This window comes from Schistosoma haematobium, chromosome 4 (assembly GCF_000699445.3).
Source record: "Schistosoma haematobium chromosome 4, whole genome shotgun sequence".
NCBI lineage: Eukaryota > Metazoa > Platyhelminthes > Trematoda > Strigeidida > Schistosomatidae > Schistosoma > Schistosoma haematobium.
In genome coordinates this window covers 12646485-12790663 of record NC_067199.1, presented here as the reverse complement: position 1 = coordinate 12790663, position 144179 = coordinate 12646485, and the positions used below count along the sequence as shown (strand labels likewise).

Sequence of the window (144179 nt, the reverse complement as noted above, 5' to 3'; positions counted from 1 at the left end):
ATAGATGCTACATATTATTTTGATATTCTTTTCAAATTGATTTCACAAAATAATTCTGCTTATCATGAATGAAAATCTTTCCTATGATATTGTAATATTTCTCTGTTCCTTTGTTATCTCTCTATTTCCTAAATTAAGTATCTCATGTCTGTATTGAGAAGTGAAAGGAATCAAAGTTTTTTTGGTGAACCACCACAACAGATATCTTCCCAGTTTTCGTCAGTTGTCGAACAACATGTTGTGCCTGATGCTTTAGGTCAACAAAATCAGGTTGCAAATGCTGTGAATAATGAAGGAATGGATGCAGCTGTTCCTTTAGTGCCTAATAATGCATCACAAAATTCAGCTGAAAATAATTCTAATGTTATAGTCAGTAGTGGTAGTAGTTCGAGGCCAGTTGATCCAAAAGTGTCTGGTTCCAATTCATCAGAATATTCTAATCATAATCCTGCATGCTCAACAGTTAATTTGGCTTCATCTTTAAATATGGCACAAGATGAAAACTCACTCAATATGTTGACATCTTGTATTGAAGCACTGAATCGTTCGTTCCATCGTATGAGACGTCGTGAAGTCACTAGTCCATCTCTACCTACAGAACAAGTGAATGAATTTATTAGATTTGAATTGAATTTATTTGTTTCACGTAGAGAATATGAAAATGGCCGATGTTTATTAATGCGTAATTTACGTTCTATACCGAGTTTATGTCAGCTGGTTTCAGCATCTTCAATATTAACACCAGATACTGCTGTTAATTCAGTCAGTACAACACCATAAAATCTCGAGAAAAAAAACAGAAAAATTCTTATAGTCTTTCCCGTTGATGTTTTTTTAATTATTTGGGAACACTAAAACATTTTATTCAGTTTTTCGATATTTTTTTGTTCTGTATAGCACCTGTACTTATAATTAGTTGTATTTTTTAAATTTTCTGCGTAATATGGAATAAAGCCTACATTGCTTACTTTTTAATCTCAATGTTGGCAAAGAGCAGTCGATATTTATGTGAAAAGAAATTCAGTCGATCTTTGAAGATATTTATCGTTTGTATTGTTTTCTAAGTAGTTCACAAATCTTCATGAGATCTAATTAATTATGATTATTTTAATATTTTGAAATTGGTTTATTGTAAACTGCACAAAATATATGACTTTATCTCACATTACGTTTTGGAATATACATGTTTTCAAGTTGAAACTTTTAACTGTTCAGAACAGTTTGATATAGTTATTGAAGCAAGCAAGCTTTCTAATTTAATTGCTTAATTTAACAAGATTTAAGTGATTAGATAAATAGGTGAAACCTCATAATATGTACCGATAGTTTTACTCATACCTATTGGGGTAATCATTTAAGTGATGCTGTTTATGTTGGTCAAGTTAAAATATTGCACATATGCATGAAGGGAAAAGTGTATTATAGGGACAAGAAAGCTACTTTCCAATTTTTGCACGAAATTAAAAAATGAATGATTTTAATTAGATTGAAGGTGCGATAGAAATGTCTTTGTGTTGAGAGCGCTCATAATTGTCAGGGAAATTTTCCTATCACAAAGTATGAAAGATAATGTTAAACGTATCAAGTAGTTGCTTTCATATATATAGAATTTACATTTCTAATGAATCAATCAGTTTTCATTTCAATTTATTTTGTTCATTGTAAACTTGCGAAAAATTCATTTTGTTAATTGTTCACTGCATATAAGCTGGCTGATGGTGTTGGAATATTAAGGTAATCAACGATTTTTACACATGAATTCCTCATATAGACAAGGTAAAACAATGATTCTCCTATAATTTCATCCTAATAACTCTTTCATCAGTTTATTAATAAAGATTTTGTAGGCGGTGATAAATTTTCTAGAAAACTACTTATAGATATAAAAACGATTTTTAAAAAGATCACTGGAATGAATAAATTTGCCCTCAGATTAATGATGTTGTGTGGTGACTTACAAAATTAGGATAGGAGAACTGATAACAGTTCTCTCAAAGTCAATAAACCTCTCAAAACCTCTAAACAGGTTTCATTAATTCGATTGCGAAATACTTTTGATTTATAGAGACTCACTAGCTGATTAGTAGGTTCGAAATCATGCGATTTAAGAATCGCTCAATCTCTTTCCAATATTATACTCTTACTATTAAGACGTCTTGGCTTAGATTTTTATTATTCGGCATTTATGACTCGAATTCGACTAGTAATTCAAATGAATAACTATAAATATCCGACTGTGAAGCAAAAATACTTTATTCTTCAAAACGGTTTGATTTATTCCATTCAGTTATAGTTCCCCACTTATTTTACCTTCAGTTACTCACTATCTCCAGGGTACCTGAATGGTGAATTGACTTAAGCTTTCCAAATTTTAGTGAGGTTAAAAAGCTACAAGCAATCTAAACCAAATGAGAATGGCAGGGTCTGATGGACTAACCCCTGAGATTTTTAAGGATGATGGTCTAGATTTAGCTAAAATCTGGGAGCTGAAAGTAATCCGATCCTATTGGTTTCGATCATTGATCGTCCCAGTCTATAAAAAAGAACAGAAATCCTCTTGTGACAGTCACAGAGGAATCCGTTTCATTATTTATTTTATTTATTTGAACACATGAATATTGGTACAGAAGAGCGCCAATATATATGCGCCACACAAAACAATGAGAATTCGAAGAGAAATAGAAAAAAAAAACTAAGGAGCGCAAAAGAAAAAGAGAACAATAACGAAGAGATTGGTGTAAGGTAGTGTGGTAGTAACGAGGGAACGGAAAGGTACAATCAGAAGAAATCTTTCAGGTAAGGGAGACACAACCACTTTTTATGAAGAAAGTAAAAGAAGGTTACAGCAGGATCGCCACTGGCTTCTATTCTGAGCCATATATGATAACGTCTCTAGCCACTGTGTAGCACCATCTCTCGGACCCCAACCAGGGAGTCGTGAAGGACCGACAGAAGCCAGTCCTTTGCAGCTTTCTTTCATACCACGACACCATGTCATGCACTGTCCACCTCTCCGCTTCTTCCAACCAGTCCCAGAGTCGGCAAATAATGCACGACGTGGAATTCTCTGGGACGACATTCGTAGAACGTGTCCAAGCCACCGAAGTCGGTGTTTCAAGATGGTGACACCAATTGAATTATCATCTCTGTGCCCGAACACACGATGCCGAACCTCTGCATTACTGACATGGTGTTGCCACTGAATGTCAGCAATCCTTCGGAGACAGCGATGATCGAACACTGAGAGTCGTCTAACGTCCTCAACTCGGAGAGACCAGGTTTCACAAGCATAAAGCAAAACTGCTCTCACCGATGCGTTGTAGATCCGACCTTTTACAGCCAGACTAACATCACGAAGGCGCCAAAGGTAGCCCAGATTGGCATAAGCCGCTCTGGCTTTCACTATTCGTGCATTGATCTCATCACTCACACCCCCACCAGCACTTATGCAGCTACCCAGATACACGAACTTCTCGACTACTTCTATCTGCTCACCATCCAGGGTGAGTACAGGATTGGAACCCTGCCAGTCTTGTAGAAGTACTTTGCACTTCGAAGGTGCAAAGCACATACCATACCTACGGACACTGATTGCCAACTGATTAAGTGCGGATTGCATACCTTGGGCATTATCGCACAGTAAGACAATATCATCCGCATACTCAAGGTCGAGAAGTCTTTCTCCAGGCAACAGATCCGCACCACCATTACTTACATTCATCAGAGCTGTTTCCAGAATGTCATCGATGGCAACGTTGAAGAGGAATGGTGAGATTGGGCAACCCTGTCTAACCCCACTGCTCGAATGGAACAATGGAGAGAGGTGGTTGTATGCCCTCACTCTGCCTGAGGTGTTTGCATATAGGGCTTTTAGGATGTCAATAAACTTCTCAGGCACACCCTTCTTCAATAGACAATCCCAGAGAACAGTCCTATCCAACGAATCGAAGGCAGCCCTGATGTCAAGAAACACTACGATTGTTGGCCTTTGATAAGTATGACGGTGTTCTAACATTTGGCGGAGGGTGAAGATATGATCAATACATCCTCGACCGGAACGGAACCCAGCCTGCTCCTCGCGAGTCAATCTTTCTCGGGTTTTGAACAACCTACGAAGTATGACGGAAGCCAATAGCTTGGACGCAATCGGAAGTAGACTTATCCCCCGATAATTGTTACAGGAACGACGTGAACCCTTTTTAAAGATAGGGACAACTGTCGACTCATTCCATGACGTTGGTACACTCTCTAGTTCCCAAACCTTTGTAAACAACGTCGTCAATTCCTTAGTCAAAAAGTCACCACCATCTTTAAAAAGAGCCGGAGGTAAGTCATCTGGGCCAGGTGATTTGTAACGCTTCAAGAGTTGGAGTTCCTTGCGGACTTCCGCCTCATTTGGTGGATCAGTCGTCACCGGCCATGGAGGGCAGGACAGTCTGACCGATGTTGCCGGAGCAGCAGGCCAGTTGAACTGCCCTTCGAAAAATTCTGCCCATCGTCCAAGACGTCGATGGATGTTAGTGATTGGCATCCCATCATCCTCGCAGATTGTTTCACTCACACCAGACTTCTTGCTGCCAGTGGCTCGGATGAGTTGGAAGAGCTTCCGGTAGTTACCAGATGCAGCTGCTGCTTCCAGCTCATTAGCACGCTTCGACCACCAGGCTTCTCGGTCCTTACGCAAGCTTTGCCCAATTTCACTACGTAACAACCTTCGTTTATGGTCAAACTCACGGTCACCCGGAGTAGACCGACGGGCTTCAATGAGTTGTAAGGAACCAGAAGAAACCCAGTGCTTAAAAGCGGGACGTTTCGCAAACTCACAACTGACTGTTCCCGCCATTTTCATGGCGTCATGCAATTGCAACCAATGCTCATCTACACTTTTCGGTGGAGTGGTAGCTAGCCTAGAGGCTAGCTCGGTTCGATACTTACTTGCAACAGAAGTTGCAACCAGCTTGCTAATATCAATCCGTTGATGGCGGTCACTTCGTTGTCCACTGAAAAGTAAGGCAAGATTGGCGCAGACCAAGGCATGGTCAGAGTTCAGATAGGTACTCCAAAAGGAGCAGCAGTCTTGTACACAACCACGCCAGCGGTAGCTGATCGCGATGTGATCAATCTGAGTCCAGACTTGGGATGCAGAGGGAGGACGCCAGGTGGCACATCGGCGATGACTGTGCCGAAAGTTGGTGCTAGCCAGAAACAGGTTGTGGTCTGTGCAAAGTCGCAGTAGACGGTCCCCGTTAACTGACCTGCGACCAACGAGTCCCCATCGGCCACCTAAACGACTCTCTTCTGTGCCTAAACGCCCGACCTGAGCATTCAAGTCTCCGGCTAGTACTGCAGTATCTGTCGAACGCACTTTCTGGAGAAGAACAGATAACGTGGTAAAACTCATCCTTGATTGCATCCGGGCTGCAATCTGTCGGGGCATAGGCGGAGATGACGAAAAGACATCGTTTCTCACGCCTATTTCTTCTCACTTTGATGGAACTTTCTAATCTAACAGCACATAACCGACTGTTAATGGGGATCCAATCGACTAGTGCTGCCTCAGCTCTAGCGCTTAGTGCGACACCAACGCCAGCAAGACCAGACGAAGATGCCACAGGGTCCCCGGATAAGCGCACGTAAAACAAGCTTTTCGAAGCGACAGATGGAGATCGAATTTGTAGTACTTCGCCAGAGTCTTGAATACGGGTCTCGGATAGACAACAAACATCAATATTGAGACTTTCCAAAGACATAGCCAGCCCTATCTGTTGTCCGACCTGCATAAATGTGCGAACGTTGAAGGCAGCCAGTTTGAATAGTGCACGTGGTTTCAAAAAAACTGCTTCAGTATTCGTATTCGGTGGTAACATACAATTTTCAACCGGACAGTGACTCGAGAACGTTTAGATACAGTCGAATTTCCACCAAAGACGAGCCGCTGTATAAGTATAAAAGAGGGTGAATAATGTGGAAAATAATAATAATAATAATGATAATAATAATAATAATAATGACAATAATAGTAATAATAATAATAGTATTAATAATGACAATAATTGTAATGATAATAATTTGAATCAATTGATTGTTTTTCGAAGCGAGAAAAGTAATTTCCATAGACATAAAGAGTTCATCATTTGTGTGTGGGCTGTGATACTGCCCGGGTGCCCAAACCGAAGCAGGTGGTTATCTTAGGGGCCACTCCCGAGCCTTTGACCTAAAGGTCTAACCCACAAGGCAGTGGAGCATCGTAAGGAGATGCAATCCCATGGTAGCCGGTGACCAACGATTGGTTCATACGCCATTTGTGATTTCAGGATACTGGAGTCCATGTGCACCATTGGTTGGGGATCCGGTTAAAGCGCCGGACATTCGCTTTTCGTCCTCTCATTTTCGTAAGCAACACCCCCGCCAAGAGAAGGCAATGAGTAGGACTTCCCTGGCAGAGGCTGTATACGCGCGGCCGTGTGAGAGTATTTCGAGAGGGAGAGCGGACTCTCCCCACTCTCGGCCGTACCAGGGCATTCGGGGGCATCCGTTTCATTAGTATAATTTCTAAAGTATTGGCCTCGATAATACTTCGACATCTAACTGGAGCCCATGAAGGGCAAACCCGAGGAAACTAGTCAGTTTTCAGAACTGGACGTAAATGTATAGAGCAAATATTAACCCGTCTGCAGGATCTAGAACATAGACATACTTTTCAACGTCCGACTATAGTTTCATTCCTTGACTTTACGGTGGCATTCAACTCTGCTGACCGTGAGGTTCTGTGGCCGTGTCTGTCATTGAAAGGAGTATCAATGAAGTGCACTAACCTTGTACAGGGTCTCCATTCGAACACTACTGGTCGAGTGAGTGAGAGCTTATGGGAGAACTGCCATCGAAATCGGTTACTTCAAGTGGTGTTCTGTAAGGTTGTCCGCCCTCCCTACTTTCATTTAACTTAGTTATAGACATGCTTTTAGAAACAATGCTTCCATCGCCTAACTTTTCAGAGGTTGTTCTTCAATCAGAAAATGCACTTGTGGATTTGTAATACGCAAATGATATAGTTCTGTTGAATACTTCGTTAGATTTGAGTAGTGAAAAATGATGAGTTTGTTGTGGGCAAGAAATAATATCTGAATGATGAAATATTTCAAAGCTTCGAAAGCCAAGCGGTACTACTTATCAGAGTCATTGAAGTTTTGAACTTGTTCTCTGTATCCGCGCATGGCACTGTACACAATCGAGGTTCACACCTTCAGAGCGCATGGGGATCAATACACCTTTGGACCACTGATTCGAAATCCAACAGTTCAAATTTTCAATTTCAGTTCATTTTTAAGATAGTCCAATCCTCATTCCGAGTTATTGATAAGTTGCAGTTGCATTTCTGACATTTTTGCCTTCATACATTACAGGTTCTCACTAAAATTTTCAGAGAACCACTTCACAGATACTCACTATCGAATACCTAATGGTAATTAAGTTAGGCATTTTCACGAAAATGTGACCATACTTGCTAAATAGAAAATTATTGTAGTCGAATATTCCAAGCCCAACTTACCTACTTATAAGTAGTCTAAAATGTTAATGAAGTTTTATTTGTTACGATTAGTTTTATGAAAATAATAAGATGACATGTATAATGATTTCTCTAACTTCAATTGACTATTCGAAGTATTCTTTTGGAAAATGCATTTCACCACTCAAAAATTTAAGCTCTTCGTGTCCGTGTTTATTAAAGGAAGACAGGATTTTGTCTCGTTTCCTCACACATATTAATAAGATTCCCATAGTATTTGCTGTTTAATACTTTAAAATCTATAAAAAATATTTGTTAGACAAGGCGTAAAATATGTTAACACGATGAAATACAATTCAATTTACTGAACATTTTAACTATCAAGTTACATAATTATAGAAACACCCCACCCACTTCCATAAAATGAACGAACTACTGAAAATAAACCAAACGAAAGGGATGAACACGTAGGCGATAGTTAAATAAGTATAAATGAGTAAACTATCGAAAATTAAAAGGAAGGTTAAAAATTAACTATATCTCTATTACTATAGTTCATTTCTATTCATACCATTTAGTACTTTAATTATTGACTTCTATTTGAGGATTATGAGGTACCTATCCTTATCCATAAGTATAGTTAATAATCGTTAATTTATCTTTGTATCAGTAACTAGACTTTGTTATGTAGTGAACAAAACTTGAGTTTGATAGTCGGTTGTTATTTAAATTGGTTAATGAGATAAGTACAAAGAATTACAACCGTGAATAAGCGTATTTGAAAGGATTTCTTGTCATTACTCTTGATGCTAAACTATTTTGTGAATATGTGAATCATTTTATTAAGTAGTAAACAATTTTTTAATTAATTTCTCTATCTGTACCAATTTTAGAAAACATGAGAGATTTTTATCTCAATAATTTGGTATTTGTGCGTAATCATCGTTCAAACATAATTCGTATAGCACTTTATTGATTAATTTCCATTCTTCTGCTATTTCATGAGTACTGTTACATTAAAGTAGAGGATTAAATATATGTTTAAATTACGAGTTTGAAATATTTAGAAGTGGAAGAAGGGAAATTCAGATAATTATTTACTAGTTAGTCACATTTTAAGTAAGCTAACTCGGTAAACTAAGTTTTGTTTATGTTTTCAAATGCATCAGTTTGATTCACATATTTATAGGGTAAAGTCATTTAGTTGAAGTTAGACATTAACACCGTTGGATGCCGGCTCAGTGGTCTAATGGTTAAGCGCTCGCACACGAGACTGATATGTCCTGGGTCCGAATCTCGCGAGTTGGATTCGTGGATGCGCACTGCTGAGGAGTCCCACAGTAGGACGTCCAGTGCTTACAGGTTTCCCATGATGGTCTAGCTTGAATTTACTCATGATCTCAAGTATTAAAATTAAGGTCATTTTATTAGTTTAAAAAAGTTTTAACTCATGTGAATAATTCTTTTTTTCTTCATAATTGTGAATCTTCTTTTCGTTTGGAGAAGTTTTTAATTGGTAACTTTTATTTTAGAAAATGTATTCACAAGTGTCAATATCCTTAATGTACTGGATATGTATTTTACCGAAGAATATGAGCTAAGTAAAAGGTATATATTAGTTGATAGAAACCCTTTAAAACTATATAATTTAGTTTAGATGATATCTCGAAAGCATCGACTAATGTTAAGAATTGTTATACTATATCGTCCACTTATTATTTGAGTAGTTCATAGCACAGAATCTTCTGAATAACAATATTTAGTGATTAAAACCTATAGTGATTATAGGACATTTTAAATGTTATGTAAGAATAGAAGATAATCGATCTTAGACGTTATTGGTACTTTTAAAGTCTTATTGAAATTTCTTGAAAGAAATATCTTTGAGTACTCTTTATTTTGTACGATTCATCCGTTATATCATTGAATCGTATCGTCAGTTTATTTTTAAATGATTTAATTTACCCACATATATTTGACCTATAGAAAGATTCAATAAATATGTTTAATTAAAGATCATACTGGAATTTATAGTACTTAGTTTAAAGGCTTGTGGAGATTCGTTTTAAGCTGTTAGGTCATTGAAGACTGTCAGCTGTAACCTCTGGACATGAGTTTTGTCTATCGTTTTAGGGTTCATTAGTAAATTGTATACACAGTTTTGTTCACCTTAAAAATAGTTTACTTCATTTATAAAAATGGTGGTACTTGATAGAGTCCATCGTTCATGGTTATGTGAAATTTCAGAGTTAACTTATTATAATATCAAATTTTATAATTACAGACAACATAGCTCGAGTTGACTGAATTAAGAAAATTTAGGTTTTTGAATACTAATACCCTGGTTGTAAATGAAAACATGCACTCTGGGTGACATGAAAGTTTTACGTTCACTAACATTTGAAACTGAAAGTTTGTGAATCTTCGATTCGCCTTAAAACAATGTTTATAATGTTATTTACTGTTTTCTGGTTTTTAATAGTTTTCTAGCTGGGATACTACTGGAAAAGAGATTTTTTTGAGATTATTTAACTTTGTAGCTTACAATCACGGACTGGTGATAGTTAAACAATCTAGTAAATGACTTCCCTACAGATAACATCTATGAATCTACAAGGTATAAAACACCAAACCTTCAAGTCACTCAGTGAGCGCTTAATTGGCTAACAACTAGTAGTTTAAATTTACTAACTTATGACAGAATCTATTTTCCTACTACCACTTTGTTTGAAACAATTCTTGTTTTTTTTATTATTTTCAAAATTATTTATTCTGATCATCCTTTGTTATTCACAACAGAATAATTTATTAAATAATTAGCTTTCAACAAATAACAGCCAATCATCTGAAGGTAACCGTTACTACAATAAGTAAGACTAATAGTGTATTTACTATACCTAAAAATGAAAGTTGTAGTTAACACGAATTGTTAAAAAAAACAATAATTAAGAATTTAGTACCTTTTTTCTCAATAGTTATGTAAGAAGAGTAGAATAAAAGAGGGAGAGAGAAGGGAGAGGGGAAGGGAAAGTATATACACAAAAGAAAAACAACTATATATGGTGGGAAATATATTTCAGCTAAGTGATAACTTTTTTATTTTTGACCTCCGAAAGATTATTGTTCATATTCATTTTATATTGTTTATTTAAATCTTCCTATTGATCAGTCTTTTATTGGTATATGTGCATCCTGTAGGGCGTGCCTCGATATTGCCTTCAGTCGCAAGTATTAAAAACAGTCGGAACTCAATATCTAAGTGGATAACACGATGACGTTTGAAGTGAACGGTACTGGGTCCGAGTCCTGGAGTGAACATCAACCCCAGGATGCAGGTACATCCAACTGACAAGTCCTAAATAGGACGAGACGTGTGGCCTGAATTCTACTACTAGCCACCATTCACCTTTGTTTATTATCATTCATGTTAAATTTACGCAAAATTTCTTAGTATTGAATAGTTTACATTGCCCAGTGTAAGTAATGAAAATAACTTCAATCAGTTTATAATATCATTGAGTTGTTGACAGTAACTTTCTAATAAACTCATATTTTCCATGTAATAAGTAAGAGTAACTTATTTTAAATGAAATCAATTAATCAGTTGTTAACAACGTAGAACCTGGGACATACGTGGATCGTTTCATATTATCATACAGCATCAACACAGTAAGACGAAATTATCGAGACAAATGCTAAAGAAATAGAATTACTCACAATATCAGTAGTGGTGGAAAAGATTAGGGACAGATAATATTATTCAAAGGATAATGGATTAGTGTAGTTAGAAGCATAAGTATTGTGAGATAGAATGAATGCTTTAGGGATGATTCTGATCCATATCATTTAGCGTCAACAACTATTCATTACGATAATCTCTTGGACCCCACCCTAGTAGTCTGAGCATACCTAAACTACTCAGTCTAATAGTCAACGACTTAATGAACTGGTTTTACTACCCTTAGATTTCTTTCAACCTGCTCCTATACCAGCAGATATCTCACGTTGAGGTATCCAGTTGTTGGGTATACGTAATGCATGTCTCAACTACCCAAATACACTCAATTACTTAACCCTCTGTCAATAGTTCAAGCATTGATGTGGACCCGTACCGAGATAGTATTTTTAATTTAGACGAAAAAAATAATCTTGAATATACTCGTTTTGTTAATTAAGGTGATCAGAAGACTCTGCATTTGCCGAGTTTCTTCACCAAACAGAACAGTATCATCTGCGAGTTGTAAGTTAATAAATGAATCTTTTAAGTCAAATTATTTTGCAACATTAATTATCGTGACTGAAATTGATTGATGAAAATAGGATATAACGCTAATGATTATCTTTATATAAGAACAACTCAGTTTTACTGAGATGCTTCAATTCATAGAAACAGTTCTTGTTGTATTAATCTTTAGGCTGTAAAATACGACTTATGATATTAAAAGTATGTATAGTTTATAAGTATTTGATCATAGGTATTTTCGATATATTGTAAAGATGGTAGTACGCTTTAGACCTAGGTTTATTGCTAGTTAGTGTTCATCAATAGAGCTTGCCCGCAATCATAAGAGAAGTAATTCACTATTGGACTTGAAATGGTGTCGAGTCACCCAGACTAATGGCCACATTGCAACGTGATCGATAGAATTCAATCAGACCAGAAGACCATAGGAATATAACATTGGTTACTAATCAGTAATCAGTGAGTGAGAATATATCAGTCGTATAGAAATTTGATAGCAGGCAGAATAGTTCAGTGATACCATCTCAGACTGTGAAACTGTGTGACACGAGTTTGAATACTACAGACAGAACCAGTTCCTACATGAATGCAGGTACCGCTTGCTGACGTGTGCCAACAAACACGAAACATAGGTGAAGAGTTTTCTGACAATTACCTCCAACATTAAATTACTTTCGTTTTCCCAACCTCAGTTAATTTAAAACATAAATCACGCCTAGAAAAATCACTGAAGAGAATAATTTTTAAGCATAAGTACGTACAGATCGTTATTGAAAATAAGGTAAAAACATGAGCATTGAAAAATCCGAATTATACGAACGAAAAAGTCTATCCAATTTAATTGTCTAACTTTGTCGTAACCTAAGTTTTCATAAAACACCTCATGTCTCTACCAATTTTTTAAACTCTGACAGTACATTAACTTATTATTGTTTCCATACCATTTTTGATTACATTTCCATATCAGATTTATCATATTGCGCAACCTACTTTCATAATCATCATTTATCATCTAGTTTCTATGACACTCTTAATTAATTTTTCCATCTTTTAAAAACTTAATTTTTTAGCCTTTGAGTAGGCACATTATATTTTTTAATAGGATTACTATTTAACAGACATATTATACATTATCACTGTGTAAAATTCTATATTAATGAGGTTATGGAATTTTAAGAATAAAATCAACAAAAAGGGTTTTCTTCACTAGACTGCTCTCCGATTTTATGTTTAAATGAGTATTTTTCATCAATCAAAAGTGTAATAAACCAATAGGTGAGAACTTTCAGGGGGAAAATCAGGAACTCAAATCTAAAAAATGAAATGAAAAGTAGTCAGTAACTATTAAGGTAAATTTTTGGAGGGGCATTTCACTATTCATAATACAGATTTATTATCTAGATTAAATGGTGTAAAAAATAGTTAATTTACCATCGAATTGCTTAAAATCACTTCATAACAACTTTAATAAACATAAAATTTGTTTTGTTAAAGTCACGAACCAATCTGAGTTAGACCATCATTGAAAACCCTGAAGCATTGGACAGCCGTTTCGTCCTAGTACGGGACTTCCTAGTAGTATGAAGTCACGAAACCACAAGAGGTCGAACTTGAAACTCTCAGCTCTCGAGCCAAGTGCTTAAGATTTAGAACATCAACTTACTTGCTTACGCCTGCTACCTCTCGTAGAGGATTATAGGTCACTCTGTAGCTTTTCTAGGGTTACTACCGATCTCAAACCCGGGTAAAGGAGGAGGGTTGGGCATGAGATCAGAAACCTGGCACCGTAGAAAACAACCTTGCTAAAAAATAACGTGAAGCATGCGATAGTAAAAATTATTGTTAGCTATTACTTTTTGTATGATATTTGAGATTAACTTTTCAAAACTCTAACTGAAAGTTCTCGTTTCTTCAAGTGAATCAATTCTTTTATTATTTTTCTTATATTACTAATAAATAATACCCGGAAATAAGTTGTACAATATATAAATCAGTTTAAAAAGTTTTAAAACATTAGGTGACAGAGTCAACTTTCTCCATTATTGGTTAATCTACTAATTACAAAACCTAAGCACATAAATCCTGAAATGATCTATATGTATATGTTGTTCAACAATTCTTATTTTGAAATGAAACAACTATTCTATCTTTATTGTTCTCTAAAAATGACTGGACTGATTATATATTGAGTTATACTATCAACCAATCATATATATATATGTATACAGTTCAAATAAAGTTATATCAAATAAGTGACAGATTTATCATTTGAAATTTGACAAGTTTGAGCATGGTATGTTTTCAACTAATCAAAACAAACAAACTTGTTTTTCTAACTGGTCTATAAAAATTTTGTTACAATAATTTGATCACATTGTATAATCTTATTCATTCTCTTTTCTTCTCTTCTCTTCTCAATATCAGAGAAGTGAAGTCAAATTTACCACTATTAAATATTCAATAGGTCAATAAAGTGAGTCATATTTTATTTAAATTCATGCATTGACATAGATTATTGACAAATTTAGTAACTGTAGAATTGGTACAGTACACATGTTTCTAAGTTATATTTTATGGTGATAACAATTCTAAGCATTAGTATCATATATATAGATGTAAATGAGAAAAATAATGAGAAAAAGAAAACATGTGTGGATACGTAGTATTGGAAATCAACGTTTTGTGTACACAGTTCATATTAAATGCAAACAAACATGTGTTTGATTAAACAATATCTGAATCGTATTTCAGTAATTGGTGGTGTATTTTAATTAATATTAGCAAGAAATTGAATATTCAACAATATCGAAACAAACAAAAAAAACGGTTTAGAGTAACTGGTGGTCATGATCTAATTTCCAAGACTTATTAGTTTGAGATAACCTTATAATAGTTTAATCTTTTTTTTACACAGTTAATCCAATGTGTTTTAGAGAATTACAATAAATAATAGAAGAAAATCATATTTCCGGTTTAAACGCATTCGAAAGCGGATACTAAATAAAGAATTTGAAGTCACACATCATGAAATGTGGGAGGTCAGTCCACGGGTGAACTCGAGGAAACTTTAAGAAGCTCAAAAGGAGCCAAAGATATTCCATCCAATCATCTTTTATGAGAATATCTCAGAATCTGTACATGCTAATAACTCCCTGTGTGCGGATTGGATAACTATAATGATGATTTCGTTTTTACTAATACCTGACAATTTTGTACCATAATTGACACTGTTTGGAACATCATTCCTTTCACTTGTATTCTGCTTTCTCATTTGCGACATGGGAGTGTTCTAACGTCGCGTGCTCAAGTTGTACACGGTATAGTAAGAATCTAAGCTCTAGATTTAACAAAATGATTATAATTAAACAACATTTGAAGAACGTAAAGTCCTGGATAGGCGTTTTGTTCTACCATAGACTTCCTTGTAATGTATAACCCAAAAAACAACCATCGATCAAAACCAATGACATTGACTCAGTGGTCTGAAATTCGGGTGCTCACCGTAAGATCTGAAGGTTTCGAGTGAGGGTTAGAATGCGGAGTGGATGTATATACTAGGAAGAAACAGCTGTCCATTCTTTTGTACTTTTCAATGGCTGTTTAACTGGTCAAGAATTTGAATAACATAAATCTGTGATGCGTAATTCAGAATTTATTGAATATTAAATATCCGAGTAAACTGAATACAACATTTTGACTTATCGAGCAAACCAATAACCTTCAATTGAAAAGAACTAAGTGGAGAGGTCATAAATAATTTGACCCTGAAAATAATGCTAATTCACTCAAATACACTCATGAATGTAAGTGAAAAATCTCGAAAAATTTGATTGGTAATTTCAAAAAACAACGAATCAAACATCACCGTGTAGTGACTGATCAAACACCATTTTAATTGAGATCATAAACCGATTGATGTTAGACCACCATTAAAAACCTGGAAGCAGTGGATGGCTCACAACAGGACGAAGCGGACGTCCAGTACTTCCACATTTTTAATGGTGGCCTAACATCAGTCGATTCATCATCTCAATCAAAGACTTAGTAATCTCCACAACCCCATACTGATAAATACCACTATATTTTGAGTAACACACGTTTCAGATGCTGGTAATTTAAACAATACTCAGAATAACAAAATACCAATATAATAATAACATACACCAGTATGCTAATATCACAACTAACATCAACACTACTGAATTTGTTACTTTAAATATCAATGTAATTTATAATAGCCAATGTTGAGTAATTTTCAATTAACCTTCAAAACATTTTGTTTTTACTAACAATCAACTATACTAATAGAGGATTTGTTAAGGCAAAACAGTGATAGAATGACGAAAATGACGATGAAAAATTATTAAAAATAACTCAGTATTGAGATAATGTATATTACGAGTAATAACGTAATGAGAGTAGCGATGGATCTGTAAACGTAGGTATGAATTATATAAGAAGTCTGTCATCGCTGCAGCTGATAAGTGAGAACGAGAAGTGTGTAGATGAAAAAATGTATTTATGAGCGATAATTAGTGCATCATGTGAGCACAGAACAATTCGTGACGACGGGTCAAGGTTAAATTTTGAAACAATAATTTTACAGTCACCAACAGCTATTACACAAATTATATGAAACTATGAAAAATATGAATAATGACAAAATTTCGTTACAAAATAAGTCTACGTTAATCAGTACAGAACTTGGGTGATAACAAATTTTTCTACTGAATGCTTCCAATCACATAATAATTAGCTAGCGAAAGAATGAAAACCACAGAACATTGGATACATTTCCGCTTGTTTTTCGAAATCATCATAGAGTGAAATATTGGTTGGAGAACCTTCAGAAAGCAGATAGGATTAGATAACTAATTTGTTCTCGTTTATGAATTCTTACCAGTATGAAATACACATAATCACGCTTAACTTCAATCGCGTTAATAATATTTTACACGTTGGATATATAATAACTAAGTGAAGGAGTATATATTCACAAACAACATGATTCACAGTATATGATGAAATTTCTCTTTTACAAAATCTCGAGAAAATACACACATAAAAGGAAATCAAATTGACAAAAATTATGTGCATTTATTAATGTTACTTCAACCAAAATCTATATCTCAATGAATCGTGAGTAAATAGCATGAAATCATTAATTGATCATTTGTTATCAATGGTTGTTTCGGGGTGAACATCTCTGATTGACCAACTAATATGCATTTTAAAATGGAAACTAACGTCTACAAGTTTTATCTACATGACTAGGTTTGAATTCCTCTATTGTTAATATAGAAATCTGCAACTGACCAGTCTCCACTGACGGATATTCATTCCGAGTTCAGTATTAAGGTTGGTTACAAATGTTACGTAAATTTGACCCGTGGTTAGTAGAGCAGTCTAGCACGTGTGTTTCAACGTAATTGGGACAAGTTTAGGAGTATATGCATTCAGTTGTTCGGCAAATAACGCATTGGTATCCAAGTACATCCATCAAACGAGTCTAAATACGATGGAATGCACATTGTGCATTCAACTGCTTTTTACAACACAAATATATGAAAAATCACAGAAATCAGATCGTTCGTTAAACATTTTCTCCTACAACTGTCAATATTATAAAATACATTTGCTTGACTACGTTTACTAAAATGTCACCTACTTACTGAGTGAACGTAGTGAGTACTTTCATATATTCATATGATTCGATTTTAACTGATCTAAAGTACGCTAAAACTGTGAAATTCACCACAAAACATTTTCATTCAGCTTTGCATATGGTTATCTCTTCAGATTTGTTCAGATTCGTTCAATACTATCATCATTAATGTGGACATGATAAAAAAACGAAGACCAATTCTCTTGAAGTCATATAGCGTATACATTCAATCTACATTTCTTGACCAACGAATTAAAAGTTATTTATGGAAAAATAATATAGATTGTATTTAGTGCTCAACCAGTGTCACCAGTCTGATAGTTCGTAAGTCTCAATTAACAAATGAAACGGAAACGCTTGTTGGTAAAGCGAATGATGATGTACATAATGATTATGTGTAAAGCTGAATGATGGTCCAAATGCAGGTATGGAATTTGAAATAGTGCACAGAATACATTAATAAGCATTGAGTCAGAAACATGATTGTATTGTATTAAAACTAGTTTGAGACCTTAAAACACTCAGTAACAGTTGAAAATATTGATTAACATAAAATGAATTAATAAAACAGTGGTAGAATAGTTAACAGTGTTCTGTGGTGATTTTCGAACAAATGAAACAATATCGATTTACTGGGTCTTTATATGTTGCAGAGATGCAAAATGTTGATGAGATTGTAGCATGCTGTTTAATTAGGACAATATTTTAAATGGCTAGTGGAGCATATATTCCCGTTTTCTGACCAGTTATCCTATGAACATGTTGAATAAGGGAACTATAGGTAGACCAACATTTTAAATGATAACTGGATTATAAACTCTTCATGAATCAAAATCAAATCACTTTCAGCATGAAAACCTATTCATATGAATGAAATTTAACTTCTCTATGAATCTCTTCTAAAGTGGTGGATGACTTATCAAACAATCAGTCATGCCTCCCATGTACTGTGTGCGTGAACTCGCTATTGAGCTGAGATAGCGGTGTTATGAGATAACGATCTAAGGACTATGTACATATCTTAAACTACCTAGATCTGTCTACAATACAGTAGTGTTTATTTTCGAGTGTACCACCGATCGCACCCAGTATATAGAAGATATTATTTGTGAAAAAATATATCACAAATAATCTTATCAGTTGAAATTGAAATAAATCCATCATTTCATCCAACGGAGGTGTCTGGACGTCTTCAGGGTAATAATCGGAATCATTTAGACAAGTTTGCCAGACGAAATGTTGGAATATTTTTAATTTCAACCACTGGCATTTCGTATCTTTAATTATGATTTGGGTGTTAATATGTCTTATCTTTTTGTTCCCTCCAGCACTAATAATCTCCGAGGTCATAGCAAGAAAGTTCATAAACCAAGATCTAATAAACTTAAAGTGGGGTCCCGTTTTTCTCATCGAGTAGTCAATGATTGGAACGCCTTACCCGAACAAGTGGTATCAGCCCCATCAGTGAATACTTTCAAGGAGAAGCTGGACCTTCACTGGAAAGCAGTGCGTCAGGATTAATACAGGTTCATCAATCTACTATCCTTATTACTGAAGACTGAAGACTGACTGAGGTTATTTCAAATGCATTTCTCACAAATAATAGCATTGCGGTGAACGATAACATCAGTGGAGACAACCGAATGTATTTCAATACAAAATTTCAGAACATCTTATTAAAATCTGAGAATGAAATAGTAAATACTTCATTTGCCAAATATCCATTATTGTCTCTGACTTTGTTGTTGTTCCTTCGTTTCCATACCAATCATTCTCTGTTCTCATTCTCTTTCTTTTAATCTTCTTAACCATCCACCACCAGACATTTCATTTTTGATTGATCATACATCCTACTGACATCTGTCGATATCAGTAGCACATACCACAATGTGTGTTTAATGATAAATGAGAGTGTTATTGAAGTCAAGTTATCACAATACCGAGATTACTCAAAATTGATTTCAAACTTATAATTCTGATTTTAAATTTATTTGCAATTTGATTAATTTCAAACGTTTATTTAATTAATTCACCTACAATCAAAATCTTCAACTACTCTAGTTAGATCAGCCAGTTAATTATAAAATATTCTGTAGACTGTTCATAATATTTTCAATAATAGACAATATGATTTGGCACATCATTGTTTAAACAATGTACTTTCAGTAAACTACAGTAAGCACATTTTCAAAATTACTGATGATTGAAACTAAATACCAATCGCACATTCTCATAAAAATTATGAAATAATTAGTTGAATTTTCAAAATAAAATCTCTGTCGAAGAATATTTGCCTGACTTATTTAACATTCAAATATTCATTATAATTAAAACAAAAAGAATACATGAGGTATGATTAACTAAATTACACATTACATCTATGATAATCAGTAAATAAATATGATTTATTGATTTTTTTTAAAAAAAAAGATGACTTGTACACTAAATTAGTTACCTAAGAGTTTGTAACCGTTTACATACTCAACTTTGTGCATTTGTTCATCTTTCGATCGTACGATTTAATGTTTAGTATAAGCTATTAAATACTAATCATTATTCAAAAGTCAATAGTTTCTAAACAATGTGCATTCCATCGTATTTAGACTCGTTTGATGGATGTACTTGGATACCAATGCGTTATTTGCCGAACAACTGAATGCATATACTCCTAAACTTGTCCCAATTACGTTGAAACACACGTGCTAGATTGCTCTACTAACCACGGGTCAAATTTACGTAACATTTGTAACCAACCTTAATACTGAACTCGGAATGAATATCCGTCAGTGGAGACTGGTCAGTTGCAGATTTCTATATTAACAATAGAGGAATTCAAACCTAGTCATGTAGATAAAACTTGTAGACGTTAGTTTCCATTTTAAAATGCATATTAGTTGGTCAATCAGAGATGTTCACCCCGAAACAACCATTGATAACAAATGATCAATTAATGATTTCATGCTATTTACTCACGATTCATTGAGATATAGATTTTGGTTGAAGTAACATTAATAAATGCACATAATTTTTGTCAATTTGATTTCCTTTTATGTGTGTATTTTCTCGAGATTTTGTAAAAGAGAAATTTCATCATATTCTGTGAATCATGTTGTTTGTGAATATATACTCCTTCACTTAGTTATTATATATCCAACGTGTAAAATATTATTAACGCGATTGAAGTTAAGCGTGATTATGTGTATTTCATACTGGTAAGAATTCATAAACGAGAACAAATTAGTTATCTAATCCTATCTGCTTTCTGAAGGTTCTCCAACCAATATTTCACTCTATGATGATTTCGAAAAACAAGCGGAAATGTATCCAATGTTCTGTGGTTTTCATTCTTTCGCTAGCTAATTATTATGTGATTGGAAGCATTCAGTAGAAAAATTTGTTATCACCCAAGTTCTGTACTGATTAACGTAGACTTATTTTGTAACGAAATTTTGTCATTATTCATATTTTTCATAGTTTCATATAATTTGTGTAATAGCTGTTGGTGACTGTAAAATTATTGTTTCAAAATTTAACCTTGACCCGTCGTCACGAATTGTTCTGTGCTCACATGATGCACTAATTATCGCTCATAAATACATTTTTTCATCTACACACTTCTCGTTCTCACTTATCAGCTGCAGCGATGACAGACTTCTTATATAATTCATACCTACGTTTACAGATCCATCGCTACTCTCATTACGTTATTACTCGTAATATACATTATCTCAATACTGAGTTATTTTTAATAATTTTTCATCGTCATTTTCGTCATTCTATCACTGTTTTGCCTTAACAAATCCTCTATTAGTATAGTTGATTGTTAGTAAAAACAAAATGTTTTGAAGGTTAATTGAAAATTACTCAACATTGGCTATTATAAATTACATTGATATTTAAAGTAACAAATTCAGTAGTGTTGATGTTAGTTGTGATATTAGCATACTGGTGTATGTTATTATTATATTGGTATTTTGTTATTCTGAGTATTGTTTAAATTACCAGCATCTGAAACGTGTGTTACTCAAAATATAGTGGTATTTATCAGTATGGGGTTGTGGAGATTACTAAGTCTTTGATTGAGATGATGAATCGACTGATGTTAGGCCACCATTGAAAATGTGGAAGTACTGGACGTCCGCTTCGTCCTGTTGTGAGCCATCCACTGCTTCCAGGTTTTTAATGGTGGTCTAACATCAATCGGTTTATGATCTCAATCAAAATGGTGTTTGATCAGCCGTTACTTTTTTTAAACTCAGATAATATGTATATTTGATTAAATTTTAACAATGAATAGTGCTGTATAGTTAGTATATTTCTCCAGTAATTTCAATTAATAAATAGATTACAATTACCTGAATATAACTTGAATTAAGATCCTGTATGATAAACGGTGCACTGAAAATAAACTCTCAAGTTTGTTTAATAAATAAGTATTATAGACTTAATGGAAGTAAAATAATAAACAGAAACTTCGTAAACTGTCACCCACATTGACTAGTATGTTGTGTTCTCTTTTCAAGTCAAAATTATAATTTATGTATATATGCTGTTTAGTAACGACGTAGTATGATATTATGAATTATTCTCGATTAAAGTTTTTCTATACGTGTCATTGATTAATTATGTAATTACTTGATTCTACTAATCAGAATAATGAGTAATATATTTTATATTAAGTAGACTCAAGTTTTTTAACCTTATTCACATATTTATTTTTCAAATCAATTAAATATCAACCAAAGATCGATATTGTGGTTTTACATGATAGTCAAAGTAACTGATATTGAACTTGTTTATAAAGATTATTATTATTAATATTACTATTAAGGTATATTTAATAATTATAACTGTTTACCGAACAGAATTAATATTTGCTAACGTTTACATGCTTGGTTAAACTATAACTTTTTATTATAAAAATATTTACAAAGGCATTAAATAATGAAAACTATCATAGAATAAGACTTTCAACCTTACCTCAGGTGTCTAAACAAATGTTAGTTCATTTAGAAATTTCTAGATAAGCTTCAAATGCCCTGGTACGTCCGAGAGTAGGGAGAGTCCACTCTCCCTCTCGAAATGCTCTCACATGGCCACGTGTATATAGCCTCTGCCAGAGAAGTTCTACTCACTGCCTTCTCGTGGCGGGGGTGTTGTTTAAGGAATTGAGAGGACGAAAAGCGAATGTTTGGCGATTTAATCGGGTTGATGGACATGGAGAGTCTACATAGGGGACTTGGAAAACCCTGATTTCAAGCCAGTGATGCACATGGTCTCCAGTACCCTGAAATCACAAATGGCGTATAAACCAATTGTTGGTCACCAGCTACCATGAGACTGCATCTCCTTATGATGCTCCGCCGCCATGTGGATCAGACCTTCAGGTCGAAGGCTTGGGGTATGGCCCCCTAAGAAAAGCATCTGCTTTGGTTTGGGCACCCGAATAGTATCACAGCCCTCATACATATCAAAAGAGATATGTGTGGCACATATGTATCTGGTTCCCCCTTGTACCAATATCTATGTGTTAAAATAATAATAATAATTTTATATTTCTCCCACAATATACAAGCAAACATTCTTAAAGTGATAGTTTTATTTAAAATAAATCAGAAAGTACCAGATAAATGTTTTTTTACTGTCTAAAACTACTTGGAATTGAGCACTCACAAAATAACATAGAATGAAACCTAGGGTAATTTAAGTTTTCAGTGAGAATGATAGCTCTAGATTATCTATCAATTTATAATATAAAACAATCTGTAACTGTTAAAAATGACTTTCTCGATTCTTGTCGTTGTTGAATTATTCGGTCACAGATTCCAACAAAACTTTGGTAAGTATAAATAATATGATATTAATTGAATTAAAATCACTACCTGTTCACCTATTCTTCACTACATTATCAAATCTGTTCATTAATGTAAAATCACGATGAACAGTTGATCGAAATGAGAAGATCTCTTCTCTTTATTTGTATTTTTAAAAATATTCCTTTGTAAGTGATAAGTCTTCTAATTGAACGCTAGATTTAAATCCTAAGCTCAAAATCTACGCAGCTACTTGAACACGAGAGAAAAGGCATGAAACATGGAAGAAACACTTTATTCCAAAGGTTCATTTATGTACAGAAAATCTAGGGTCTTTAGAGTATTTTGGATGGCCTTAGGTTTCCGGAAAATTCTAGAATGCTACTAAACATAGTAGCAGTATAAGTAATCATCCAATCAGAAACTAAACATATGACTTTTCACTTTCTAGATATTTCTGGCAAAACTTCTAGTGAACGCTGATTGGATAAGATTCTTCTCAATGTTTTCAAAAACTTCCTTGGCTTTCTTTCAAGAAGTTTTCTAGATCTCCCAACAATAAACATTCGATTATTTATCTGAAACAATTTAATTTCTTACAATAGATCTCTCATATATGTTAATCACGGTTGTATATGTTTTTACAAATATTTACTATTACCTGCGCATTGCTGAGGAGTCCCACAATAGAACGAAACGGTCATTCAATACTTTCAGGTTTTTCAAAGTGGTCTAGCTTCAATTGACTGATGATCTCACCTATTTAAAATTACTACAATCTCTACAAAACCTCTTCTGATACCTTTCAAATGATATTATCCAATAACATTTAATATTCATCAATATATTTATATATCAACTATTTAGATAAACTCATATCATTTGAAAGTAATGTAAATGAAAGAGTTCATTACGGTAATGTATCATGTGAATTAAAATAGGTTCATCTAAAGTGGTCATATATATATATATATAATAGCATTATAGTTTAAGCTTTTTTTCTAAAAAGAAACTATGAATCTTATTGTGATCAATCAATTTGAACGTGTTTCACTTTCTGATCTAGTAAAATACAAGTAACTAGGATTATCCGTTTAAATGAGTTTCATATAATTAAGAAAATTATAATTAATTTTACAAATAGTTCATCTACTTTAAAGATTTTTAACTCATGATCAAAACTATCTCATAATAGTAATGTGATCTGTTCTAAGTTACAATAAGTAGGTTTATTTGATAATACAACTAATAAAATTTTAAAAAAATATTTATGAGACTCATCAGCTTTCACAATAGGACGAAATCACCGTTCAGTGCTTCCAGATTTTCTATGATGGTCTAGCTTCAATTGACTCATGATCTCAATCATTGAAATTATTATAATATTCATAGAAACCCTTCTGATACAAATATTTATGAACCAATGAGCGAGTACTGGAACAATAAGATGAAGTATTTTTTGTTGTTGAAAATTCCATAACCATAAATATCTTTTTAAAGTAATCAGCTAGTTGAATTTAAATAGTAATACAAATAACACCACGCCATCAAAATGTTAAGGTTCATAAAAGATTATAATTTAATCTTAACCTTTAAAGTAAATTTGGAAGAATTATTTATTTATTGCAAAAACTAAAATATTTGTGGTTTGATGAAATGGAATAAATGTAAAATAATGTTTAGTTTACTGGAAATGAGAATGAAATAATATATTTATTATAAGCAGACATAGTAGTGGCTAACAGTGAAATCCAGGAAGCGCGTTTCGTCTTATTTGCGACTCTTCATTTGGATGTTTCTGCATCCCGTAGTGAACATCAATTCTGGGATTCAGGAGCATCCAAATGACGAGTCCCAAATAGGACGAAACGCGCGTCCTGGATTACAATGTGAACCACTATAATCTCCGCCTATAATGCTCGTGACTAAAGGCAATATCGAGGTGATCCTCACACGATGCACGTATGCCAATAAGAGACTGACGAATTGTAGTCCTAAACATCAATGGGAAGATTGAAACAACCAATACAAAAACAATTATATTTATTTCTGTTGGCAGTATACATTTCTAACTATTTTATGCTTTAAGTAGGCTCAATTTAAGATACATTAATTAGTCCATTTTCAAATAGTCAGCAATAATGGATGAATAGAGATGATATTAGAAGATTCCTATGTAGATACTGTACGAACTTTAATGTTATTTTTTCCAAAACAGTACGTAAAGGTCATGTAATAATGAAACTTAACTTATTTAGCTTATTGGATAGACGTTTCTGAAATAAATTGAGACTGAACATTATTTAAATCTTGTAAAGTATTTGTGAACTGTATATATATATGCCTATTAGTAATACGAAACAAAAATAAATCAGCAATTTATACAAATTAACAATGAAATTTATGGTATTTATTTAATATCAAATTATTCAAATCTGTTTAAATTTTACTGATTTTCTGAAATAAAAAATTATTTGAAGACTAGTGACGAGTTCCACCCAACTAATTGTTCGACGATGATCCGTAGTGTCACAAGTTGGTTTGTGCACAACCGATCCTTACGGAATCCAGTCTGTTGATCTTCAAGTTGGGTGTTTACTGCGTCTTTCAGACGACTCAGTAATATTATTTATTTATTTATTAAATGGAATATGACTAGCAGTGGAATCCAGAACGCGCTTTCATTTTATTCAGGACTCAGATAATCTAAATCATTTCAAATTGAATTAAATCTAATACTCGTTGCAGGCACACTAAGCTGACATGCGTTCTGAATTCAACATCTAGTCGCTTTCTATTGACAACTTCACTTATCTTGGAAGTCTGATCGGCCCTAATGGGTTGGTGTCTGACAAAATCTCAGCACAGATTCGAAAAACTCGTTTGACTTTTGCCAACTTACGTCACCTATGTCGAAGGTGAGATATTCGCCTAGCAATTAAGGGACGAGTATGCTATGCGACAGTTTGTTCTGTTCTACTTTACGGCTGCGAAACGACCATTAAGAGGAGAGAGTACTCGCAAGTTTCTAGTATTTGATCCCAGATATCTTGGAAATAGTGCTCGCATCTGCTGGGATCACCGGGTAAGTAATGGTGAGGTTAGACGCAGGGTATTAGGGAAAGATAGTAAATCAGTTGATGAGGTTGTGAATCTTCATCGACTGAAATGGTTGGGCCACGTGTTACGTATGCCCGAACACCGATTACCACGACGCGGAATGCTGACTAGTGTTGAGGATGGTTGGAAGAAAGTTAGGGGTGGCTAAACCGAAACGTGGCATCAGTGATTGAAGTTACTAACCTCTGGTCTGAGCCATGTTAGTAGATGCAGACTACTTGGTGGGGGTCCGCGTGATTATCACAACCAATGGTTGGAGACTCTTGGTGACATGGCTCAGAATCGATCACACTGGTATAGGTGTATAAACTCTCTGTCTTCCCTTAAACTATGAGATTAAAATCGCTTCATATCTTTCTTTCTACGAACTAATTCTTTCTTCTTGTACTATATCCTTGCATAAAATATTTCCTTTACATATTACACCATTGAGTTAATTGCTTCTATGAATCCGATGTTCATCTTGCTGTGCTAATGAGGTGTGGCAACTTGAACCGGTGCGCATATGTGCCTAATTCTACGTTGTAGCTGACTGACTGACACTTTTCATTTATTCTATGTAAACTCATGTCATAATAGCTATATTGAGGCAATCTGAACTAAGTGCATATATATATATATATATATATATATATAATAAGACTGATCAAATTTCAATCAAAATATCAATTTTAGAATAACCCAAATAATTAAAAATTAAATTTATATAATAAGACATTAGTTTGATTAAATTACATGTAGGATTATCAGTAATAAATCAGATTTATCTTATTTTTTGTTATTTAGATTAATAAGATTATCATAATCCTGTATAAACATTCAATATACTAAGTGAAACTGATCAAGTTATTCTTGAGAAAAAAAATAATTATGGCCTAAAATCAAATCACTCAATGTTACCTAACTAATTTAGAATATGGTTAAAATATATTATTCAACATGGAGATTATGATTCATTGCTTTATAAGTATATGTGTTCAATGATTTCAATAGGCCACCCATCAACACTGACTATTCAACTATGTCCTAAGTAATCCTCTCCAGTTCTTTCCAGTTGTTATTCATCCTTCTCCATTTATCGGTGAAATATGTCCATTGGTCTTCTTCTTCTCTGTTTACCTTCAGGACTCCGAGTTAGGGCTTACCTCATGATGCAATTTGATGATTTCCGTAATGTATGTTATATCCACTTCCAACGTCTTTTCCTAATTTCCTCTTCAGATCAAACTCTATTATTATTTAAAATTTGATCAAACTAAATTAGAATATTAAACTAATTCATAATAAAGTAGTAACATTTAATATTTTTCTGCATGAATCTTAAATTGTAATGTGAACGCTAGAGTTTACTTTAAATGAATAAACTATATAGATGATATTTTCTTAATTTGATCTAAACTTATTTGCACCCTACTGCGTCACAAGGCAAGCCCTCACTTGTAATCCTTAAGGTCAACGAAGAAGAGGAAGACCAAAGAACATATTACGCCGAGAAATGGAGACACATGAGAAGAATGAACAACAACTGGATAGGACTAGAAAGGAAGACCCAGGACAGAGTAATTGGAGAATGATAGTCGGCGGTCTATGCTCAGGCGTAAGTTACTTACAATTTATAAGAACCATTCATTATGTTACTTTATAATAAAAATTACGAGGTACGAAATGGAATTCATACAAACTACTCATTCCTACTAATATAGATTTTATTTTTGCCTTTCATTTAAATAAACTCAGAATCAAATTATGTCATCGGTGCCGTATTAAACAATAATTAATCTTGATTAATATAAATTACTTAAAATTTTTGGGATTTCATTCATTTGGTTATCAGATGACTGTTTACTTAGATTATTACAATGATCTTTCAAGAAACTCGTTCACGGATGTTCAGAAAGTTATGAAATATGGTTTGTGACATTTACTTTAATCATATAAACGAATGAAGTAAATATCGATTATTTTTTAGGATGGGGTTGTGGAAATTGTTGAATATCATTGAAATCACGAACATGGGTCGTGTATGCGCACTGCTGAGGAGTCCCATACTAAGATGAATCAGTCGTCCAGTCCTTCTAGATTTTCAGTGGTAGTCTAAAGTGTATCGGTTGGTGGATTCAATGAAATACCAATCGCTTGAATGAATTAGTTTCTTCGAAGAAAACAATCTACTTTAGGAAGCATAAAAAAGAACGACTATGAACCTTAAGAACTCAAGCTATGTAAAATCATTGTATACATTTAAATTTAATAACTTTGACTGGATTTTATAAATGGTGCTGAATGGATATGTGGTTGAATGCTTTTTATCCACAATGAGCTACAAAACGAAGGACTTGTGTTGCCATTCACTATACCGTACTGTTAGATGACCCTCAAAGTCACTCATCAAAGTAAGTCCTTCGTTGTATTTCACAGTATAGCTTAACAACGAATAATAAAGAATATTAATATCATTTATTCTATAGTATACAGTAGATATAGGACACTTAACTTCATATTTATCCTTTGACATCTCATATAACTAATTTATCAATAATGAATTTTCAATTTTGTCTATCTATATAGTGTAATCAATAAGTATTCATTGGAAATAATTGCCTCAAATAATAAAATAATTTGCATAGTTGAAGCTAGATCACCATGGAAAACCTGAAAGTACTGGATGGCCATTTCGTCCTAGTATAGAACTCCTCAGCAGTACGCATCCACGATCCCGCCCCCCCCCGCGAGATTCAAATCCAGAACCTATCAGTCTCATGATTTAAACGATTGAAATTATTGAAATCTCCACAAAATCCCTTCTGATAATAAAATAATTAACAAAATAATTAATTGAAAAAAGAATAAATAAACTTTTAAATCCTTTAAAAATATAAACATCATTTAGTCATAGTAATTAGATACTTACTTACTTACTTACGCCTGTTACTCCCAATGGAGCATAGGCCGCTGACCAGCATTCTCCAACCCACTCTGTCCCGGGCCTTCTTTTCTAGTTCCATCCAATTCTTGTTCATTTTTCTCATGTCTATTTCCATTTCTCGGCGTAATGTGTTCTTTGGTCTTCCTCTTTTCCTTTGGCCTTCAGGATTCCATGTGAGGGCTTGTCTTGTGACGCAGTTGGGTGCTTTCCTCAATGCGTGTCCTATCCACTTCCAGTAGTAGTAATTAGATAATAATTGTAATTAAAATAAACTACGATTTTTCTATTAATAATCTTTCGGTACATATGACAAAATGTTATGCACTTTATATAAATCACTTATTTCCTAATACAAATTAAATTTACTTATTATAGTAGTAAAAATAGATCAGTTTGATTACGAACTTAATACTGATAGAAATAAGAAAAACCAAAAAGAAACCAAAACCAAAAAAAATCGTTTTATTTCCTTATGAAAAGTTGAATAAATCATATGATGAACATATGAGTCTTTGATAAACAATTTGGCAATGTAACTAAAAAACATAACCTGATATTTTAATTTCTGTGTAAAAAAAAATAAAAAAAGGAACAATATATTTGTTATATTCTAGTGAAGATTAAGTTTAGGGGTAACTACTGAGAACTGTTAATGGACTAATATTTTTTTCTTAATAATTGAATTCATGAGTCAGTTAAAGCTAGATCATCATGGAAAATTTGGAACTATACTAGGATGAAACGTCTGTCCAATGTTTCCAGATTCTCTATGGTGGTCTAGCTTCAATTGACTTATGAATTCAATTATTAAATTACGATAATCTAAATATAAACCCCTCTTTGATTATATATTCTTATTGTATAACTATTAAGTAACTAGATTATATATATATCTATATTCCTCTTATTATAAGCTTTATTTTGACCTATAGACTATTATGATACAATTTACTAATTTTAAATTATACTCAGTTTATTAATTACATTCTCCCATGTTCACAGCCACTTTTTGGCTAGATTTTGTACAAATGTCATTCCTTTTTTATAGTGTGATGTGGTCTGTTTGGCTGGTATATAAACTAAGTTCGTTTGAAAGAAATGATTCGCATAGTGGAAACTGTTATTGGTGTTCTGGACTCAACTGGATTTATTTGTTTATTTATTTGAACACATAAATACTGGTACAAGAGGGGCACCAGATACATATGTGCCACACAAATCTCATTCGATTTGTGTGAGGGCTGTGATACTAGCCGGGTGCACAAACCGAAGTAGGTGGTTTTCTTAGGGAGCCACACCCGGAGCCTTTAACCTAAAGGTCTGATCCACATGGCAGTAGAGCATCATAAGGAGATGCAGTCACATGGTAGCCGGTGACGAACGACTGGTTCATACGCCTTTTGTGGTTTCAAGGTACTGAAGCCCATGTGCATCATTGGTTTGAAATCAGGGTTCTCCAACTTCCATAGGCAAACTCTCCGTGTCTACCGAACCGATTAAAGCGCCAAACATTCGCTTTTTGTCCTCTCAATTCTGTAAACAACACCCCCGCTACGAGAAGGCTAGGAGAACAAAGGAACAATAAGGATGCTAGACTGCTCATAACTGTCGAATGTCATCGATTTGGCACAGTGCTATGGTTGTATAAATCGTATTCCGTTTGGCGAATCAGACACATGATAACTAGACGGGCTTGAAGTCACAACAACAGTAAATTTACAATGTAGACTGTCACAACTGTTGTCAGAGAGTATGACAAGAAACTGTTGGATATAATGTCATTATGAATATTACAAGACTGAACAATATGTGGATATTCTGTTAGAAAATAGACTCATTAAGTTATTCTGATTAATTTACAATGTAAACGATAATGATAACTCGATTTTTCTACCCTTTTTTGCTGAAAGGTACGAACACTGACCTTCGGGGTTCTTTTTATTGTTAAAGAAATCGATTCATTTGATAAATGTACCAATTTATACTACTTAAGATATTGAAAATATACTATTATCTACATCAAGCTAAATGTTACATTCTAACCAAACTAGAAATTAAATTCGTTGACAACAAAATGGTCTTATTTAAAACATTTGATTTTGTGACATCAGTAAAACTTAATGAGTTGTTTTTAAGAGGACTGTAAAAGTTTATATTGACCGAGTGCAATGTGACAGAGGTATATTTATCCTAGTGATAAGGATTATTTTAATTCATTGTAACATTGATGCTACTAACTGCATAATAGATAATTTCATATATAATTCTATACATCTGATCAATTCCTGTTCTTAGTTAGATGATATAGTGACAACTGTAATCACTATGCTGTTTATTTGGCATTTCATTGAATTAATTCATATAAGAATTTCACAAATTCGACCTGACAGTAAAAGAGATTTAAACAGGTTTATTAATAATAACGACTTTTCATGTTGCTTTGAAAAATTCTTTCAGTAAGCTCTGAAAAGTTAAAAATAATTTCAAACCAATCATTACTCGTGAAGAAATAAGGTGATATTTTTCACAAATCTATTTTATTAATCACTTCTCTAGGATATACTAGTAGTCTAGTATATTCAATAACCATATAGAACAATCAAAGTTCAGGTTGATAATTGTATTTTGAAGTAAGATTACAATATTTTACATCGTTTTTCTTATATTTTAAGGACTAAAAGTTGCACAAATGTAAAGTTCAAAAATTACATAAACTGTTTTTATTTATTTGAACACATAAACATTGGTACAAGGTAGCATCAAATACACATGCGCTTCACAATAACAATGAGGTTGTAAAGAGACAGAGAATGTAAAGTGCATATGTTACAGAAACGGCGTGAATTCCTTCTAGAGTTAGGGAAAACTGTTGACTCATTTCATGATGTTGAAAGACTCTCTAACTGCCAAACCTTTGTGAACAATTCAGATAGTTCCTTAACCAGAAAGTCACCACTATTTTTAAAAAGGGACGAAGGTAAGACATCTGGGCCTGGTGATTCGTGACGCCCCAAGAGTTGGAGTTCCTTGCGGCCTGCCGCCTCTTTAGGTGGACCAGTCGCCACAGGCCATAGAAGGCAAAACAATCTTTAAGCAATGTCGTCATGGCAGCAGACCAGTTGGACTGCTCCCCGAAAAACTCTGCCCATTATCAAAGATGTCAATAGATGTAAGTGATTGGAATCCTGTCATCTCCACAGATTGTTTCACTTTCACCAGACCTCTTGCTCCCAGGAACTTGTACGAGTTGAAGGAGCTTTCAGAAGTTACCAGGTGCACCTGCTGCTTCCAACTCATTAATTAGCTCCAACCACCAAGCTTCTCGGTCCTTACTCAAGCTTTGCACAATTCCATTACTTAACAGTCTTCGTTTATGGTCAAACTCGTGGTCACTCGGAGTAGATCGACGGGCTTAAACGAGCTTGAAGGAATCCAGCGCTTATAGGCGGAATGTTTTGCGAAGCCGCAAGCGACTTTACTCGCTATTTTCACGGTTTCATGCAAGTGCAGCCAATGCTTATCCATACTATTTGGTGGGATAGTAGCTGGCCTTGAACCTAACTCGGTTTGACATTTGGTTGAAATAGAAGCTGAAACCAATTTACTTACATTGATTCGTTGAGAATGATGGATTTTTTGGCTTCTGAGACGTAAGGCAGGATTAGAGAAAACAAGGGAATCATTAGAGTCCAGAGAGGTGCTGCAAAAGAAGAGGTAGTCTTGCATACAACCACGCCAACAATAGCTGATCGCGACGTGATCAATTTGAGTTCATGCCTGGTATGCAGAGGAAGGACGCCAGGTGGCACTTCAGCGATGACTGTGCCGGTAGTTAGTGCTAGCGAGAAACAGATTTTGGTCTGCGCACACTTACAGTAGACGGTCACCTTTATCTGACCTGCGACCAACGAGCCCCCATCGGCCACCTAAACAACTCTCTCCTGAGCCTAGACTCCTGACTTGAGCATTCAAGCTTACGGCTAGTACTACAATATATATCAAACGAACCTTTTTGAAAGAACACTTAATAGGTGGTAAAACTCATCATTGATTGTATCCAGGCTGCAATCTGTCGGAGCGTAGGTGGAGATGACGAAAGGACACTGTTTCTCATGTCGATTTCATTGCACATCGATGGAATTTTTTAATCTGATAGCACATAACCAACTGTTAATAGAGATCCAGTCGACCAGTGCTGCCTCAGCACTAGCGCTTAGTGCGACATCAACGCCAGCAAAACCAGACGAGGTCCCTGGATAAACGCACGTGAAACAAGCCTTTCGAAGTGACAGATGCAGAGCGATTTTGTGGCACTTCACTGGAGTTTTGAACACTGGTCTCGGAAAGACAACATAAATCTATGTTGAGACTTTTTAAAGACATAGTCGACCCTATCTGTTGTCCGACCTACATTGGTGTGCTAAAGTTGAAGGAAACTAGTTTGAATGATACATGTGGTTTCAGTATTTGTAGTTAGTGGTGGCATTCAACTTTCGACCAGTCAGTGACTTGAAATCGTTCAGATGGAACAGGGTTCCCACTATAGGTGAGTTGCTTTATAAGTTGGAAAATAAGATAAAATGCACAAAATGAGAACAAAAGGGAGTAGGTAAGTGAAGTAGTGTAAAAATGTAAAAACAGATTTTGTCAAATGATTGTGAATATGATTCGTCTGAATGAGAGTTGAAACAATAGTAACTTTTCCAGTAGTAATTACCATTTGATTTGTGTATAAGCTGAGATACTGCCCGGGTGCCCAAACCGAAACAGGTGGTTTTCTTAGGGGGGGCAAACCCCAAGCCTTTATCTAAAGATCTAATTCACAAGGCATCAGAGGAAGGTTAGGAGATGCAGTACCATGGTAGCCGGTAACCAATAATATGTTCATATGCTATTTGTTCCCTCAGGACCCTGGAGCCCATGTGGATCATTGGTTTGAAACCAGGGTTTTCCAAACCCCTAGGTAGATGCTACTCATCCTTTTGATGTCTGCTTCCAATTCTCAATGCAATTTGTTCCTTGACCTTCTTCTTTTCTGTTTACCTTCACCATTTCAAGTAAACCCTTGCTTCGTGGTCCAGTCCGGTGATTCCCACAAACTATGTCATATCAACCCCAAACGCCTTTTACAAATCTCCTCCTCAGATGGAAGCTGGTTTGTGCTCTCCAACAGAAGGCTGTTGCTGATGATATCCAGCTAACGGACATTGATTATCTTGAGTAAACAGTTCTTTATAAATACTTGTACATTTTTGATGATGGTTGTAGTAGTTGTCGAAGTTTCAGCTCCTTACAGTAGAACTGCCTTGACGTTCGTATTGAAGATTGTGACTTTGATATTGGTCGACAGTTGTTTTGAGTCCCATATGTTTTCCAACTGTGGGAATGCTGCCCTTATTTTTCCGATCCTTATCTTTACGTCTGCGTTTGATGCTCCTTGTTCATCGATGATGCCGACCAGGCACGTGAAAGATTCCACATCTTCCAGAACTTCTCCATCAAGTGTGATTGGGTTATTGTTCTCCATGTTATATATGAGGATCTTTCTTTTGTTGTTGTGTATATTGAGGTCTACTGATGCAGAGGCTGCTGCTACACTTGCTTTCTTCACTTCTATTCGTTGGTGTATGGGATAGAAGAGCTAGGTCATCCGCGAATTTCAAATCTTCTAGTTGCATCCAGTCTGTCCATTGTATTCCGTACTTCTCCTGAGATGTAGAGATCTTCACAATCCAGTCGACTACCAGAAGAAAGAGAAAGAGGGAGAGTAAAAAGCCTTGTTTGACTGCGGTACTCACTCAGAAGGCGTCTGTTAGCTGTCCTCCGTGCAGTAATTTGTAGTGTATTCCGTTGTATGAATTCCGGTTATTAATTGATGAGAGTTGTGCTACTTTTAGAACTGATTAAATTTGGAAAGGTAAACTATTGGATAGCAATACAGTAGTCTAAAGGTAATGCACTCAATATGAGACTCGAAGATCTTGGGTTTGATTCTTGGTGAATGCACAATGTTGAATAGTGTTATGACAGAATAAAATAGCTTTTCAATGATGCATCTTTCAATATATCATTGCATCACAAAATAACATTAGAAATTAGACTAGATGAAATTCAATAGGAAACATTTTCTAAGAAGTGCTGAAGGTCTTACAATACACTCTGCAATTAAGGCAGTAAATTCTAAAACTAAACTCAAGTTGTAAATTGTGAATTTCGTTAAATACCAATTATTCAAAGATCCATCATCATAACACATTATTCTTTTCATCTGATTTTTACATTTTTTTGCACTGAATCTTTCATTACAAAACAAATAACGGATCTATAGAATGTCTGATAAACTTCACAATCTATTATATCGGTGCATAAATCACTATTCATCATTTCGATGAAAATACACTCTAACAAAAAGCTTAAAACAATGCGTAAAAAAAAGTTTTGTATTTTTTTACAAATCAAACAATCACACAAAATACGAAAGACCATAGTACAAATGATAGATAAAAGATATTCAAAGGTAGAAAAATGATTAAAATGATATATGGAGATATTTGCTCCTGTTCGATATACAACTGATTGTCAATTAGTGAATAAACAATTTATGTGCAAACTACAACACAAAGAAAAAAAGAACTACAGTTTTTCACAGTTCTCCTTGATTAATTCACAATAGATAGATAGAGAGAGAGAGAATGTTCGATATTCAACGTTTACAAGATTTTCAATATAATCCTTTATCTTACTGCATACAGTGATTAGAACGTTGAAATACATGATTTAATTTATTATCATCGCTAATAATATCACTAACGTTATTATCACTATTATTATTATTAGTAGTAGTAATATTACTATTATTATTTATACTAACATCATTACTTTTCAATGAAGGTTGGTTTGTATGATGATAATTATTGTAACATTTTGTTTCATGAATAGGATTTAATTTCGTTATTTGATTGGATTCATCGGAGAGTTCACTTTCACTACGACAATCCTTAACAAGCTGTGTGATATAAAATGAAAAAAATAAGATAAATAATAAATATGATTTTTTTTAAACCATCAATACATTTTTCAGCTTATTTGTCAACTTATTGTAATATTATTAGAAATACTGGATGCCTATGCAACAATCAATGATGAGATTTACTGAGCCATATTCAGCTCTGTATTACTCCATATCTGTTAGACATGACGTAATAAGAAGATATATGATATAGAGTATGAGTATTGAATCAATTTGACACGCAATTGTGAATGGCATGTGTAGATTAGAAAAATACTTAAAACGAAGATACTAGGATTTGAAATTAATTCAATCAATTCCTGATTGAGGCTCATACACTGGGTCATACGGGTCGAAATCGGTTACAGTGGTGCAGTTGTATTCACTGTATATTTTACTCTAAGTTTTGAGTTTTGTATCGTTTCAAGTTTTTCATTTATTGATTTCATTTATTCCTGTGAATTATATGTGGTGTTTTCATGAACAGATGATTACATTGTACTCGATGTCCGCCCGATTTCGAACTCCAAATACAACACGTTCGTTTTCGCTCACATAGTTTTTCTTGATAAAGATTGCGTTATTTCTGAGATTCCTAGTTCGTATAATAATTCAAACACTTCCAATCATCACACTATAGTCCCAGTTGATTTAAACTAGATAGACTATTACTACTAATGGAATCCAGCATGAGCGTTTTATCATAAATTAAGACTTACCAGTCTGATGTATTTGCCTACTAATGTTACTTTAAACTCCTAACGTGTCATAAACTGAAATACTGAGATCAGATAGCTATTAACATCTTTAATGGGTATGGTGCTTAAATCATTAAAACAATGGTCTGAGTTATCCTATTGTTGCTGAGAAACATTACAAAATTGATAACTGAAACACTATCTAATAAGTATATAATTGAATTAATAAAGAAAAAATAACATATCGAACTCACACGTCCATTTGATTTGACTTGTATTGCAATTTTCACAATTAAACAAAACCAATAAATATGTAAAATTTGTAAAACTAATAAAAATCCAACCATAATGAGAATAGCTGGATATGGACCATTTACAAAGATGCCAAATTTAAAAGTTGCCCAAATTACCCTGAAAAATAGATATGTTAATGAACAATGAATAAATGAGTACTCAAATTGAATAGGATCAGTAAAAATAATGTTATATATATATATATATATATATATATATATATATATATATATATATATATATATATAACATTATTTTTACTGAAGCTCAAAACCAACGATAAAATGAAGAGTGAATATATATGAGCTATTGTAACCGATTCTGAGCCATGTTATCCAACGTCTTTAACCACGGATTGTGATAACTGTGGGTATCCCAAACTGGTAGTTTGTAACTATTAACATGATGGAGGCTAAGTAATTAAATTACTTGGGTTTCAACCAATGGGTTCCTATTTTGAACAACGCACCGTCTACTTCGATTTCGGCACGTGGATAGAATAACTAGCCTTCACGCAAACAGACTATCTCAATGCTCATTAAGCGAGTTACACCTCTCTCTCCCTTTATATATATATATATATATATATATATATATATATATATATATATATATATATATATGGAGGGTGAGATAGAGAGAAGAGACACAGAATTGATAGGTTCATGTACTTTATATTACACTATCAGAAACATTTTCATCAGTAAAGATTGATAAAAAGCAGTCATAAATATTAAAGAATTATAGGAAATGCTCATGCAGCTGAATATTTATATCAAATAATGTGAAAATTCTAGATAAAAGACAAGTTTCTAACAAGAGAAAATTGATTCCAATCGTTACTTAGTAACAACTATAGAAATAAATATTACAATCATTTAGCTTTCCACGAATTAATTTTTACCGTGGTAAACTTACTCAATCTTAGAAGTCTTGTAAGTGGATCAAAAACAGAATCCAAAATGCAATAAGCTGTAAGCTTTCAGTAAAAATACGTGAATCGATAGTACGATGGATAGTTAGTTACGATAGTTGTTGATGTATGTTGGTGAAGGTAATTGTGATTAGTCATAGAATGCAAAGTCAGTGTATAAGTCTTTGCACTTTCAATGCCAGAATTTGTAATTCAGACAATTTACTGACTAAATATGGTTTAATGTACTCGGCTTTGATGTGTATTACATGTATGAGGACTAGTGATACTACTCAACCCGATTCAAATCTAGTAGTTAATGGTTAAAATTTCAATCACTTGAAAATCATTGCAAACTACATTTCAAATAACTCAACTTGAGTAGCTTGTAAATGTCTTCATTCTTCTTAAAATAAACATGACTTAGTACGGAGTACAAGAAAGTGTAAGCAATTCATGATGAACATGATACAAATTGAATAGAATTATTTCACACTATATTATGCACTTCATATTATTTTTCAAAATGACAAAAGTCATTATATTGATATAGAAATTGAAGTTTCGAAATAATTTAGTTATAATTATTGACAATTTACAAAAGCATTTAATCACTTAGTAAAGTAAGTTTCTGAATTTCTAGTTTCGTTTAATTAGTTATTATTCGCGGTAGTAGTTGACCTATGATGGTCTTTTTCGTCTAGACACTGCGGACAAACGTTTATTTTACTAAAATCATATACTTTACCAAGACGTTTTTAATCGCTCGTCTAATGAAAACTCACTACTACTGTTGTAGCCAGAGTTTCTACTTAACATAGGAGCCTTTGTAGAATCATAGTGTTCCAATGATCAGTAAATTCATGTATATCACTAGTGTAATAATAACACCAGCAACAAAAATAATGTAACTTAGGAAACCACGGTAGTGATTAAGTAATCTGTTTTTAGGTATGTTTGACACAACGAACAATTATGAGGTTAAAGCTGCAAAACACAATGGTTAAAATGTGAATTGATGAAAAACCATGAATTATCATTGCCTTGATGATAATACCCATGTTTTAGGCATTTATAGTGTCGGGGATCTTTAATATTATTCAGCTTTAAGAGTCAGTTTTAATCGTAGATTGATATCAGCTGGAATTCCATTTAAAACCAAAAAAACAACTCTTTTGTTTAAGTTCAGGATAACAAAACAGTATGTATTCACGACTTTGTTGAGGATCAAACCCTAAAATTATGGAGTTCAAACATTCAGACATTAATATAGGTTTATACATATTGCGCTCAATTCAAGAACTGAAGACCACTGAATCCTGGGTGCGTAATGATGAAAATTTTCAAACAACGGCGAAACAAGTACACGATGGTCAGCTGCATTCAATGACTTTTCAGTCAATGTCATCGTATGATGAAAACAGAATTCGAATTGGGGATTTATCCTTATATCAATAAAAATATGAATGGTATTAATATTTTAATAAATGATGATATTATATATATCAAATACTTAATATTATCCATAAGAATTGTATGATTTTTATTTATACTGAGAAAATATTAGAATACTTACCACAGTGGAAAGTATGTTAATCGTGTAACGATCCAAACGGGTACAAAAATATAAAATAACACTTCAGTGGCCAATTGTTTATTGACATATTTGCATATCTTAGCTGCCTATCATAGTAATAATAATAAAAATAGTAATAATAATAATGGTTATAATAGTATGTATTAAAATCAATACAAAATAATTTCATTATTGATTTATTCGTTAACTTATCTGAAAGATGATGTAAACTCAGTTGGCTTTTTCATATTCGGAACAGTCGCTTAAAGGTTAAATCTCAGTTATCTACATAACTGTGTAAGATGATCATACAGCACAAAAGTGATAGAGATTTCAGTACTGGTACATTAGAATCTTTCATTATGTTTGACTGAAGAACAACCGAATGTTAATTTACATCACTGGAAGTTGTATTTTTGTCAATAACACTAAATCTCTTAGTAAAGCTTGGGAATTGCATTGAAAAGTTTTAGAAAATGTGTTGTGTTAGATCACTCACTATTTATCTTAATGCATGATTTTATTTATAGTGGATTTAGGATATAGAAGTTTCGTTGGTGATTACAATAAAATATCTAACAAAATTGTTCAATTGGTCATCGTTTCGGGTTTACAGTGAAACTGGACTTGTACAACTCATATATATACTTGTTCGGTTATTTTAAATATCTTGCTTAGTTACTTATAACATGAGTTATGGAAATCTTTACTTATTCAATTTGTGGCGTGTTTTATTCTGTCAATTTGATGCACTACTGAACAAAATTCCATAATCAGTGAAAGTTGTAGAAATAATTACAAGTAATATGTGACATATATTATTAATAGAGATTCGAGAAGGTTGCAATTATTCGATCATACTCGTCTTACAAATATTCTTAAGTCTAGTGAAATAAGAGAAAAGAAATATTGACATTAATTACAGATTGATAGGTTAATGTAACAAACCGGTTGATGACGTTGTGAACAAAATATAAAGTTTGCATAAATCTCTATTACTTAGCTTGGTATCCTATGCCTAATTGCAGAATATAAACAACGCGGAAAGAATAAATAAAAATAAAAATAATATATTTGTAATATCCCAATTTTCTATTCATTGGGATATTACAAATATATTATTTTTATTTATAACAATCAGCCCAATGCTCAATTTATTCGAAATTATCAAATCAAACCTTGGTAATGACACCTACAAACGCGGAAAGAAATTGAAGTAAGTTAGTCCTAAATTAGTCATAGTAATGCCGTTGAACTCATCAATTCTAAAACATTGTAGAATTCTATTTTTTCCATCCAACTGACAGAAAAATATTGTCTAGAGTTCTCTGTGCAAAGTTCAAGTATTAATGGCAGCTAACGTGGCTGAGATCATTCTCAGAGTTTCCAGTGCTCAGCAAATGTGCTGTACATAACCGTCTCGGTCGTTTTTATACTCTTTTTGGGGTGAGTGTTGAAAATTAAAGTGTAATTTCCACTAACGATTTCATTTTCAGCTCTAAGTTTTGATATTTTTTTGAATATTATCTGACATATCGAGCTGTGTTACATAGATACGTTCGTATTAAGCAGTCTAGACTATTGAAATGACACACTGATATCCAGTACTTATGCACCAATGGAATACGAAATTGACTGGAAGTAAGATGTACAACACAGTGAACATTGGGGATAGCCTAGGCCGCTAACATTCAGCTTATTAATGAACTTTGTGAAGAATGTCATTGATTTAAAGTTTAAATTGTTTTCAATTGATCATAAAAAGTTTATTATGCCATTCTGAAGTTGAAATAACGAGATATCAGTGCGAAACCACACAAAATGCTTGTTTCTTCTCATACAAATTCTATTCAAAACATCATTCAGGAAGAATTATTTTCTCTCACTTTCGTTCAAAGTTAATTGACCAAATTATGTTAATGTTGGCTCTTTAAATAATAACTAATATTTTAGCATAAAAGCCGCTATTTATATAGAAGACAGTTTATTTATAAATAATAAAAGACCACTCTTAAACCTTAAAAAATTAGAGGCTACACAAAAACTATTATATACGTTTAACTTTTGTTGTATGATCAATCTTCACAGGAAGCATTTAACAATTAACTTGAATATTGGAATGACACTAAATTATTTGACCTTTCGTATATGTTTCGTAGAACAATCATAATTATACAATACTCTCGATTTATAATGGTTCTTTAAAATAGAATAAATGTCGGTTATGGTGTAGATAGGACCTGGAACAAATGTGCAACAGTTCTCAGACTTCATTTTAAGAGACTCAGAGAGATATTTCTATGGTGAAGCTAATGAGATTGAACAATGAATAGCATAGTATAATATTTGTGTAGATTTAAAAAGGAATTATAGGATGAATGCTACTGTGTCGGTGCAATCCATTTTAGATTATATATGAAACAGAATAAGACGTTTTATGATACGTATACTTTGTATATTTGCAGGTAATTTATAAGAATATAGTTGTCAGAATATATGTGAAAAACAATCACATAATTTCTTTTACTCACTTCCATCCAACAATCTGCAATATCATGAAGTATGAGAACAACAGCACCAACTCGATGATAATTTGTTATATATGAGAATGTCAACAATAAAACCGTTGAAATATGATGTCCAAGAAGAACTTTGAAATCCTTTTAAAGAAATAAGTAAAAATTCATTGAGCAAACATAATTAATGAAACTAAGGAGTTGTAAAATTAATATGAGTAATCGTACAAGAGATTTCATAATAAGGTGATTCAGTCTCCACTTTCGTATAGTCTAGATGTGCTTAAAATTGAACTGATAAGTATTTATTTGACATTTTATACATTTGCGTTTGTACAATGGAAAATTAGCAGAATTTTGAAACTCAAAAATGAAATGAAGAGAAACTCGAAGGCTGTCACATTTTTTTAAATGTAATGTTTAATTATAGATAACAATCAAACTGTAAACCTCGAGATTTGAATCGTGCAACTCTTCTCAGTTTATCTGATCATTTACTTAAATCGTATCATTTACAACTAACTTAGAGAGTGGTTATCAAAAAGATGTTCCGTTAAATTAAATAGCCATTTAATTTGTTAACATTAGTTTAAACTGTTAGTAAGATGTACTAGATTTAGCAGAGAATATTTACTCTTATCCAAAGCCAAATAATTGTAAATAAATTAATTAATAAGACTACCATAAAATAATTGGAATTGGTGATTTACATAATCATAAAATTTCCCACGGAAATAAAGTATCAGTTATGTTAATAATTGAATTCATGAGTCAATTGAAACTAGAATGCCATTGAAAATCTTGAAGCACTGGACGGCCATTTTGCCCTGTTGTGGGACTCTTCAGCAGTGGACATCCACAATCTCGCTCACGGGATTCAAAAAGGCCGTCCAGTGCTTCTAGGTTTTTATTGGTGGTAAAATATTATGTATTATGTTATTCGGCCTAGTTTTTTAACTAAATAGCAAAGGACATCCTCGAATCCACGTAAAAATGAACATAGGAACAACAGACTTTTTGTTTTGCAAGAGTTTCAGATTTATGATCCTGGTGCAAATTTTCGAAATAAAATGGTTTACAAAATTGTCCAGCATAAAATTAACTATTGTATCTTATTTAGCTCTTCAACATTTACTTCAGGGACGTCCGAAACCAGAATTAAACAGGTATCTCAGGTTTGTTTTTCCAGTGTTTCTCCAGCTCATTCCAGACCGTGATGAAAACTAACTTCAAAGTGGACGTACACGACGAATCCCTAGTTACAGGGTATTGAAGAAACTCAAAGTGTCCTCAATCCCAAAACTTTTAAATCAGTTTATTGAGTAATGAACGGATAAACGTTGACGCATACCCTTGACAGACCTAGAGAGAATTAATTATCGCAAACAATACGTCTGGTTTGTTTATTATAAATAAAACCACTTAGTTTGTACATACACCATAAAATCCCCTAGTGAAACTATACTATAAATCATTTCTAAAAAACATTGTAGTGCTCAAAATACTATTATTACTGTATACCGATATCTTTAAAGACGTCACAAAGTGAATCGTTACTTTTTATCTCATTAGTGTCTATCAACTGTCAAGAAAAAATTGCTTTACAGTAAAATGTTTCAAATAAGCCACAAGAAATAGTAAAAATGTTCGTATGCAGACACGATGGTTAGGAATAATTTTACGAGCAATGAAAATGAGCAAATAAACAGATTAGTCAATGTTAACCAACCAGTAGAATTATGTTACTACAAGTCTTTTAGAAACTCCGCTATTAGCTCTTCTAGGGTTACTGCTGGTCCCAAACCCGGATAAAGTAGGAGGGTTGGAAATAGGGTCAGTAACCCCATCCCGTAGAAAACAAATTCTCCAAAAAAAGCTAACCAGAATAAACAAATTAAATCATTTCAGCTCTGCCCTACGAGTTGAAAGATCTTCATATAGAAGAATGATGACGCCTCATGGTGAAAGCTAAGATTCTTCGGAAGTCACGAAGCCGATGTTCACTCAAACAGACAAAGCAACTATTAATATAGGTAAATAGAATTTCCAGATAATATGGGAAACCAGAAAGACCATTCAATATTCCTACACAAACTCATTCACAAAACTACATGGATTTCACTGGACCACACCATGGAGAACCAGATAGGTCATATTTGTGTCAATAAAAAAATCCGAAGGACTATGAAAGACGTGAGAACCAGGAGAGGAGCTGACATAGCTTCAGATCACCACTTGGTGGTTGTTAAGGTGAAACTGAGGCTAAAAAAAACACTAGACAACTGGGGAAACAGCATTACAAAGGTTCAATTAAGACTTCCTACGAGATACTGACAAATTCAACGAATTCAAGATAGCCCTCAACAACAGGTTCCAAGCCTTACAGGATCTACTGAAAGAAGAAGAAACTGCCATAGGGGACAATTGGAAAGGGATCGAAGAAGCACTAACTTCAACATATCAGTAGGTTCCAGGCCGCAAGAAGAATCACCATAATGAATGAATCTCCATCGAAACCCAAGGTAGGATTCAAGAAAAGAAGATCAAGAAGACAACAATTAACAACAGCCGAACAACAAAAGAGAAAGTCAAGGCACAAGCTGAATACGCTGAAGCAAACAAACGAGTGGAGAAAAGCATTAAAGCCGACAAGCAGAGATACATCGAATACCTACTAACGGGAGCGGAAAATGCTGCAAAAAAAAATATCAGACAAATATATGACACTACGAAGAAACTGGCGAGCAAATTTAGTAAACCAGAGAGACCAGTCAATGACAAAGAAGGCAAGCCAAACAATGAGATCCAGGAACAAAGGAACAGGTGGGTGGAACACTTCGAGGAACTCTTGAATAGATCAGCTCCATTGAATCCACCAGACATCGAAGCAGCACACAGACCCTCCAACAGGTGTCACTCCACCAGCAGTCGGAGAAATCAGCATGGTCATCAGACAAATCAAGAGTGAGAAAGCAGCAAAACCTTTAAGAATACCAGCCAAAGCACTGAAGTCGGACATAAAAGCAACCGCAAACATGCTTCATGTTCTATTCGACTGTATGGAATCCATCACTATATATCAACTTTCTTGGCAATGAGGAAGCACTTGACAGTGTGGACAGGAGAACCTTCTTCGGGATAATGATGTGCCCAAGAAAATAGTCAACGTCATCCGAGATTCATACGACGGACTACACTACAAAGTCATGCATGGACGACAGCTGACAGACGCATTCCAAGTAAAGAGCGGTAATAGACAAGACTGCTTACTTCCACCTTAAACGATTTGGACTTCACAAATGACTTAGCTCTTCTATCTCATACACCAACGAATAGAAGTGAAGAAAGCAAGTGTAGCAGCAGCCTCTGCATCAGTAGACCTCAATATACACAACAACAAAAGAAAGATCCTCATATATAACATGGAGAACAATAACCCAATCACACTTGATGGAGAAGTTCTGGAAGATGTGGAATCTTTCACGTGCCTGGTCGGCATCATCGATGAACAAGGAGCATCAAACGCAGACGTAAAGATAAGGATCGGAAAAATAAGGGCAGCATTCCCACAGTTGGAAAACATATGGGACTCAAAACAACTGTCGACCAATATCAAAGTCACAATCTTCAATACGAACGTCAAGGCAGTTCTACTGTAAGGAGCTGAAACTTCGACAACTACTACAACCATCATCAAAAATGTACAAGTATTTATAAAGAACTGTTTACTCAAGATAATCAATGTCCGTTAGCTGGATATCATCAGCAACAGCCTTCTGTTGGAGAGCACAAACCAGCTTCCATCTGAGGAGGAGATTTGTAAAAGGCGTTTGGGGTTGATATGACATAGTTTGTGGGAATCACCGGACTGGACCACGAAGCAAGGGTTTACTTGAAATGGTGAAGGTAAACAGAAAAGAAGAAGGTCAAGGAACAAATTGCATTGAGAATTGGAAGCAGACATCAAAAGGATGAGTAGCATCTGGAAAAAACTGGAAAGGATTGTTCAGGACAGAATTTGATGGAGAATGCTGGTGAGCGGCTTATGCTCCTCCACGAGTGGCAACAGTCGTAAGTTAATAAGTAAATAAGCCTTCATGAATGCCAACCATGATGTTGATGGACAATAATAGTGTGTCATTGCTCCACAATTATCTCACAGGACTAAACTAAAACTTTTTAATTATGATGGTCCAACATTAAGTATTGCGTCTGTAAAAATTTTCATCCCAAGCGTGTTATGCTAAAGTACATGCATGTTAGAGGTTATAAGCAAATTATACTAGGAAATAATTATAGATATTTTCAGTTGGAAAGGGCAGGAGACATACTATAAAGTAACACATAAACATGTTCATCATAACACTTCCTGAAATGCTGAAACACTTATAGTCAATTTTTCTCTTCGCAAGTTTCATGCATCCCAAGTGTTTGTATTGTATTCGTCCACTATATCCTCAGTAGAGGTTTTTCAGATATTCAAAAATCAATATAGAGTTGTTATTGAATCAGCTCTTCAATTCTTTAAACTGTGTCAATGTAAGGTTTGGTGCACCTCATTGTAAGTTATATTTTTTGCCTTACAGGGATATACCGTCCAGGACTGAGGCTAAATGTTTTTATGAACATAAAACCTTCTAGATGACATTTACATATGCTAGCGGCAAAGCTGAACCCAAGAGTTATAGCTACTGTGTGCAAGTTTCATATACCTTATAATTCTAACCAGATTGAGCACTGAGACTTTGATTTAGCTGTCACCGTTACACACTTTAACCGATTTTAATAGCTAATAAAGTCCTGTTAAGAAAAAACTATCCAAACAGTAAGGTTGACGGCAATGATAAGTATTCACAATGTTCATAGGTAGGTGGGCTTTTTAGATAACCATAATGTCTGTTTAATTTCTAAATGCCAATAGTAGACTTCGTTACCGTTATCAGCATTACATGTTGAGAGGTGTATATCAATTCCAATGATATGATACAAGATGTGTAGCTTTAGTTAGGTAATTAGGTAAGTGATGTTGGTGTTATAAAATCGTTATTATAGTATTTGGATTACAGTAAAGAGTGATGGAAAATATACGAATGTCTATTATATTCCAGGAATCTTTAGAACAAAATTTTCATATTGGAAATAGCTGGCACTATTAACAATTTCGTCAGCACGTTGACATGGTTCTTATTTTAGTAGGTTAAAGTTTAACAAAATTAATACCTTTAGTTTGCATGTGAAGGATACAAAAGGATATTGAATATCGTATGAAAAAAATGTATGCGCAAACACATGTAATAGGTAAAAAGCAATCACCATGGTATCCTATTTCCTGTCAGATTATGTTGCTAATAACCAGCCATTCATAATGGACCAAACTTTATGGTTAAATCCAACCAAAACACACGTTTTTCGAAAAAGATATACTAACCGATCGTTTGACTTCATAAAAAATCCATAATAATGAAGCTGTGTAGTATCCAAGCTGTACCATATAATACCAATGAATTTCTGGGGTCAAGACCTAAAGAACAGAAAGAATACGAAATCTAAAATAAAATAATACAAATTTAAGCGATTTATCTTCATAAAGTAAAAATCAAAGTAGCTAGCGCATAACAGAATGTTCAAGAAGAATTAAAAGTATTCTGTTATAATCACATAAAATAAAGTATTAAACTTTTTGGATGAAACATGGTTCCAGTAAAAAACTGTACCCAATCCTAAATCATGTTGAATATCTCCTGCCTATAGAAACTATAAATTTCATGCTTGGAAGCAATAGTTCAATAGTTAAAGTGATGATCTTCAGCCAATAAGCCGTAGGTTCAAATCCTAGTCAGTGTATGTTGTCTTTGGCAGCCAACTGTTATTAGCAGCCCTCGCAGAAACACTGTAGCTCAAAGAAGGGGACATATAAGACAGATGAGTTATTCATTTAATTAAAATTCAACTCCAATAAACTCTTTTCCGCCACCTAATTGACTCGTAACTTGGTAGAATAAGGAGTGAATTGTGAAAATAATAATGGTTAATCAACGATGAGACTCTAATAACCGCTAATCATCCCAAACAAATAACATTAATGGAAAAAATGTCACCATTTTGACAGCCTTAAGTCTAATAAACGATCAGTATGTATAATGACAGAATGTTGATATTTGGTAAGAAAAAAGCTTATGGTACATAAGAAAAGCCAGTGTACATATATATGGGATAAGAATCTTTCTGAGCAGTACTGATATGAAGTCTCTGTCATGTGCAATAACTGTTAGGAGACTTTCCAGTATGTACATTAAAGAACGCGCTACAGTCCAAAGAAAAAAGTCAAAGCTTTGTCCACTAACCATAAGTCCATATGACTCTATCAACACAATTCAATTAGAAAACAATTCATTTGTAGCATCCTTAAAACAAGCAATATTTTTTAATTCGGCGAAAAATTTTGAATTAATGAATTTCCAATAAGAAAACTGATATATGATGATTACAAATATCTTAAGTAAAATAGATCGATGTTGAACAAACTTTGACAACATATTCCGGACATTACAACAGGTACATCCTAAACTTTAGTTAAAATCAATGTATTTACAATAAAAAATTGTGAAAATTACACCAACACGTGGCAATTGCCACGGAAGTCCACACTTGAGTAAAAAAGTGATATATGGTAGCGTAATTTCAAATTACATGATATGGATAATTCATCATCGTATCTCTCACATCCCAGAAGTAGGACTTCTAAAAATAGGTCGTTTAATTACTTTAAATAAGACATACATCGTGCAACGCAAATAATCCGTACAAAAACATGGTAGTATAGTAGCATAACTTCCACCTAACAAACAAATATGGTTACAGTTAAATCCAAAAAAGTTACTCAGATTCTACAAGTTTCACAATCGTTGGAAACTTTTCGCAGTTACGCTTTTTTCGAAACCACGCTTCAATCGACCGATCGCTCAAATTAAGAGTTTTCGAAAGTTCCTAGAATTATGAGCACAATATATAATGACTACCTTTATCTGGACGTATGTGGGTTTGTGATTTTTTTCAAATACCGTCTTTAAGGCCGGTATGTCAGGAACATGAGATATTTTAGGGAAGCGCAACCCCATTGAAAGACCATGAGGAATTAAAACAGACCTGGAGATAAAAAATTGAAATTGTAGTCCAACATACTTTTTCAAATAATAACGAATGGCTGTAAGAACAGCTACAGCATAAAAGCAGTCCATAGATTTCGTGAGAGTTGGTGAAACACCAGCTGAATTTATTTCTTTCATTAAATCCCATGTTACGTTGTGCGGAAGCCAAAACTTTTCATTCCATATGAAAGAAAACATAATTAGGACGGAACAAGCTCTGAAAGTTTTTAATAATTTTCGGAGTGAGCGCAACAACAATGAATCCTAATCTGTAGAAACCATAGCAACCGTGACTGATCGACTTTTATCTGGAGCGGTCAGATTTGACGTTGAAAAACTGTCCAGTTAAACGAATCTTGACGTCTTACGGCTATTCGAAAAAATATGAACAATTTAGAAAAATTGTTCTCGTTTTATTTTCACTTAGTTCTCTCAATGATTATTTTTATGGTAATTATAAACTTGCAGCTATTATTGATGAAAAATTTACTAGATATATCATGATCCGATGATATGAAACAGGATTTTGTTTCCAATATATTGTTTGTACAAAGGTCAGACAACAGTATATTTCATGCATAAAAAATGTCACCTCATTTAGCTAACCTGACACGGAGAAACGTTGAGAATCTTGATGTATAATTGGTGATTAGTTGAGATACACTGAAACACCATTAAATACCAGATTGACATTTGTGAATGCGGAAGCGTGTAAACATCTTCACAATAGTATTTAGGTGAACAGTAATCAGGCTGAGGTTACACTTCAATGGGAACTCATGGTTATTTCTACAAATGTGGAAGAAATTTATATGCAAGTAAAGTTTTTTGTAATAATAAGGTAGTCCTTTAGATTTCTATGACGACAAGATATTGATTTGCTAAAAAGCGTATCAAACTCTAGATTATTTTTCACCCTCTTAGAATCACGGCATATTCGTTTCGAGCATTTTTTTCTTTAAATCAAACAGTTCAGAAATTTCCGAGGTATTGTAACGAATTTGTGGTTTGGGATGTCTGAGATCATTTCTTCCTCAACGGTTGCGTAGCTTTATCTCTGACGACTGAACAAACTAAAACATTCTTCATGTCAACAAACACTGTGTTAAGTTGGAAAATAAGGACTTTCGATTCCAAAGGTTTGAATGCAGTCTACCTAGAATTTATCTGGTAAATGACCTGACTTTACATACTTATAGATCACTAGGGTCGGAGTGGAACAATAAGCAGGCAGATTTCAAGTTTCATTCGGGTTCGATTGACGAAACAATAGCTGGATGAGGAATGGTGTTAGCTGTTTCATCTTTGTCTGACCCACTACCAGTTATCTCTATAACTCGTCACTTGACCAAAAAGATCTTACGGAAAATATGAAAGAAGCGGAATGGTTTTGACCAGCGACTAAGTTATTCGGATAAGGACAAGTGCCAACAGTGAATCGGATTCATGCAACGCTTATATTAGGCTACAGCAACGAGGACAAAATGAAACTTAGCACATTCATGATAAAAATTAGTCTATGAATCATCAATTGAGAATGATAATACTTAGAGTGTCAATAAATTCTGAGGGTTGTGTATTAAAAAGTCTAGGGAAGCTGAGAGATCTCGAAAAGTGACTAAAACATCGCGGTTTCCTGAAATCGCAGAGTTCAGTTTTCCAAATTAATGCTTGGGATTCACTCCTGGAGACATTTATTCGAAGCAACAGGAGATCAAGTCCGTCAAAGTTATTATTACTATATATAAGCCGTCTTCACTTTGAACTCATTACTTGAACTGGATGAGGCAAATCAGTCATGACTTAGTTAAGGTTTGTTGACTTTTCATGTGTCATATATCCTCAATGTCAAGACAGTCTACTATCTCGGGATATTTTGAATTTCGAAGAAAATGGACCTACCACAGGCAGAATTTGTATTTAATACTGAGAAAAAAACTTCAGAGAAAACTGAAATTATTAGGATATCACGATTCTAAAATTTATCACTTTTAATCACAGTTGAGCTAATATGCATCGGCGGGAATGCTACGTACAAATTTTGTTGGATCATGGCCAATTGACTCAATCAACCTAAATAACAAGAGACCTATTCTACAGTTTAGGTATCAATGTGTATTTGTGAAATACAAGTGATCAACGTAAGTCTGGATCGAATAATAATTATTATAAAGGCGCGACAAACATTTTACTCCCTTATACAACTCACAAGGAACTAGTACTACACCATGTCATGTTTACAAATTCCAAATGCTATAAGGGAGAATAACTTTTTAAATCTATTCGTCAGAACATCAAGAATTCCACTACATTGCATCATTCAAATTCAATGCATACTCATGGTTATACAGAAAACACATTGTGGATTTGCAAAGCAGGTCACCAAGATGAGCACAAGTTTGATTGATGTTTGTTCTATGACAAATTTTACTCATGTAATTCATGTGTATTTCGTAATGCTCAATGCCTTAAATGTGGTAAAGTTGTGTAGAATTATTGTCTACTATAATATTAGTACTGCTCGAATAATAGACCTAATTCTAAATTTGTAGATTCGTCATGATATAACTGCCTAATCTATAAGATCTTACGTGGAAGTCACACTATCGACTACGCCAACTCACTGTATCGTATCAATTACCAATACATGATGTAGAACAAGGTTAGGCTAGAGAAGGAACAATATATTTAATATGAATAGAAGATATAAGGTAACATTCAGATGGACCACGCCTGCATGGTCGAGCCATGCCATCCGATCAACTCCAGTCCATTCAATTCACTGTTCGCGCCTTCTCCATTGTTAGGTATTTCTCTGCGTTAAATATTGAATATCTATTTTCTGAGTAGTCTCGTGTTCAGCTTTGTGGATTGTGCAGTTATTGTCCAATGCCACTACACTACTCTCCCACCAGAATCAACGTGATGTTAGTTCGATACCGAATTGGATGGTATTGTCGTCCGCCGAAGGTTACCAAGACTAGGAAGAATCCCCCGGGGTAATGATAAGCTGAAAGATAAATCAAAAAGGCGGCAGCATCTGGTCGGGAAATACATGTAATAATTTTTAAAAAATCTGCCTTCATGCTTAACACGCTTAAAATGAAAATTTGGGTGAAGATTATTTGAGCTATTAAAAATGGGATTACAATAATAATAAAACGTTGCGTGTTAATAGCCGTTGGTTAATAACTTAACGTATAGGTAGTAAGTATTTTGTGTTTAGAAGTATTAAAAGCAATTAATATTGTAGAAATGGTAATATTGGTATTAGTTTTGGTTTAAATTATGAAATCAAATAACGATTATACCGGTCAGCTGTCCATATGAGTTGATTTCCAATTGCATTTGTATTAGTAGGCTAACTGAAAGAACAAAAGTATTACCGTGGAGAAGAATTCCAACTAGTGTTCCAGTTAGTTTGATACGGTTTATTTAGTTAAGGGGAGATTTTCTCAACCTCATTTTTACCTGACCGTGATAGAACTTAGTAATACTACTAATACACATGAATGGTTATCAAAATAAAATTTAAATACATGAGTGATAATTATATGGATTTTGCACAGATAGCTAGGAAAAAAATCGTTAAACATGAGTGTGTTCGTAAGAGACATGCTCCAGACTCAATGTTCTGGTCTGCGGCAGACTATTTATTTATATTTATACTTGCCGGCTGATTGGTCATACAAGTTAGTTGCAAGTACGCGGTTTATCATAAAGCGGAATACGACTTAATTGAGATATAATGGTTATAAGTTATTGAAATCAGTTAAGCCTATGTGTCATATTACTAAGTGATGTGGTGCTGCAAGATGTATTTGACTAAATAAGTTTTTACAAGATGATTAACCGTGAGTGACGCTCATGTGATTATCAGGGAGTACATAAGTTGTAACCAAGGAGAGTACACTCCCAACTCATGTCTATGATAATGGCTTGAACCTTAGTCAGTGTTGGGGTAAATTCGACATTGATGTTTTCAGTTTGCAGGAGATTTGCTCGTCTGCTTATACTGATCATTTGCATGCATGATTGTGTCGCTAAACCTCCAATTAGACTGACAAGGTTTCCAGATATTTACTGAGTGAGCATCTGATAGAGAAACGTACTGTAATCATCTGTAGTGAATGAAGATAAAAGAAAAACAACACTAGTGATAATTGTAAGTCAATTTGCTGACCGATTTTGTTAACAGTTTCATTAATTTTATCAATCATATTACGTGATTGTCAAGTTATGACAATGCTTTATGGCGATATCCTGAAACTATTATGTTTAACTAGTCATAATGTTGAATGAGGATTAGTCAGTGGAAAAATAGGTATTGTTGCTTTAGGTGATTCGAAATTATCAGAAATTTATAACGTTAAAGAATCCGAGACGCCTAATTTGATTATAAATTTTATTTCAGAAAGATTCGTTTAGTGTTAATTCTAGTAGGCTACGAAGCTTTGATTTTAAACGTTTGTTTAGCCAACAGCTACCTGAGGATTTAGTTGTTTTACTAGTGCAGTTGATAGTACCTAAATTTTTAATCTTATTATCTAAATTATGTTCGCATTTTAGGCTGGTAATATGATAAACCAATCCATAAACCTGTTAGGATAGTCGGAAAAATATACCAATAATTATCGTGTTAAGTCTATGGTGTCCTTGGACCTTAAATGTACATTTCCTATTGGCCGATGTTTATTTCACTTGTTAAATATTTTGTAAATGTTGTTTCCTATTTTATGGTACGATGTGGTATGCTTGATTGGTATATAAACAAAGTATGTTTGAAATATAATGATTCATAACTCAGAGGCTGTGACTTGTGTTCTTGACTCAACTGGCTGGGACAGACTGCGAAGCGGGACCAATCAGGGCACTAGGTCGTCCGTCCGTGTTTACGTGTCCACTGTCACAGAGGCGATCGATAAATACGCTGCTTATCAAACCCTGCAGTCTCACACACGCGTCACAACAAAACCCAAATACGATTAGAAAGAACAGCTATGATGGGTTTATTTATAATTGTTAAAGGCGATTCAGATGATTTCTAAATTTAAAAGACATGAAGATATAGTGCAACGCATGTACGGGCCAGGTTAACAAGCAGGTTGTTGACGTATATGACGATTTAAAAATAATGAACATGACCAGAAAATAATTTTAAAGTTTAGACTGCTTGTGAAACTTCAGGCAGGAATATGATGCGTTATAAACATTCCATAAGAAGTTACTGCCTTTAGCCTAGGGACATTTACAAATATATAGCAAAAGGAACCGGAAAACATATACGTGTTAAGTAAAAAAAATCATTAAGTAAAATAGTTGAACTCGCCTGGATTATTTTTGAAAAGTAGATTATTCAGTGGACGACAATATATAATGACATTCGTGAGGAATAGTAATGATCCAAAAGTATCCAGAATAAAACATGCAGTATGGCAATTAATTCCAGGGTGCTTGATGCTGTTGACGTTTTTGCCACTCGCTCGGATCAGAACAATCAAATGAATCTAGATAATTGTGCGGTCACCATTGAACGAGACATCGTATGTTTTAAGAGAAGTGTCATCCTTGTTGTTTGGCAATGGAACTCGAGAATTTGAAATTAGGCAGGCAGTGGTCGGAAGAAAAGATATTACAGGATAGTGCATAGTTTAAAACAGGATGAGGTGATAAGATAAGGAACACTGAATATTAGATCCAGATAACAATTTAGTCCTTGCTGCATTGTTAGTCAATGTATATTTGCGTTATTTACAGGTCATATTTGCTAGAGCTTGATGTTTAAACAAGTCTATGTCGCTGAAGCATGTAAATGCTATTAAAGCTTGTTAACGAACCATCAAAGCTAATTAGTTAATATAGACGACCAGTTTTTATTATCGACTGAGCTAGTATGTCATGAGAACTAATCAATATAACATTACGATAATACATGCGAGCATTAATCAGGACTGTTAGATTATTGGGTTAACATAAATACAAAATAGATCAAGAAATTTAGAATGAAAATAAGATTAACAATAATAGGTTGCGTTTCTTTAGTCGGGCTTACCAATGTAGAATTATTGTCTACTATAATATTAGTACTGCTCGAATAATAGACCTAATTCTAAATTTGTAGATTCGTCATGATATAACTGCCTAATCTATAAGATCTTACGTGGAAGTCACACTATCGACTACGCCAACTCACTGTATCGTATCAATTACCAATACATGATGTAGAACAAGGTTAGGCTAGAGAAGGAACAATATATTTAATATGAATAGAAGATATAAGGTAACATTCAGATGGACCACGCCTGCATGGTCGAGCCATGCCATCCGATCAACTCCAGTCCATTCAATTCACTGTTCGCGCCTTCTCCATTGTTAGGTATTTCTCTGCGTTAAATATTGAATATCTATTTTCTGAGTAGTCTCGTGTTCAGCTTTGTGGATTGTGCAGTTATTGTCCAATGCCACTACAGTTGGACGTATACAGATAGTAATACTACTGTTCATTTCCGTGCATGTAATGCTCAATTTTGTAGTTTCGACCACATTAAGTTGAATATATCAAATGAACATACTCTGATGAGATTCATGATACGATTTTGCCAGATAAGGGTCATGACTTGTGTATTTCCGGTGGAATTATTTACAAATATGTGAAAGATATATCGAGTGCAAAAATCCTTCTCAGAACTCTGATGTTATTTTATCAGATGTAATTTGTCCTGATGATTTATTTATTTCCGTATCATATGTTGGATATTCTCACAACAATTCTAGGTTGGGTAGAATCCATAGTCAGTGGTATGATGAATCAGAGAGAATAGCAAGTTTTTCCGAGGCCATCAGAAAACCAGTTTGCCCAGATACGAAGCTTGCATAGGGAGAAAATTCAAACCGAGTTCAAGATTATAGTAATGAGTCTGAGGTAGATGCATATTTTCCATTCGATTGTTTTGCAGGTGAATCATTTCGAGTTAAATATTTCGCTTATCTTAATGCCTGGGAATACCCTTGTCAATTATTGCTTGACAAAATCGAGAGTCAGAACACCACACTACATGGTCATGTCTCTGTGCTGAATCAACCTGAGTCAACTCTTAGTCCTTATTGGTCCTCTGTTTAGTAATCTTCGCCCAAGCGAGTCCGTCCATTCCAGGCCACAAACATCAGTCTCCGCTATATAAATCGTATATTTCAAACATGCGTAGTTAAGGTTCAAACAGACCAGGCCGTATATCATCATATTAATTATTATAAAATACCAAGCCACAAGTGTCTATGATTTGTGATACTATGATTAGTGAACTAGGAGTACGTTAAGAATGGTAAATCGTACGATAGTAGCCAATGGGTCAAATGAAGGCTTGCGAAAAAAGGAATGCGATCATAAATGATCTAGTTACATATTATTTATCTGATCAGGGTGCATGTAATAGTAGTCCGCGAATAACTCGTAGCAGTTGCCATTCGTTCATCTTTCGTTCAGATATAACAACCTGTTGCTTGGTATGGCATAACTGTTACTAGAGTTTCTATAACTTCTTTATATCAAAATTTCGGACAATTCTTAACTAGTCATGCTGATTATACTTAGCGACATAAATTATTCTAGTCAATTTTGGAAGAACTTGCATGGTAAGGTAAATTGTACTATTTACCACCTTGATAAACTGATTAGTATATGTGATAATTAACAGTATTTGAATATTATTATTATCATTATTATTATTATTATTATCATTATTATTATTATTATTATTATTATTATTATTATTATTATTATTCACAAACATCTTATGGGCACATAAGTGTTGTGAAGAAACCATTTCCGGTTTCTTCAAAAATGCAATAATAAACAACTTTCAGTAATGTTAGCATTATATTTGCCATGATTTTTTTAAAAAAAAGAAAAAAAAGTAATAATAATAGAATAATACTAATACATTGGGTTTGTGTAATTGAGAAGAATATTGAATTGAGTCTAAAGAAGGAAATGCAGAAAATAAGGGAATAGAAATAAAGGAGACGTGAAATGCGCAAACAGTCTAATAGGCGTGTTTACGAACACAGAACAAGAATAAACGACTATGTGTGTATCGTTAAATTAGTAACAAAAAATAATTAAGAAAAATAACTTATAATTGCAGTAAGATATGACGCTAGAATAAATGTTTGTGCAGTTATAGTTTAGAGTGATGCGATGAAAGTTACAATTGAGTGGAAAGGATAATAAAATATCAATATGTATGAGTAGTCATATATGCATAGTGAAGATAAAACGGGTCTGAGAATTTAATTTAAGTGTAACACAAGTTATTGTTTTAATTACAAACTTCGTAATCTTAAGAATAATATTTATTTAGAGGGAAAGAATGGAGTGAAAAGAAGTGAACATCTAGTGAAAAGTTTTGATCCATGATAAGAATAATAATTGTGTAATGAATATCAACCTCAGAAGGAAACCAGCAATTGCAAAAATAAAATAAAAATCCGTTAAAGCACTCGGATGAATACATTTAGATTTATGTAATAGTATACAGAGTGAAACCGGATATTAGTATAAATATTTGTGCAATAATAATTAAGATTGATGCTATGAAAGTCAAAATTGATTTTAAAGGACAATCTGGAGTTAAATATGTTTAGAAGGATAAGAAGATACAAAAACAATATCTAATGTGTCAGGGAACTAATAATGATATTAATAACGGAAATAATGATAAACACGAACATAATCAGATTTCATATATTAAGATAAAGAGAAATAAAATAAAATAGATGTGGAAAGATTTAAAGGTTTTATTTTGCTTTTCAAGCAATTAAATGGATGACGGACCTTGTTTGTATAAATCATTATTGAATACATTGATATTCAATAGGTGACATAATCCACTTTCGGAAAGAAAATCGTCAAGGAGACTTTTGGACCGGGTTGTAGTTTCACTGCAACGGAGGTTCACTGGCAGTCTGTTCCACATGGTTGAGTAGCGAATAAGGAAAAAATTCTGACGTAAGTTTGTGTGGGTTCTTGGAATCGCTAGAATATTCTCCTTATTGCGTAGATTGTGGGATGATATCATAAGGTATGAAGGGGTGGATACCGAAGAGTAGGAAATACCGTTAATAAGCCGGTAGATAAAGACAAGATTTAATTTGATGCGTCTGATCCAAAGAGGTTCTAATTTGAGTTGTTGACATCTTTGGTAATAGTCTTTGTTATCGGAATACCCCAGAACAGCTTTGGTGAACTTTCTTTGAACACCTTCAATTTTAATCAGGTCATTATGCCTGCAATTACTGCCAACTAAAATACCATATTCAAGAATAGGTAAGATACATTTTCTGTATAATAACAATCTTGATTCGATATTATTGAAGTTTATCATTATCAATCCGATGAGCTTTCTAGCTTTGGATACTTGAGATATAATGTGCTCAGAAAAGTTCAGACTGTTGCTATATCTTAAACCCAGGTCACGAACAGTGTTGAGAGGTTTGAGTGTATGTTTGTGAATAGTCAGATTTAAGTTAAGACAGCGGCCAATGTGAATAAATCCACTTTTCTCAACATTAAGTGACAAATTCCACGAAACAGTCCATTCGTATAACTTGTTTATTTCCTCTTGAATTACCGCTGAAATTTAGCTTTCCTTCGTGGGAGAAGAGAATGAGTAAACTACTTTTAGGTCATCGGCAAAAAGGAAAGGTTTACCATACTGAAAGAGGGAACACACATCATTGACAAAAAGGAGAAAGAGTAATGGACCAATCAAACTTCTTTGTATAACCCCACTGGTTACATTCACAGGTTGAGAGTAGTAAGATCCATAGCGAACGATTTGGCTACGTTCTTTTAAAAAAGATTTGAGCTAAGATAAAAGGGGACTCTGTATGCCAAATGAAGAGAGTTTTAGAAGAAGAGGTTTGCGTGAGACACTGTCGAAAGCCTTACTAGAATTGAAGTAAAGAATTATCACTGACTGACCAACATCTCTTCTCTGGGTACTTTGATCAAAAATTCCAGGTGCGGTGTGAAACATGCGCGTTTAGTCATAAACCCGTGTTGGGATGGGATAATCAGACTAGCCGAAAGTAAAAATGTTAATAGTTGTTTGTGGATGATCTTTTCCATGGCTCTTGAGAGCACGGATGTTAAATTAATTGGCCTATAGTTAACAATATCATTACGTGATCCTGTTTTGAGTCTAGGGGTGATAAGGTATGTTTTCCATACAGATGGATAGGTCCCATATTCCATAGATAGATTGAAAAGTTTCAAACAAAATAGTGGAAATTCTATACTCCCATATTTCACAAATGATGAAGGGATCCCGTCAGGTCCACTATCATAAGACTTTCAGGGCAGCTATAGCCTGCTTGATGTTAGAGGGTATAAAATCAATTTTCGATAGATGTCTGGATGTCAGCATTGGAGATGTAATGATAGAGCTTCCAGTTTCAGTTTTTAAGCAATGCGAGAAGTGCTTGCTGAATTGTTCGTAAATGGTATTCGGGTCGTCAACAATGCTTCCGTTAACTATGAAGAATTTAGTCATGCCAAGGGAATTTGACTTCACACGGGATTTAAAAAGCCGAAGTATTGATAATTCTGGGCTTTTACTACGTAGAGCTTTATTTTCTATATTCATAAAATACTTACGTTTAGATGAAGCATTTCTGTCGATTAATTTAAGTATACTCTGAAGTGCATACACGTCATTTTGCTCGTAGTAGCGGCGTTTTAACTTCCTCAGCTTTCTTTTAAAAGTATTCTGGCCTCTATTAGCATTATAAGCCACATGGCCAATAACTGGAGCAGTGCAGTCAAGGCAATATATCAGGTTGTGGTATAGATCGGAAAGCGCAATGTCAACATTATTTGTGGTAAAATAAGTTTCTCATGGTAAGCACCGAATAAGTTTTAGTCCGTCTACAGGTTTGCTGATCAAAATGTCTGCTCTGGTACATCACTGAAGCTTTAGAGTTCAATCGTATGGCGTTTAGAGGATGGATAATACTCAATACATCTCTATGATCACTCATAAAAAACTCATGAGTGGTATGCACTGAGATAGAGTTTATATTAATTGTAGACAATAAATCAAGTATATTATTCCCCCTATTCGGTTCTCGGACCTGTTGGACCCATCCACAAATTTCTAGTGTTTCAACTAGCTTGTTATTTCGACCTGGCACCGGAGTCGAACCCCATGTAATTTGTGGTAGAATAAAATCACCTCCGATGATTTCAAAAGTATGTGATTGGCGCGAAGCAATGGAGATGTTTGTTAGTAATCTGTCAAACTTAGTATCCGCATGAGGTGGTCTGTATATGCATCTCACCAGTAGATAATTTTGAGATTTACAGTTTACAGTAACCCAATTGGAGTCGTCTATAACATCAAGAGATTTATCCTCGAATTTGCACTCTTGAAGGTCTGAACGGACATAGATAATTGTACCGCCTCCTAATCCATAACATCTATCGGTTCTAAAGAAAACGTAGTTATCTACATTCAAGGAGTTATCGGATATAGATGAATTGCACCACGTTTCCGTAATAAGTACAATGGTTGGATTTACAAGGAATAAAAGTTTTAAGATGAAGAATTTTATTGGACAGAGAGCGGGCATTGAACGAAAGAATAAGATACTCAGAGGTATCATAGTGAAGCAGGTTAGAGTAAAAATCACAATTGGTAGTTCCATGAATACTCTTAGGATTGGCTAAGGTAAGAGTTGTGTTGCGAGGGGAAATAGATTCAACCATTTTGTCATCATGTGAAATAGTACTAACTGGGAATCCCATAAATAACTCAGTTGGATCCAGAAATACTATATAACCACAAACGAATGTACTGTATTTGGAATTCGAAATCAAGCATTCAAAATGTACAAAGGAATCGTTAGTTCGTAAAAACACCACAGTTTATTAATAATAAGGATGTCTACGGATAGAGCTACAAGACACTGGCATCTTCTGTTCCACACCTTTGTTACTGACCACACCACGGAGAACCAGATAGGTCATATTTGTGTCAATAAAAAAATCCGAAGGACTATGAAAGACGTGAGAACCAGGAGAGGAGCTGACATAGCTTCAGATCACCACTTGGTGGTTGTTAAGGTGAAACTGAGGCTAAAAAAAACACTAGACAACTGGGGAAACAGCATTACAAAGGTTCAATTAAGACTTCCTACGAGATACTGACAAATTCAACGAATTCAAGATAGCCCTCAACAACAGGTTCCAAGCCTTACAGGATCTACTGAAAGAAGAAGAAACTGCCATAGGGGACAATTGGAAAGGGATCGAAGAAGCACTAACTTCAACATATCAGTAGGTTCCAGGCCGCAAGAAGAATCACCATAATGAATGAATCTCCATCGAAACCCAAGGTAGGATTCAAGAAAAGAAGATCAAGAAGACAACAATTAACAACAGCCGAACAACAAAAGAGAAAGTCAAGGCACAAGCTGAATACGCTGAAGCAAACAAACGAGTGGAGAAAAGCATTAAAGCCGACAAGCAGAGATACATCGAATACCTACTAACGGGAGCGGAAAATGCTGCAAAAAAAGAAAATATCAGACAAATATATGACACTACGAAGAAACTGGCGAGCAAATTTAGTAAACCAGAGAGACCAGTCAATGACAAAGAAGGCAAGCCAAACAATGAGATCCAGGAACAAAGGAACAGGTGGGTGGAACACTTCGAGGAACTCTTGAATAGATCAGCTCCATTGAATCCACCAGACATCGAAGCAGCACACAGACCCTCCAACAGGTGTCACTCCACCAGCAGTCGGAGAAATCAGCATGGTCATCAGACAAATCAAGAGTGAGAAAGCAGCAAAACCTTTAAGAATACCAGCCAAAGCACTGAAGTCGGACATAAAAGCAACCACAAACATGCTCCATGTTCTATTCAGGAAGATTTGGTGGGGGATAACACGTGCTGACATTATAAAATGAAGGACACAGCTCCACAAGCTACTGAACTCACCAGTCACAAAGCCTATGCACACTAGTGGTATGGAATCAGTGTTTTCCAACTACATATCTTGGTTTACTGTATACAGAAACCCAGTACGAATGCTAGTCGTCCGTCTTTCATCACCTCATCGCCATAGCTGACACCGCCATAAGAACAGTTGGTAGAACTTCTCTTTAAACATGCGGTCATATGAAAGCACTCGGAGGAAGACCACAATTTTCTCACTCTCGGCTGTAACATGGCTCTTAGGGGTGACCTCACCTATATGTACTGAGCTTGTTTATTGTTAGGCTATTCAGCACTATACTGTATGCACAATACCTGATTCTTTATCCTATAAAGGCATTATTGATAACCAATACTAGGCTCCTGATAGTATAGTCCTTATCCTATTACTTTAAGGAGAATTGTCAACTACTTCACTGTATGTCATATTTAAAAATGGACATTAATACGACCTGGAAGAGCGCTTTATAACTGTCTAGTAACACAACCATTCTATACAGTTTACCTACTACCAGTTATGAAAACGATGAATCCTTTCCACAGATTATGTAAAGAACTTTAGGGAACAATTTCAATCTTCATCAGCTGTATTCGGATATATGTCATCAATGACCAAATTATCCTTGATATTTCCCGTTCTAAGAGAACATAAGAAACTGCATTGCATAAATTATAGTATATTTTGGTACAAAAAACAATTTAAACACAAACACATCAAACAAAAACGGTTGCTAGAAAAATAGAATCTAATTGTGAGAACTCAATCCAGTTTAATATTAGATTAAAATAACATCGCCACCTTCTACATACGGCCGAATGCAACTGTATGGTAGGAGATGTTGAGCGCCAGGTTCCAAGGTAAGTGATACCGCACTGTAAACAAGAGGAAAACACTAACTTAACAAACATTGTTTGAAATCGATGTCTTTAGTCGCCGATTTAGCACCATAAAAAACTAAGCTGATATCGGTCAAATTTTAACTCCTAAATATTTTTAAAAACTGGATAATTTGGAATACAACTTACGTTTGAGTTCCATCTGAACTATGATCGAATACTTCTATAAAATCAATTTTCTTCAGTGACTGACAAAATACATAACTGTTTGGGTTTGGATGAAAAGCTTAAAAAAAATAATAGAGTGAATGTATTTTAGTTGACAATTAAATTACAACAACAAACATATATTTCAAACAATGACACATTAAGGAATTTAAATAAAGCTAACCAGAAGAGTTATACAACTGCTGTACATTGACAAATAAACACATTTAAGTACCGTTGTTAAATATTACTAGTGATAAGCTTACTGTGAAATACTGGGGGCATTGATTTGCACAAGATATGAAGCGGTAAGTAGAACACTAAGCCACTCAGATATTAACCAGAAGATAAGTGAAAGATGCTGACATGTGTACACTTTTGTCCAAGATCTGGATTGACATTCTGACGAAAGAGCCATGGGGGATTGTTTGAAAATTCAGTTTAATTTTCTGAAGGAAATACATAATTTCGATTGAAGCTTTTGATTTGATTTTTTTTCATTTAGGTAACTGGTTGTGATTGTCATACAGAGTGTTTATACCAACCACGGAATATAATGGTTAGGAATACTATGCAGCTAACATAACTACGATAAAGGCTGGAGAACTTTAGTGCAAAAAGGCGATAGTTTCAAGTTCAAAGTTCCGGAACCAGTAAAATATAAGCTTTACTTATTAGAGCCGATATCTTGTCAATACATAAGCAACAATAAATATAGCGTATGAGGAAAAACCGATGCTACAAATATCGCCTGCAAAAATGCTCACTACTTAGCTTTGAAGTGAGATGAAGGTAAAGAGCCTACAGAATTAGTAAGCTCTCCCAGTAGGTGTGGTTAGGCCATATATATTTTTGAAATACTATCAGTATTTAAGACAATAACTCTGATTATTTATTTACAAAATTTTGCGGTATCAATTGTAAGATATAGTACCAAGTTACAACGGCATAGTGATTCGTAAAAAGTACTATAAACTTACTTAACTCTTCGTCTTTAATAGACTGCATATTAGCTGGTAAACGATTAATAATTGTAGTTTTCAAATATTCTCGAATACTATTTGAATATCTAAAATAATGATAATTAGTTAACTGATTCTTTCATTCTGATAATAATTAAAAAAAAACAACAGAAAACCACTGAAAATTTACGATTTTGCAAAAAGATATTCTTCCACTGTCAAATGTGGTAATTCATTTGAATTACGTGAACGTTCTTCAGCTAAAATATGTTCAGCAAATCGTTCAATCTATTAAATAGAAGTAATATAAGAATAAACAGAAATAAACACTGAATAACAAGTTCAAAAGCATGTTGAAAGGTTTTCTTGTTCAATGGTTGCATATAATATGATACGATTATAATATGATTATTGAAAATTCGCTTTGTTATAAGCTAATAACATATCATAAAGCAAATACTGTTCATACTTCAAAAAAAATCCCCTTTTGCGTCTTACTACTTTGTACATAATTTATGATAATCAAGATATAATTCATTGCATTGAGTGATTGACTTCCAGTCACTAGGTAGTGTGTACTAGTCTGAGATATGTCTTTTATTTTTAAAGATTCGATAAGTCATAAACTATCATTCACAATTGATTTCACAAATCTGTATATGATAAGTGAGTTTCTTCGCAGACATTTTATGCATCAACAAATGTCTACATACATATCAACTCTAAGGAAAATGGAGAATAAATCACAAAAACGTGTTTGGAAAGAATTTAAGATGGAAGTAATATGGTTTAACTGATATATAGAAGGCTAAATTGATTTCCATTTCAAAAAGATAATATTGTGTTGTGTCAATCGAATTTATAATTAGTAAGATTAAATAGATCTTTGAAGGAATGCACAGATATATCAAGTGTATGAAATGATTTAGATTGTGACCTACAAGACATTTCATATTTACTTGTTTTGTTGATAAAATCCATATAATTTACGTGGCATATTTGATTAATTACTGTATAGTACATGAAGAATTTAATGTTGAGGTTCATGCGATTATCGTAATCAATGTTTGGAGACGTTGGATAATATGGCTTAGAATCGGTCGCAATAGCCCAGACATATTCACTTTGTCTTCTCGCAGATTTTGAGCTTTAAAATTATCTTTTGCATTATATTCAGCGAATTAACTTTTACGTATAATATTACTTCTATTATAGTGTTTGTCTTGATAATCTTATCTTGATATGCTGACATAATCTGGCAACTTGACCTGATGAATACATACATGAGATTCTATGTTGCTTATGAATGACTGATTAAACCAATAAAGTGTAAAACTTAGGTTATAACACATTAGAATTCCAAGAATTGAACGTTACCATATAAATTATACGTGTCCAATATATGACATTGTTTCACTAGCAAGATAATTCAAACGCATTTATACCAACGAACACAATAATAAGAGAATATTGTTAGGAATACAGAATTTCCGTTCACGACAGACTACTAACATGAGAACATTAGAATTTGAACTATAAAATGGGGTGATAAAACTTTAGAATTTTTCTAGCTATACTGTATACACATGACCAGAGACAACCATGGAAACATGACAAACTTTATCAATATGACATCATTTTATAAAGACTAATCATTACAACAAATGACTTTTTAAAATAATCAAACACGGAATCACTTTCCATGTTACCTTTTTCATTCGAATACGCATGTAATCAACCATGATAAATCGGATTCTTTCAACCTGTTACCAAGAAAAAAAATGAGAAAGAGGGAGGGTAATACAAGATTGTCTACTAATACTGCTATCATATTCACTAATCAGTAGTGAAATACTGTACGAGAACAAAGGAATCGAATGAATAATGTTTAGGTTAAATAAAAAGTGAAATAGTCCATGATTTTGGTAATTTATAGCAACTGAATAGTATGCTACATCCCAGACCCCACTAACATCAATTTCATTGTCATGATGATCAAAGTAGAAATAATATGAGGACGTGCAAGAAGTCATATTATTATACTACAGATACCACTTAAGAAAATTCTAAGCGTTCTGGGTAGTGTTTTTCAGACAGCCAAAATCTGTGGTCCAATACTATGCAATGTGACTGAAAATCGATTGAAGTAATTCGATACGTCTATCTTATTATTTTAAACTTTACTCTGGTCAACAATCTTTATTTGTATTCACCACATTCTTTTTTTTTCCTATATACAAGAAAATAACTTATTCCCATGTACTGTTATTGTAACGTAATTTACTCTATGTGTTAGCCTAAATGACGTAACTTATCACTAATGACTTTACTCTTTCTTCATAAATTATCCATTCGCTGCTTACTTGAATTCGTTTAATTTGAGCTTTCAAATCACCAGCTGGTAAGGCTTTAGCTTCAGCTTCTAACTGATTCACTTCAGCTTGAATAAGACCTAACAGGTCAGAATGTGCAGTTAATAGTACAGGAGCAAGTTTTTCATTTTGCCATATCTGTTGTGATGCGTTAAATAAAATGCGAAAATTAAAACATAAAAAACTGGATGATTTCTAAGGAAAAAAACAAACTCCTTTTTTGAGATAATAAAGTGTGGCGAGTACGAATAGTTGCTTTTAGTGGTGTTGTGTTCCCTGAGCTGGATGATTTAGCTACACAGCTTTGGTTATTGTTCTGGACAACATTATTAGCGTCTAATTTATTTACCATGTACTTGGGTATGAATCACAATAGGTGTGAGGGCTAATGATACAGCTTGGTTACGTGAACCGAGGTAGGTAGAGCCGATTTCGAATCAGGAACTTAATGTCTGAAAATCGAGTGCCCTAAACAATAAGCCAACGCTTCACTTGTTAGTGTCTACTTTAAACAGACAATCAATAGTAAACAAAATTTTCAGGACAGAACTATCTGAGACTCTTTAGAAGTCAGCTTCTATTTGAGCAGAGACCGAATAATCTTAACGAAATTAATTGTAGCTTTGTAATTCAACCATCCAAATGACGGAAGACAAAAACGAAATATAAAGTCCTCGAGAGATATGCCAATAGCCTAAAGACAATAAAACACATCACATCCAGGACATCATGGTTTTTAAGTCAAATGGAGTTGAAGACTATCGGGAAGAAGTTTGCTGGGACATAGTAATCTAGTAGCATGCATATTTTTAGTGAGTCATATTCTTTTGAAAACTTGAATATTTACACCGAAGATGGATTATCATAAATATGCTTGAAACGTAATGAATCACTCTTAAAATTGGAGTCAAGTGAGAACGATGGTATGATGCTACAAGTACGTCACAGATGTCTGGAGCACTTTCTACGACATTGTCTGCTAATATAATGCGTAAAGTGGCACTACTTCTTTACTGCTTAATAGGTTACTAAATTAGATCATGTAAAATAAAACTATGCAAAATCAAAAAGTATGTCAACTCTTACTTAGGCAGAACACCAAGTTAAAACGCATAAAACGGACCTTATAAAAACGTTTCAGTAATTCAGCAGATGTAAGCAACTCTTCATCAGAGTGATTTTCCTCATCTGAATCGCCAATAATTTCATCGAGATCCGGTGCTAGAGGACCAGTGGCACCTATATTATTATTATTACTATAGAGAGCCTGAAATTATGTGAAATTAATGGGTAAAAATGATTTTTAAAGCAATCGAAGGATTAGAATATCTATAATAATAGATCAGTAACATTCAAAGAACCAAGTAGATAGTGTTACACATATGTACAGATATATGCAGGAATCAAACTGCTGATGATCATAACCAACCGATATTACGTTTTTATCAAGAAAGATATTCTTTGAATGGAATTCACCTCTTATTTATTCGAATGATTTGTTTGTGATAATGTTTATTGTTTTGAACGATATATTTATAACTTACTCACGCCTGTTACCCCTCGTGAAGGAGCATAGGCCGTCCACCAGCATTTTCCACCGAGCTCTGTCCCGGGTAACCCTTTCCAGTTGCTATTTATCCTTTTCATGTCTAATTTCAGTTGCCGGCACAGGTAATTATAACTAGTCAGACTTTGTTATAAACACACACTTTCTTTAGTTCGTCCTTATGTTTACCGAATGAATAGTGATATCTAGATTATTTTCACCACGCTATGTTTCTTTAAAGTCAAGATCATTAAACACCTCATTCGTGATACTTGAAACCCTTAAACGCCTTATGTCGTAAACTCTTTTTATCATACTATAAACTAATTTAATTCCGCCTGTAGCTCTTCCAGAGTTACTGCCGGTCCCAACCCGGATTAAAAGAGGGTTGGGCATGGGGTTAGCGACCCCATTCCGTAGAAAACTAACTCGCTAAAAAACGCTTACCAGAAAAAATAATTCAAACCATTTAAACTCTGCCCTGAGAGTTAGAAGGTCTTCATTTAAAAGAATTATGACGCTTCATGGTGAAAGCCGAGTTCCTTCGGAAGCTACGAGACCGATGCCCCTTCTAACAACCAGAGCAACAATTTTTATAGGTACATGGAACGTCCGAACAATTTGGGAGACCGGGAAGACTAGTCAAATAGCAAAGGAAGTGAGGAGATACAACTTGGCAGTACTTGGAATCAGCGAAACCCATTGGACCCAAGCTGGACAGCGAAGGCTTAATACGGGAGAGATGCTACTATACTCCGGTCATGAAGAGGGAAATGCTCCACAGACTCAGGGAGTTGCTCTAATGCTGTCCAAAGTAGCACGAAATGCACTAGTAGGATGGGAATCTCACGGATCCAGAATCATCAAAGCATCATTCAAAACAAAGAAGGAGGGGATCTTAATGAATATTATCCAATGTTATGCATCCACCAATCATAGCAACGACGACATTAAAGATCAATTCTACGAGCGGCTGCTGTCAATCATAGAGAAGTGCCCAAGAAACGACCTCACCATTCTGATGGGAGATCTAAATGCCGAAGTTGGAATAGACAACACCGGATATGAAGATATCATGGGACGACATGGATTGACTGGGTGAGAAAAATGAAAATGGAGAAAGATTTGCAAATCTATGTGCATTCAACAAATTGGTCATAGGAGGCACAATATTTCCACACAAGCGTATACACAAAGCTACATGGATCTCACCGGACCACACTAAAGAGAACCAGATAGATCATATTTGCATCAATAAAAAGTTCCGAAGAACAATGGAAGATGTAAGAACCAGGAGAGGAGCTGACATAGCTTCAGATCACCACTTGGTGGTTGTTAAGGTGAAACTGAGGCTAAAAAAACACTAGACAACTGGGGAAACAGCATTACAAAGGTTCAATTAAGACTTCCTACGAGATACTGACAAATTCAACGAATTCAAGATAGCTCTCAACAACAGGTTCCAAGCCTTACAGGATCTACTGAAAGAAGAAGAAACTGCCATAGGGGACAATTGGAAAGGGATCGAAGAAGCACTAACTTCAACATATCAGTAGGTTCCAGGCCGCAAGAAGAATCACCATAATGAATGAATCTCCATCGAAACCCAAGGTAGGATTCAAGAAAAGAAGATCAAGAAGACAACAATTAACAACAGCCGAACAACAAAAGAGAAAGTCAAGGCACAAGCTGAATACGCTGAAGCAAACAAGCAAGTGAAAAAGAGTATTAGAGCCGATAAGCAGAAATACGTGGAAGAACTAGCAACGACGGTGGAAAAAGCTGCAAGAGAAGGAAACATGAAACAGCTTTACGATACAACGAAGAAATTAATAGGGAAATATAGTAAACCAGAGAGACCGGTCAAAGACAAAGAAGGCAGGCCAATCACTGAAATTCAACAACAGCGGAACAGATGGGTAGAGTACTTCGAGGAACTCCCAAATAGGCCGGCCGGCTTCAATGAATCCACCGGACATCGAAGCAGCACACACAGATATTCCTATAGATGTCAATCCACCAACGACGGAAGAAACCGGAATGGCCATCAAACAAATCAAGAGCGGGAAAGCAGCAGGACCCAACAACATACCAGCTGAAACACTGAAGTCAGACATCGAAGCAACCACAAGCATGCTTTATCTTCTATTCAAAAAGATTTGGGAGGAGGAACAAGTGCCGATGGACTGGAAAGAAGGACACCTCGTCAAGATTCCAAAGAAAGGAGATCTGAGCAAATGTGAAAACTACAGAGGCACTACACTACTGTCAGTACCAGGGAAAGTCTTTAACAGAGTGTTGCTAAACCGGATGAAAGACGCAGTAGACGCTGCACTTCGAGGTCAACCAGCTGGATTCCGTAAAGATTGGTCGTGTACAGACCGAATTGCGACACTACGGATCATCGTTGAACAATCAATTGAGTGGAACTCGTCACTGTACATCAACTTCACTGATTATGAAAAGGCATTCGACAGTGTAGATAGGAGAACGTTATGGAAACTTCTTCGACACTACGGAGTTCCTGAGAAGATTGTCAATATTATCCAGAACTCATACGACGGAATACAGTGCAAGGTCGTGCATGGAGGACAGCTGACAGATGCATTCCAAGTAAGAACCGGAGTCAGAAAAGGCTGTCTACTCTCTCCCGTCCTCTTTCTTCTGGTGGTCGACTGGATTATGAAGACCTCGACATCTGAGGGAAAACACGGAATACAATGGACAGCTCAGAATCAACTGGACGATTTGGACTTTGCAGATGACCTAGCCCTCGTATCCAATACACACGAAAAAATGCAGATAAAGACAGCCAGTGTAGCAGCAGTCTCTGCATCAGTAGGCCTCAACATACACAACAGAAAAGCAAGATCCTCAAATACAACACAGAGAACAGCAATCCAATCACTCTTGATCGAGAAACTCTGGAAGATGTAGAATCTTTCACATACCTGGGAAGCATCAGCGATGAACAAGGAGGTTCAGATGCAGACGTAAAGGTGAGGATTGGTAAAGCAAGGGCCGCATTCCTACAATTGAAGAACATATGGAACTCAAAACGACTTTCAAGCAATATCCAAGTCAGAATCTTCAATACGAACGTCAAGGCAGTTCTACTGTATGGAGCCGAAACCTGGGGAACTACTACAACCATAATCAAGAAGGTACAAGTATTTATAAATATTTTTCTACGCAAGATACTCAGCATCCATTGGCCGGATACCATCAGCAACAGCCTTCTGTGGAAGAGAACAGACCAGCTTCCAGCTGAAGAGGAAATTAGGAAAAGACGATGGAAATGGATGACATACATTACGCAAATCATCAACCTGCATCACGAGGCAAGCCCTAACTTGGAATCCTGAAGGAAGGAGGAAAAGAGGAAGGCCAAAGAACACATTACGTCGGTAACTAGAAGCAGATATGAAAAGGATAAACAACAACTGGAAAGAGCTGGAAAGGATTGCCCAGGACAGGGTTGGATGGAGAATGCTGGTGAGCGGCCTATGCTCCTTCACGAGGAGCAACAGACGTAAGTAAAAGCAATAAACTGATTTATTTGTTAAACGATTATAAATGTATTTTTACAGCCACAATAAAGGATGTCATCGAAAAGAGAATTTTCTCCAATGAATTATCTTTACTTTCTCTTCAGTAACCAAATAGGTTTTTATTTTGTATTCATCAGACAGACAGAGATGGATATGCATATCTGTACCAGTGTTAGTTAGTCCCTTTAATGGTAATCATACTATGTACTAGCATAACAACTATCAAAGAAACAGAAAGATGAAACCTATTGACGTACCGACAATGCTTATCAGTAAATAGACAATTAAAAAAAAGAATATTCAAGTCATAGATTGCTCTCAGTTGAACAGCTAATGAAAACCAGTAAGCACTGAATAGCTGCTTTTATCTAGTATGGAAATTTTTATTAATTGAAGTTAGACATAGACATCATTGATTCTTGGCCCAGTGGTTTGAAGATTAAGTACTAGTCATGATACCTGAAGGTCCTGGGTTTGACCCCCTATGGGACCATGAGAACGCACGATTGGACGAAATAGCTATCCGGTGCTTCATGGTTTTCAACGGTTGTCTAAGATCAGTTTATGATACACTTTGAAATTCAACAATTGCCACAAACCTCCTATGATGAAAAAATTAGTTGTACTGACAAAGTATCATGTTTTATTTAATTATCATTTTGTACAAAATAGAAGTAAAAAAAGATAATCATACTAGTAAAGTTAATTGTTTTAGATTGTTGTCTCTTTCTTACTATTTCACAACAATTTTCGGTGCCAATTTTCGTATTACTTGAACAGTACATGGAGCTGGTGGTTTTCCAGCTAACTGATAAGTTTGACTACACTCATCAAAAGAATATGTGAAACGTGAACGTCCATCAGGCGGTTTCAATGAATGCACAGATTTTAAATGATGTGTAATTGTAAATGGTTTACGCGCTTGATAAGATGAACAAAGATGACAAGAATACCATAAACCATCAGGGTTACTACTTAGATGATAACGTCTATAATGAGCACGATAAGCGGATAATTTTGTAGATTTATAAGAACAACCTTGAACTTGACAATAAAATTCATAGTTTTCTTCTGATAATTTATTAATCGAAGCTATTTTAAAATATGGTTTAGAAACATGTTTACGGGAAAGTGAAATACAATCCAATTTCTTAGTGTTAACAGCAGTCTCTTTGTTCAATGAATTTGAGCATTCACGTATATGAGAAGTCCAACCTTCCTTAGTAATAAAGACTTTTATACACGTTGGGCATTGAAATATAGTTGTACCTTCAAGATGTTTTGGAAAAGGCGAAGATTCATCCATTAACTTCAATAATATTGGGCAATTGGTACTATTTTCATCTGAAACAGGAAATATATATATATGCTATTGATTTGCTTCCCATGAATAAATCATTACTAGGTCTTTGAGTTTCTGTTATGAAGTCAAATTATTTGCGTTATTCATTTCAGTCGGTATACTAGAGAACAGCGGTTCGATGAAATCTTATGGATTGCTTTAAAAGCTGAATTTACATTGATATGGTATAAACTAGATGTGTTGAAACAGAGTTTCTTAATGTTATTCTCTTGTAGCTTGGCAAACCGACTATGCTTTTAGAATCCGGATCGTAATACGCGGCAAAAGCCATAAGAGTAAATATCAATAAATCTAATCTCTGTATACAGAGAAAGTTTGTACAGTCTCTTAATTTACTCTGGATTTCTTCTACTTAGTTACTATTGCCTTTCATAAAATTACTTAAAATTTTTGGGACATTTTGATGTAATCTTACGCAATGTGTTTATGAATCATAATTTCCTAATTTTCAGTGCATTTTCTTTTATTAATTAAGCTCTTTATTAATCTGACAGATAACATAAAACATTTCTATTTACATCAAAGTTCAACTACTTATATAACTAGTTGTGATAATTAAGTGATTATGAAATTTCACCTTAGTTTTAATTGAAATTTTGCAATCATTTTATTTCTAACCGATTACCATGTTGTTTAATAAACTTATCACTATTTATTTGATAATGACTCTATATGTAATTGTAAAACCTAGATATTGGAGTAGAGCCTTGATGAGAGACTGATTGAAAACGAATATTTCGTTCAACTAGTATTCTGATCGACAATTATCTAAGACTTATGTATATATTTAATCAAATTTCGTTCTCACAAATATCCAAATACATTGGCTGGTTTGATGAAAGATAATATTGTGGAGACAAAACATTAATTAATACTTAAACATTAAAGTTTAACATAATAAAAGAAATGTTTAGTGGTAAAAAGAAAATACCTGTTCCATTAAATTTGACCACATTCTGACAATCTTTAACTAAACTCCATGTAAAATGCTCCTTAAAATTGATAAATTCTGCAAAACACACATAACATTTAGAACAGATGTAACGTGGTAATCCAGTATGACGACGTACATGACGATGAAAATGTGAACGACATCCGCTTATAGAACCACATATTGACTGATCTGAGATGGTCAATGAATCCACACTCAATGATTGCCATAAACAAGTTAGTTTAGTATTACTATTATCATCTTCATCGTCACAATCATCATTATTGTTATCATTACCATACGGAAAATCATGCTCCTTAACATGCTCGATGAATAGATATGCTGAATTCGTACTAAATAATAAACAACAACCAACAGGGGAATGAAGGTAGATAATAATGTCCTGCTAATTAACTGAAATTAATCATCCAAAGAGTCGAGGTTACAGTTTTATACTTTCAAGTAATCACTAACAGGAAACTTTATGCTTTCTCATGTATTTGTAAATATATTAGTTTGTGCCGCAGAGACGACGTTACGATAAGTGATCCATCCTCTGACTGACTAACTGCAGTATTCAATCACCTGCAGACAAACATTGAAACCTAAAATCCAAATTTTAATGTTGATTGTTTTTAATCACATAACATGAGATAAAGTCTAATGATTTCACTGAAAAATCTATCGGTAGGACCTAGGTGCCCTAGGTCAAAGTCTGTTGGTCACCATTAAATTGGCAAGTCAATGAACATTAGGATCATATGCACATAGAAATACCGAGCTGAAAGAAATCGAATAAATCAGTTAACATGGGGTCTCAATACGATTAATTTTGTTCCATAAGACGTTAAATAATCGTAGTAATAAAATATAGTGGACTAATAATAACATTACAGTGATACATTTGTGTAATAAGCTACAAACTTGCAACTACGACTTTCAGTCAGTCAGTCAGTAACAACGTAGAACTTCGTACGTACGTACATCAGTTCGAGTTGCCATACCACATTAGCACAGAGATGCAGTTGTCGATTCAAATCCCATCGTGATAGAGGTAGTAAAAGTATAAGCAGTAATCGGAAAAATTAGGGTTTGAAGATGTTAGTCAAGGAGTATAATTACAATGAACGAGACGAATTTCTGAGCTCCTACTTCCCTGCCTACTAGTTAGAAATAGAAGTCAAACTTTTTTCAGATTTACTCCACTAACGAGAAAGATAATCCAGAGTATAACTGTCAAGTATAAATATATTTATAATGTTGGTGGGACTATAATTTATGGATGACCTTTGAGCGACGCTAAAGTGACCTTGGGATGACTCGCCTACTTACTAGGGTCAAAAGAGGGCCATAAATTAGGATTAAGATTTAAAGTTAGAATTTAAGGTTAACGATTAAAGTGGGGGTTCTCATCACGAGCTGACATCAGCTATAATCCTACAATGCTACTTAACTACGTGAACGAATGAATTTCGCGTCCAAGTCCAAGACTTGGTATCTTTCATTTCATTGTTTGGTCCATGAATTATAGTCTCGCCACAATGCCTTTCGTGATACAGTGATGAAACAACGTACTAAAACGTAAGCAAATCAATAGGGTAAAAAAGCACTTTTAAACAGAGAAAAGGAAAAACTAATAATACGGGAAATTTAGGCGAGAAAAACGCAAAATCCAAATCATGTAAAATAAGTTAATATAAAAATCAGTTGTACAGATTATTTCCGATATTTACAATCCCCAATACAGTGAAACCCTGGAAACTTTAGAAGTATTATTTCATAAGCAGAGTACCGAATTCAAGTGTTCACCATCTCTTCTAGCAACTAAATACACTTTAGATAAATGAGGAGAGGATAATTACAAGCTAGATTCCAGAAAGTCGCCCCATAAAATGCTGAGCAGATAAGCGAAATCTACACTTTTAAAGTACCAGATGGTTTGTTAGAAGTTATTCATATACTTGAGTTGCAACACTTCAAGTGTAGATAAGACAAACGTTGAGTAATTATCCGAACTGTTAACTAACATTTAGTAAGGTGAATTGGATGCTAATAATAACATCACCAGCAAATGGTGTATAACAAATGAAGTGTAATTATGAGTAAATATTTCCTTTATATATGTATCACTTCATGAAATTATCAACTGTTGAATCGAACCGTATAGGTAAAAGCAAACTACCTAGTTGGGATTCACGCAATTATTGTAACCGATGCTTGGGGATGTTGAATGACAATGCTTTGGATCGATTCCGATGAAGCAGATATTTTCACTTTTCGTCTTAAAATACATTTTATTTGGCGAATCCATTCATTTTTCTCGAATTATATTTTCTATACGCAACCTGTTCTACTACCAATGATGTGGTTACCAGTTCTATTATGGGATTTCAATAAGTTCATCTCTCTGTATTTACGTACTATGGCAACTTGAACCGACACACATATATCCCAAGTTCTACGTTGGTGAGATTGCAGTTAACACATAAAATTGACTAGAGTACTAAAATAAGACAAAGGGATACCGAAAAAAACGACTGGAACTAAATTTTCACTCAGAAGAATGTCTATTCTTTATTGTTTTGCCCTTAAAATACAATTTTTTCTCCATACTCGACGATAAAGTTCGAAAGTGTGAAATAATAGCTAGTTAATGAGACAAAAATTTCGAACTTCATAAAGTGCCCTTTCTTTCTATTGATATCAAGTACAGTACATTGAAACAGATATATTACATTATTATCATTTGATCATCTCTGAGTGTTGTATGTATTATCAAGTTGATGAGTTAATTCAATTAATCAACAAAAATAATTGAAATACGAAGGAAAAAATTGAAAAAATTACGTGTAATCACAGTCTTTCCATTGACATTCGAAACCTCTATTCAAAATTATGGTATTCCATAAGAATGTTTCTGTTGATCGTTGAAGATACGCAGGTTTTTGACAACTTATTCCACAACATACAAAATTCCAAGCCTTATGATGGGCTTTAAGAAGCTTATTAGTATTTACTATGCAATCTTCAAAAAATATATGTAGAAGTGTATGACGCAATAACTGATTTTGTTCCTGGAATATATCCTTTTTCTGGCAAGAATCCCATAGACAGACAATCTCAGGTAATTTATTCAAGTGGCATTCAAGTAAATGTACATGTAATCGAATATAGTTGGGGAAAGATTGACAACAATTATGCCATCTACATTGAAGTAGTAATTCTTCATCTGTAAGAAAATTATTAAAAGGGTAATGCAAGTAAAAGGACGAATATATACACAAAATTAATTTTAACATAAAATGTAGATAAACTACTATAAAATGACCAGTTATATTGAATGATCTCACCATCCCGAAATGTAATAATCTTATAATAGCTGAAACAACATATATTAGCTTATGAATATATTTCAATAATGAAATGAGAAGACGAAATTTATCAAAAGGACTAATCGTTTTAAATTTATGCATATATTGAATAACTTTACGTCAAAAAATACTATTTACAGTAGATGGTAAATCAGTCATTTGGTCATCATCAACGTAGAGCCTGGCAAAGATCTGAGTTGGCCCAAGTTTTCATACCACATTAACATGACGAGATGAAAATAACAAGAATTGTAATGTAGTGGAAATAATGATGAAGATTAAACATTGAGAACATAATAAATATATTTTTGTTATATCCAAGTGAGTAGAAAAATTGTATTTCTGACGTTTCGTGACTTAATCTATGCCACTTCTTCAGTAGATGTATATAACAAAAATATACTTATTATTAACTTTATACCCAATGCTCAATTTATCTGAAACTATAAAGTTCAACCTTGGTACTGATACCTATAAACTCATTGAGAATATGGTTTAAAAGGGTATATATGAAGGAACACTAAAACTCAAGACCTAGAGGAAGATAAACAGAGAATTGATATCCACTATTATGGATGATTTTAAGCTATATCACTCAAGGTCTCCAACCACTGAATGTGGTTATTACGTAGACACTAATCACATAATCTGAAATTACCAAAAAGGCTCAGACCAATAGTGAATGGCTTTATGGACTGATTTAATGTCGTGCCCATCTCTAGCTTTCTCTAACCCACTTCAACATCAGTAAACATATAATGCTAAGATAGGACATGGTTAGGGATAAGTATTACATGCTCTATCTACCTCAATCGATGAAGATTTAAAATTTTGCCGACCGATATTCCATCATTACCTAATACCCTTGAGTTTAATCCCAACAATGACCACTCGGTTTTTTCACAAAACGCGAGCAATGCATCGAAAACGCTTATAAAAAACGTGCAACCAATACATGTATTCTGCTCTCAAAGTCTGTTTCGCAGCCGTAAATTAGAACAGAATGGACAGCTGTGTAGTATACATGTCCCTTGGTTGGTAAACGATGGGATCCGTTCAGTAATGTAAAAAATTCCAGATCATGAACACATTCGCCGTTCGTTGCCATGTCGACTCAAAGTCTAATAAAACGTTGTTATCTCATGGATGTTTTTTAATGGAGAGTAATCGTTGTAACAGTCATTAACATGATCACTAAGAGAGTAGTCCCAAGTCACTACAAAAGCATGGTGAGAAAAAAAAACTATAAAAGGTAGGGAAGACAATCAATACCAAGATTTTAGTGATACTTAAAAAAGCGACTCACCATCTTCTGCTTTCATCTGTGACTATAATATTTATTACTGGTACAAATGCAGAAATCTAAAAAGAAAAATCATAAATCTCAACCAACTACGAGAAAACGTATAAAATGAAATATGTGAGAAGCATTTGTTGAGACCCTTTAAGAGTTGGAAGTGATACGATAAATATCAATAGGCTGGTTAGAGATTAAACTTATGCGCTCATCCCTAGTAAATGTAAGTTATGAAAAAGCATCAGTTGAGTAAAACGGAGTCTTGTCGATCATATCTAGTTGCTAGATACAAACACTGATTCTAAAATTTGGTTTTACCATTTCAAATTACAGTGGTAATATTCTCAACAATCCCAACCAAAAGCTAATTTTCATAACCAACACTGTCCTTGATATTTTGAGGCGATCGAAAAACCCAATCAGTAATGTTGGGAAAAAATTACAGACCGTAGTAGGCCAGTATGGTACACAATGATCATTGTTATTTTTAGTTGAGTACTAACAACTAAGAAGCAAACTTCAAAACTGAGTTTATGGCTGATTGATAAGGATTTAAATGTTAAGATATACAAATGCTCTATTCTAGAGCAATAACAGGGATGAACCCTATGCAACTTCGGGCACCTGATATTAAGTACTGTCTATTTTCTTCATTATCTGAAATAATTAACAAAATCTTACCCAGGCTTAGATGATACAGATCTGATTATGTTAGTACTACGGAATATTACCGTGGTCAGTAGATAAAATGTTAATTTTCCTTGAAAATGACGAAACAAAAACAGCATCCACCTGTAGAGATAACAGTGACTTAATGGCTAAAACACCTGATTTTCCGTGATAAATACAACTAGAAATACATATCAGTAAATAATACTATAGAACATATGTTACCATAACGTATCTGGCCTAAGTATTTGCTTTCATACGAATCCAACAATATTATCAAACTCTTGAGTCTATTTTACGCTTGTAGCTAATTATCTCAAAGACACTTCTATATCTACCATGAGACATGGAACAGCTTCGCCTTACTTAATAGCTACTTCGCGAACTCTAAACATTTATCATCTTCAAGCCTACAGTTCAAAGTTCATACCTGCAAACTAATTGCAAAACACCTAAATATTCTATCAGTAGCAGAAACGCTATAACTATTTTTGATTTAACTGGAAATAAACATCCACACCAACAGCCGATTAATTCGTTTCCACATAGTTTTCAGTTTTGTGAACATAAATGTCAATTATTCACTGTGATCAACCCCCTAATTCACCTCCTATATCTGTTCTCCGACATCTCAATAGAAATATCTTTTTGGATTATGACTAGCATTGAGATTCGCAATGCACGTTTCGCTTTATCTAGGACTTGTCAAGTTTATGTACTTGCATCCTAGTATAAATGTTCATACTGAAACTGAACCAGCACCTATGGCCTCAAATACTAAAACATTACATTGAGACCAGATAGGTACTAACTTGTTCAACAGGTATGATGTGCATCATTCGTCAGTCATCATGAACATACAGCCCGGTACAGATATGTGTTAGCCCAAGTTTCCATACCACATTTGCGCAACGAGATGATATTATATCATCTATAATAGTCTACTTTTCCTCATTATTGATATTCAGGGGCAAACTATGATTAACCTCTGCTGGTATTTGTGTTCCCTGAAGGTAAACCTCGAGAATGCGTATAATGACAAGTTTTGTCACCTTAACAAATAAATAAAAACATTTTTGTTAACCTCTTTTGAAGTCCATTTTAAAGAGGACAAATATTATACTTGAATAGTTCCGTGATTAGAAGACATAAATCGTCATAAATGTTGCGATAGTGCAGAAGTGTTCATATTAGAACAGGCAAGAATTGAGGGGCACAACATCATAGCCTTTTTGTTGAGATTATAATTTATAAGGAAGCTATTATATACGAGACATGTCCAAGCAATTATGATTGGGACTCTATTGGTAGTCAAACAAGCACGTGTAAGAGGTAGAGAGGATTTTGTATACTCATTATTACTAAAGAATTTTATTTCTAAAGGATTAAAAAACGAAATTTATTTTTTTGCTTAGTGGGAAATACAAATTTCTAGTAATGGTGAATACCATTTACCCAATGCCCAAGTTTTTTAAAACCATCAAATCTGAACTCTCTTTGGACATTTTTACCATTAAAGATACCAAAACTTTTATAACCCCATTAATGGACTGCACTAGACTTTCTGCATCCCAATTATGATGCATCTATATGAATCAGATATTAGGATTATAACTATAATTACATACATAAAAATCTGATCCATAAGTGAACATCAGTAAGGGTACCAAGATATAGCTCTGTTGAAATGTGTTGTAGGCGTTGAACAATACACATTTGTTCATAACTAGATCCAGGAACAGTAAAGTGGGAAATGAATTACTAATCTAAAATAAGTCAGATTCAAAAGTGTAAGATTAAATCTTGATATATGACACAAATCATCTAAGATAAGTCTCATGATAAATTACTAAAAAGTTGAGTAGCAAAAAAATTGGCCGCCAGTAATAGAACTAAATGATTTAATTCTATGATCGGGTCACCCTGCCTAGGGATACTAATAAAAATGTGTAGATTCAACTGAATGATCACTCTTGTTTTACAAAAAGCGATGCGTAAGCAACAGCAAAAAGTTCATTCCAAGCTTTCGCCTCGGGTTGAACATATTTTCAACTCAGTGAGACGGTGAACTACTGAAAACAAAGCATACATTTGACGGCAGTTTAGTCATCATTCGATCAATGCTCTAAATATCTAAAATAAGGCCAATCAGTTTCCTATAAATGCTCCTCACAAGAATGTTACTTACTTTCATCACAGTCCAACTACTGATAAAACCACAGTAACTGTCTTTAATCTTGCCACCCCACTAGTCATTTCACTGACTTCATCTCGCTGTGGTGACAATGCATAGAAACTTGGACCGACATATATTTGGACTAGGCTTTATTTTCATTATGACTGACTGAATGACCCAAGCTGACCCATTTAACATCCCAAGACCTCGAGATACGGTGTGGCTCAGTTGGATTATTACGAAAAGCAAGCACACCCAACATATCAAGACGACTCTCGTGTTCAAAAAACCACAATTTCGCAAAATACAAATAAGCATACCAAGATTGTGAAATATTAGATTTTTACTTAATACAGGATTAAGAAAAACAGGCTATAATGTTACTGAAAAGACGTTTAAACTGGAAAACTTTTATTTTTAATTTAGAATTTAATCTACGTCTTTAGTAATACAAACTATGTACAATACTGTCTTGTGAAACACAGTCCACAGAGTATAAGGCTAATACATAAACATATAGATGTCTTGTCTACAAAAACTTTCAGTAAGTGCCCGACGGTAACTTCTCGTGGAAGTCAAAATTTAGAGATTCTTCAGCTGCACTGGCCACTGTAAAGGCATTTAGTATGCTACATCTCAACTTACAGCTTTTATCCACAGCTTCTATGTATGTAGTTAATTTCCGTTTAAACGACTCAAGTGCCTCTATAGTATAATCAGACAATTCTGCCATTTCACCTGAGATTGAGTTAGGATCTATTTTCTGCATTTAACGAAAAGAAAACGTATTAATAAGTCCTACAAAACACAAATGCCATAAAAACGTTAACTGTTACGTAATCTTTTTGTCCTATTTGTTTAAATGCATAAATATTGCATAACTATTGGTACAAGGAGACATCAAACATACACGCACCACACAAAACATCCGGTTTGTGTGAGGGCTGGGATACTACCCGAGCGCCCAAGCCGGAGGTGGTTTACTTAGGGGCCACACCCTACAAGTAGGTTGCGAATGTGGTCCACACTTCAGGACATTTTGCCGAACCCGACGTGTAAGATATTGTTACTAACTGACGACTAAATATAAACGAACCAACATCACAACTGCAACGTAAGTGGGAGCAGAACGTGAATTGATACAAACAGCTCATGCCGAGAGAGCTCCATTTTGGAGCTATTTCGGCGCCACTTCAATTTTTTGAGACGCTGCAGTCTTAAAAAAAGGTAACACCAGGTAAAATCTTGAATAGGTACGATTAACATGCTGATAGTCATCATTTAAAGGACTTATGTTCAATGAGTATATTTACCATGAAAATATGGTTTCACACGTTGAATTTAACAAAAGACTCCATACACTGAGATATGAAGACTTTTGCAAAACTTTATATACTTGGATTCTAACTTCAGGAAAACATAAGCACGAAATCCAAGTCTATGCAGGAAAGTTTAGGCACCCATTCTCCTTACTTCGGGGAGACTTTTATCCGTTTCAGGGAAACCGCTACAGAAAACTTTAAGAAAAAGGAAGAAAAACCCCAAATTTTCACCAGATTTGGGGAAATTCCCTAAAACTTTGGGGAAGACTAATGTAAGTTTGGGGAAACCCCAAGATTTCAAATTTTGAGTTTGCAGAAATTCATGACCTAAATGTCCAGTCTCCTTATTTCGAAGACGTTTTGGAGGTTTTACTACCATTTCCCCAAAATTATTTATAGCAACATCCCCAAAACAAGTAAAATTTTCCCAGAAATCGGTAAAGGGCTTAGTGAGAATATAGAATCAAAGCAATTTCGCACGTACCTCTTTTTTATGGTTATTAGTTTCTCCCTGGAAACTATGTACTCGACATAAGTAATTCATGTAGTCAGGACATCTGACTGAAGAGACTCAACGAATACAGCAAAACTTACGATCAACCATCCCGCGGTAGCTCAAGACTTGATGTACAGCTACATGGATCCAAACATTCGTTACTATAATGCGAAACGTTAAGCTCTTGATTACTTATCTGAACACTATTTACTTACTAACTATCACAATGACAAGTGTTCATAAAAGAATTTCTATAAGACTTTCAAAGTGCCATGACAACGCTGAAGGCCGTCCACAAGTTATGGGAAATACAAAAAGAATCAAAAGCAATGCATTGAGATGGAAATTCTTATCAGTTTATCCTCAAGGATCAAAATGCATAGATTCGGTACGTTTTTACAGCTAAATACTAGATTAAAATGTCTGTGTGTGTATTACGGTGGCGAGACCATAATTTATAGATTAACCAATCAGATACAACAGGTTTTGTATTTTAGCACGACATTCACTCGCGCATCTGGCTAGATAGCCTTTTGGCATTTTATCTAAGTTCAGTTAGTGATGGGAACTGTCAATCTAGTTCCCAACCCTAACCATCAACTGTAAATTACACTGGTTTATAACCTTCATTATGTCTTAAATAGCAGGTGATTACTCTCAAGGTCACTTATGTGTCGCCCAAAGGTTCTCTATAAATTATAGTCTCACCGAATGTTTTCTTGAATTTTTTTGATTAAAAGACGTAAGAAACGCATTTGGACGCAATTCGAAAGACACTCAATAGCAATGGTTATTGACAGTACATGTTCGTTATTGGATTTTTTTATTTTAATGCACTTAAATAGCTGCTGGCAATGTCAGTTATCCCAATAATTCATCCACACCTTTCAAATATTTTGTTGTCTACAACCCTCTAGTAACCACTCCAAGACTTTCAAACTTATCTACCTATGTCTATGAGCTACTATGGCATTATATCTGATAACTGTGATCTTTTTCGTTGGCTTCTAGGTGAATGGGTGTCTCTTGATTATAACATACAAATCGCAAAATCATCCGAATACTTGACATCTAGTCGTGTTTATAATCACTTTTACCCTTCATCGTGCTGGGTGCTTTCATAGAGTCATCTACAAACGTTAAGATGGATAATGAGAAGGAGCGTATGCACTCTTTTTACGACGGTATCGAAGAACATGAATAGCAGATACCTCGACAATGATACTCCGAAGATACTATTCGTTGAAAGACACAGTATAATTGAACGTTGGGTGATACAGATGAACTTGAGTATTTTAAGCTGACTATAAATATATAGGGAAGAGTATAACATCGGCTATGCTAAGACATGGTCATGAAGAATGACCAAACGCCTCCAGATTGCAGAGGGCATTAAAATCACCGACGTTAATATTGATGTCATGCCTTTACAGCTACCAATCCTGGAAGTTATTTACCAGTGAAGGAGCTCAATTGACCGCTTTCGGCTGTTTACATATATTCGTTCACGGACTGAACACTCAAATCTCGCATGATCTGGATTTCATCTCAAAAAATCAAACTGTGCTTCTGAGGATTTCTTAAAGGGACCATGAGAGCTTAAACAATTTTGTAGAATTTTTGATTTGCAATCAGCCGAGACTTTTGGTCCATCATCAATGATGAATTTCGGTGGCATTGTTCCATTTATCATTCAGTGGGTCAGGTAGACACTATGATAAATAACTTCGACTGCTCTAGATTCTTTAGTACTCATTTCAGATGGCCGTCTATTCACTTCTTCAATAGAGACATCCACGTTCGTTTATAACACCACTTAAATTTTAACATTATTCATATATTCACATACTTCAACACCACTAGCGTAGGTGGGATGACTTCGTCACCATGAGAAGAGCATTCTAAAGAAGTACGAATAGGTATTAAAAATGTCACAAGTATTCGGATTTTGACCATGCTTTAACCAGTAACACCTTTATAATAGAAGTATGCCAACTCAGTCAAATCAAAAGTCAGGAATCAAGAAGTTCTAAGATATACTTGGAAGGCTATCAGTAAGTCGAAGGAATGTTTGGTCGAAGCTGGCTAGTATTCGAAAAGGGATGTTAAGCACGCGAACCGACTTGTGATATGGTGCGGTTGCGTGACCGGGAGCTTTCATCTAGCTGAGTCCACCAAAACGAATGCGGTTAGCATCAAATGTCGAAGACTTACAGAGCTATTGATTATGAAGATTTATTTACCGCCACAGTATTCTTGAGTTCGTCCAATATTACTAGGTTTTTATTAGAACAGTGTATGTTGTACGCGATAACACCCTTTTATTATCTAAATAACTTATTCACTCACAATCTTCTGTCTCCGAATCGTCTCGTGAAATCACTCAACAGCATACAGACTACTTTTAATGATTCTGGTATTTAAGATGTTACATAACGAAATTCCCCTGATGCAAATTTAAACATGAACTCAGAAGTCACGAAATGCATTCCAAGTTCCACAAATGAAGTAATATGTATACAAGTCCTATTAGAGTAATGGAGTAACAATCTTCGCAATTTCAACCTCCTTTTTGAAATTAAAGGATTACAACGAAGACAGATAAACGGTCATACAAAGCAGTAGAGACAAATCAAGTAGGGTCAAAAATTTCCAATTAAGTTACAGAAAAATTAGTGAACACAACGAAGTTTGAAGGTGTTCATGTCCACTGATAGAGTATGAGAAAATAAATCAAAACAACAAACTGAATGCAACAGAACCTAAAAGACGAAAATAAAATCAACAATTATCAGAGCTGAAAGAAAAAACGGCTTTCAAATAAGTTATTGGAAATTACGGGTGAAACAGAATACAGAGGTTTAGAAATACATATATCGAATGGTTCAAATGGTTGTGGACGGAAAAGAAGGAACTTTCTCTCAACGGGCATTGGATCAGCAATACCTCCAGTCATGAACCTAGGTATATTACCGATAAAATAAAAAAATCATAGTAAGATACCATCCTTAGTCCTTAAGAATAGGTCAAGTTCCCCCTTGAAGGACTACTGAGGTGTCACCTGCACTGGCTCAGCCGGCAGCGAATTCCAGCATTCGGCTACTCTTAGAAAGCAGAAGTTGTATCTAAAATCCGTTCTGCTTTGTTGTCTCCAGTTTCTGGGGAATACCCCTTAGGTTTGTGTTGGAGCTAAACTTAAGTAGGTGTTTAAGTGGATGTCCGGAAGTGTTAAAGATGCTGTAAGCTATTAGAAGGTTACCTCTAAGACGCCTGTACTCTAATGAGTAAAGGTTAAGTGATTGTAAGCGCTCTTCAGTAGGCTTGAATTTGAGTCTACGTACTGATTTCGTGGCTTGCCGTTGAATACGCTCCAGAGTGTCCTCATCCTTTTGGAGTGAGTAAAGAAATACTATGTTCCCGTACTATAAGTTGCAAGAAATGAAAATGTTGAAGATTATATGTATCCGAAGCCAAGGTAAACACCCAAGCATAATATACGCTGTCCATCTTACCTTTCATTTCCATTTGGTGAGTATAATCAATGGCTTATATTCACAAATGCTGATGACACTGGTACACTCTATCTACAGCTTTTCGTAAGATGTAATTAGTCTAGTTAAAATGAGTTGTTCCATATTTCTTTTACGTCAAGTTATGTTTCGACTGATCTGACCTTGAAACTAGCCGTATACAAACTTCTCTCAGTGCTCTTTTTAACTCTTACTTATTTATCTAAACACCTTAATTAACGTATGAGGGAGATTGTGTGTATTTTAGTTCCAAGTCACGTCCGTATTGGGTAAGTGTGAAAGTAAAAGTAATAAATGCAATAAGAAATTCTGACTAAAAATTCAATAATAACATGTGACACTTCTAAAAATAATGTGAAGACGGTCACGACGGACAACTCACAAGCTTGAATTTAAACGGGCCTGGTTGCAAAACTGTAATTACAAAAAGCTAGGTTTCGTAAGAGGGTAGTAACTGTTCCCAGAATACTGTCTTCATTGAAGCCCATTGAGGCGACTTTACATCATTCTCCGCATAGTCCATATCATCTTGTTGATATGCATTCTACCGCCTTCTTACACAAACACGAACTATCAGTATAGGGGTTGTGGAGATTGTTAAGTTTTTGATGGAGATCATGAATCAATTGATGTTAGACCACCGTTGGAAACCTGGAAGCACTGGACGGCCGTTTCGTCCTAGTATGGGACTCCTCAGCAGTGCGCATCTACGATCCCGCTCTCCGCGAGATTCGAACCGAGGACCTATCGGTCTCGCGCCATGCGCTTAACCAACTAGACCACTGAGCCGGCATCCAATGGTGTTAGTGTCTAACATCAACCAATCCATGAAATTGCGCGACCAACTTCCGTTGTACTGAGGTAGATACCTGTCGCTACCCGACACGGATTAGCTCCACTAGTCACGGCTTCTCATTAGAACTCCGAGAATTCCCTCGCGAACCATGTATGATTACCAGTCAAAAGAAATTTGATACGAACAGATAAAAATAACATAGTTCCGTGTATCAGTAATATACTGTACACAAGCAGGATGATGTTCTTTCTGTGCTAGGTCACGAAACAGAAGCTGCAGAATAGATTAAATTCGCAGACATACGGAAAAATCAGGAATAATCAATATGAAGTTCCAGTTTACACACATACAAGTAATAAGGAACAAACTATCGTGTTGTTTTATATTAAGACCGGATTTCAATAAAAACACCGCAAAAAAGGTTTTATTGTATTTTAACTAGTTCACATTAATTCTAACGTTCTTTAAGGCAGTTTCAAAATCAACAATAATCAAACGATACTGGTGTTGTCCACAAAGCATATCTCATACGACAGAATTTTCTTTACTATAAAGGAATGACCCGTGATGTATATGAGACCGGATAAACGATAATCTGTTACTTATCTGATGAAATAGAATTCGGTTATATGAGAAGGTGAGTTAGCACTAGAATCACACACAATAGTCACACACTCAAACTCCGATTCCTATAGTAATATTTGGGTTGAAGCACGAAATAACTTTATGGATGTTATGTTCACTAGACGGATCCATTAATTCGAAATGTCTTAGTAACAAACATTGCAGTCAGATCCGAGTATTATGCATAATCAGAACTGTCGTTCTGATTTTCTGTCTATTTATATTTCAACATGAAACTCAAGTTAAGCCGTTACTATCCTCTTGAACCAATAAGAACACACAATTAACTGGATTCTGAAAATACGAAGGTAATAATCTAGGCTTTGTGTACACCTTTTCAGTACTCACCAATCTTAGTTTACTTAATAAATGATTCTCATCAAGTGTTTTTTACTTAGAATAGTACAGCTCAGTTGCATACATGTTCACATCATTAAACACCCATAATACTAATTAAATTCCATATGCTTTCTACTGATTATTTTTACAGTTTTTGATAGGTTAATATAAGAAATTTGAGATCACTTAAACATCACTGGAATATGTAGTTATTAGCATATGTAACTGGATACCACAAATAATAAATCTATGATTATTATCATTATTATTAAAATTAATATTATCATCATAACTGGAACAACAAATTTCAGTTACAATTAAGAACAAAACGAAACGTTAGTGATTAATATTAGTGTGATGATTTGAAGTAGCAGAATTTGGTATACTTATTAGTGATTCCTAGGACTGTCCAGTCCATACTCTAGTAATCAAGATGGGATTTACACACACCTCACAGAAAAAGCACTGAGCTCAGTTGAAGGTGTTGTATTTCGCAAGTTGAATTTGTTGGTCAATAATGTACAAAGAAATTATCGTGATACATTGTTATATCTTTGATCTGTCTACCCACTAATATACAGAAGATAACTTGTCGCAATCTAGGATAAGACCTTAACACGATAAGCTGAGTTCGAAGTGAGACTAACTGCTTGGGGTACAGAGACAAAAATTATTCTATCACCTGATTGGTTGACAAGCGCGTGAGAGAAAGAAGAGAGTCAACTGGAAAGCTACTCTATTTATTCCCAATTCAGATTCAGATTAGTGCAAAAAAATAAATGAATAAATAGATGACTAACATGACCTTGATGCACAACAATTAGAAAATACAATCATGTCCAAAACTAGGCATTAGAGTAGAGTGCGAAAGCTTACATTTTAATAACAATAACTTTGGAACGAATAGGGGTATGGCAGTGAATCACATATCAAATCAAAGCTGATGGTTTGTAGAACAAACTAGGGACAAAAATAAATGTCAGTGATTTACAAGCTTTGAATTAAGTAAAATAACGTCCCAAAAAACAACTTCCGTTGTTAGTCATAGCTTTTTTGTTTCTCTGCTCACATAATATATATATTACAATTTGCCGAGTGATTCTATTTATGTTAGTCAAAACTTAAGTTAACCGAATCACCATGAGATATTCACGTACAACGCGTTCTAAAAGTGTGTATTGACAAGAAAAAATTCCATTTATAAATATAAGACTTCCAATTTGCAAGTAAAAGCTTTAAGACAATTAAACAACTCACCCTCAATACTAACCCTGTTTTACGTAAACAGAAAGCTATACCGGTGACAACTTGTTGTCTGACACCGAAATATTTTCACTCAAAAGTTCTAAACTTCAAATACAATTCCAGTTCATTATCTACCCCATGTTCATCATTATATTTGATCATAGTTGTATAACTTATTCATATAACGTTATTGATAAGGAAATGAGTAACTGAATAGATATAGAAAAAAAATATAATCCCTGGTTCTCTAAAAATAATCATCTTTCATAGTTTAAATGATAAAAACTGAAGAAAATTACTTAACAATAGGATGAAAGTTAACTTGTACGTTATAGAACATCTGATAAGTACATATGTGAAGACCTCTTCCTACTAAATCAAAATCATAGTCTTCAAACTAGAAAGACAATCACTTTATCCAATTATGAACCAATGAGCTGGATTCTATTAACTAAAATAGTTGTACTATATAATGATTTTCTTTTATTCATAGGACTTCATGATCGTCTGAGTTCTCTTCAACAGACAAAACTTCTTTCAAATAAGCAGTTGATATCAGTTTTAGAAATATGACACAAGCTTTTACTTATATAGTAACTCTCTTACAATTAATTTTGTCGAGCCCTTTCATTAACTTACTTAATATACAATGTTATTCGAACAGTAACTATTCCTCCAATTCTTTGTGTTATTATGATCACTATCATGTCTGTATAAATGTGTATGTTTGATCATATGCGACAGCCTATGCATATATTCCTCATTCTACCTCAAATGTTAATCGCTCAAATATCTATTGATGAATCATTCACCTCCCTATATATATACGCTTGAATTTTATTAATTGCTTTCGCTTCGCCTTACCTCGCCGCGCCGTGATCCGATTTGACTATAAATCTGCCTCTGTATTCGCCCACCCAAACATATTCGCCTCTTTGCTCCAATTTGCTCAATGTGCCTATTACTTCATTATCTGTGCTGTTCAATGATGAACTGTAGTCGCCGCATCTTGTTGCAATATGAACTCTTCAACCGCTGGACTTAACACGATAGCGGTTATCAAGGTGATTGATAAACAAAACATAAGGTTTTATCTCGAAGCCAAGCCACTACACTTACTCCTAATAGCCATATATGAAAACAATAAGAAATTCTAAAAGTTTTCCTTTGGTTAATTACTGAATAGAATGTTGTTGATTTAAATAACCATAACATCCCACGTTAATCATGTTTATATTTCCCTTAAAAGTCTATTCAGTCAGTAGGACCAATCATAATCAACAAAGAAAAAAATCTCAAGTGTTCCCGGAACCAATATATCAAACAGCACAATAATCATAACAAAAATCTACCTACAAAGCTAGATGAATTAGAAAGCAAGTTATTGAGGCATCCTTTACTATTATTTCCTTACTTGGTTCAGTACTTACCTCTTTCTGTAAGTTTGCATAATAATGTCAATAAATTAACATCATATGTTCGTTTATATTAGTATATAATCTTAACTATGATAATTCGAGGTAGTCGGATTAATGTGCTAAGAATTTAAGATATGTAGAACTAGATGAGCACAACTGAATGTATTAGATTTGAAATTCGTAATCAGAGTGCAATGAAGTACAAAGGAATCATCAGTTAGTACAAATACCACAGAGACATTAGATAATTAAATTAGGACTAATTAGTAGTTAAGTATGTTAGTCCCCTTCGATAAACCGGTGAAACAATAATATAATTATTCAAATTTTGGTGTGTGTTGAATGATTACTGTGAACTAGATTGTCATATATATTTACCCATATTCTAGTTATCTAATTGAAACAAATAAGGAAAACTCATGAATTGATTTAATATCTACGTTTGACACAAATATTTAGGGAGATAAAATTTGTTAGCATATCGAAAAATCACATTACTGATAAGATATTTGGTTAAGTGATTATTATTAATTCTTACACATCAAAGTTTACTAACTCATAATCTCAACTATTGAAATTACTATAATATCCAGAAAACTCCTTCTGATAAAAACAATTAACTGATAAGAACTAGTTTAATTAAGTATCAATATTTTATGTTATTAGACGATATAGTAGGATCTTCAGTAAAATTACAGTATAAGAGCCAGCCAATCAGAATAGAGAAGACTACTTTCAAGCATTTCGTGTGATGTTCAAAAGTGAATAATACTCGTAGTCCATTGTATAACAAGTGACCTAATGAAGTAGAAATTCTAGAATAAATTACTTTATTTATGCATAATGTTTTTCATGTCGTTGTGGTGACAACGATGATTTTTTGATAATCTTTTCTTCATAACTCAGCAAATTTATTAATAGAGATTTTGTAGGTGATGATGAATATTTGATAAAACTATTTATAGTTTTGACTAAGATTCAGAAAGAAACTTGTGAAATCAATTAATACAGAGTAAGATTAATAAAGATATAAAGCCATACTTTTACAATACTAAAATCAGAAAACTAATTACAAACCTTGAAACAAACCACAATCATTCTTAAGACAACTAATATTTAATATGTTTTACTACTTCCGTTGTGAATCACTTTCGATTTTTACCGACTATCTGCTGATTATTTGAAAGTAACTTCAATATCATGAAGTAATTTTAATAATACTTTCCTCTACTTCAAATTTGGCATATGCTACTAAATGATCTAAATAATTCGACAAGATAATTTATTCTGTTGACGGACCAATCAAAGGCAACTGACCTATCATTCTTGGTTGCCTATGATACTATACTAATAGATGTGTTTCTGTTGCATAATAATCCAATCCCCTTTCAATTAAAGTGGAAATATTTCAAGTACTAATCGAGGTAACGAAAGGAAACAAATTGTTGACTGTCTTAAACATTTTTAGCTGATTATAGGTCATATTAGAGAATTCATTGTTGCTGCTCATTATAAAATGTTTCTACAATCTTGAAAAGTAATGATATTTCGGTTAACTGAACATGGATCAACTAGAATAACAACCATAGACATTATCCTTAAGTCGACTGATCTATTTTAAAGCTGAAATAATTAATAATAGATCAGTCTATAAAATTTGATCACCATTTAAGATTAAACACTGTAAAACTAGTAATTAGATGGGAATCTAAAATGGTACGACACAAATAATTAAAAATTTCACCATAAACAACAGGAAAATAATACAGGTTAAAGAAATTAATCGTATGTCTTATTGTACTCATAGATGTGACATAAACTGGCGAATTGTGATTGTCTGGTTATATTTTCAAAGCGGTTCTCCACGATTATTAACTGTTTTCGTTATTCACTTGTGCTTCTTACTAGCTAAATCACTACAATAGGATATTTATTGAAGACAAATGCCACATAGTAAACTGATTTTTTAACCGCAATCCAAATGCCTTTTGTTATTTCTCTAGGAGGATCACATCACTATATTCCCAACTGAATAAGTTAAATTATTTTGATTATTCTCATCCTCAGCAGTCCAATTCCTTAAAATTATTTAACCTTTTTCGTTTATGAATACTATTGACCTATCTTCTCTAAGTCTCGCTTTAATTTCAAAGTAAACTACAATTATTAGTACAAAATTGTGGAGGTTCTTGAGTTTTAATTGAGATCATAAATTGATCGATGTTAGACTACTACAATTAATGGGTTCAACTCAATAATCAATAATTGACTTATGAACTAGAATTTATATCCTACTGACCTTTTAAGTAGAACTAATTAAAACAATAAAATCAATCAAGTTTTATTAAATGAGAAAGGTTTCCAAATATATGACTTAAATGATTCGATGTCATATTCCTAAGCTACAGCTTTATAATCAGTTAAAAATTTTGAATGGATCAAACTTATTTTACCTTTGTTTCAACATTTTTTTTCTTATCAATCTGTTATGAATATTCGTTTTATACTTATGATCAAGGTTTCGAAGACAGTAATTGATTTGTTAGATCGGCCACATAAAGAAAAATTGATAGATTTGGTTAAAATAGCAAAACATCAGAATATTCATGAAAATGTTCATAATAAAACAGGAATAAAGTTATCTAAACAATCAAATGGTGGTTTAATGTAAGTTAAATTCACGGTAATTTATAATTAAAATGAATTGATTGGCTTGTGAAGATTAGTTAAATATGATGACTTTTGTGACAGAATAACTTTAGTCTCAGAATCATTGAAAACTATGGAGCACTGGATAGCTATTTCATCCTGGTTTGAGACTCCTTAGTGTGGTGTGGGTTACTTATATCCATACAAGTAGTATATAACGGTGGTCAGGTACAGAATGTATTTCAGTAGAAAATCGATGAGAAAAGGACGGGAACGGGACGTAATAGGTATGAAAACGCATGAACAATGAAATCTGAGACAATGGATTGATTTTTGCAACAGGAACAGTCAAGTTTGAGATGATGGATTGATATTTTGCAAATGAACAATTTACAATATGGTTGTCAGTTTTTATTGAGATGCTTTGTGTCAATTATTTCTGACTGTCCCCACTTGTGTTTTGTTCACTACACTTAATAGAGGGCAGTCGTGACACGGAGACTAAATACAGGTACTACAGTAAATACGACACCTCTAGAACATTGGGTCAGAATTCATCGGAATAAACAGCACTAACTGTTAAGTGCTATTGGAAGAAAGTGTTTTACTTTCCACATAACCAAACCCTGCCAGTCTTCCGAGAGAAGCCCTTATTAGAAGCAATTATATTTGAAGAAATATTGCAGCTTATAAGTCATAAATTATCAACGCATGACAAAAAATACCTGCGCAAACAGGATGCATTTTATTTTTTCTTTCAAATCTTAATGGATCCTAACCATTCTTGAGGCTAAACAAAGATAACATACTTTCATGTCATGCATATTAAATGAAGCATTATATTATTCATGTTTTTTCTCTAGTTCATAAGATAACTAAAATCTTTCTTGTAATGAATGAGACTCATTGTCCCATTAACGAATAAATAAAATAAATTCAGTCAATGAAATTTCCTCTTCGACAAATATCATCTACTGAAACTGTACAGTCGTATTTATTCTGATGTGAAATATAGGTATTAATATATATTTTTTTAAATATAATAAGAGTACATCATAAAAATTGTTCAAAGAATCCAAATATCACAAGACGATTGCGTAATAATTTCAAGTTTAATCTCCACAAACCCATAGTGATAATTATCAGGTGCTCACTAGTGACTAACTTCTTAAGGGAATTCTCGGAGTTCTAATGTGAAGCCGTGACCAGTGGAGCTAATCTGTGTCGGGTAGAGACAGGTATATACCTCAATACAATGGAAGATGGTCGCGCAATTTCGCGGATTGTTTGAGGTTAGACATTAACACCGTTGGATGCCGGTTTAATGGTCTAGAGGTTAGGCGTTCACGCATGAGACCGAAGACCATGGATTCGAATCCCGTGAGCGGGATCATGGATGCGTACCGTTGAGGAGTCCCACAATGGGAAAAAACAGCCTTCCAGTGCTTACAGGTTTTCAATGTTGGTTCGACATCAATCGGTTTATGATCTCAATTAAAAAATAGTGAGGTAAAAACAACTTACGGATCAGTGAGATAAGAGATAATTATCTACTTGACAGACAAAGAAGAAGAAATGAATAACGTGGAAAAAATAACAGTCGACAAATATTCATTCTAAAAATTCGGAAGACGCTAATAATAACTGACTTATTAAAAAGAAATAAATTAGAAGAGATGTTACACATGTCAATTTTGCACCGAAATTTACAGTATAAACTGTTGACTTTTTAAAGCATCTTTAATGTGCAAGTTTCCACTATCGGTTCTATCTTTAAAATTAATCATTTGATTGTGTAGATAATTTTCGAAAATAATTCAGATAAATCAATATGATCAAAATCGATAAAATGTTCATGGATAGATTTATCGATTAACATTTCCCTTTTATGTCCTTTTTTACAACAAAAAAAATTCCAGAAGTGATAGTAAGTTACAATCTTCAGTTAGCTCAATTCAATCAAACATTGAAAATGAAGATTCGATTGAACCAGAAATGTTCATAGAAGTTAGTTGTTTTCCGTTTTAATTCATTCATTCAACTTTTTCAAGCATAGGCTATCATGTTAATTTGTCAGTATAATATTTTAACGAAGCAATGATTAGACAGTCAACAAACCAAGTAATTCACTTTATCGACCGAAGTTTAAATAAGCGAAAAGCATTTCTAATGATGTCATAAAAGCTAATAGGTTTAAGTGCACTTCTTTTAGGAAGTCAATCATCCTTAATAAATATAGAACCTAACAGAAATATGCACTGACCCACATTACCATATCGCATTAGATTGATAAATTTAAAAAGATGATTAGTAAAACAATAAAAATAATGTCACAGCAATGATACTAAGAAGAACTGAACACTGAGTATGTGGTGCAAAACAATAATGAGAAAATACTTAGCAGTAAATGTTAAAACTCAAAAGCTTGAGGAAGATAAACAGTGAATACATCTACACCAGTGTGACAGATTCTAAGCTGTCACCAAAAGTCTTCAACAATCGATCGTGTTTATTATATGAACTTCAACCAAGTAGTCTGTAACTACCTACCTACCGTTTAAAAAAATGGTTTAATATAGTTTGTTTCCGGTTGGGCTTAGCTAAATTTTATTAACCGTCTCGTAAATTCATAATTAGTATTAATATCAATTGTTGCGTTTATAAATCTCAGTCCGCGAGTTTAGATACAAATGGTTTACACAGTTGCATTTCTTTTCAGTTATAACACTTCACGAAACCATTCTTTTTAATTTCCTAATATCATTCAACGAAAGCCATGTCATTAACAAGGTCTTATCACTAAAAATGGATAATATTCCTTCTTTATAATCACGATTTTTATAATAACCATATGTAAACCTCTATCATGCTTGAGAACGATGATATCTCACTTCATTCCGTTGATATTTTAAAAATTTGGAACGTTTACATATCACGATACTTGTTGATTATATTTGGAACCCGTGAAATTAGCTGATAACTGGTAAGAAGAAATCAAGCGCGCAACTACACATTAGTCCAAAATATTATTAGTTCAGTATGACAAGTAGTTATATTCTCACTAATTAAACTATGTGTTAATTTATCATGACAGTATTTTTAGTCATAGCTGGTTGAACTTAACTAATAATCACTGTAGAATAAATCTGTATATGACGGAGTAAGTTGAAATGTTATTTCGAATCTAGTGTTTAAATGTGAAATAAATTTACACCTAAAATCATTGTTTATCTTCCTTCTTCAACTGACTCATTTAACTGTTTGAGTTAACAACAGTAATTTATATCACTTTCACTTCTAATCACTTTTATCTAATGGTAGTGACTAAAAAAAATGGGAACTCATTTGATTAAAGTAATTTTCGAATTGTGTATCAGTTAATAAATCTGAAGTTGTGAAATTATTAACAGTAATGCTAAATCCAAAGAAACACAGTATACTATAGATAGAGAGTATCTAAAATGATGATGAATTGGTCATATACTTACTAAGGTTAACCGAAATTAGATTTTCATTATTGTTATGGATAATGAATTTTAACAGATTTTGTTCAGCATTGCTTTATTTAATTATTAAATTAAAGAACTTAGTATGAGAAAAAATATCTGATAACTTAGCGTATCTATATGAACTTTAGTTAATTTGCTCAATATTCTCAAACTGGTATTTGATCAATGTAGGATTGTAGAAAGTGCCTATGATTATTTTCACTAACAAGCCAAACTGATTTTACGTATACTTTTCACAACAGTATATATATGAAACATCTTATTCAAAAATGAAAATATACGAAATGAGTTGCCTCTAAATGCTCTAGTACGGCCGAGGGTGGGGAGAATCCGCTCTCCCTCTCGAAACGCTCTCGCATAGCTACGCGTATACATCCACTGTCAGGGGAGTCCTACTCACTGCCTTCTCGTAGTGGGTGTTGTTTACGGAATTGAGAGGACGAAAAGCCAATGTCCGGCATTTTAATCGGGCCAGTGGACACGGAGAGTCCGCCTAGAGGAATTGGAAAACCGTGATTCCAAACCAATAGTGCATATGGGCTCCAGGATCCTGAGGGAACAAATGGCGTATGAATCTATCGTTGGTCACCGGCTGCCATGGGACTGCATCTCTCTACGTTGCTCCACCGCCTTGTGGATCAGACCTTTAGGTTGAACGTTCCGGGCATGGCCCTCTAAGAAAACCACCTGCTTCGGTCTGGGCACCCGGACAGTATCACAGCCCACACACAAATCAAGTGACTTGTGTGGTGTATATGTATTTGGTGCCCCTTTTTACCAATATTTATGTGTTCAAATAACAATAATAATATGTTAATAAAGATCTCACGAAGCATAAATAGGAATCGTAAGGCTCGTGGTCGTTAAAACACTAACCAATTTGAACTACTGAAAGACTTTTCAGTAGATGATATTCCTTAACTTTAAACGATTTAATGTGATGGACTTAACAGAAGTGATTCAGTTAATAAATCATAACAATTCATGAGAACATCCTGGTATTTGGCTCTCAGTTCACACTATTAATTTACCTAAAGATTTTAAAAATTGTCTCATTTTAGAGTGCTCTTTTTACAGGATATTATTAATTCCGTTTTTTTCTCAACAGTACTCATCAATCAAGGAAGAAACATTAGCATTTTGTGAATTTATTAAGAATTTGGATGGTTCATCAATCGACAATCCGGAACCAACAACACTAGCAAGTTTATTTGCTGGAACACATGAAGCTCAACCCCCAGTATCAACACCAATTAATGTTGTTGAATTGATTAATTTACCATATGAATTAAGACACTCTATTAAAGAACCACCCAAATTACTCTGTGATAAGCATTCTTTGACTGATTCAGAGAGTTTACCGCGTATAACTAAGTCAAATGCGGCTAAAAGGCAAGAAAAGGTAATTATCTGTAGTCGTTTAATAAGATATTATAAAATAACGATTTTAAGATAAAGATACTCATCACTGCTAACCATTTAACAACTATTTAAAAAGACACCAACCTCAGTGTTTTTTTTCTCTTTTATAAGACCACTGATCCAAGGCTCTTACAGAAAACATCTTTGTATTTTAATTTACCCAAATCGTTTTTAAAACAAATCAAGTCATATAAGTTTTTAAATCCCAAATATATTAGGATTTAACAGAATAGGGTTGTAAATATTGTTGAGTTTTAATTGAGATCATGAGACGATCCATGTTAGACCACCATTGAAAACCTGGAAGCACTGAACGGTCGTTTTGTCCTAGTATGGGACTCCTCAGCAGTGCGCGCCCACGATCCCGCACGCGCAATTTGATCCCAGGACCTTTCGTAGCGCGTTCTTAACCTCTAGACCACTGAGATTTAGAAACTGTTCACAATGCAAGCAATCCTCCACTAATCTTCATGAACAATAACAGTATAAACTAGTTCTAGTCCATCTACTCGGCTTTTACCTACGCTTTCTGTATTTAATCTAGTGAAATCAACTACTTAGTGATCCAGTAGACGAGAGAGTCAAATTTTGTTCGACTTAATTTAACTTGAGCGGTTGATTGTTGGCACAAAAAGGTGGGGTTCAAAGACAATTTCATAAACCTAAACCCGATAAATTAGTTTTATCAACCAGGCACAACACAATGATGATGAACTCTTACTGATTGATGATTGTACCCTAGTGTTATGTACTTTATTCCATGAATTAAACTGAGTCGGTAATACAGAAGGACATTCTTAGATTACACTGAATGATATAGAATCCATATTGCAAGTTAAATGAAGTTGGAAATTCTATGAATTTCAAATTTCGAAAAAACTAGTGAGCGATAACACGACCATTCAAGACATGTAGGTCATGGGGTTCTGTTGCTTATGGAATCATCTACAACCATAGATTATAAATATTTCAAAAAAATTAATCAAGATCCCTACATTTGTTGACATGGGTCAGTTCAATAGTCGGTGAAACCATTATAGTATTGTGAGTTCACACAGTTTAAGAGTCTCAAATAATGGTTATACTATCTGTCTAGTACCGCTTTCAGCTCATTATGAATACGATAACCAAACAGACTACAGTCTTAGATAACCATAATAGAGTAGTTCAATCAACTGGTGGCTGTTTGTTGAGTTGAATAGTCTTAAATCACAAAATTTCAAATTGCTCACTTATTTATACTAACGATCCATATAACATGAGAATGAACTTTCAAGGCATGAATGATACAGTCAGATGAAATCTAACAGTGAAAAATAAGAAGTTTTATTCCATCAGCCAGTTCTGGCGATTAGTGTCAATGATTCTTACTAACTCAGCTTTTCTTAGTGTTAAATATTATCCAGCATCTATACTGGTGCCAGTAACAGTGTCTAATGGTTCACACACCTTGATCTCAGTATTTTTGTTCGTAATAGAAACTGCAATAAAACTTTATAATTAGATTGGAACTAACTGATATTTACATCTTACATTTCTTTAATATCAATACAAATGAAATTCTAAAAATAAACAGGAACCTTTAGAACGCTGCTAAGTTTTCTGCACTATAAATATAAGTTGAATGATGAAATAATACTATTCAGATGAAGCGCTTCGCGGTTGGAAACAACAATCCATGATAGTCCGGTAGAATTAACGCGGATCGATCAACATATAAACCATATAGTTTATTAAAACAAAAAATTTTAAACAGAGTGAAAGTTCTATATACCGAGCCTACAAAGGATTAAATAAGTAAACCTAAGTAACCTATAGATTAATTTACTAAGAGTGGGAATGGTCAATCCCATAGGACAAGTTGTATCGACTAAATACAAATGGAAAGAGGGTGACGACTAGGAAATATCAAAAGTACTTGTCAGTAAATAACATGTAAGTATGACGGATGTATTTAATAAGCCCATTACGTATATTTAACCAACGCTAAGAGTATTTTACCTGTTTCCTTTCGATTATTAACTAATAATCCCAGAATTTTGAAAGATTACATTATGGTGCATGGTATATTCCACCAAAACAATGGAAAGTTATCAAAGATAATGGTGCGAACACGATATACAATAAAAGTGAATTTGAAAATGTTAAAACTCAATCACATAAGGGACAAGTAGAAAGCTTGAATGGGAAAATGAAAGAGACACATGGATACGATGCCTTTATGGAATTTATACAAAATAAAAATAAACGTATACCTAAGGTGAGAAAAGAAGCATTTGATCTTAGTGTTCATATATAATGAAATTCTATGTAAATTTTGAGCTTTATGGTTAGATTATTCATTGAATTGGGAAATAATTTCAACCAGTAAATTTTTCGGAGTTAATCAAGTCTTCTTTTCCCTTGGTGAAAGGTCATAGTCAAGTAAATATAACTGAACGTCACCATGAGTAAACTGGGTAAGTCAGTCAAACCAAACACTTCACAGCATGTAATTGTCTTGACTTGTCTCTTAATTGTTCTACCTGATAAAGAGCAAGCATTTTTTATGAAGAGAATACGATTTGATGTCTTAATATATGAGTAAAGCGTTCAAATCTATCAATACTTGATATGTGGTAGTGGAACTAAAATATGATTGGTCGTTGAGCGTGGACAAATCGCTACGGAATACTGACTACAAAATATGTGGTTTCTTTTCCTCTTACTAATTTCTCCTCGGGACTCACTGAGTGACCACTTGTAATTTTGTTGAATAATGTATTATCTAGTCTGTACTCTAGTTCTCTATTCCAGCTCGTGAATCCTGGATCTGATAAAACGCGACTAGTCTCATTATTGTATTAACGTATCATCGTAAAACAATTGGAGGAAAGAAATATTTTGAAAATCTGTTATATCAGTACTATAAAGTTTAAACTTGTATTTTAAGAAAATCGCATAAAACTGGGTCGCATATTTACCTATTTATTTGTCCAAAGAACAATAAATCTATCACAATAACATCAAATCATTTGTTTCTTATTTACCCTCCAAATGCTTTCAATCCAAACATCATTGTAGTAATCATTAAAAATATGGTGTACATACTTTATATCATAATATCAGACAAATCCTCATCAATCAAGATTAATGAAAAGAGTAATGAGCATGGGATAGTTAGAAGAGATGCTCATATAGTTCAATATCTAAACGCTGAATATATGAATATTCTAGAATAAAAATTAAGTGGATAGAAACAAAATCGTTAAGAAATCAAAGATTAATGTTACAGTTATATAATATCTAAAATATAAGATAAAATTGACTAAGTACAAACCAGATAAATTATAATTAGTGTCACGGAAAAAATAGGTTACGCAAAGAACATTTTTAAATCCGGTTACAATTACAAAAGAAGATTGACATCTTTTTGGGTATGTAAATTTGGTATAAATCTAGTTACATTCTTCCTCCTTAATATCGTACATCTACTTGGTGTCCAGATACTATGTAACTATTCGATCAAATTTAGACGAAAGTTCTTATATACCAGTTATGGAGACTGATTCCGTAAAAAGGGGGTAAATTCAGTGCCCTTTGTTTCTTAATTATGATGACAGTGGACACGTCATAAAGTCTTTCAAGATAATTAACAAACATTATTTAAAATATAAACATTCAAACATCTGAACACCTCAGAGATGTCACGAATACTCGGGGCTCGACAACGCTCTGTTCGTGGCACCTTTATAATCGAGGATCCCGGATTCAGTCAACCTATAAGTCAGAAATAAGGGAACTCGAAGACATATTTGGGAGATAGTCGAAACGTTGGGAAGTATGTAATCTCTAGGGCTGCGTAGCACGGTGTATCTATTAGTGATTTGCAGGAGCCATGGCGATTTGAAGGCTTGAACCCTGACTTTTGTATTCAAAAAAAGTTAGTGGTTAACTTCCATGTTAATATTTAGTAAGTTGATCTCATATATCCACTTTCTCTCTAAACTTCCAAAGAAACGCTGTTTTTTAATCCAGTAAAATGAGCTTAGCATTCTAAAATTACCTTGGCCGATTATCGAACAATGTTTTAAAACTTAATTCCTAACTTCTTTCACACCACACACATGAATTGATTCATAATTCAATTCCAACATTATATTACTAGTTAGAAAAAATCAAACACCTTAACTCGTATATAGGTGAACTGGGGACAATAAAAATACAACAAATTCGTCTTATTCTGTTAATGTCGTTTTTGCTTTGCTTAAGTTTGTGAAGTCAACCAACTGTATTAATTGATACGTGGCAAAGAAAAAGAGTAAGAACATTTCGCCCAATCAGCATACGCCACAGCCTATGATCATTTCGTCCAATCAGCACACGCCACAGTTTATTATCATTTAATCCAATCAGTATACGCCACAAAGACAGAAAATTGGCAGGTAGCGTTAAATTCTAATTGGACGATTAATTACTTTGTTGTTTGAACTCTGGAAATGGCAAATTAACGGTTATCAAAAACTTCAAATAAGCCTGTTTTCTGTATACAAATGAAACTTGGCTCAAAGATTTTACTTATATTTTGAACGTTTTCTCTACTACTAGACTTCGTGTGTTTAAGTAGTCTGGGGTTATAGAAAGCCGCCAGAAAGTCAATAACAAATGTTTAGGTTGAATATCTTTCACTATACAACAGTTAATCTACTTGGAAGTAGTATATGAATAACTGACTATTGCTTTTTATTCTTTTCGCGCTTTTATTTTAGTTTATGAAATTGCAATAAAGTAACCTGAAAATTGTAAATCGATCGAAAATCGTTTGCCCTGTTGGAATTCTCTCAATTTTCGAAACTGACCTAGTGCTTTTCAGCTTTATTACTGAGAAAACCAATGTTCAGAGCTTCCTTTCTAATAAAGACAAACACTACATATTCAAAACACTAACTTTAGTCATGAATTAATCTATCTGTTTTCTTAAAAGGCCTAAACCAAAATTTCTACTTGATGTAGTTATAATATAATATTCAGAAATTCTCTGCTCGTTTATTCTAGTGTTATGAATATGGAAAAAGCAGTGGTCTATTAAATTAGGACGATATGAACTCGTTTCATTTACTTAACATTCTTATTGGTTGCTAACTACCTAAAAGTATCTTTGCATTGAAATGTTTAATCAGTTAAACCGAATCATTATTGGTAAAGAATTGAGTGAAAATCAACCCTTTCGTTTAAAATTAAATTAGTTCTGAAGCCACAACTAATAAAAACACGTTGATTAGACCATCCATTAGCCAAATACAAAAACTATGTTGCACACATAGTGCGGCGAAACCAGCGTTAACAAATCCGTCATTCCCAATACCTTTAAGAATAACGAAAGTAAATTCGACCAAATATGAATTGCTTACCTACTTACAGCACTTTTTTAAAGCTAACAGTGTCTAACACTATTTAGTGTTAATATTAGTACAGAAGGTCTTCAACTTCGTTGTTTTCGTCACAGATGACAATTGTATTATCCATGTATTCCTTAAATAAGTGAAATCTACTAGTCGTTGGTCAGCGAACAGTATCTTCTAGGCTCTCCCTAAAACAGTATACTAGGAGATAAGCCAATGTTGATTGTATCACGACGCTACCAAGTTGCCTTAAAAGTTCGCCACTGAATTTGAATTCCTTATTGAAGCGATAAAGTAGGAGTAACGCTTTTAAATAATTTTGGGATATCTATGTCAAGGTGGTTATGACTAACCTTTAAAAAAACTGTTCGATGGACGATCGTTAGGTTCCTTTTGCACAAGCTATAAACGAAAGTTTTTACCAACTTCGCCGAAAAAAGGGAACCTAAAGATATCCTACGTGAACTCAATCACTGTCAAAAGTCAATTACTTTCACACCAAAACAAAAGGAGAAATCAAAATTGCACCTCCATACTGTTATTATGTTCATAATGAGTTACCAACCTTTTTCCTATTTAAATTAGTCAGTTTCCCGGCACCTCGAAATATTACAAAGAATTATGTTTACATTCAAAGGCGATAGAAAATATCTGAATAATAATTGCTAGAAAAATCCCAAACAATTATATTCACATTGTAAACTGGATTCATAAATTAAGTTTAAGGGAAAACTGAGTAATAACTACTGTTTAACACTTTAAATACCAGGGTTGTGGTAAGGAGGCTGACCATTTTTTAACCCGATCTTGAATTTATCTTCTACAAATAATAACGGTCACTTTTAGAAGCTTTGTGAAAACATTAATATTAAGCAAGGATATCACAAGACGTAAGGAAATCTATTTGAATTTCACGGAACGTGTTTGATGGAGGTAATAATAGCGTCAAGGACACTGCCATAAGAGCAATAAAATATAAAGTTTAGACTAAAGGTCTAGGGCACCCGGGCAGTATCACAGCCCCCACACATATCAAATGAGATTTGTGTGGCGCTTATGTACTTGGTGCCCTCTAGTACCGATACCTATGTGTTAAAATAAACAAAGGTCTAGATAAAATGCCCCTAAAGCTTATAAAGAATGTGGAAATAAAACCCAAGTGATATATATATATATATATATATATATATATATATATATAAGGATCTGGGAAGCCACCCCTTTTCTCGGTTACAAGATGAGGACATTTGGTGACTTCTTTTGTTCTGATTTTAATGTGCCCGCAAGAATATGTACACTGGGTGACAGCATTATGTCGAAACCACTCCAGTAAACGGTGATTTAGAAATAAATTGACATATATAAACTTTCCCTATAACTGCTTTTCACGTCAGTACCATTCACCAACGATTCGACTTGGGTCTTAGTTCATCAATTATTACCTATTGACTTTCACTTCTGGTATCATTGTGCAAATAAACATACATAGTTGAAGCTACGTTTGTAAGCCTTTTCTGAAATTCATCGTCGACTCAACTGTTAAGTCACTCGAAGTCAATTACATTTACACCTAGGTGTTATACACCTCTAATGAATATAGAATTAACTTTTACCACTCACGTCAACAAAAGATCACAGCTAAAACAGAGTTTCATCAACCTAACATATAAGTCACATTTACAAATCGATAGATGGATCTAGTAGATACACTCATCCCCATTCATCTTATTCTATACAAGCTACTGAAACAGTAAGGACCAAAATTATATTTCATTAAAGTGAACGAATATATGAAAACTAGAAACTCATAAATAACTTTGTACATAAAAACGTATCAAAAAAGTCAAAGCTCCCCTCTTGCTTGAAGAAAAGCTGCTGCTTCAGGATCATGCTTGTGCATATTACTTTTAATCAAACTGATATAGTCTCTTTTTTCAGTACAACCACGACATTCTAATCCCCATTTCTCTATGATCTTCTTGAGATCCCTCACCTTGGACTTTTCAAAGTTGAACTCCTTAAGATCCACAACTTTTTCTGACAACGGAAATTAAGTAGGACAAAGCACACTTACCGTATCTAAGATCACAGATTTGAGAGTCTACTTTAAACAGTTTTTCACAAATCTTTTCCACAGGCATCTTCCATGAAATTGGGTCAACTAGAGTATTAACAGTCTTCGCCGCAGATGTTTTAAGGCCGCCAACGTAATAACACTACGGGCTTTAGAGACAAATAATATGGCTTACGAAACTATTATCCTTTCCAACTGAAGTTTCACATCTTTTCATAAATGCATCTTTGATTTTCTGTGGTGACTGAAAATCGTCAGGCTCAAGTGACTGGATGAAGGAGCCAACGAACTTAATGCACACTATTGAAATAACAAATTAACTACCTTATGTTACCTTCGCAATCTGATGGGTCATACTTCTTCGCATGTATGATATTTAGAAAGGTTGTGAGAATCACAATAATACAGAAAACGACAGACTTATCCATGTGGAAACAGTAATCAAATTATCACGTACACTTGGCACGTCTCTTATTGGACAAAACAAAGTGCTGTAACACAATCAAACAAACACTACAAACTAGTTAGAGCGTTTCGACATGAAAATAAAAATATTTTTAATGACCATTAAATCACTTGAAAGTTTTGTGAACGATTTTCATGGTAAAAATGAAAAGCGATATTTTTCCGTTTCAATTAGACCTTCATCAGGCTTTACTCTAATATAAAGTAAAACCAGTCAAGCCAATTAATGATTCACTGATAACAGTTGAATAGATTACATAAATAAACAAAACAAACAAAGAGTACAAATAAAGTGTTCTAGTTGTGGAAAATATAGATGCTGATATAATATTGAAGAAACTATAAAGTTATGCAATAAGAACTATACTTCCTTGGTGTTTCATTAAACACAAAAGAAAGTGATGCTGTCAGTAGAATTATGTATAGGAAAAAAGTCCCCAGTAAGCTAGTATTTATCTGCTTCTCCGGAGAAAGCTATGCTGGGCACAATACCAGACAACTGCGCCAACGACTTAGTGAACATCCCCCTTTGTGGTTAGGAAAGACTGCCGTTAAAACAATATGCGTCTCAGTTATATGACAATTGATCGACAGCGGCCATGCAGTAAACGGAAATAAGCCATCTAAGGTGGCTTATGGAATTCCCACTAGTTTTCCTCATTGAGTTTGATCTCGTCTCTTACACATAGCAGTAGCTGTAGTAAGTCGAGCTAACGATCCAAGTCTTTGTATTCATCAGAAATTTGCAGCACCTTTATACTTTTTACTCATAGTGTTTATTTATGTAATCTGTTCCGATGTTATCACTGAATCATCAACTGGTTTGATTGTTTTAATGATTTTGTATCGGTAAGTAAATCCCCTAAATAAACAGCTCTGTAAGTTTTCGACGTTGGATGCTGACCTTACTCGTTTTAATGGACTCACCTAGCTGAAGGCGCTCGGTCATGCATCCGCACCAGGTCACGAGTGGAAACGCCGTGCTCAACAACTCCTGCAATCGCTAGCCAGATTAGATCAGACGATCCTCGAAATATTGATAGTCTATCAAATATGTCTTAAAACCTCCTCACTTCTGTCCATTGATTTGGTTCGTAGTAGAAGGTGTTACTGGTTAAAGCGTTGTCAAACTCCAAACACCTGTGGCATCTTCACTAAAAGGGTTAGATGGGCACAGTCGATTATTCAGTCAAGAATATCCACAGTTTAGGCTACGGCCTAATATATACCCACATATCTATTAAGATCTTGTGGTCATTTAACTAAAAAAAATGTTCTCGTACTGTTTCACCTATTTTCCTTAGTTAACAAAAACATTGCCAAAAAGTAGCAATCTGAAATATTATGCTACCCACACCTCGGATCTTTTGCTTTCGATGAATGAGCGTTATACTTCTTTTATTTAAATACTGAATACATAATCTAGTCATCTGTGACCAACCGTTGAGTAATATAAATCGAAAACTTTAAAAGAAGTAAGTCACAAAAGAACGAAGAATCTTCTACTAAGGTGAGTGATGTGGGCATGTTCTGACGACAAATTCACAAGATAATCCAGGCGAGTTTCACCTTTTTCCCGTTAATTTGCTATGATTTTAGTATTTCTTAACCCATATATATTTTCACCCTAGATTGGCTGTACGTATTTCATACGAACTACTCCCTAAACGGTTTTTAGTATGAGATATATTTAATAGTTTTATACGACCAATACTAATATTAACAAGTGGTTTTCAGACTAAGCATTATAGATGGTTAAATAATGCTTAATAATGGTTAAATAATTGTTAGTGGTTCTCATTGTCATAATTTTTTTACATTTCTTACAAAGGTTATGCACTAAGTTAACGAGTACACCTGCAGAATTATTTTTAATGAAATCATATAACTCAGTTTCATTGGCACCATTCGATTTTTTTCTACTGCTTCTTTACTTTCTGGCATTTCCGAATCAAGAACTATGAACGTGTTCTGAACCATCAAAAACCTTGAACGTGTAAAACAGCACGACCTATTTTATTTCCCATAGCGAATTCCCATATCAAGGCTGTTCATAAATGGTTTCTCGACAGCGCCATGAAGCTTTCTTACGATTTGATAAGCACGTAATATGGTCGGCTTCAGCGATGAAACTAAGAGATAAAGCAGTCAATAACCTGACTAATGACTATTTACACAAATGGTGTTGTTTTCCCACAGTTACCTTTACACAAATACTGACCAAAAGTTCATATCATTTTCATAGAGGCGGGTTTAGAGTTATACCCAGATTGACTAAAACCTATACTCTCATGGTTTGCAACCACTTTGACAGTGTACAAGCACTTATCTAACTGAATACATCGTACAGTATATTGCCTGTAAGGTGGCTATATGAGCTATATTGATTTGAAATACACAATTTCAAACTCATTCTATAAATGATTCGTTAGATAATCAGGACACTAAGTGTGTGAAATGAATCTCACGGCTACGCTCACGTCAAACCAATTATTATCAGTAGTCTAAATTCAGAACTTACCACTAGTGTTATGTAAGAAAAATTTATATATGTTATTGTTGTATGACTGAAGTCTACCACACATGTGGTCTCTCTATTTGACTATTAATAATATGAATAAAAAACACTTGTAATATCCGTACTTTAAGCACCTAACACGGTGTTACAATTTGACTTGTTAGGGCACTTCGGCATACTAATCCGTTTTTTTGTAGTTATTTTCCTCATGTCTGAGCACCTCACAGTCAGCGAAAACCGTATTCATGTAAGTTTAATTGACGAAAACGCCAACCTCACAAGCGCTCAAACCTCTGTCCTCCTGAACGTTAGACCACAGACCTAACCAATAGGCCACGCCTACCAATGGTGGACGTGGCCTCAGTATTTTCTAACACTGATCAATTACTTATAATACCTATGACTAATAGAACTTGCACACCCGTGAGGTGCAAACCAACTCGTTACCTAAGTGACTTGAGGAAATGTAGCCCCAATATATCATGCATACCTACATCAAGCCATAAAATATATTCAATCTTCGAAATGTTTTTCTTTTCATTTCTTCCTTAGCCGCAAATTCTGCTTTTCCTGGTTAGGGAGTACTTTTATGCACCCGTAGTTACGAACTCGGTTATGGAAGGCAGTAATCATAAACTCAAGGCTTTATATTTGATCGGGTTTGGTGTAGAGTTAAACTTTTCGCAAGTCCACGCATTTACATATATGCACTTTAAAAGAGTAAATTTTTTGCTTTCATATCTTTTCACACGCAGCATCTCTACACCACGTCCATTTCCTTCCCAGATTACCAATTTATTCTCGAAGCCAAACACTTACGTGGGACCGAAAAATTATCGAGTATATTTGTTTATTTACTTTCTGTACCTTATTATTTTTGAAGAGGTAACCCCTACTCCTCTGTGACTTTTTCATGGTCTAAATAAAAACATACTCATTACCAGTCTATTCCCCTCTATCAATAAGACGGGGGTTACCATTAGGCACGAAATATCTTTCGTGGTGTTGGTTCATACCACATGATCGTCGAAGTTGAATGTAAGAGAACTGAGAAAATTCATGCTCAACATTTAACATAGAGAGGTGTGACAACTGGGAGTATTTGAACTAGGAATCGCAGAAATAGAGCAATTGAATCAAGAAGTACTTTATAAGCACAAACGACTTGGAATTCGAAATCAAGCATTCAATATGTACAAATGAATCGTTAGTTCATACAAGTACCACAGAAGGTCGACAATAGTGAACTCGTGAACAATTGATCGGTATAGTGTGGCTTAGCCCTGCAGACATGGTCATTTTGCGTAACTCGTATTTCCTCACATTAAATGTGCTTTTTATCACCATCCCAAATGTGTTTTTCAGAAGCACTAAACATTGTATTGCTGATTGTCACTATAGGACCAGTAAGTGCAGACAGTGGCATGATTTCTACATACGATCTTATAAATTATGTGGTCACATAATGACGAATCTATGATTTTGGGATGAGGTCTATTATCATAGTAGCAAAGATAAATGTACTAATACCAAACCAGAACATAATTCTACAAATTCTCAAAATTTACTAAGACAGATTCTCTAAATAGTTTGGTCATTTTTCGTGGGCCTAAAAGGACCCAAAGTATGGGTTTCAGCCTAGTGTAAGCCATATTAAGTCAACACTAAGCAGTTCATTTCCGGAAATAGAAGCGGAGTTAAGTAAACACAAGCTCTACAAAATAAGACGAAAAGTGAATCCCTAAAAATTTAAGACAAGACGTTTCTAGAATTTATTCTGGTTCCCACAGAGGAAAAAACTTACTGTTGGAAAATTCACATAAACGGGGTTGATCCAGAATATATGTATGAGCTGTTTTCAGCAGTTTAGATAGTATTAAAATATAACTTACGGAAGCAAAATCCAACGAGCGCTGTGGAAACGGAGGAAAACGTTGCACTTAAGGATTCTCACATTCTTAAATTTTCGAGCAGACTGAGCTCGACACTACTCCGGGTGGCATATCAAGGCACTTCACATGACCAAAAGTCTCTACCGCCTACCGAATATAGAAGCAACCTTCAAAAATGTAGTGGACACGAAAAACCTTGATTTTATCGACATCCGAGAAAAGCTCTAACTTCAGATGCATGTGACAGTGAAATTCAGTCAGGTTTCTAACTTGGTATGACCAACATACTGAACAATTGAAAAAGTGGAGTCTTCCTAAGCTTTTGAGGCACGCCTGTTACATGAGCTGTCGCTACGTTTGCACACGACTCAGTGACACATGAGTTGACGAAGTCCCGGTTTAAATGAAAACGGCGAAAAATCGAATACGGTTTTGTGTACTCTAGCTCTGAAAGTATTAAAAAGGACTTCTTCAAATCTAGTATGAAATTCTAATCAAGACGACGTGGGAGCGTTGTAGTGTGCAACATCAACCCACTTTCTATGAACTGGAAAAACGTAGATACAGAGTCATCAGGAGCATCGTCTTATCATAATTTTTTTAGAAAAAACAATTGCCCTAGCTATAGTCTCGGACACATAGTCAATACCCAAGGTATTAGAATGTAGAATTATGGTCTACTATGATATTAGTGCTGCTCTAATAATAGACCTAATTCTAAATTTGTAGATTCGTCATGATATAACTGCCTAATCTATAAGATCTTACGTGGAAGTCACAACATCGACTACGCCAACTCACTGTATCGTACCAATTACCAATACATGATGTAGAACAAGGTTAGGCTAGAGAAAGAACAATATATTTAATATGAATAGAAGAAATAAGATAACATTCAGCAGGAAGCACGCCTGCATGGCCGAGCCATGCCGTTCGATCAACTCTAATTCACTCAACTCATTGTTCGCGCCTTCTCCATTGTTAGGTATTTCTCCGCGTTAAATATTGAATATCTATTTTCTGAGTAGTCTCGTGTTCATAGCTTTGTGGATTGTGTGGCTATTGTCCAATGCCACTACACTACTCCCCCACCAGAATCAACGTGATGTTGGTTCGACACCAAACTGGATGGGATCGTCGCGCGCCGGAGGTTACCAAGAATAGTAAGAATCCTCCGGGTATTGGTAAGCTGAAAGATAAATCAAAAAGAAAGCGGCAGCATCTGGTCGGGAAATATATGTAATAATTTTAAATTCTCTGCCTTTATGCTTAAAACGCTTGAAATGAAAATTTGGGTGAAGATTATTTGAGCTATTAAAAATGGGATTACAATAATAATAATAAAACGATGCGTGCTAATAGTCGTTGGTTAATAACTTAACGTATAGGTAGTAAGTATTTTGTGTTTAGAAATATTAAAGTAATGAATATTGTAGAAATGTTAATATTGGTATTAGTTTTGGTTTAAATTATGAAATCAAATAACGATTATGCCGGTAAGTTGTCCATATGAGTTGAATTCCAATTGCATCTGTATTAGTAGGCTAACTGAAGGAACAAAGGTAGTAACGTGGAAAAGAATTTCAACTAGTGTTCCAGTTAGTTTGATACGGTTTATTTAGTTAAGGGGAGATTTTCTCAACCTCATTTTTACTTGACCGTGATAGAACTTAGTAATACTACTAATACACATGAATGGTTATCAAAATAAAATTTAAATACATGAGTGATAATTATATGGATTTTGCACAGATAGCTAGGAAAAATCGTTAAACATGAGTGTGTTCGTAAGAGACATGCTCTAGACTCAATGTTCTGATCTGCGATAGACTATTTATTTATATTTATACTTGCCGGCTGATGATGCATACAAGTTAGTTGCAAGTATGCCGTTTATCATAAAGCGGGACACGATTTAATTGAGATATGGTGATTATAAGTTACTGAAATCAGTTAAGCCTGTGTCACATTACTAGGTGATGTGGTGCTGTGAGATGTACTCGGCCAAATAAGTTTTTACAAGATGATTAACCGTGAGTGACGCTCATGTGATTATCAGGGAGTACATAAGTTGTAACCAAGGAGAGTACACTCCCAACTCATGTCTATGATAATGGCTTGAACCTTAGTCAGTGTTGGGGTAAATTCGACATTGATGTTTTCAGTTTGCAGGAGATTTGCTCGACTGCTTATACTGATCATTTGCATGCATGATTGTGTCGCTAAACCTCCAATTAGACTGACAAGGTTTCCAGATATTTACTGAGTGAGCATCTGATAGAGAAACGTACTGTAATCATCTGTAGTGAATGAAGATAAAAGAAAAACAACACTAGTGATAATTGTAAGTCAATTTGCTGACCGATTTTGTTAACAGTTTCATTAATTTTATCAATCATATTACGTGATTGTCAAGTTATGACAATGCTTTATGACGATATCCTGAAACTATTATGTTTAACTAGTCATAATGTTGAATGAGGATTAGTCAGTGGAAAAATAGGTATTGTTGCTTTAGGTGATTCGAAATCATCAGAAATTTATAACGTTAAAGAATCCGAGACGCTTAATTTAGTTATAACTTTCAATTCAGAAATATTCGTTTAGTGTTAATTCTAGTAGGCTACAGAGTTTTGATTTTAAACGTTTGTTTAGCCAACAGCTACCTGAGGATTTAGTTGTTTTACTAGTGCAGTTGATAGTACCTAAATTTTTAATCTTATTATCTAAACTATGTTCGCATTTTAGGCTGGTAATATGATAAACCAATCCATAAACCCAAATACGATTAGAAAGAACAGCTATGATGGGTTTATTTATAATTGTTAAAGGTGATTCAGATGATTTCTAAATTTAAAAGACATGAAGATATAGTGCAACGCATGTACGGGCCAGGTTAACAAGCAGGTTGTTGACGTATATGACGATTTAAAAATAATGAACACGACCAGACTGCTTATGAAACTTTAGGCAGGAATATGACGCGTTATAAACATTCTATAAGAAGTTACTGGATCTAGCCTAGGGACACTTACAAATATATTGAAAAAGCAACTGGAAAACATGTACATGTTAAGTACAAAAATCATTAAGTAAAATAGTTGAACTCGCCTGGATTATTTTTGAAAATTAGATTATTCAGTGGACGACAATATATAACGCCATTCGTGAGGAGTAGTAATGATCCAAGAGTATCCAGAATAAAACATGCAGTATGGCAATTAATTCCAGGGTGCTTGATGTTGTTGACGTTTTTGCCACTCGCTCGGATCAGAACAATCGAATGAATCCAGATAATTGTGTGGTCCCCATTGAACGAACCAATTAAAATGACCTTATGATCGCAGAAAACTTATGGCTGAAACTCACCGTATGTTTTTAGAGAAGTGTCATCCTTGTTGTTTGGCAATGGAACTCGAGAATATGAAATTAGGCAGGCAGTGGTCGGAAGAAAAGATATTACAGGATAGTGCATAGTTTGAAACAGGATGAGGTGTTAAGTGAAGGAACACTGATAATTAGATCCAGATAACAATTTAGTCCTTGCTGCATTGTTAGTCAATGTATATTTGCGTTATTTACAGGTCATATTTGCTAGAGCTTGATGTTTGAACAAGTCTATGTCGCTGAAGCATGTAAATGCTATTAAAGCTTGTTAACGAACCATCAAAGCTAATTAGTTAATATAGACGACCAGCTTTTATTATTGATTGAGCTAGTATATCATGAGAACTAATCAATATTACATTACGATAATACATGCGAGCATTAATTAGAGGACTATTAGAATATTGGGTTAACATAAATATAAAATAGATCAAGAAAGTTAAAGTCGAAATATGATTAGCAATAATAGGTTGCGTTTCTTTAGTCGGGCTTACCAATGTAGAATTATGGTCTACTATGATATTAGTGCTGCTCTAATAATAGACCTAATTCTAAATTTGTAGATTCGTCATGATATAACTGCCTAATCTATAAGATCTTACGTGGAAGTCACAACATCGACTACGCCAACTCACTGTATCGTACCAATTACCAATACATGATGTAGAACAAGGTTAGGCTAGAGAAAGAACAATATATTTAATATGAATAGAAGAAATAAGATAACATTCAGCAGGAAGCACGCCTGCATGGCCGAGCCATGCCGTTCGATCAACTCTAATTCACTCAACTCATTGTTCGCGCCTTCTCCATTGTTAGGTATTTCTCCGCGTTAAATATTGAATATCTATTTTCTGAGTAGTCTCGTGTTCATAGCTTTGTGGATTGTGTGGCTATTGTCCAATGCCACTACACTACTCCCCACCAGAATCAACGTGATGTTGGTTCGACACCAAACTGGATGGGATCGTCGCGCGCCGGAGGTTACCAAGAATAGTAAGAATCCTCCGGGTATTGGTAAGCTGAAAGATAAATCAAAAAGAAAGCGGCAGCATCTGGTCGGGAAATATATGTAATAATTTTAAATTCTCTGCCTTTATGCTTAAAACGCTTGAAATGAAAATTTGGGTGAAGATTATTTGAGCTATTAAAAATGGGATTACAATAATAATAATAAAACGATGCGTGCTAATAGTCGTTGGTTAATAACTTAACGTATAGGTAGTAAGTATTTTGTGTTTAGAAATATTAAAGTAATGAATATTGTAGAAATGTTAATATTGGTATTAGTTTTGGTTTAAATTATGAAATCAAATAACGATTATGCCGGTAAGTTGTCCATATGAGTTGAATTCCAATTGCATCTGTATTAGTAGGCTAACTGAAGGAACAAAGGTAGTAACGTGGAAAAGAATTTCAACTAGTGTTCCAGTTAGTTTGATACGGTTTATTTAGTTAAGGGAGATTTTCTCAACCTCATTTTTACTTGACCGTGATAGAACTTAGTAATACTACTAATACACATGAATGGTTATCAAAATAAAATTTAAATACATGAGTGATAATTATATGGATTTTGCACAGATAGCTAGGAAAAATCGTTAAACATGAGTGTGTTCGTAAGAGACATGCTCTAGACTCAATGTTCTGATCTGCGATAGACTATTTATTTATATTTATACTTGCCGGCTGATGATGCATACAAGTTAGTTGCAAGTATGCCGTTTATCATAAAGCGGGACACGATTTAATTGAGATATGGTGATTATAAGTTACTGAAATCAGTTAAGCCTGTGTCACATTACTAGGTGATGTGGTGCTGTGAGATGTACTCGGCCAAATAAGTTTTTACAAGATGATTAACCGTGAGTGACGCTCATGTGATTATCAGGGAGTACATAAGTTGTAACCAAGGAGAGTACACTCCCAACTCATGTCTATGATAATGGCTTGAACCTTAGTCAGTGTTGGGGTAAATTCGACATTGATGTTTTCAGTTTGCAGGAGATTTGCTCGACTGCTTATACTGATCATTTGCATGCATGATTGTGTCGCTAAACCTCCAATTAGACTGACAAGGTTTCCAGATATTTACTGAGTGAGCATCTGATAGAGAAACGTACTGTAATCATCTGTAGTGAATGAAGATAAAAGAAAAACAACACTAGTGATAATTGTAAGTCAATTTGCTGACCGATTTTGTTAACAGTTTCATTAATTTTATCAATCATATTACGTGATTGTCAAGTTATGACAATGCTTTATGACGATATCCTGAAACTATTATGTTTAACTAGTCATAATGTTGAATGAGGATTAGTCAGTGGAAAAATAGGTATTGTTGCTTTAGGTGATTCGAAATCATCAGAAATTTATAACGTTAAAGAATCCGAGACGCTTAATTTAGTTATAACTTTCAATTCAGAAATATTCGTTTAGTGTTAATTCTAGTAGGCTACAGAGTTTTGATTTTAAACGTTTGTTTAGCCAACAGCTACCTGAGGATTTAGTTGTTTTACTAGTGCAGTTGATAGTACCTAAATTTTTAATCTTATTATCTAAACTATGTTCGCATTTTAGGCTGGTAATATGATAAACCAATCCATAAACCCAAATACGATTAGAAAGAACAGCTATGATGGGTTTATTTATAATTGTTAAAGGTGATTCAGATGATTTCTAAATTTAAAAGACATGAAGATATAGTGCAACGCATGTACGGGCCAGGTTAACAAGCAGGTTGTTGACGTATATGACGATTTAAAAATAATGAACACGACCAGACTGCTTATGAAACTTTAGGCAGGAATATGACGCGTTATAAACATTCTATAAGAAGTTACTGGATCTAGCCTAGGGACACTTACAAATATATTGAAAAAGCAACTGGAAAACATGTACATGTTAAGTACAAAAATCATTAAGTAAAATAGTTGAACTCGCCTGGATTATTTTTGAAAATTAGATTATTCAGTGGACGACAATATATAACGCCATTCGTGAGGAGTAGTAATGATCCAAGAGTATCCAGAATAAAACATGCAGTATGGCAATTAATTCCAGGGTGCTTGATGTTGTTGACGTTTTTGCCACTCGCTCGGATCAGAACAATCGAATGAATCCAGATAATTGTGTGGTCCCCATTGAACGAACCAATTAAAATGACCTTATGATCGCAGAAAACTTATGGCTGAAACTCACCGTATGTTTTTAGAGAAGTGTCATCCTTGTTGTTTGGCAATGGAACTCGAGAATATGAAATTAGGCAGGCAGTGGTCGGAAGAAAAGATATTACAGGATAGTGCATAGTTTGAAACAGGATGAGGTGTTAAGTGAAGGAACACTGATAATTAGATCCAGATAACAATTTAGTCCTTGCTGCATTGTTAGTCAATGTATATTTGCGTTATTTACAGGTCATATTTGCTAGAGCTTGATGTTTGAACAAGTCTATGTCGCTGAAGCATGTAAATGCTATTAAAGCTTGTTAACGAACCATCAAAGCTAATTAGTTAATATAGACGACCAGCTTTTATTATTGATTGAGCTAGTATATCATGAGAACTAATCAATATTACATTACGATAATACATGCGAGCATTAATTAGAGGACTATTAGAATATTGGGTTAACATAAATATAAAATAGATCAAGAAAGTTAAAGTCGAAATATGATTAGCAATAATAGGTTGCGTTTCTTTAGTCGGGCTTACCAATGTAGAATTATGGTCTACTATGATATTAGTGCTGCTCTAATAATAGACCTAATTCTAAATTTGTAGATTCGTCATGATATAACTGCCTAATCTATAAGATCTTACGTGGAAGTCACAACATCGACTACGCCAACTCACTGTATCGTACCAATTACCAATACATGATGTAGAACAAGGTTAGGCTAGAGAAAGAACAATATATTTAATATGAATAGAAGAAATAAGATAACATTCAGCAGGAAGCACGCCTGCATGGCCGAGCCATGCCGTTCGATCAACTCTAATTCACTCAACTCATTGTTCGCGCCTTCTCCATTGTTAGGTATTTCTCCGCGTTAAATATTGAATATCTATTTTCTGAGTAGTCTCGTGTTCACAGCTTTGTGGATTGTGTGGATATTGTCCAATGCCACTACAAGCTCTCTGAAAAGCAAAGGTGCGGCCATTTCTGATTACATAAAAATGACTGTAGTCAGGTAGACACGCACATTCGACGTTCCAGTCAGACCTTATTGTCTGTTCACACCAAATCACGCGTCTCTCATGAAACTCCCAACAGACCAACTTCGTGAAAATGGAAAAATCGACAAGTGGGACGACAACTCGAGGACGGCGTTCTCCACAGTTTAGTCAGTTGTCACAATGGTAAGTATGTTCGCACACCAGGATATCAAGGTGCAAATTACTATCGCCGTTGATGCATCTCGCTCGGTAACCGGCTGAGTCATACAATAATCGGCAGTGACACCTAGCAACCTATGGTATCCTTCGTGGTACGGTTGAGAGGCACTGAATCAAGGTAGGAAGCTCTCTCTGTATCATAAATTATGGTGCTTTTGACATTCTAATACCGACTATAAACCCCTCACCGTTCCCCTAGGCTCATTTTCAGACATGAGATCGCCTCTAGAGTCTAGGCAACCAGACTTCATCTCACAGTTTGCTTCGAATATACAATATATTTCTGGTGCGAATAATTTAGTCGAAGACACCTTGTTTCGTATAATTTCTTTAGACAGTTTACAAGGGATCACCCTTCTTAAACATACTCATATTCAAAAAGTGAACACATCACCAGCACGAGTCATTCTTGACAACCAAGACACTACGACTCGAAGATATGTAAGTAAACATAGGTAAGTAAACTTTACTATGAGAAACGTCCAAGGGTATGGATTATCCAATCAAGCAAAAATATTATCGATGCGACTTTTTAATAAGTTGCACCGACTTGCACAATTAGTTGTTAAAACAACCACAAAGCACACTGCAGAATGATTTGACTGGCCTGTCATCACTAAAGGTGTAAACTGTCAGAAACCTAAAATGATTAGACACAACAGGTGTCTCTCGGGTTCTGGCGCAACTCCTGACTCTCGTTTCGACCATTTCCATCTTGCTTTGATAGAACCCTACAACATTATAAGTGAATCACTTATCTCTTTACGTGTGTCGACCGGTTCATCACGTCAACTCCTGGAACCTCCATAAGAAGGACTCTACGAAGTCCTTCATCGAAAACCTTAGTAGAGTGTCACTGATAAGAACGGAACTGAAATTAACATAAGCATAGACTATATAAAAGTTACATACTTAAAAAGAGGCCACATGTTGACTTTCCCAACGAACAAGTGATTAACACAACGCTTCGATGACTAGCCTAAAACGATACGCTGTAGAACTGTAAGTTTTCCAGAACACCTGAACGATCAGTGTACGTGTACTTTTTATGTTGCACCGCATTTTTCGTGTCCTGCAGCTATTTGGTTGCTATGATAATTAGAAGTAGTTAATATGCTAACTAAAGATTCCCGAAATACTGCAATTTCCAGCAAATATGACTAGATAAGCATGAATGAATGTATTGTATTTAGAATTCGTAGTCAGCGGGCAATCCAGTACAAAGGAATCAGTAGTTTATACAAAAACAAAATAACTAACATCTTTATATGCTTATATGCGTGTATACATGATTATTTGAAAAAAACTTTCGTTCAATTTTTCTCACTGATGCATGGTAAGGGGTTTTCCGCAAGCTTCTATTGCTTTCTCAATTATGAGTGTATTTCGATGTACACCTTCATTTTCATTCTTTTTTCTAGAACCATTAAAATATCAAAAACTGACGAATAATGTGATGAATCGAAAAATTCGTTCCACAGTTTTTGTCACTACGTTGCACCGCATGGCTTATTATGATAACGAAAGACGACCAGATACTACCGATCATGTCGAGCTGTCAGAAAAGTATTTGCCATCGGCAAGCTCGCTGTTTTTGGTTTTCTAGCTGATCACGTCTTGTGTTCACTGCAGCAGTAGGAGGGGTCACAAGCTGTAATGTTAAATAATTCCCCAAAACAAACAGTTCCGCCAGTTTTCGAAATTGGTGCTGAACTCCTTAGTATTGCTGGACACACCCAGCCTAAGGCGATACGACACTCATACGCAGCATATCGCCATCGAGTACGTCGTGCAACACAGCCCTGGAAACACAGTCTGTTTAGATCACACATTTCTCGATATATCGACTATCCTTCGAATACGTCTTCGAATACGTCCATTCCTGACTTTTAGTTTAACTAAATTTCGAAACCACGATTATGAAGGTGTTATGGACAGGGTGTTGTCCTGGCTATTAATATCTGTGGCACATTTACACCTTTCCTATAGACATGGTAATATCTCGTCTCACAGGTACATTTTACAGACGTGATTGGGTAGCTCAACTCTCATTATCATCGGTGGACACATACACTCAGTATTTTACTCTTATGATGAAAACTGATCACATGTCCGATTTAATTAGCTCACTGAATTCTGTTTATAGAGAAAGACTTTAGACTGTGAATAATTTGGTGTCAAACTTTCCCGAAACTGTTTTGGAAAGTGGAATGCTTAGGCTAGTTCCTAGACTTTTCCACAGATTTCAGAGACGTCTGTCTGAAAGAATAGGTAGGTGTTCCTATAGGTTCAAAGAAACGTAATTAAAGTTATTTTCGGAGTTTCAAGGCTCCCATTTTACTAGAAGATATTCAAAGAGGTGACCTAACCGTAGTCAATATTTAATTGAAGAGTACTTCAAATCGGAGCCGTCCTCTATTTTTATTATCTTCAAGGTAATTTAAGGGGCCGTCTTCAAATCTAAAACCATTTACTTGCCACCTGACTACAGAACTCCTCATCGAATCCTTCACCAGTGAAAATAGTGAACTGAAAATGGAGTTTCAGCTTCTGTTGGAGCATTTGGAAAACTTTACGAACTGAGATAACCTTACTCAGATTAGATGGTGGTTGGAGGTAGTCGACAGGAAACCCTGGACTCGGGTTTCGTGCTACTTGGCACTCGTCAGCAGGGTGTACCTGTAATCTTGAGGGAACTGGTGCTCCCTGGCGGATTCGATCTCGTGTCACCCAGCTTCACAGTCAGAGACGTTACCACTAGAGCGGAAAAAATACAGCAGAACGGACTGTAGACATACTGAAGATGACACAGGTGTTTGGAGTTTGACAACGCTTTAACCAGTAACACCTTCTACTACGAATCGTACCTAACAAGTGAAATCAATGGATAGAAGTGAAGAGGTTTGAAGACATATTTGATAGACTATCAATATTTCGAGGATCGTCTGATCTAATCTGGCTAGCGATTGCAGGAGTTGTTGAGCACGGCGTTCCCACTCGTGACCTGGTGCGGATGCATGACCGAGCGCCTTCAGCTAGGTGAGTCCATTAAAACGAGTAAGGTCAGCATCCAACGTCGAAAACTTACAGAGCTGTTTATTTAGGGGATTTATTTACCGATACAATACCTTCTACTCCCTAAGATTAGTCAAATGCTGGAATTCGCTACGGTCTGAGCTAATGGAAGCGACTTCCTAGGAGTCCTTTAGAAGGAAACTTGTCATATTCTTAAGGGCTAAGGACAATATATCGCTATGATCTACTATTTATTCTTCTCTCTTTTATCGTTAAATATACCTAGTTTCCTACATGGAGGCATCGATGATCCACTGCTACGAGATACAGAAGTTCGTTAAATGAAAGCTTCTATTCCGTCCACAACTATATGAACTATTTGAAACTTCACGATAACACGTTCAACGTTGTGTTGGCGATGTAGTATGTTAGACATTGTGCACTTACTAATCAGTTGACCTTGGATATGATATGATTGAGATTACTCACGTTATATTTGACGTCGATGGTCTTATTTTGGATACAGAATCCATATACACTGAGTTCACATCAAATTTTCTTAGTGAATACAATTTACAGTTCGACTACAACATAAAAAAACTAATGATGGGAAGAAAACCTCATGAAGCCGGTGAAATACTTGTAAAGCACTATAATTTGCCACTAAGTGCTAGTGAATTTATCCAAAGGCAGTCAAAATACATTACTCCAAAAAGATGGGAAAGTGTTCAGTGTTTACCAGGTGCAGAGAAACTTATTTTGCATCTTGCTTCTCATAATATTCCTATGGCCCTAGCTACTGGTTGTTGCAGTTATGAACTTGATCAGAAAATGAGAAGTCATCAAGTTATAATGACCAAAGTATCTCATTCTGTTTGCTCTGGTGACGATCCTACTGTAAGTATGTGACCAAGCAGAAATGTGATATCCCCGTTTAACTTTCCAGAATGTAATATACCAGGGTAGTAACGAATGTATAGTTAAACTCTTCCATTCCTGTTTTAGGTTCTTATCTTTTTCCTGTCACATTCCTGTACCTTTTTACTTATGTTGTACGTAACAACGGCAGGAAGATTCTAAGCTTGTATCCGTTTTTAGTATACCAAGCTAAATATTTAGCTTGGTATATTTCTTGAATACGTATGAATTTCTTTGAAATTCGCACTGAGATCAGAAAACCAAGAATTTTTGTTATTCCTTTCGTAGTATCCTTCAGTATGTGTTTAGTCTTTTAGTTGAGTAGGATGAGAAAGCAGGTACCATTTCCTTTAACGGCGAATCCTGAGAGTCAGTTTAATAAGACCATGGGAAGGTCTACACATCACGATTATACTCCATTCATAACTTTGGATTCTCCTGTTGTATCTTGAGTTGTGATTACCTGGTTGGAAAAGTAATTAGGAGTGTATATATTTCTTAGTCATTTAATAGTTCATCTCGTAATTTGATAACACTATGCCTATCTAAAGCTTAGCTAACCTATTTCGTCTAACTTTGTGGAATTCATCAGTGGCCTACTGCTCTGCAACAATAACCAAATGGCAATGGTCTCCAAGCCGTCATTGTAAATAAGAACTGATGACAGGTGCTTTCCGATTCTTTTATTGCCACCCTTTATTTATCTTACATGTATCGAGACACTGTTACAGTAATTTGTTAACCGTGTCTTAGACTAGCTTATCAAGATTCACCTGGATTTCTTCCGCATCATCATTTGCATTTCTCCCAATATTTTGACATCGGCGTTAAGTAGCATTGAAAACTAAGTGAAAATTGGAAGGTCATTAACATAGGATCAATAACAGCCTACTGTTGTTATTTATGGTACTTCACCAAGTACGGGTTTCCAAAAGTTACTTCAGAATTGATTCGTACTCTCATCGGCAAAAACTCGTCGATCTACCGATAAGTGGTCTGCAGTCGGTTCTGAGCTTATGAACGTACTGTTCGTGTGCTCGCAAATATCCTGCTCTGAAAGCCACAATGTCAATTCCAAAATAGTTACTAGATGATCACGTCGGATTCTTAGTATATTGCAAGAAAAACAAATTAATCTTAATAAGTCCGATGTCAAACAGTAGTTTAGAAACCCTTGTAATATCATTTTTATCCTCTGAATATTTTTACAGTATCTCACATGTATGTGTGCATAGTTACTAAATTGTAATTAAAAAACATTTTCAACTGTATTCATCATACTCAGCAAAGTCCTTCAGATCAGGTTCACAACCCTAACATTTTCTGTAGCTTTAAAACATCTTATCATTATAATTTCCAAACTACTCACATTTTTAATTTACATCAATTTTAGGTTAAGCATGGTAAACCTATGCCGGATATATTTCTAACTACTGCTAGCAGATTTAAAATTCCTCCAGATTCCTCTGATAGTGTTTTAGTGTTTGAAGACTCTCCAAATGGTGTTGAAGCCGCTCTATCAGCTGGAATGCACGTTGTATGGATTCCTGATCCACGAGAACCACCTGGAAATTTTCCGAAATCAACTTCATCCATTGACATATCACGTGTCACTAGATTAAATTGTCTGTCTGATTTTAAACCTGAACAGTTTGGTCTTCCAAGGTTCGAAAACGACTCTTGATTATGTATATTTCTCCATGTGCTTATCTTTATTGTAAAGTATTTCGAAAAATAGCTTCCCGTTTTATGGAAAATTCCGTTTGATTTTGAATGGGTAGTTCCAAATAGTTGTTCACAGAGTGTTTGAAGACTGTGTTTGTTAAAATCCTAATAGTTGGAATTACATAATGCCAACATGTGCCCCGGGAATCTTCCCCAACTTTCACTTGAAATTAACCAATTTATCAATGATAAATTAGATCGAAAACTCTTCCTTACTAAATGCGTGTTTAGTCGTGTTCATATATTAGTTTGGTTTGGATTGAGCATGTGAGTCATTTGATGTAAAATGTTTTCAAGCGGTGCCATGCGAAGATGTGTCATTGTTATTAAATTTCAGTGAACAAATGAATTCTTTGGTTATAGTTTAAGCTAAATTTATCTTTCTGTTCACCATAAAACTGAAGTTACACCTGGACAGACTCAGTTTGTCAAACACACTAATAAGAGCGGCAAGTGACTACAAACTCACCAACTTATAATCTTGCCAGGATCATAAAACTCAATGATCGGGAAGTGATACATGAAATCAAAAATTTCAAGTGAATTCAACATACTACTAGCCATATGAAAGGTGATGAAACAATCTCAATTCCCGATGTTCACTCCTTATTTACAAGTATACTTATTGATTCTCTTGAAGGGGCTTGGATTAAATTGCCAGATAAAACTTTATTTGTTTAGTCTCAGTCTCAGGTTTGTATAAATATCGTTTCAATTCCTATTGACGTGTTTGGCTGCTGATCTGTGCATTGGTAATATACTCAGTTTACAGATATCGATATCAAGTTTCCAATAAATTGAGCATTGGGTAGAAAGTTAATAATGTATGTCTGTATGTATGGTTCAAGTTTACTAGTACTATGTATTCTAAGGTGCGAAGACCGCTAATTCAGAAATTTCGGTTTATATTCCAACTCTTAGATTTATTGTTGATTAGAATTAAACCGGAAAATGTTTTTAGGTGCAAATCTTATGTTTGTTTTCTTAGAATTTGTGAAGATTCGTAATCCTAATTTTCTGTGCTTATTTTATTCTTCACTTGATATGTCTCACTTATCCTGTATTTTGGTTGCTTGATTTGTCGCATAACTTATTCTTCTACTTTGGTTATTTTCTCACTTTACTATTCAAAAGTACCACGACTCAGTTGAATAATTTGGCCTAGGTTAAATTACTTAGATCACTTTCAGTTGTGTTCGATGTCTGGGAATTCTGGCCAACATATGGACAATGCGAAGTGATGTCGACTTAAATTTTCACTTATTCCCTTGTCTATGTTATTAGACCGGCTTAGTCCCTAACAGACGAAATAATCAGATGCTTTCTTGTTCACTTCGACCTGACCCACGAAATATAGCGCTGCTAACCCAATTCAGTAGTTCGCTTCATTATCTTGTTTTCAAATCACCCTCCTATGCATAGTAATTAATGGTATTTGAGTGGAACTAAAGTTGGACAGGTTGCTCTTTCATGTTACTGAATAGTTCTTTGTTTTTTAACAACTAATCATCGTTCTCTTTTCCTTCGATGATGTATTGTATGTTCTATGAAAACCATTACTTTGACCTGCAAGGCATTTTACATATCAGTCAGCTACAACGTAGGACCAGGCACATATAGGCATCGGTCCAAGTTGCCATACCTCATTAGCACAACAAAATGGACACCGAATTCATTGAAGCAGTTACTTCAATGGTGGTAATATATAGAAGAAAGATTGCATAAAGGATATAGTACAAGACCTACCGGGTGATCCCAGCAGATGCGAGCAATATTTCTAAGATATCTGGGATCAAACACTATTAACTTACAAGTGTCTTCTATCTTTAATGGTCACATTTAGCAGCCGTGAAGCAAAACAGAACGGACTGCTGCTCAGTATACTTGTCCCTTAGCTGATGGACAGATACATCGCCTTCGCCCTAGGTGATGTAAGTTAGCAAAAACCAAACGAGCTTTTCGAATCTGTGCTGAGATTTCGTCAGACACTAACCCATTAAGGCTGATCAAACTTCCAAGATAAGTGAAGTTGTCGACGCGTTCGATTGGTAGATCAATTTCTGAACATTCAGACGACGAGAACGTTAATTCCAGTAGTAGGGCTTGCCCATCGTGATGAACCAGCCGAGCTATACTGGCTGGAACAATCGTTCCTCAAGGTCTCGCCATGCCAGACAGGTCAGTTGAAGAACGGTAAGACTAAAAGCGGCAAATCCAAGATCTGACGGCGAAGTCATCTTGCTGACTGTGCAGATGTGTGATGGCAGTAAGGTATTTCCTTCAGACAACCAGCACGACAGCGCTCCTGCCTTTCCACAAGGAGGGGTGCGGTTAGAAAATGTTGACCATAATAATGCACACCTTGCCTTATCCCAAGGATATCCGTCTCCGACGAGCACTACGGTCACACTCTTAGGTCACTAAGATCATCTCTAACCCAATTTCCTCTTCAGGTGCCTACAAAAGAACCCTTCCACGGTGTGGACAACCGGGAAGTGATAGCCGCCCTCATACCTCTAACAGCACTCAAGACCACTGTATTCATAATCAACCTCCCTTTTCAATTCCTATTTTACATATCAACCAGGCATCTTACAGGTTATTTAATCCTGGGAAGTACTTGTATAAATGCTATACCAGATTGCTAGGTATCAATATTTGGTGTTCTGGTATGACCTTCAAAGACCTCTTTTTTCATCCAAAACATATTCATTCACACTTTACGAATCTTTGACACTTTATTACTCGTCACTCACTTTTTTCAATACGTGACATTGTTTACTTTGATATATTCTCAATTTGATCGGTTTACTTTGTATTTTTGTAAATTGGTATGAATTTAACTTCTACTTTAAGTTTCTGACGTTTTATCTGTCGGAAATAATCGTGGTCGTTTGTTAAATATTAGACGAAATAAGTGTGTTGTTTCGACTAGCGAAGGAATGTCCTAAGTAACAAGAATGTTTCAGTTCTATTTTCCAAGTGTCATGTCAATACAGAAAAGCAACTAGTGATACTGTGGTGTGTGTTACTTTTGTAGACGTAAGTAGTATATAACACCAATCAGAAGTTGAATGCCTGGCAGCAGAAGGTTGAGAAGATCGAATCGAAGAGAACGGCAACAGAGAGTATTTGTTATGGTGATGAAGAAACGATGAAGTTTGAGACAGTTGGTGGAGAATTTGCAAATAAAGTATTGAACGTATTGTTTTTCACATTTTATCAAAGAAATTTGTAATTTTGTATTAAAATAAACTGGTTGTTCCCACTTGTGTTCTCATTAATTACAATATCACCAAGGAATCAGAAGAAATAGTTACAAACGGGATAAAATGTGTGAATTATGCGTTGTTCTAGATAAAGACTCGACTTTTTACGTTGCTGCAGATTTGAAACTGTAGCACCTAGGTTCTCTAACAGTAGTCGGCGAATTTGGCAGAGATTCCAACTAGGAATTGTTCACCGTTCATAACTCATGTTGATCAGTAGGAGTCTTAAACTATGTGAATAGCTTCGGTTAATCCTACTAGGTCCAGTCTTGCTGTAACTAGATTGTATTTTTGATAATTGTTATTATAACTATGTGCATGCGATATTCATAGTTGGGATTCTGTTTCTACATTGATATTTTTGAAGCATTCACATAAATTATTGTAACCCATTACTGACAACTACACTGTTCCATCCTAATTCAGCTAAATGTCCTAGCATTTTATAATCTTCCCTAGTATTCATTTTTAGAAGCAACAATTGAATTATCTCAAACTCCAGTTATCTAAGAGATAAACGTCTATCACGCATAACTCGAAAGTCGCATAAAATAAAATCATAGAAGTGATGCGGTATAAATTATCTCTCAAAGGAATTTCGATGATCGATTTTGCCTACTGTTCATTAGTCAGTAGTCAGGGTTATTGTTTTGTCTTTATTATAACTAAACTGTATTGAAGTCATTCTCACAAACTTGCCCCTCATTAGTAATATTATGGTCGTTAGTTGGTTTTCTAAAATAACACAAATAGATTTACATATCCAGTTTACAGGAGGTTGACACATAGATATTGATATTCTCTAAAACGGAATCTAGAAATTTGTGTAACACCATTGCACATAAGTTATGTGAGTAAATCGACACTGAACAAACAAATTGTTGTACGTCTGAATGTTACAATAATGAATGCTTATAGTATAAGAATGGAAGATCTTAGGAAAATTGAATATGAAAGAATAAGTGATGACCATTCAAATATAGAGTAAAAGATCTTGGTAACAGATTGTCTGAAAAACTGAAGTGTACGCTCTTTGGAGTTTTCTTAACGTAGATGGGACTGGTTGACCAATGATACTTAAACCCCAACTACTAGTTCTTAATCACAGTTATAAAATTCGTCTATAATTCAGTGGCAATGTTGAAACTAGTAGGTGTAGCTTCAATATTTCGTTGGATGACTACATATACAGTCAACAAAGCGTAACTATTGGATATATTCCATCATATAAAAGTGCAAGTTATTTGGAGATCAACATTTTTCTTCAGAGTCCACACAAAAAATTCATTATACAAGAGAAGAACCACACAGAGAAATGTGATCTACAGGATAAGATATATTTGTCAAAATTGTAATTTTGTTGTTGGCATTTTAATAGTAAAAGTCTCGTAGAAACATTAAATGGCCGTTAAATATTATGATACGAAACTATTGGTTTCATTGTTCATAGACAGTTGTGGTTATAAATACTTATCGAAGAGGTTGTAGGAACAAAATATGCTAGGACGTTCTTTGTATTTGTATGAAGTGAGTCGGTTGACTCACGTAAAGTTAGTTATGCCTTGTTGTCGAACGTGTGTCAGTATCATTTTTATCGTAAATTAACAGATATACACAGGATAAACCCTATTGAATTCGGAAGTTGATCACGTAAATAGGTTGCGAAATAACAATAATTCCCTGTAGTAAAGAAACGTTTGAGATAACGGACACCAAAGTGACCACTATCAAACAGTTAATCCACCAATAACTTGATAATCAAAAATAAAGGTCTAATAGCAAGAACTGTTCTGTCTGATTGAATCGATCGGTCATTATGGTACAGCTGCTTCAGGGGAACAATGTTCATTCTGGAAACAACCTAATGTTCTGATTTGAAGCAAAATATGAAATGTATTTGAATTAACCAGGTTCGAAAGAATAATCAACTGGGATGGAAAGATTCATATAAGTTAGTGTTTACGACCACTTTACGATTCCTTTAAATTACAACGAATACAATACCCCTTACAGCTTTACTCAGAAAAATTGATTAGAGCAGTCTCACTCTCACAAACTAGTATAACAAGCGAGTGTATTAGTTAACGGGACCATGAAAGTATTCGTTTGTTCACTGTTGTATACTGTCATTAGTTATTAATCACTTGGGTTTTAACTGACGATTATCTCGAGACTTTCTCGTAATATCATATTCTCTCTGATAGTTATATGCTGTCTATCATTAATGCTGGCTATATTCTGTCGGTAGATTTGTTTTATTTACCTATAATTAAATGAATTATTTTTAGTTAGTGCTTTACACAAAATTAAAAATTCTTTGAATGGACTTCTAAATTCATTACTGATGAGTAAGTAAAAGTGATCGAGTGATTGTATCGTAAAGAAAATGAGATTTGAATTGGTATTTAACTAATAAATAATGTAGAATGGAATGTTAATTTGAAGTATGATATATTTTGTTTACCATAATTTTCTTAAAAACACTTCTGTTTGATAACTCCTAAAGTCACACGATTTTTAGATATCTAGTGTTCGAATAAACCAAATACCTTAACTTGAGATGCTTACCGGTTATACTTTGAAAATGTTAATACACATGAATTATTTGATATGATGAAATATATCCTCGACCCAACGAACGTATCTTATGATGAGATAGGTGATTGGACCGAAAATAAAATTACTATCTTGTGTTCAGAGATGTAAACATACTACTAAGTGACTTGATAGTAATTTGAAATCCTGAGGGTACATAGTAATAAGATGTAAAACAATCAACAGTTTTTCAAAAAATAGCTATGCATAACAAACTATTCAATGGTTTCTATGATAAGACTTCTAGAAATGTTCCAAACAAAAATCACCAGTGTGGCTCCCATCTAAATATATAACACTTCAATGCTTCCTAGTTTTCGTTGGTTCAACAGTCGATGTCAATCTGTGTCAAAAACTATCCTCAAACCACATAAAAATTTTAGAATATAGTAATATAGTGCTAACCAGTAACTCGTCTTGACAAAAATCTGGAGAGACCAATGGGAAGCCATGATTAATGAGATCAGCTAAGCTGGGAATGCGTAAATAATTTACCAGTGATGTTGGATATAGTTGACAGAATTTTGAAATCCAAGCCATCTGATTCGCTTTTGGCTGTCCAAAGGTGTTGAACTCTCCTTGATACTTGAAAGTCATCAGCTAGATCCCGTAAAAAATAGTGGACATGCATTACTAAAGAATATCAACCAAGAATGGAACAACTGTCTACTGCTACGAGGATCTTTGTAGTTCTCTATTTAATATCAACTAAACTACTTTCAAATTTTTAAAACAGATTTTTTATTTTCTAAACTTGGTATTTATTGAAGAAATCATGTTAGGTAAACCGGCCAATTAAGTAAACTAAAAATAGTGGTAATATTTCTTGAATTAATTGACAGTAGACAAATGTAGTAAATTTATGTTAAGTTATTTATTTAAACACTGGTACAAGGAGGCACCACATAAATCATTCGATGTGTGAGGGCTGAGATTCTACCGAAACCGAAGCAGGTGGTTTTCTTAGTGGGCCACACCTGGAGCCTTCGACCTAAAGGTCTGATTCACAAGACAGTGGAGCAACGTAAGGAGATACAGTCCCATGGTAACCGGTGACTGACAATAGGTCATACGCCATTTGTTTCCTTAGGATCATGGAGCCCATGTACACCATTGATTTAGAATCAGGATTTTCCAATTCCTCTAGGTGGACTCTCTGTATCCACCAACCTAAGTAAAAGTTGTATTAACATTTTAAAAATCAAATTTTATATTATAATTAGCATTCTACAACTTACCTTTAAAGTAAAGTCTTTCATGTTCACTTTATCAATAACCAGACATATTGAATAAATTCAATAGTTGGGTTTATTCAAACAAAAGATTCATTGTTTCTTTGTTGTTGTTGTTATTGATTTTTTTGTTTGCTGCTTATTGATAAATGTGAAAATTTATGCAAAAATAACTTTATGGACAAATAGATAAATGACTTCTATAAATGTTGTACATTTCTTCATGACACTTTAAATTCTGTTTCTAACAATCAAGATAGATATACATGTACATGTATACAAGTAGATGATTGTTTACCAAATATGGAAGAAGAAAAAAGAAGGCAAAGAACACACCATATTCAAATAATAATTTTGACCTGATTTTCATTGATATCATGTTTTGTTTTGTTCACTCCTCTCTTTCCCTCTCTCTCCCTCTATATATAGAGAGAATAGTGACATTTTCAATTAAAGTTTGATTGACCCAGACAATTTGTATGAAATTTTCTTATGTAAAACAGTTTATAACGTAATATCTACATATATGAAAGTAACATGATTAGTCTACTTACTTGTAAAGAATGTAAAAACATTCAAATGATGATGTAACATGACATAATAATTATGTTAGTAAAACAAATGTATCTCTTCAACTTAGTGAATGGAATAAAATAAAAATCAAATAATGAATAGATTTTATTAGAAGAGGTTTTTGTGGAGATTTTTAGTAATTTCAACATAGAAAACCTGAAAGCACTGGATGGTGGTCTAGCTTCACTTGACTCATGATTTCAACTAATTGGAATAGATTTTAGTTGAATGTATTTTGTAGATTTATATAACAATGATGTTTATAAAGATTGTTGAATTTTTATTGAAATATCAGATTGGTTTTGTGGATATTATAGCAATTTTAATGGTTAAGATCGTCAGTTGAAGCTAGACCACCATGGAAAACCTGGAAGCACTGGACAGCCGTTTCGTCCTATTGTGGGACTCTTCAGCAATGCGCATCCACGACCTCGCCCCCTGCGAAATGTTGAACGAACTCGAATTACATGATCATTGAATATCTAGAAAGTAATGAATAGTTATTTCATTCTAATATTCATACAGATATTAAGAAGTTATGCAATTTAAAAACATTTTTTGTAGTGTCAGTTACTATGTTAAGCCCATATACCTTATTCTAGCTTCTTAACAGGCCAATTTATACGTTCTTCGTGAGTCACGTTTTAACATTGTTAATTATTCACATATCAATCTTGACTGTTTTAATATGAGCACATATGTGTGTATACTTCTTATTCTATTCATTAAATCATCTGTAATTTATTTTTATCTGGTTATAACTATTGATTAACAGCTTGATTAAATGGAGTTGGCTTACATGCCTTCTTCACTTCACATCCTTTTGTTTCGTTTCTCTTTTTCTTCTTCGCTTCATTTGTTGAGATTCTCTGATTATCTATTCCAATCAATGACTGTACAAATTATATGTATTCAAAAATTCATTCTCATTCATTTGACTTATTTAATTTCGTTATTTACTGACACGATTTAAGTCGATGAAATATACAAGGATAGCCAACATGTGTATTTCGATGATAACCAACATTTAATCTAATAGGAGTCATATATCGGACCATTAAAAAAATTATCAATAACAGTAATGATTTATAAGACGGATTCTTTTAAAATTGCTTATAAACTATACAGAAAGTAATCATTCTTAACTCCTCATCTTTTAAACTTCTGTATAAAGATTGTAGTTTTTAACCGCTTTTTTTTAAAATTAAACTAATTATTTAAAACAATTAATCCCTTTAAAGAGGATGAATGTATTTGTAAAATCTCAGCGAAAGAATTTGAAGTAAATCCAACGTTTCACCTGACAATCTGATCCAAGCTGGATCTCTTTGACAAATTTGGATAATGTTATGACAAGATGAAAGATATCAGAATTATGTAATATAATTGCGCAATACATTTCGAACAATCTGATCACATATATACTTGACAATATATGTTTATATGAAAATTAAAAGGTCGACTAGACAGGTTAAAGGTAAGTCCTAATAAAGAAAAAAATAATATTAAAGTACATAAAACAATGTGATAACCACTCTGGATAATAAATCAGTATTACCAATACACTATGGTTTATATGGAAATTGTAACCCCCTTTATGTGTTCAAAAACAACTTGTCCTTACCCTTAACCTACCCTGATAATACAGAGTGATTATCACATTGTTTTTGTGTACTTTATTATTATTATTTCTTTGTTACGGCTTACCTTTAAACAAATTATGTAAGAAATCATACATATCAAACGATGTATAATATAAGCCCACAAAAATAAATATGAATCTTATTGGAAATATTTAGCATCATATCATATTAATTCGTTTCTTTTAAATGACACTGACTACCCTCTTTTTGTTAAATGATTGAATACATTACATAAACATTAGGCAAGGATAGAAGGTAAAGTGTTTCTGAGTAAATGAGAATTATATTAATATTATTGAAAAATATTTTCAAGCTTTATTAAGTAGTATATATATATTACCTAAATAGTCGTTAATGTTTTAAGTTCTACAAACATGACTGAATGAATCTGAAGTGAAAACAAATAAATCGACGTGATATAAATTTTTGATTAATGTTGTATTACACTTGGAAAAAATGTTCCAACGCTTTACTTTGATTGTTACATCCATCAAATAAATTACTCAATAAGATTATTTGAACTATGTTGTAGTAGAAATCAAAAACTGGAACAAAATAAACTTTTTCACCTTAATCACTCCATTGCACAAGCAAGTGGCTATCAGGATTCAGTAGGTAAGTGGATAACGCGATGGTGTTTGAAGCGAACGGTACTGAGCTCAAGTCCCAGAGTGAACATCAACTCTGAGATGCAGGCACATCCAGTTGACGAGTTCGAAATAGGACGAAACGTGCGTCCTCGATTCCACTGCTATCTTCCTGCCATCCATCTTTGCATATAATGCTTGTGAATTAAGGCTATATCAAGGCAATACGCACATTATGCACATATGCCAATAACAGGCTGATCAATTACAGTCTTAAACCTCTATGGGAAGATTCAAACAAATAATACCAAATAAATTAAATCACCCTTAGCCTAAAATATTGATTTTCAATTTAGTTAATTGCTATAAGTATATCTGTTATTGATTAATTTTATTTTCTTTATTTATTTACCATTACAAGAATTGAACATCCAGTTTTATAGCAAGTATGAAAAATCATATTGACTAATTATTGTTATTTAGATCTAATGTAGATTCATTATGATCACCCATTTAATAGCGTTTCTTTCTCAAAAACAAAAAATCAAGCGTAAAACATTGCAGAATATTTTTGTTGTTGTGCGCGAAAATGAACTGAACACATTTTCTTTTTAGTGTTTTTTTTTTAAAAAAAATCATTTAACCTTTTTACTTTATTTTACCTACTATAGTAATAGAGATATTTCTAAAGATAGTTTCCATGTCATAATAATATCAACTGAATAAATATTTATGGTCTGGATTTACAACACAAGCATTACATTAAGTATGCTGATAGCCTATTGCAATTGTAATCTATACAACTCTTTGTACTTCAGGATCTGATTGAAAATCATCAACTTATATGGTAAATAAACTATTTTCAACTTTTGTTTATGACATGATGGAATGAAAAGTCCATTTTCGATTGATTTACTCATTATGAGTTTTGTTCAAGATCACTTCCCTTTTGATTCAATGTAATGATTACTGAATGTGGTATTTGTTTTTCATTTCTCGTATGATATTTTCTTCTGTATAATATACGATATTCTTGTATTCCATTCACATGAACTATGCTCTATATGTGATTTGTTATAACTCTAAGTAGTTTTCATATATGTGATTTCATCCTAATTATTAGTCAAAATGGGTGTACAATCAATATATAAATGAATGTATTTTCTACTAGAGTCGTCGTCGTCGACGTGTTTTGGGGTTAATAAATCACCACTTATACCAGTCTTTTTGTTCTTACTTTCGCGTCATAGGAATTGCAGAGGTCCCTCGTTCCGAGTATAATTGATAAGAGTTTCCGACATAACAATCAGTGATGACCAGATACAAAAAGTAGCATTAAAAAAGCCGAGACAATAAGCATTCAAACGACAAGTTATAACAGTTTACAGACCTAACCAAATAATAAAATAATGCCAAGTATTCTGAGTATTTTCAACCGTGATCTTACAAACGGGATTGGAGTGAATATTTTGCAATAAGAATTAACTCTAATAATCTTCATTTACTGTTATTAATATCAAGTTTTATTACGGTTCTAAACTACAATTTACATTATAATCAAGTCGGCATATCTTAATAGGAGGGAGAAATAAACTTTTCATCTTATTTACATCGGACACTATTATACATTTTATGGATAATACATATCTGTTGGGGACGTTAGATCTCCAGAACTCACTTGGGAAAAGACCTAATTTTGTAATTTATTTAGAAAATTTGAACTTCTTTGTTTTCGCGCCAAAGGCGCTCTTTCCACCTTCATGTCGTATTTCCCACTGAGAAATATCTTAAATGCTATTGGTCCGTTGCGTCTTTTAGTATGCTATTTGGTAACTCTCCCCAAGGACGGTTTTGCACTGTATATACACGTTTTGAATTGTGTTTGTTGTTGTCGCTCGTTTCTGGCTGTTTTGCAGAATATACTTCCCATTCCAAGCTTGGACTTCTCCTTCTCATTGGCGGGGCTGGGACGTATCAATAGCTAGCTTACTGGTCTTTGGTCACCGAGTCTTGTTCTCGTTTGCAGATTAAGTGAAATCGTGTTAGCTTCAAACCTGGAAATATCATTTGTCAGTCAATGTTAATAGTTGGAAAACTCAAATCTATCATTTAATTAGGAATCTATGAATTGAAACTTTAATGGAGTTATTAAGCTACGTAGTTCAATATGGAAATACATTGTTAAAATATTAACCAGACGATATATGCTTAACATGAAGGTCGATCATGATTTCAAAACCTTTAAGAATAAGTTCGAATTGATTGTGCCTGAATTAAGCTATAGCCTACAACAAAGATTTAAATTAAATTTATATATTCCATAGGATAATATGTGTAAGGGTAATTGTCCTTTTCCAATGTTCAATGGGAGTGCGAATTTTACCATTTTTGAACACTTTCCGTCCATCAGTTCTGAATGTGTTTTTTTTTTCATTGAGAACTACAATTTAATCATTTAAAACTATCTACATTTCTTTTGTTAACACGACATTGTAGCACAATTCAACCTTCTGGATAAAATGGGCAAATAGAAGGAAAGCAAGGGCTTCAATAAAATCATCAGTGACAATTATGCTCCTATATACGGAAGCCACTTACTAGATACAACATATATTTAACACTGAAAAGAGAATGCGCTAAAAATTCACGGACATTTATCTTATACCAAGATTGTTAACTTTTTATTTCTGTCGTAATTTCAGCTTTCCATGGTTAGTTGTGCAACATGTGAGCGCATGTTCTTGTCCATAAATTATTGTGTTTTTTTATTGAATTTATCATCCTTTTTGTAGCTGACATTATGTCACTTGTGAAGTTAATTTACCGTTTCCAGAAATTCACTTTCATATGCATCGTAGTTGTTGTCTTTTAAAAAAATATCTATATAAGTAATCAACAAATAATCAGATTTATTAATTTTCTCTTGATTATCTACATTCATATAATCTTCAATGCTGATAAAACATCTGTAAGCACGATATAAAGTAAGAATATTGGTTAATCTAAATAATGAATATTACTGTATCCAGGTTGTAAATAGTTGGAGATTCATGAAATTTCACTGATTGAAATCATGAATCAATTGAAGCTAGACGACCATGGAAAACCTGGAAGCATTGGACGGCCGTTTCGTCCAAGTACGGGACTCCTCAGCAGTGCGCACCCACGACTGATTCACGATTTCAATCAGTGAGGTTTCTAAAATCTCTACAAAACCCCTACTGATTCATGAAATATTATAAATTCCTTTGAACTTTCTATAATTGTTATTATTGCTTCACCGAGATTTATAAAATAGAGATAACTGGTTGTAATAAATTTAAAGTGGTTACAAATAACTAATAGGCAAAGGAAACCATTAGTAAACTGACAGTGAAACCAAAGTTAAAATAACAACATTATAATCAACATTTTATCGTTTATCATCGTGATCTCAAATATTTACGATCAACAGTTTGAATTTTGACTGATTATTTTAATCAGTATTTTCATTATGCTTTTAAAATCATTAATACCAAACTGTACAGAGATATTGATACTTAGCGATGTTTTCACTTTCTTGATAATCATATTAACTTATGATCTATGAAGTAAACACCGACGGGGTTGAAATAATGACTTTCTAAAGGCATCAAATGAGAATTATGATAAATCGAAAATTATTTAAATTTGGCAGATATAAATTATTCTATACTGAATTACGTGACTTAGTGGTATTCGCTTGTCAAGAAACAGGTATGTATTCCAGAAGAATTACAATTTGGCATGAAACAGTTGTCCGGCACCCACTTGACTTTCAATTATTCCTCATAGAATTTAGTTTTATAGTGAAAAATAACTTTCAATAAAATGTTCACAAACACATGGTAGCAATAATTATTATTCGTGTGTTCATTAGGAACTAAGAGTAATCTAAATTTTCTGAAATTCTACCACAATTCCATGAACTTTAAAAATGACTTAGACATTCTCTTAATCGTGATGAAGCAGATCAAATATTGAAATAATCAGTCAATTAAACGTGATCAAAACTCTTTTGAAAAAAGAAAGAAAAATATAAATGTTCCAATTATGCAACATATATACAGTAATTACTTTATTAAAGTTAGTTAAACATTAAAATATGGAAAAATGTATTTTCTGGTTAGCATTTTTTTTAGCGAGTTATTTTTCTACGGGATGGAGTCAGTAACCTCATGCCCAATCCTCCTCGTTTATCCGGGCTTGAGACCCAAAGGGCTCCAGGCGGAGCTGTTGATCAGACACTATCAGCAACAATCTACTGTAGGAGAGAACATACCAGATACCAGTGGAGGAAGAAATCAAGAAGAAGCAATGGAAGTGGATAGGATACACATTGAGGAAAGCAATCAATTGCGTCATAAGGCAAGCCCTCACTTGGAATTCTCGAGGTCAAAGGAGAAGAGGAAGATCAAAGAGCACATTACACCGAGAAATGAAGACAGATATGAGAAGAATAAACAATAATTGGATAGAACTAGAAAGGAAGGCCCACAACAAAGTGGATTGGAGAATGTTGTTTGGTGGCCTATGCTCCATAGTGAGTAACAGGCTTAAGTAAGTAAGTAAGTAAGTATGTAAGTAATTAAAAAAACTTTTCACAACTAGTGTTCATCCACATTAACCACAATCATAAAATAGTTTTAATACACAAAAATTCCTCGAAAATGAATTTCGTTTAAAAAAAATAATAATGAAATTAACACTTTCGAAATTACAAAAGTAAAAAGAAAAATCATTTTTTATATTTCTTTTCTCTTTTTTTCTTTTTCGTTTTCTTTCTTTTCTTTTTACTCACACTTCATTCATATTTCAAGTGAACGGAATATAAAAATCTCTTTTTTCCAATGACAAAATTATTAATTTTAAATTTGAAAAACAAACCCAAATGTTTTTACAGTTTCTTCTAATGAATAGTGAAACTATCATGATTGTTATTTTGTTTTATGAAGGAATTCAATGATACAAATGAATTAAAAGACAAACATTTTTATTACTACTTATAATGGATTTAATGTTTCATGTGAAATAATCAAGTAGTTTATGAAGAATCAATTCATTGAAGGGTTTATAGAAGTTGTTCATCTATTATGTAAACTATAAAATTTAACACATTCCACAAATCCATCACTTTAATAATAATGATAGGTTTATTAGTCATCCATTTCGAACTTCCTTCCTCCCTCCCTTCCTTCCTTCCTTCCTTACTTCCTTACTTACTTACCTACTTACTTACTTCATTCCTTCCTTACTTACTTACTTACTTACTTACTTAAGCCTGTTACTCACTATGGAGCATAGGCCACCAAACAACATTCTCCAATCCACTTTGTTGTGGGCCTTCCTTTCTAGTTCTATCCAATTATTGTTTATTCTTCTCATATCTGTCTTCATTTCTCGGTGTAATGTGCTCTTTGATCTTCCTCTTCTCCTTTGACCTCGAGAATTCCAAGTGAGGGCTTGCCTTATGACGCAATTGATTGCTTTCCTCAATGTGTATCCTATCCACTTCCATTGCTTCTTCTTGATTTCTTCCTCCACTGGTATCTGGTATGTTCTCTCCTACAGTAGGTTGTTACTGGTAGTGTTTGCGTAGGCAACCGTTAATAAACACTTATACCTTCTGGATGATAGCTTCCGTAGTTCTCCAAGTTTCCAACCCATACAATAAGAAGACATAACCAGAGGAGTTCAGCTATGTCCAGTGTAAGGCAGATATCTATCAACATTTTTGAAAAATGTTTAAGTAATATCATGAATAGGCTGAAATTTTTCTTAAAAACATTATATTATTGAATTTCGGTTTAGTAGCTTACAGGTTATGTGCTATTCACGAGACTTAAATAGTTCAGGTTAGATTCACAATAGGACCATGAGTGTACAATGTTGAGATAGTTCACTATTAACACTATATAATTGTCTAACGTTTTCTAGTTATGAAATTGAGATCATCGACATATATGTTACATAATATTTGTTATAGTGATTAGTAAAAATTATATTGTTAAATAGGTGGCGCATTTGACAAATAACTTGAATAAACATGGATGAAAGTCATAGAAAAACTGTTTCTCCAATAATTTATGAGATAACATGATTGTATAATGTTATTTTATTAAACTAGTTTTCTGTACAATCCAAATTATTCTTCTTTCATTTATCAATAATAAGCTGTTTGTAAACTGTTATTAGTATTATAAACCATATTCCATTAAATATATACTGGAAATAAGATAATGCGAGATATTACTATCAACTAACGGGATGAATATCAGTAAGGGTTGATAAACTCAATATTAACTAGTAAGTAACTGGGGTGATAATTTCTTGAAAAAGGAACTCTATAGTCTTTAGATCTAATCAATACGAGATAAAGATCGTCGGGTAGTGAACGGGAACAAAAGTGGGGACAATCGAATGTATTTGAATACAAAATTACAGAACATTTTAATAGAATCTGAGAACCATATAGTAAGTACTATATTTGTAAAATGTCAATCAATCGTCTCAGTTTTTATTGCTTTTTCGATTTCACACTAATCATTTTTTGTTCTCGTTCTCTTTTCTTTGATCTTCTTAACCTTCTGCTACCAGGCATTTCACTTTCGATTGGTGATACATACCAATAACATCTGTCAACATCAGTAGCACATACCAATACTACTGGATGAGGATTACTTTGTGTCAACACGAACGAAATTCTAAAACTTAGAAAACTGAACTCTAACTTTATCCCTGTATATGATATCGTACTCACTGAAAGTGTAACAAATCAATCCCTTGAATAAATTAAAGCATTCTATCATTTAGAGTTATTTCAATAATTTGTCTGAATGAAAGACATTATGACACATGTATCTTAAGTCAGAAATGTATATCGCTGATTTCATTACCAGTTAATGAGGATTATTATTAAAACATTAAATAAAAAATTTTTCATCAACTATGATAAATTTTGATGGAGTTTTGTTCTCTGAGCTAGATGGTTTAGTCTTGGAGCTTTCATCGTTCTTCTGAACGACAACATCAGCATACACTTCAGGTAGAAGTGAAGTTTGTGCTGATGATGTCGTTCAGAAGAACCATGAAAGCTTCACGACTAAACCAACCAACTCAGAGAACAAATCTCCATCAAAATCATCCACCCGAGCTACAAATCTTCTCCGCCATCTTAAAAACTATGATAAACGTCTACTTTAATAAGAACAAACATTTTATATTATGTAAATAAACAATTTTATTGCAAAAATATTAAAAAAAGGCAGATACTCGAAAATCCTAATTTTCTACAAATTTTGCCGGTCAGTTTTTCATAGATTTTTTTTCACAGTAAACATAACTGATTGTCTGTGTGTAGAGGTTTCTTTAGAACTGAATATAATTTTTTTGTTGTTTAATGAAATTCTTTGAAAAATCCATTCTTTACCAACAATTGTAAGATTAACATGATCAAATATTTCTAATTTTCCTATTTTTAGGAAACTTTGAGTAAATTTGAGGTTTTCCCTAAAGTTGTGAAAAGTTTGGTAGTTTTCCATAAAGTGTTATAAGATTCTGGGGAAATATTTAGGAAAACTCAAAATTTCCCCAAACATATTTGGGATTATCCCCAGATCTGAGGGAATTTTGGGGTTTTTGTGCGATTTCCTCAAAATCACCTCAAAACAGACAAAATTCTTCCCTAAAATAGGGAGATTGGGTCCATTTATAAATGTAAGTCGTCGATGTTTAGTGGGGTTCTCCCCTTTTACATCAATTAGACCGTACGATGTTGTCGGCGGGTTCTCCACTTTGGTGACCCGAGATCTGACTCCAATTTGATCGTATGAATGGTTGTTATTGAAATATATATGTCGCCTATCCTCGTATATAATCATCGACTCAAATCACGTTAGTCAATAACGAAATTAAGTAAGTCAAATAACGAGACTGGACTTTTGAAAACATATATTTGGTATATGAAGCGAACGGAATAGAGCGAAGCGACGGGTAAGTCAACCCTATTTAGTCAAGCGTTGACCAATATTTATAGTCACACAAAAATAAGTTACAGAAATGTGCTGAGTAGGATTAGAAATGTACCCACATATGCGAATAAATAACAAGGTCAAAATATGACTCAAGTAGAATGAATAGATTGGCATGTTTGAAAGCCAGAATATGTTATATGAGCTTAACATAATAACCGACACTACAGATGTATAAATTTAGGTAAGCATAGGTCATTAGTAGATGATCCTTTGAATAGTTCAATTCCACGTTCATAGGTCCACGGGTTAAAATTGGATTTATTATAATATAATATCTTTCCATATTATCTTATTTTGAATATGCATCAACTTATGATTCTCTATATTACTTAAAACAGTAAGGGGTATCAAGAATATACGTATTCATCAGTTTGTTTCCTGATTCATTTATCTAAAGGCAAGATTTGATGACTTGATAAATCCTTTTAGTAAAAGGGTTTTTTCATAAACATTGTACAATGTACAATATTTTTGTTGTTGGAATGACTTAACAAGGAGAGATCTGTTTAAAAAGTATAGTTTCAGCAATATTCCCTGGTTCATGTAACTATTTTTAGGTCATTTTTTTTCAAAATTCAATACATAAGTACACTAATCTAAACAATTATACACAATAGGACAAAATAGCCATCCCGTATTTCCAGGTTTTCTATGATGATTTAACTTCAACTGACTCATGATCTCAACAAATGAAATAATACATCTTATCATGTATTCAATAATTTACAGTCTATGGAGTTATCCACTATTTAACTCATTCTACTCATTTATAGATAGTTTATCTTCTTCGATTGAGATCATGAATCGATTGATGTTAGACCGCCATTGAAAACCTGGAAGCACTAGATGGCGGGATCGTGGATGCGCACTGCTGAGGATTCCCACAATAGGAAGAAACGGCCGTCCAGTACTTCTAGATTTTCAGTGGTAGTCTAACATCAATCGGTTCATGATCTCAATCAAAAGCTTAACAATCTCCACAACCCCTAAACTGATAAATAGTTTATCCATTCATTAAATAAGCTAACCAATCAGAATTCAGTTGTTGTTTTTATTTCTTAAAACATTGACGGATATTATCCTAATATGACAAACAATAAAAATATACGCGTCAATGAATACAATGAAATGAGATAGGTAAATAGGTAGAAAGACAATAGACCAGTGAATTTCTTTATATAAAACTATACAATATATATGTGAATGTATGTATTTACAATATGAAGGGGATAAATATAATATTCTATTATGAATGCCAATAAGCATTTTGTTTCTTTCATAATATTCAAATAAAATTTATATATTATTTGTCTATGAACTAATATCTATGATTTGTCATTCTTTGTTATTCCAATAACATACATAAATACAATCTAGTGAATACGCCTACATAC

At 34.2% G+C, this 144179-nt stretch overlaps 7 protein-coding genes across 14 annotated transcripts in view; 3 read left to right on the top strand and 4 right to left on the bottom strand.

The window, feature by feature from the left end:
- The window catches only part of DEDD2_1 (Death effector domain containing 2), a 13487-nt gene extending 11950 nt beyond the window's left edge, over window positions 1-1537 (top strand). For both annotated transcript variants that reach the window (XM_035730050.2, XM_051215694.1), the window contains one exon: window positions 139-1537. In XM_035730050.2, the coding sequence (XP_035589217.1) occupies window positions 139-780 (642 nt within the window). In that variant the 3' untranslated portion in view covers window positions 781-1537. The remainder of the gene's footprint in view (window positions 1-138) is intronic.
- A 32398-nt stretch (window positions 1538-33935) lies between these two features.
- On the bottom strand, window positions 33936-49860 carry CERS3_1 (Ceramide synthase 3). Of its 2 annotated transcripts, XM_035730051.2 has the most exons (10): window positions 49463-49860; window positions 49300-49426; window positions 49161-49267; window positions 49061-49118; window positions 48971-49021; window positions 47709-47801; window positions 42296-42424; window positions 39765-39871; window positions 37236-37392; window positions 33936-36280 (listed from the first exon to the last, which is right to left on the bottom strand). In XM_035730051.2, exons 1-10 carry the CDS (start codon window positions 49624-49626, stop codon window positions 36014-36016), a joined length of 1260 nt encoding a protein of 419 aa, XP_035589218.2. In that variant the 5' UTR covers window positions 49627-49860; the 3' UTR covers window positions 33936-36013. The 2 variants fall into 2 exon arrangements, with proteins under 2 accessions (XP_035589218.2, XP_051066225.1); XM_051215693.1 differs by having other exon boundaries at window positions 33936-37392; window positions 47594-47801; window positions 49061-49267.
- Window positions 49861-63094: 13234 nt separating this feature from the next.
- GINS4_1 (DNA replication complex GINS protein SLD5) lies at window positions 63095-78893 on the bottom strand (the record flags this gene model as incomplete). 2 transcript variants are annotated; one of them, XM_051219314.1, is made up of 11 exons in its annotated part: window positions 63095-63304; window positions 63458-63554; window positions 64456-64544; window positions 64628-64725; window positions 66147-66200; window positions 66801-66947; window positions 67933-68076; window positions 72679-73250; window positions 74201-74553; window positions 77048-77429; window positions 78878-78893. In XM_051219314.1, 11 exons carry the CDS (start codon window positions 78891-78893, stop codon window positions 63208-63210), a joined length of 2049 nt encoding a protein of 682 aa, XP_051066223.1. In that variant the 3' UTR covers window positions 63095-63207. The 2 variants fall into 2 exon arrangements, with proteins under 2 accessions (XP_051066223.1, XP_051066224.1); XM_051219315.1 differs by lacking the exon at window positions 66801-66947.
- Window positions 78894-80518: 1625 nt separating this feature from the next.
- Window positions 80519-83579, bottom strand: MS3_00010902 (uncharacterized protein; the record flags this gene model as incomplete). The annotated part of the gene is made up of 3 exons (XM_051219316.1): window positions 80519-80589; window positions 82359-82476; window positions 83520-83579. 3 exons carry the CDS (start codon window positions 83577-83579, stop codon window positions 80519-80521), a joined length of 249 nt encoding a protein of 82 aa, XP_051066222.1.
- Window positions 83580-83697: 118 nt separating this feature from the next.
- On the top strand, window positions 83698-105048 carry MS3_00007420 (uncharacterized protein; the record flags this gene model as incomplete). Its single annotated transcript, XM_035730053.2, has 7 exons — window positions 83698-83919; window positions 91315-91503; window positions 94002-94150; window positions 96052-96139; window positions 98750-99043; window positions 101099-101323; window positions 103812-105048. 7 exons carry the CDS (start codon window positions 83698-83700, stop codon window positions 103827-103829), a joined length of 1185 nt encoding a protein of 394 aa, XP_035589220.2. The 3' UTR covers window positions 103830-105048.
- A 1144-nt stretch (window positions 105049-106192) lies between these two features.
- On the bottom strand, window positions 106193-107013 carry MS3_00007417 (uncharacterized protein; the record flags this gene model as incomplete). Of its 3 annotated transcripts, none has more annotated exons than XM_051215690.1 (4): window positions 106193-106481; window positions 106519-106660; window positions 106694-106818; window positions 106843-107013. In XM_051215690.1, the coding sequence occupies 3 exons, from the start codon at window positions 106733-106735 to the stop codon at window positions 106288-106290; spliced, it is 378 nt and encodes a 125-aa protein (XP_051066220.1). In that variant the 3' UTR covers window positions 106193-106287. The 3 variants fall into 3 exon arrangements, with proteins under 3 accessions (XP_051066220.1, XP_051066221.1, XP_012798068.2); XM_051215691.1 differs by having other exon boundaries at window positions 106694-106786; window positions 106853-107013; XM_012942614.3 differs by having other exon boundaries at window positions 106853-106946.
- Window positions 107014-122527: 15514 nt separating this feature from the next.
- Window positions 122528-128614, top strand: MS3_00007416 (uncharacterized protein; the record flags this gene model as incomplete). Of its 3 annotated transcripts, XM_051215689.1 has the most annotated exons (3): window positions 122528-123089; window positions 124504-124775; window positions 127876-128103. In XM_051215689.1, exons 1-3 carry the CDS (start codon window positions 122664-122666, stop codon window positions 127883-127885), a joined length of 708 nt encoding a protein of 235 aa, XP_051066219.1. In that variant the 5' UTR covers window positions 122528-122663. The 3 variants fall into 3 exon arrangements, with proteins under 3 accessions (XP_051066219.1, XP_051066218.1, XP_012798069.1); XM_051215688.1 differs by having other exon boundaries at window positions 122528-124775; window positions 127876-128614; XM_012942615.3 differs by lacking the exon at window positions 127876-128103 and having other exon boundaries at window positions 124504-124794.
- Between the last annotated feature and the right edge of the window lie 15565 nt (window positions 128615-144179).

Coding starts and splice junctions, on each gene's coding strand:
- CERS3_1 (XM_035730051.2), bottom strand. CDS start 49,626: ATGTTTTCTTTCATATGGAATGAAAAGTTTTGGCTTCCGCACAACGTA. Junction 49,268..49,299: donor CCACATACGTCCAGATAAAG/GTAGTCATTATA, acceptor TCATAATTCTAG/GAACTTTCGAAAACTCTTAA. Junction 37,393..39,764: donor TTAACATACTTTCCACTGTG/GTAAGTATTCTA, acceptor TCTATTTTTCAG/GGTAATTTGGGCAACTTTTA.